Genomic DNA, 131,572 nt, shown 5'->3' with positions numbered 1-131,572 from the left:
ACGAAGTCTATTTTCTTCCGTTTTAAAGGTTTATATTAAGCCGTTTCTTATTAATAATATAGTTAAGCTAGGTTTTTAATAAACTTAACCTAGGCTTTTTTATTTTTAAAAGGTGTAAAGAGTATTCTAGTAATAGTAGCCCGCTCTTAAAGTTTAAATTCCTACCTTAGTAGTATTAATACCTTAGTTAGGCCCTTCCCACTAAGCTGCCTAGCTATCTTAATTATGTTAATTAAGTTGTGGAATTTACAAATAGCGGTTATTAATCGTTCCCTCTATAACCTTTAATACGTTATACTAATATTCTACTTAGTCTCTTTATATTACTAGTATAATTTAGTACCTTTAGCCTTGGTAATAGGGTAAAGGCCTTTACTATAGATACAGTTTTTATATTCTTCTTATTTATTATAAAGCGCTCTAAGCTTAGGGTTATTGCGGACTTCTTTTAGCTAGTTGTTATTAAGCTTTATAGGCGCTCGTCAATCTTATAATAGCCCCATTCTTGCAATAAATTTAATAAGGAGATCCTATAAAGGACTTCTAAAATAGATACTCTAGTAATTGTGTGTAATATGCGTTAGTATATAATACCTCTTATATATACTACCGAGATAGCCTATAGTCTAGTTCTATTCTTCTAGAGTAATAGTATCTATTTATATAATTAATATATAACTAGGTTTAGAGGTAATTGTTAAATAGACCTACTATTAATATTTTTACCTAAAGCCCGTTATAGCTGGTATAGCTCTAGTACCTCCTTAAACCTAGTAATAAGCCCTAGGCGTATAAATATGTTACAGTATTTAGCGTATAGAAAGGCCTTTTCTTTTATAATATTGCTACCCCTAGTTATATAGCTAATGTTATAGAAGAATAGCCGATCTAGTACTTCGTCCTCCTATTTAATATATAATATATCGCGGTATGCCGGTACCTTAAGGTTAAAGATGTCTTAAATACTTATAAAGTTATCTTAAAATGCGTCTTAACTAACGCTAATAGCTAAGATATATGAAACAATATAGAATATAGGGAGGTCTTTTAGATGGAATGTAAATTTCTTTCTATAGATTTATAGTTAGTAAGATATATTATTTAGATATAGCACAAAGCTTATAGTTTACTATCCTTTTCTTTATTCTTAATATATTTTAGGTTTATATTTACTATAACCGTACTCTTATTAGAGTGTTTCTTACTATAAATAACTATAACGTTAATATTCTTAAACTAGACGGCTTTATTACTGCCTTTAGTACTAGTGCTTTCTACTAAAGCGCCTAGTCTTATAGCTGTAGCTATACTAAGTAAAAGAAAAAGTAAAATTTAGACTTAAATAAAGCTATAGAGTGGCTTAGTATTGTTAATCTAAAGAGCGTAAAGAATAGTATAAAGGTCTTAGACAAATATAGCGTACTTTTTCTTTTTCGACTTATTAAGCTTAAGGCTTAAGATCTACTTTTATAGCTATTAGTCTACCTTAAAGGAGGGGTAGGAACTTATATTATAAATATTATTAAGGATATTACTGTCTATCTTATAGTGTGTAAGGTCTATATAGTATATACTAATTTGTTTTTAATAGCTCCGCATTAAGCTCTCCTTTTTAATTTAAAAATGTTTTTTCTACTAGCGGAGATATACTTTAAACACCTTTAGGGTATATTTACGCAGCTAGTTATCTAAGGTTTTTTAGGTTTTCTTTTTAATCTTTAGGCAATACCTAGTTTATAGTAATTAAAGGGTATAATAACGAGTTAGCGGAAATTTTTATAATTTACCTCTCCCAGATTTTGCCTTCCCTCTTCTATAGTTTCTTATTATAAAAAGTATAGTTCAGTTTCGCGGGTCCCTCCTCTTCTAATTTAGTAATGTCTTTTAGTATTTCCTTAGCTTTAAAGTCTAATTTTATATCTAATCCCGCATCTAACTCTGTATTAAACTCTGTATTTAATTCTCTATCTAATTCTATATCTAATTCTGTATTTAATTCCGCATCTAATTCTGTGTCTAATTCTCTAGAGTCTAAATTTATACTATCTTCTAAATAAATATATATATCTAGATCGGTATCTATGTCTAAGTCTAGACTTTAGAGTTATAAATTTAAGTTTTAGTAAACGGCGGCGGCGTAGAGCGCTCCTTTCTTCTCCATCCTATAGGCCGGAGCAGCTACTTTAATAGGTATACTACCATTTTGGTAACGACGAGTTTGCTAAATAGGTAAGGCGAGCATTATAGATAAGGATTAAATCGCCGGAGAGGGAGTAGAATAAGAGTAGTAAAGGGAGAAAAAGGAAGTTAAATAAGGGTAATAAAGGGAGAGAGTGCGGGGAGAGGGCGAGCAGGCTATTCCTTTAAGTAGACGCTAGCCTTTCTATATAGGCTGTACCATTGTTAAATTAACGCAAGCGCTGATAAGCTTTACTAAAGCTTATGTCCCGTTTCTAACCCCTTTAGGATAATAGGATGGGGTATAATAGGGATAGTAAGTGCTTAAGCGAATAGAGCTTTTTTAAAGCGGCGATATAATAGGGTCTAAGCGAGGTAAGAACGCCGCCAAAAGCAGCGGCTAATAACCCCTAAAAATAGATGCAATCCTACTACTACATGTATTTATATAGTAATAGTTAATTAAAAGCCTTTTATTAAGTAGTTTAATCGACTAGTTAATAAGTTTAAATATTAATCTTATTAGCTATAAGTTAACTATAGAAGTAAAAAAGCTAGCTTAGTAGGATATTGTATAATTACAGCACCTGGTGTACGAACGCGTAAATACGCGTTCGTGCACCAACCACCTACGTGCTGACTAATCAGGGGGGAGGCGCGTCAGTATATAGACCACGTAGTCTACCTTAATAGAATCGACAGTCACCATCCAAACAAGCATACGATACTACACGTATTTCGTACCCGTGGATACGACTCACTCGTGCTATTAAGTTAGTACGAACAGATATATTTAATAAAGCTTTATATTTAATTTAATTTAATATAAAAATAGAGCCTCTAGAGCCTTTACTACTAATTATTTTATTTATCTTTTTAAGCCTCTATAGATATATAGGATAAATTTAGCTATATTTAAATATTATATTAGGTAAATTAGGGTTAAATATTAATTAGTTAATGTTAATATTTATATATAGAGAGGTACTACTAAAAATCTGCGATAAAATATTATAAAGTCTATACTACTTTCCTAATTGGGACAGCTAGCTAGCAGCTTAACAGTTAGCGTATGTTATCTAACAGTTAGCGAACAGCGAGCGATCCAATTGACGCAGTTAGTCAGCTATTTTATTTAAGGTCGCAGCTAAGCTAACTATTAGACACACTAGCTAGGGTTTACTACGTCCTAGCTAGGCCTTGTCGATTGATTGCCGTATACTTATCGTTGTTTTCTCTTATATCTTAACCGTCCCCTATATACTATCTCTTGTTAACTATTACTATATACGCCTTGCCTCCCCCCCCCCTAAAGCCATTAAAGGCGTAAGGGGAATTTATCTGTTTTAGCTACCGCGGTACTAACAGCAGGATATGTTATATGCTTTGGGTATTTTTTGTGCCTAAGCCCCAGCTAGGCCCTTTCTAAGGGTTACTACTCCGTTAAAAGGAGATAAGGAAAACCGTGGGTCGCAATCCAGGCTGCTAAGTATTTAGTAGTTAACGGCAAGTGACCGTATGCTCCGCGGGCGATTGCCCTGGGGATTAAGAGGGGCCGTATATTTGCTTGTTCGTTCGTATTCATTTACTCGTTCGTTAATATAAGGTCGTCGATGCTTTCAATTGGGGGTCAAGGGACGTTAGATTCTGTATTGTATCCGCGAGGATTATATAGGGTTGAATAAGAGAATATAACAGGTTGTCTACTATAAAGGGGGTACCGTTAGTAGTAGTTTTCGAGATCTCATCATCCTATGTGAAAACTTTTCACTACTCCCCATAACATTTCGACCACCACTACGACCTCTTACCCGCAGCTGTGTTACGTCTCTGCGTTGGCTCTGCTAAGTCCAAAGACCAGTAGGTTCGTAGGCCTCACTACGTACAGGTGCAGAGTCCGATTTCGAGGACCAACTTCATTAAATACTGACTCCTTTAGATATTAAATCGACATGTTATGAAATTTGGCAATACCGTACGGGTGGAAACCTCACTATATTTGACAAAGATCACGACACTACGGAGATCGCTTGCAGCTACAATTATTATTATTATTATTAATTCTTGATTAACGTCTGATGCGGTCCCAATTAAGGTCTATGCAGACTACTGCCGTAATGTAGGTACAAAAAACCTCCAAGGCGAACGTGAGAGGTAATACTTCCAGATAGCATTCGTTCTACATTAACGGGAGGAAAAATACCGTTAGGTCGCTGCTCTGAGACCCCCGTACGGGGGTGTCCTGATTGCCTATCTTGCCCTGTCTGTCGTTCGTACTATGCTTCCTGATAAATTAAGTTGCCGTTTGATTTTGTGTGCCTGCCCTCTCCCATTCGAATACCCCATATACGTACGTGCATACGCCTATAGTCCTCCTGCTTGCAGCATGATTTCTACCCCAAAGGAACAGCGGGACGAATGTAGATCTAGATCTAGGTGTCTTGTCCTATCATCTAAGCTGAGTAATGGGTTATGTAAGTAGCTTGTGATTGGATGATTGTCTGGGAACGAGGTAAGCGCCAGCCACGGCCGTGATTAGGCTGAAAGTGCGAACAAAACCTGTAACCTGAAACCGTATGCTCCAAACCTCTCTTACGTTAAGTCAAGGACATTACAATTTGCCCAGGGAGCTCTATCTGGGATTTAAAGCATGGAAACTCACCTGTGTGCTGCGTGCTCCGCCATCAATCCCCGACAGCCTTATCACGGACCTGAGCGACTTAAGTCTGGCAATGGGTTCATCACACGCATATTCTACAGTCATTCAGACTCTTTGGATCATATTACAATATCTGCGGAAGTGGGACAATGCGATATGTGCTACTTATTTTTGCAAGCAATGCGCAACCCCGACGCCGTGGATCCCCAATGGGAATACAGTTCAGAGCTTTTCGACGAGTTCAGCGATCCGGAAAATGCGAACACTGCCGCTTTTGGAGTGAGTGTTAAAGACATGACATATTTTGAGGAGGACATGGTGAGCGGTGACATCGACAATCCAGAAGGACCTGTTCTCATATCGATCACTTTTCGAAACCGGCGAATTGACGAAGCAGAAAGCCGTTGTATTGATGTAGCCGTGCACTGGACGGACCCTGTGACTGTTACTAGAATAATCTCTCATGATCTGATCCTTGTCTCCAGCTTACCCGGTGAGTAGAGCTTATCTTCCATCGCAATCTCGACGCAACTAATGGTTGTCGTTCTTAGAGAAACTAATCCAGATCCTACAAATGCGCGACATAACGTCAGATAATAGTACTGGGAGTCCTTTCGTCACAGGGCTGATCAAAGAATGGATGAGAACATGTGATGAAGAGCACGAAATATGTCGAAAACGAAGGGCAGCAAGCAAACGTCGCCTTCCGACTCGCGTCATTTCTGTCGAAAACAACGAGACGAATCCCAAACTCATCTGTCCACCGGCAAATACCTTTGAGGATTACGTTTGCCTAAGCCACTGTTGGGGGAGGAGCCAGCATTTCAAGACTGAAACCACTTCACTGGAAGATCGTATGGCATCCATCGCATTCTCAGCTATGCCAAGGACGTTTCAGGACGTAGTGACTATCACTCGAAATATAGGGATGAAGCATCTCTGGATCGACAGCCTTTGTATTGTCCAGGATTCCGAGGAAGACTGGAACCGAGAGTCTGCAAAGATGGGACGGATCTATCATGATGCCAGCATAACGATTTTCGCAGAGGGGGCTGATAGCGATGATGGCGGATGCTTCGTGTCGCACAACAGCAGAGAAAAGAGGCTGTGCCGAAGTCCGATGTTCGACGAAATAATCTCTCTTTTTACTAGCCGTGCTCAGAGCCCAAGCTATATTCAAGCACAAGGTCGTCATAAGCTTGGGGGAAGCATGCCGACAGAGCATCTTCCGTTTGAGTCCAGCATGAGGCGGGGGCGGTTCCAAGAATGGCGTCTCCCTTTACATCAGAGAGGATGGGTATTACAGGAACAGATTTTATCCTTTAGGTCTCTCAACTACGACCTATGGGAGGCCTCCTGGCGGTGTCCGGGTTTTCAAGGCTGTGAATGTGTTCCGGAAGGCTTCCTAAGAGTGTCGTTCACGCACCAGGATTCCAAAATGGAAAAGGTTCTGTCTGACCAATGGGCACAGATTGTAGAAAAATTTGCACCTCGAAAATTGACATGCAGCAAAGATAAACTACCCGCACTTGGTGGAATTGCAAAAGAGTTCTCGCAGTACTGGCAAACAGATTATCTCGCTGGACTCTGGCGTCACCAGCTTCGTGAGCATCTTGCGTGGTCCGTTCCGGTCCGCACACACTCTTCTTGTGTTCGGCAAACCTCCAGGCCCCCCGAGTTCCGGGCTCCTTCGTGGTCTTGGGCAAGCATCGACACCAATCGTCTCCGGATGCAATCGATGCGAGGCTACTTGTCCTAATCGCGGCTTGATCATGGGTGTTTCCGAAGCGATGGTTTGATTTGCGACATTTTAGGCTGCTGGACTAGGCCACGCAGTGTACTGAATCCTTTCGGTGAAGTTCACTCTGGTGCACTTGTTCTCAAAGGACGCATGATGGTTGGCAAGTGTGGGCCAGGAAGGACGGACAGTCTGATATTTGATAGAACACCAGTTCATGATTTGAACAGCGGAAAACACATTGGGTGGTTTGATCCAGACGTCTATTCAGAAAGATCTTCGCTCGATCAGGTGTGGTGTATGCCTCTTTATGAAGTCGGGGATGGTACTCTTCAATGTTTAGCGCTAACTCCGTTTTCTGGGTCGGGTATTGCCATCAACCCAGCGGGATTGGAACAGGATCCGGCTCTCTCTTCAATGCGCGTTTATACTCGTGTTGGTATAGCATTGGGAGTTGTAGATGATGCTAGGGCCAGGGCAATCACAATACCAATAGACGGAGTTTGGAATTTCGACAGATCAGCCATCGAAGCTGCACATTATGCTTTGTTGGACTGGTTAGAAGCTGCAAATATTGAGACCGTTGTAGTTGTTTAGTATTATCACGTGGCTGGGCTGCTGTACGGTTGTAAAATAGTAATAGCACTGTATCGAATGAATAGAAGCAGAGAAATTAAGAATGGAGAGTAGACACAGAAAATAGAGAGGAAATAATGAAAGAAGGATGAGAGAGGTGATAGGGCGGTGTTATATTCTGGCGTTTAATATTCAGTCAATACCAGAAACTCGAGCTAGCTTCTATGGCCATCCTGCATGGGTGACCCAGTTCTGTGAAATTTCGTAGGATGGCCCGTTTCTGGGATATCTCATGAAATGGCCCATCTTTGGGCCACTGCTGACGCCTTTACCAAGTGGCTCATTTCTAGGCTTTATTGCCAGCTCACCCCTAAAACCGTCCTTTGCGTAGAGTCGACAGAAAATCATGAAAAGGATCGTCCAGTATTTTCTGTAATTGGGCCGGCTAGCGGAGTTGGGATAGAAAGGGTGATGGCTGGCATGTTAAGCGAGCTGAGGCTCATTAAAGCGGCGATGTGGCAGGGTGTAAGCGAGGTAAGAACGCCGCCAAAAGCGGCGGCCAAAAACCCCCGAAAACGGATGCTTTCCCACCACCACATATATTTAAGTAGGTACGGTAGTCGCTGCCCAAAGTTTTTGCACCTTCCCGATTAGGAAGTTAGGGCTCACCGCCCGCGGCAGAATAGTCAAAATCGTTAAAATTATACGCAAAGCTTTAAACAAAAGGGTATATATATATTTAATTGTCGGATTAAAAAGCTAGCTATTTGGAAGTTATTAAGCTCTGCGCGGGCGCAGCTGTCGGCTCTGCGGAGGCTTAAGAACGTCTTTAACTGGTTAAGTAGAGTCTTCTATATGCTTAATTCGCTAACGTCTTCCTGTAGCTTTTAAAGTCTTTTATATAGAGCTTTGGTGTTATAGAAGCTCTACCAAACTTAATGCACCGTTAATCGTCCTACTGTCCGAATCTACTGCCCCACTAAAGGTAGGTAAAGAGTCCTTCCTTATCTACTTCCTTTTTGGCTAATTAATCGTGTTCTATCTAATATCTACCTTATAGTGTTAAACTTCCTCCTCCTTCTTCTCCTGCTGCTGCTACTGCTACTGATATTACGGCTCTATAAAGCTAGCTTTAAACTCCGCCTTTTTTAAGTTTCTACCCTTTATATCCGGTCGGTTCTGCTATATAGATAGAGGAGAATTAATAAGTAGTAGAGGCTTAAGTGGAGGAGGCTTAGAGGCAGCTAAGGGTTAATTAAAAGGCTTTACAGTTTACTATATAGCCCGTTAGTAGCGGTAAAGCTTTAGGGTATAGGTATATAGTAGAGGCTCAATATCTATTAAGGCGTTTAGTAGATAAGGTCCTATTTATATATACTACGGAAGCTCTAGCGGCAGAGGCTTCCTAAGAGGTAGCTTATTTAGATTAACGCGATTAAGGTATAAGAGCACCTACTTTTGTATATAAGCAACTATATTGCGATAATAGCCATTTTAGCGCTTAAGAGCCTTCTAATCTTGTACATTATCGGTAGCGCCTTCTTAATACTTATTGCCGCCTTTATAGCGGATTACCTCTTATATATATTAAGGAATCCGCTTAATCTAAGCCTATATTTGCTACTATTTAAGTTTATTCTATACCTACTACTAAGCTCGCTCTACTTCTACTCTATTCTTTAGCGCTCCCTTTTTTATAGTAACCCGCTTAAGATAGTACTAGTAAGGCTTAATTATATTTAGATTAGGCAAGTTACTGGGCTAAAGTAGGCGCTAGAGACCTTCTGTATTAAAGTAAACTTATTAATACTTTAATAAGTAAGCAGGAGCCTTATTCTCTTAAATAATTATATCTAGGCGGTTAATCTAATACTTAATTATAAAAGAAATAAGGATTGGAAGGAGGCACTTAGTAAAATACTAATATTAATTAATACCACCTTTCTTAGCTGCACGCTTAATGGCGCCGTTTTCCTTAGTTATTTAGAATTAAGGCTTCCTCCCTAGCCTATTGCGAAGCCTAAGTTGTTATATACTAGTAGTAAGCTCCTATACCTTACGCAGCTCTGGCTTAATTGCGTTATTGATCTTTTAAAACTTAAGCTTAGAGGCCTTTTTCTCCGCTATAGTTTTAGGCTTCTATATAAGGTAGGGTAACTTTTAATTATATAAGAAGGCCCCCCAAAATATAAACGTAGTAGCTTTTGTTACGAACGCTTTAAGTACAATATTACGACTACTTGGAGAAGAGTCGGAAGAAGCTAGTTGGTTAATACAAGCACGGTCTAGGATGGAACCCGTGGAACTATGTGACGAGGAATAGTAAGCAGAGTCACGTGATATAATCTGTGTAATCTGTGTAATCTGCGAGATCTGTGATAGAGCGAATAGAGCAGACAGAGTAGATAGAGTAACGACTTTTATAGGAGTACGGTTGTGTATTTAAGGACCCTTAGTCCCTACCTAGATAGTTCCTTCCTTATAGTTGTCACGGAACCCCACCGCAGGGGCCTCCATAGGAGAGCCCCGTGCTCTCGCGTACACCTCGCGTACAGCTTATGTCAGCTACGCGTAGGTATATCACCTCCTTACGCCCTCGACCCTTACGATCGATCGCGCAACGTCTTGTAGACTCCTCGAATACATACGCTCTGTAGCCACTGCCCTCGTTCCGTGACAGTATATCACCTCCTTACGCCCTCGACCCTTACGATCGATCGCGCAACGTCTTGTAGACTCCTCGAATACATACGTCTTGTAGCCACTGCCCCGTCCCGTGACATAGTAATTCTTAAAATATAATTAGAGTTAATCTGTTAGGCAACTACTCTACTAGTTATTATTACGTTGTTAACTTACTTATAATACCTATATACCTAGCCTATTAATAAGTCTACCGTAGTTCCTGCTACAAGGCTCCGTTATATAATTACTACCTTAGTTACGGTTTTAATAAGTTAAATAGCATGCTACTAAAAGCAGCTACTATGACGCTATCGACGGCAGCAACTACGTTAGGATTAGGTAACAACACTAGTATAGCAGATACTAACTTATAACAGCCTATAATAGTGGGACAGTTATAAACAATAGTTAATTAGTTAATGGGAGATAATACGGCACTTAAAAATAGGATTAATAAGATAAGAGTAGCAAAGGTTAAGTTACCATTAATTAAAAGATTCTTAAGAGAAAGATTAAAGCTTAAGGGATTTCTTATATAAATATACTTTAAGGTTACGTAAGAAGAAGTAAAGCTGGTAATAACTATGGATTAAGTAGTATATGTAGAATTGTTCTTATTAGGAAGAGTACTTAAATAGTTTAAGCCTTACCTTATAGAGATATAAGTAAATAGAATAATAATAATAAACTAAGAAGTATAGTTTATGTTTTTAAGCTAGAATAGATTTATAGAGCAACTTATATAAATATTCAAGGACCTAGAAGTAATAACTATAGTAAAAAGAAAGCTTTAGGACCTAATACAATAAACTTTAGCAATTAAGTATATAATATAATTCTAAACGCTAGCTATATAACTTAAGTGGAATAATAAGGCGCTTATAGTATAGTATAAACAGGGACTTAAGGCTAAAGTTTAGGATGTAATTATTTTAATAGAAGATGCGGATACCCTAAGGGAATTAATAGATTAAGTAATTAAGATTAATAACAGGATCTTCTAAAGGGAACAGGCTAAGAGGGGCTAGGATAGAGTTTTATAATTATATAAAACGTAGAGCACGTAATAACTAAAGCTAAATTAGAAACTATGGTATAGCGCAAAGCTAATAGACCTAAGTAGTACTAAAGAAACCTATAAAAAATAGAGTAAGAAACTATAAAAACCTAGAGGTTAAGGATTAAGCAATTATAGGACTAAGGAGCATAGGCTAAACTAAGGATCTTAGTAGTAGAAGATGTTTAAGTGAACTTTATAGTAAAAATAATAGTTTAAAGATAGAGCTTATATAAATTGCGGAAAATAGGGTTATTTTACCAGAGACTATAGAAGTAGTTAAAGTTATTACGTAGTAAAGGGAACTAGACTAGTAGTATGTAATATATACGTATAGAGGGACAATAGTACGCTACGAGGAACAAAAGAGTGTTTAATTAGAAGTTTCGCGTTTTATTATAATAACGCATGCCAAATTTATAAAGACGTTAAGTATAGTGCAAGCTATTAGCTATAAGAGCTAGAGTTAAGAGGACTTAAAGGAACTAAAGAGTTAAATAAGGAATAAGATTAACTCTATAAGCTAGATTAAGATATTACAGTAATATACAGATAAAGATTAGTAATAATAATAATAGAGTTAAAGTACTTATTAATTAATAGCAATAAGGACGGTAAAGGAACTAACTAGGGGTATCTAAACCTTAATAACGTAATAGAAGTAGAGACTAAGACCGCTATAGAGTAAGGTTTAGTAACAGGTATTATAATACTATTAGATACGGCATCTATTACTTTATAAGATAGAAGGAGTAATATCTAGAGATAATTAAGTAAGTAAATAACTGCTAGTGCTAGCTTACTACTCAATAAAGGCAAAAGGCCAAAGGCTTAAGATTCTTAAGATAAAATAAAAGACGACTAAGATTCTTAAGATAAGATAAGGCATACTTATAGACCTATAACGGATGATAACTAATAAAGTAAAGCAGTAGCTTAGTTTAAGAATATATAAATAAGCTTAGGATAAGTGTTCCTAACGGCATAAGACTCTTAAGACGAGATAAGTAAGATCTAGGACTCTTAAGACGAGATAAGGACACTAGTAAAGCCTAGTTAGACTAAGGCTAAAGCTAAGCTTAAGTTAGAAGCAAGCTTAGGATTAAAGAATNTAAGGGATTAAGAATTTAGAGTATAAATTAGGATACCTATAAGCAAGAGGTAAGGAGCTTCTTTATAGATTAGAGAATCTATAATATAAACAGCAGTTAGATTAGGAGATAGATATATAAACCTAAAGGACTTACTAGTTAAATAAGATATTTAGACTAAAGATTAAAAGTTTAATACCGAGATTAAGAAGTAAGAAAATTTTAAGGATCTACTTATAAGACACAAAAAGAAAGAAACCATAGAGGAGTTTAAAGCAAAAATTACCTTATAGTAAGAATAGAAATTAAATAAGAGATTTAGTACGTTAGGATATATAAGGGACAGAGCACCTATATAAAGAATTACTAATAGGCTAAGAGTAGGTATACTAAGAGCTAAATGGCTTACTAAACTAGAAAGTAAAGAGGATTTAGGGATTCTTACTAGGTTTAAAGAATAATATATAAAGGGCTATTATAACGTAGTAATAAGAAGATACTTCCTTACAAATAAGCCGTATATACTCCAGTAGCTATACTAAAAGTAGTATAGATAGCGATATAATAATAAGTAGGAAGATTTCTATATATAGTTAGACGAAAAAGTTATCTAAGACTACTTAATTACGGAAAAAGCAATAAACTATATTAAGGGAGCATTAATTATAACATTAAAGGATCTAGAGGAATAATTAGAGGACTAAAGAAGTAAGAAACGCGTCTTAGTACCTATAAATAAAGTTATAACGTTTAGATTAGCATAATAAAGGTTTAAACTTAAAGATAAAAATAAGTTAAGAGTTAACCTAAAGCACCTAGCGCATTATATACTATTATAGATTGCATATATGGATAATATATACGAAATACACAAAAATCAAAAAAAAAATATTAGAAATACCCTATAAGGATATACTAGATAATAGATAAATAATAGTATAGGAATGCCAAGTATATATATAGCTAGCATCTAGTAGAAGTCTAAGAGGAAGGAGATTTAATACTTTAATTAGGAAGATTCCTTACGGAAGAATACTTAAATAGATAATAATAGTAGAAATATCTAAAGAATACCTATTTATAGCATATTAAAGACAAAAAATAAACTAGGCATTAGCTAAAGAATAAGCTAAGTATAATAGGATTAAGTAGCTAATAGTTAGGAAAAGTAGAGGCCTACAGAACTAAAGGGAGCTAGTAGTAGAGCCTTAGACCCTTAAAGGAATTTAAGGATAATACCTAAATCTAAAAATCTAATAGTAAGATTAACAGTTTAAAGTATTAGTGGATAGTGGAGCAATAAGGAACCATATCTTACTAGTAGTAGTTAAAAGGATAGGGCTACCATATAGGCAGAAAGAGTACCCTTACTTATTAGTAACAATTTTAGGAGATCTAATAGCCTATAGAGAAGGCATTATTAATCTTAAAACAGAACCAATTTAGATAACCATTAAAGGAAGATAAATTAAGATGTCTTTTAATATACTACCATTAGGGAATAATAAGGCAGTATTAGGAATACCTTAGTTATAGGAATACAATCTAAAGATTAATTAGGTTATAGGTTAGGTTAATATTAGAGATATATAACAACATAAAATGCAATAATAAACTAAGTTAGTATGGTACTAAGTTAGAGCAATATATAAAGAGACTAATTAAGGATTAAGCTATATACTAAAAAGATACTATAAGTATAGCAAAAAGCTATAGTTACTAGAGAGTGAAAAGCTGTTAGATTATATAGCATAGGACTATAAGATAGAGTTAGAACTAGAAATAAGTCTAAAGCTCTACCCAACTTATAAGTTAACAGAAAAAGAGTTATAAGTACTTAAGGAGTTTGTCTAAGAAAATCTTTAAAAGGGATATATTAGACTATTATAGTTATTAGTAGAATATCCGGTACTATTCGTACTAAAGAAGAATAGGAAACTTAGGCTATATATTAACTATAGACAATTAAATAGCATTACTAGAAAAGATAGGTATTCTTTACCCTTAATTAGCGAAATCTAAGACAGGATCGGTAATACGCAAATCTTTACAAAGATAGATCTAAGATAGGTGTACCATTAAATTAGAATTAAGAAAGGCAATAAATAAAAGGCAGCTTTTAGGTTAAAGGAAGGACTATATAAACTATTAGTTATGCAATTTAGGCTTATAAACGCACTAGTAATATTTCAGAAGCGTATTAATAATATATTAAGAGAACATTTAGATGAATTTATTATGGTATACCTTAACAATATTATTATTTACTTAATAAGTAAGGAAGAATATAGAGAACACGTTAAATAGGTCTTAAAGAGACTATAAGAAGAACAGATACTAGTAGTAATTAAGAAATGCGAGTTCTTTACCAGAAAAACCAATTTTATTAAATTTATTATTAAACTAGGCCAACTTAGCATAGATCTAAAGAAGATTAAGGCTATAGTAAATTGGTAAGAACTAGAGAATATAATATAGTTAAGGTTATTTCTAGGGTTCTATAATTACTATAGAAGGTTTATAGCTTAATAGTTAAAGAATATTAAGCTACTTACGAAATTAATAAAGAAGGAAGAACTATAGGTATAGGGAGAGGTGTCACAGTGCTGCAATGAAGTAGACTAAATAACTACGTTATGGTATAAAGAGGGGAAGAAGGTGGAAAGGGGGTATTGTATACAAATAGTAGGGCCGGCCGCTAAGTCGCTAGTGGTGGGCCAGCCAATAGTAGGGAACAGTACGAGACAGTATGAAACAGTATGCGTCAGGTTAGTGCCGTAACAGTACTCCTCTCCCCTAGATGGTTTAGTCCCCAAACCAAATAGATAACTTAAAAATAGGCAGTGTACGGGGTTGCCTATTTTCTACCGTAAAGATATTAGTTCCGCTTACCGCCCTTAACCGAGCTAATGGCGATTTTTTATGCCGGGCATAGAAAATCCTAATTGGTTAGTTTAGTGAGTAAGGTCGGTAGAACTCTACACCGCCACCCGAATCGGTCCGTATGGCGTTTTTTGGTAAGAATTTGGCCAATTAGATAACTTCGACCGCCGGTCAAAGTTCTATAACATCTTAACCACCACAAATTTTAATGCGGTGGTCGGCCGCAACCTCAGCGTGACTTTTCCTTATCTTATACCCAGTCTGGGGGTCCTGGCTTCTTAGGGTGTTGCTTATAGAAGCGCTATATAGCTTATTTGCAACCCTTTAGGTCTTCCTCTAGCTGCCAGGTTATATCCTTATAATATTTCCATTTAATCTTATAAGTTAGGCCCTGGGGGTCTTCGTTATATACATTAAGGATTTTCTTAAACTCCCATTTATCTTCTATATTACCATTATTATCTCTCTCTACCACTCGTCCTTGTATATTACGGCGCTCTATAGTATTAATATTTGCTTGGCTAGGGATCTCTTTAACAGCCTAGAGGCGGACTTTAGATATATAAAAGGATTTATTTACTCAGATGTGGTCTAAGAGGTCTACTATAACTGCCCCTTAGTATACTGCGAGTACGGGGTACGGGCCGTCCCATTTATTGTCCCATTTCTTCTTAGGTCTGTTTATCTTTATATTTTCTAAGCTAACTATAACTATATCACCTTTATAGAATAACGCGCTCTTATCCCTATAGGTATTAGCATTATCTTTATAGCGTTACTATAAAATCCAGGCTAGGGCCTTAAGCTATATTAATATCCGCTTAAAGCGGTTGGCCACAGAGTCTGCGTGGAAGAACTCCTTCTTTGCTTATACTAATAGTGTTAGTAGGTAGGGGCCAGCAGGCTCAATTCTAAGGCGAGGGTTAAAGCCATAATTTATAAAAAATAGGGAGATGCCTATGCTCTTGTTAACTTGGTTATTTATAGCAAACTTAATAAGCGGTAGGTAGTTAACCTAGTCGTCCTATATAAAGCTAATAAAAGTATAAAGGTATTTATTTACAGCGGCGTTAATAATTTTAGTTTGGCCGTCCGTTTCTAGGTGTTAGGCTAAGCTTAATCGCAAGGTTATCTTAAGGCGTTTACTTAGTCGTCGCTAGAAGTCGCTGACAAATTATATACCGTGATTAGAGATAATTATGCTTAGTACACCGTAGAGCTTATATACGTTGTTAACAAAGCCATTAACTAACTCCTCTATTAAGAGTCCTGTTACTAGAACAAGGTATTATATTTTAGTTAGGCGGTCTATAATAACAAGGATATATTTATATGCCTTACCGTAGCGTTAGTATACTGGTAGCGTTATAATATAGTTAATTAAGATATCGGTCCACGGGCGGGCGGGTAATTTTAGTAGCTTTAGGAAACCAGGCGGGGCAGAACGGGGGGTCTTAGTGCAAAAGTATAGGGCATAGTCTTTAACAAAGGTAGCCGTAAACTGGGAGATTCCTAGCTACTAATATGTTCGGTTTAAGAGGTTAAGAGTCTTAACCCAGCCGGGGTAACTAGCAGGGCCGCTACTATAAGAGTGATGGGTAACTTCTAGGTGGAGGTCTAGGGCGTTAGGGATGAAGAGATGTTAGCGGAAGTAGATCTGTCCGTTAACAATACTACATTCTAACTTATCGCAACGGAGTAATTTCCTAATTTTCTTTGGCTAACGGCAAGCTTTCCGATTACGTAGGGCTGCTACTATATCTCTTGTAAGTTCGTTCTCCTGGTATCCTAGCCAGATTAACTCATCTAGTGACTTTTTAGCTATTTCGGGGTTTAGAGCGGCTATAAACTCTGCGTTATTAGAGTTACGGGACTTATATAGTAATTCTTCTAAGATTATAGGGTTAACTTTCTAGGGCGGTATAACGACTTGGGCTCGGTGGCGGAGGCGTTTATTATTAGCGTCCTTAGGCCTTATTCCTAGTAGCCGGCTTAGGGCGTTAAGGAGCGTGGCTTTGCTACTGGGTCTATATATAATTATAAAGTTAAACTATAAAAGGAACTCTACCCACCAGACTTAGCGCTGGTTTAGCTGCTTAGTAGTTATAAACGTTTGTAGGTTCTTATAGTCGGTAATAATTTTAAACGGCTTCTTAGTCCCTTATAGCTTAGGACGCCATTCCTCTAAAGCCTTAATAATAGCTAGGAGTTCTTTATTGTAGATCTTATAGTTATATTCCAGCGCGGAGTGCTTTACGGAGAAGAATGCGACCAGTCTTAATTTTCCGTTATTATTATACTAGGAAAGGACTCCGCCGGAAGCCTAATTTAATACATCTGTCTCTACCACTGTTTTCTTTATATAGTTATAGTATGCTAGTACTAGTGCTGAAGTAAAGGCTCCCTTAAGGGCCTTAAACGATTTGGCTTGTTTTAGTCCCTATAGCCATCCGATATCCTTCTTTAGAAGTTTTGTTATAGGTATAGCAATGGCAGAGTAGCCTTAGATAAATCGTTGGTAGAAGTTCGCGAAGCCGAGAAATTATTATAGTTTTTTAATTAATGTTGGGTCCTTCTATTTCTATAAGGCCTGTATCTTCTTAGGGTCTATAGTTATGCTATTAGTCGAGATAATTAAGCCGAGGTATTTTGTTTTAGTAGAGTAGAACTTAGACTTATTAATATTAATCTAAAGTCCAGCATTGCTAAGTCTTTGGATGACTTCATTTATATACTTAGTATGCTCGGCGCGTGTTTTAGAAAAGATAAGGACGTTGTTAAGGTAGGTAGTGTAGTAGTCGTTAAGGGCGTTGTGTAGAATATAGTTAATATAGTTTTAAAACGTAGCGGGTGCGTTATAGAGGCTAAATAGTATAACTAGTATTTTATAGAGTCCGAACCGGGTAATAAATGCTATAAGCTATTTATGGCCCTCTATAATCCGGATCCGGTTAAACGCAGTAATTATATTAAGTTTAGTAAAGTACTTGGCGCCATAAAGTGCGTTAAGTGTCTCGCGGATTAGTGGCAGTGGGTATTAATTCTTAATAGTGACTATATTTAGGCCTTGGTAGTTATAGTAGATTTATATACCGCCGCCAGGCTTAACAGCGAGGAGAAGTGGTGCAGTAGCTAGTGAGGTTGATTCGCGGATAAAACCCTTATTTAGTATCTTATTAATCCACTTCTTTACACATCTAAGTTTAGCAGGTAAGAGTGGTCTATTTTTATAGTACGGGGCCTAGTTTCCGGGGGTGATCTTAATTTTATAGTCCTATGGTTAGTAAGGGGGCAGCTTATCTATATTCTTAGGGAGGAAGTGCTTAATATATTTACTAAACTCCTTTAGTAGGCGTTGTAGAATATCTTCGCGGGTTAATCCTGGTTTGCCTTTTAGGAATTTTTTAATATTAGTGTCGACTATCTTCTGACATAAAAGCTCGGGTTTGGTTTTTAGATTTATCTTAAGGAAGTTATAGAAATAGGGGGGGAGCGCTTTACGGGCTTCCTTTATCGTATAGTCGCCTTCTATTAGCCAGCGGAAAGACCTTTTTAATAGGTTCGGTACTTCTATTAGGCCTATAGGCAGCTCTTTAAGCAGCTGTCGGTGCTTATTTTATTTAACCAGTTCTACTAGCTCCGCTATATAGATCCTTATTACCTTTACGTCTTTTTATTTATAGAATTGGGTAAAATTAATAGTATGGGTGTATTTAATATTGTCTAGGTTAGGGCGTATCTGGCTCTCTAGTGCTATAGCTAGGCTAGCACGGCTTAGTCGGCCTAGGGGGGCGGAAACGAGGCAGTGGCCCTATACGGTACGCGCGGGAGACAGGTATAAGGTTAGGCGTTGTGGTGGCGCGGTTTCTATTATCCGGGTCTTAGTAGTTCCATAGCCAGTCCTTGCTATAACGCGAGCTATTATGTGCGTATATAGTATATAGCTTAGTTCTAGGTGTCGGGCTAGGTGGCTAGGGTTTAAATAGTGCCTAGGTTAGGGTTGGTTTCTTAGTAGTAGCGGCGCGAAGCGGACCTTCTTCCTTGGTCTCGGCAGGGCTGGCTAGCCCGTCGTTTTAGTCTTAAGTGCTAGGTTAGTCCAGTCTTCCACTATCTCGTTTCTTTACAGCTATATAGGCTCCCCTTTATTAGGAACGTCTTCTACTATTAGGGCTTTATATATAGTCCTAGGCACTAGGCTTAGTAGTGCTAAGTGTCCATATGGGGCGTCCCTACTAACGTCAGCTATCCCCCACGGGAGGTAGTGCCTAGAGTAGTAGTCTAAGTTAAAGCGGATTTTAAGTTTCCTAAAGCTGGGACGGGGCTCATGCTTCTAAAGCTAGGGCATACTTAGGATAATTGGGGTAGCGGGTAAGAGTTTAGTAACGAAAAAGAGTATGGCTTTAGTATAGAGGCCGATTAATATTTAGGCGGTGAAGTAGTCTATAATAAGCGAAGTTAGAATACCGTCTGCGAGGCGCAGTGGCCTAGGTGCCAGTAGCTTCTTAGTTATAACGTTATACTTTCTTATAATAGACTCTGCGTCGGCAAATGCTATTACAGTACTACCGGAGTCTACTAGGCTTACTATATTAATATAAACTTGGGGGTATGGGTTATATAATAAGGAGAGTTAGGTTTAAATAAGGATTAATTTCTTGTTACTGTTTACTAATCTAAGATTAAGTGGTAGTTTACTAATAGAAAGGACTAATTAATCTAGTAACAGGGACCTAATCTTCTTATCTTCCTCCTTATATAGTTTAGACCCTTAGGCGCGACTTAGTCTAAGGGTCTGCCTTTTAATAATTGGGGTATAGGGCTGTCTTGGTGGGGCGGTCTAGTATCCATCTAGCTGGCGGTGTCTGTTTTTATTTCGGTTAGGGTATAGGAAGATAATACCTTGCTAACAACGTGGCCGTGTTCGTATTCGCTAGCGCGAAGTTATTAATACTGGGCGTTGTTAACGGGTTGGGCTCCCATATAGGGCATGGTTTGGAGTAACTGAGCCGTAGGGTTAAAGGGGGGGGGTCGTCCGCCGCGGCCATAATAGGCTCCGCGGTCGCCGCGTTTATAATGGACTCTATAGTCGCCGCGTCCGCGGTTATTTATTTACGTTGTTTAATAGGGTGGCATTGGGACTAGGTTTACTGTCTTAGCGGGGTTATAGGTATCCTTCTAGTGGCTAGGTAGGCTATAGGCAAGGCACAGTCTATTATTAATACGGCGCTTACGCTCCGTGTCTAAGATTTTATTAAGGTCTATAGGTTCTCTAGTTACTGTTAGGGTTAGGGTTGACATAGGGGCAGGGGCTTGGGTAGGTAGGCGGTGGTTAGCGTTCTTCTTAAGGTTGGCTTGGTGTATATAGTTCGTGAGGTTCTTAGCAAATATATCTATCTGCTTGCTCTAACCTATATAGTTACTATTATTAATTTTATAGGCCAGTCTAAGTACCAGCTCTTCTATCTTCGGAGAGATAAACTTTTGGAGTAGGTCCACCTTCTATTTATCTATCTTTTTGGCGTGGACTATTAGCTTATTAAGCTCTCCCTTCCAGGACTAGTAATTACGCTCGCCTTAGGGGAAATAGTTAAGCTTGTTCTTTGTGACCTGGGTTATATTAAGGACCTCGTAGTAGGCAGTAAGGTCTTTAAGTATATCTTCCTTAGTAGGCCATTTCCACGCAGATGTGTTGTTTGGGTTCTCGTGTATAAGCTCTAGGCCCTACTTAATAAACTTATAGGCCTTATCCTCTAGCATGTCTGAGATGTAAAGGATCTGGGACTGAACTGTGTTAAAGTAGTCTCAGTCCCAGTTAAAGACTCCCTTAATCTTAATATGCTAGGTCTTAAAATTAGCTTATCGTTCTAGCGGGGTGCCTTTTCCGCTGAATATTGGCGGGTCTTTAGATCTCCGTTTTTTCTGCTAGGTTACTACCGTTGTTATAGGGGTTAATTGTTTTAGAACGGTAATAGTCTCTGCCTAGGAGTTGATAGTTCCTATCTAGAAAGCGATGAGGGCACTAAGGTTTTTGTTAGCTTTTTTATTGGCGGTGTTTGTGTTATATATACACTATAGTCCTACTTTAATATTGTTAAGGAACTTATTAGTATAGTTAATAAGGGTAAGGTAAGCTTTGCTAGGCTTAAAGGTCTTAGGGTATAGTGGGGAGCGGCAGATTATCCACGCGATATTAGGGTATGTCTCTATAAATAGGTCTGCGAAAACGTCGCGGGGGTTCTAGGTTTCGGCCATTTCGGCGTTATTAGTGTCGCCTATCTAGGCGCTAGGTAAAAACTGAGGATTGTTCTAGGACTGTGCTGGGGATATGTCGGTTTCAGTAGAGGCGCGCGTAGGTCGCGATTGCTCTAGGGCGGAGGTTAATTGGCTAGGGTATAGGGAATCAGTGATCGCGACAGGGCGCAAATTAAAGATACCATAAACTGTCACAGTGCTGCAATAAAGTAGACTGAATAACTACGTTATGGTATGAAGAGGGGAAGAAGGTGGAAAGGGGGTATTGTATATAAATAGTAGGGCCGGCCGCTAAGTCGCTAGTGGTGGGCTAGCTAACAGTAGGGAACAGTACGAGATAGTATGAAACAGTATGCGTTAGGTTAGTGCCGTGACAAGAGGAATAAAAGGAACTATTTAAGAAGATTAAATAGTTATTTACTTAGGAACTAGTCCTTAAAATCTACTAACTATAGTTAGAGATAGTGGTTAAAATAAATATATTAGACTATGTACTAGGAGCGTACTTTCTATAGAAATATTAAGATAGATAGCACCTAGTGGCATACTATAGTTAAAAAATAATACTACTGGAACTAAACTATAACATCTATAATAAGGAGTTGTTAGGTATAGTTATAGTATTAAAAAAATAGAGATTATTCTTATAAGGCATAGAGAAACTATTTATAGTTAAAACGGATTATAAGAACCTAACGGGGTTCCTAATAACAAAAGAACTTAATTATAGATAGGTTAGATAGGCGGAAATGCTTATAGAATACCATTTTAAAATTTAGTATACTAAGGGTATAGAGAATATATAAGTAGATACTCTAAGTAGAAAGACTAAACTATAAAATAATAAAAAGCCATTAGGGGCTTTGTTGCGAAAAGACATAGATAAACTAATTAGGTATAATTACTTAAAGATTATAGTAATATAAGAAGAGAAGATCTATAAATTACTAGAGAGTAACTAAATATAAAAGATCCTAAACGCATAAATAGAGGATTTAGACTTAGAATAGTATAAAAATTAAGAAGTAATATATATACTAAGAACTATTATAAAGAAGTTTATTAAGTTATTTTATAAAGGACTAACTTAAGGATATAACGGAGCTATAGGCTTAGTATTAAGACTTTAAAAAGAGTATATTATTAATAAAATCTAGGAACTAGCTAGGTAAGTTATAAAAGAATATCTAAATTACTAAAGGAATAAACTAATAAGGTATAAACTATATAGAGAACTATAACCTATTAAAATACTAGAGAGACTATAAGAGGTTATATTATGGGACTTTATTATTAAGTTACTAAAGTTAAGAGACCCTATTACCAGATAAGATTATAACGCGATCTTAGTAATAATAGACAAGCTTATAAAGTAGGGGTACTTTATAGCATATATAGAAGAAATATTAGCAGAAGATATTGCTAAAATCTATATTAAAGATGTGTTTGTAAGATACGGAGTACTAGGTAAAATTATATTAGATAGAGATCTAAGATTTATAGTAGTATTTTAGGAAGTATTCTTAGTAAAGCAAGGAGTTAGAGCAGTAACTTCTACCGCATATTATCTATAGATAGACGGTTAAATAAAAAGATTAAATTAGACACTAGAATAGTATCTAAGGCACTATATTAATTATATATAAAACAATTAGGTATCGCTATTACTAGTTATATAGTTTATATATAATACAACACTATAAGAGGGAATAGGTACGTTACTATTTAAGGCAAATTATGGATATAAGCTAAGGACCTTACTATCGCTATAATAAGTAAAGAAGATAAGTAGTATAGCTAAATAAAGAATAAAGAGTTTAATAGACCTTTATGCAGACCTTATAGAAACAGCTAAGGTAGTATAGTAAAGAATAAAAAAGTACTATAATGCTAAGAGATTTAAGGGACTAGATTTTAAGGAGGGAGGTAAAGTATGGCTACTATATAAAATTTTTAAAAGTTAACAACTAAGTAAGAAATTGGACTATATTAGACTAGGACCTTTTAAAATTACATAAAGGATTTTACTGGTTATATTTAAGTTAAACCTACTAGCTAGGATAAAGATCTACCCTATATAATATATTGCAATACTAGAGCTAGTATACGGGAATATTAAGCCACTAGTCTATAAGGTAGATATATATAGAGGACAAGAAGAAGATAAATAGTAAGTTTTAAAAGTCGTTAGTTATAAGGACGTAGACAATAAAATATAGTATAAAGTAAAGTAGATAGGCTATAATAAGACTACCTAGGAGCCACTAGAAAATTTAAAAAACGCTATAGGAAAGGTATAGGAGTATTAGAAGAGAAAAGGTCAGGCAATATTAATAAAGAGGAATCGCTAAAGAACAAGTTACCTAAGGGGGACTTAGGAAGAACAACTGCTAAACTACTTAGAGTTATTTCCTTCTCTATTAGAAAAGAATCCGTTCTTTTATTACTAAGTTCCTATAAACCTTATTCTATAAGCTTTTACTCCTTAAAATAAACTTTTTTATAAACTTTCTTAAGACAAATTAGCTGAGTAGACGCAGCGAGACGAGAATTAAGAGCACGTTGTTAAGCATTAGCAGCCTCTTTCTTAGCGTTACGCGAATAATAAAGTTCTGCTAAAGTAATGGACAACTTATTAAGCTTTATAGTAGCAAATTAAATATAAAACCCTATAGTAAATTACTTAGGGAACTTAGAGACTATTAAGAGTCATAAGACGCGCATACTTAGTATTAAAAATTAAGCAAATATTATAAGACAATTAAATATTTGCTTTAGTATACTCTAAGTAAGAAGAGGGTTACTAAGACAAAGGACTTACCAACGTAATATAAACTAACCCCTCTTTCGCATAATAAGAACATAGAGATGGTATTACTTTACTAAGCAACAGTATAGAAGAAACTATACGCGTATAATAAAGAGTTAAGGAAAAAAAAAGGGCTTTAGGTATTATAAGTAACGATATTAACTAAATTAATTAGACGGATATTATACCTCTAGTAAATAACTTAGAGATACTAGATATCTTTAAGGACAAAGATAAAGAGGAGGGAGATAGTGTTACGAACGCTTTAAGTATAATATTATAACTACTTAGAGAAGAGTTAGAAGAAGCTAGTTAGTTAATATAAGCACGGTCTAGGATAAAACCCGTAGAACCATATAACAAGGAATAGTAAGCAGAGTTATATAATGTAATCTATATAATCTATATAATCTATAAGATCTATAATAGAGCAAACAGAGTAGACAGAGTAGATAGAGTAACGACTTTTATAGGAGTATGGTTGTGTATTTAAGGACCCTTAGTCCCTACCTAGATAGTTCCTTCCTTATAGTGATTCTTAGAATATAATTGGAGTTAATCTATTAGGCAACCACTCTACTAGTTATTATTACGTTGTTAACTTACTTATAATACCTACACACCTAGCCTATTAACGAGTCCACCGTAGTTCCTACTACAAGGCTCCGTTACAGCTTTCTTAAATTAAGGACGTATACTTAACTTATTAACCTTTTCCTAAGCTAATTACTAGAGCTTATAACCGCCCCTCCTAATATATAAAATAACGCCAGTTTTATTAATCCAAATTACGCTTTTTTAATCCTTAATTATCTAATCCTTATATTATAAAGTAAACTAAAGTTAAGCTTCCTTTATAGCCTTTATAAGACAAGGCTTTTTTATAGGCTTTATTTTCCGGTATCTATAACGTCATAGAACTCGCTAGACAGTTTTAGCAGAGTAGCCGCATTCTACAGCAATGTATTTATAAGATTTCTCTCGCCCATAGCGGTTATAGGTAACTTTCTTTAGTATTTGTTGTTTAAACTCACAGGTAACTATGCGCTTTATACCAGAATAAGGAGCGTTAATAACGTAACCGTTAAAAACGAGAGGATTTATAACAGAATTCCAGCCGCAATTAGCGGCTTTTATAAATAGGTACTAAAGGGCGCGTCATTTAATAGAGGTAATATTTTAGATCTATTAGAGAGTAGCTCTAATAGCCTTTATAGCTAGGGCCTAAGCCCTAGTCATAATCTAGTAGAAGACTATAGTTAATAAAGTAAGATTTAAGGAAGGCAAGCTCTTACCCGCCATTTTACATAGCAACTAAGAAACTTTAGTGGCGTTAAGTTAGTATAATAAGAGTAAGAAGCTATAGAAAGTATTCTACCGCGGGTAGTAAGCCCTAACTTCCTAATCGGGAAGGTGCAAAAACTTTAGGCAGCGACCACCGTATATAGAGCATAATAATATTATTTGTAGTATAGTATTAGTCGAATTTAGGTATTGCGTAGCTATTATAGCTATTAAGGATAAGTAGATAGTGGGTTCCCTTTGTATAAGATTCTATATATATATTAAAGTACTTAATCTATTTAAAGCCTAGCTAATCTATTATTTAGCTATTATCGCTTACGGCAATTACCTAATTAGCTAGTAGATTTTAATACTAGTTTAATTAATGGACCTTTCCCGTAAGAATAATAAAGGGCGGAATCGCCTAGCCAGAGGCGTTAATTCCCTTAATCGCCGTTGTTTATTTATAATTCCCTAGTTATATAATAGTTGCTTAGCCAATTATATTAGAGCTTATAACCACTTTAAATATCGCAACTACGCCCATTATAAATCCTATCTCGATAAAATTATAGCTATTGTTATTAAGGATACCGTATAACTAACCTCGTCTCTTAAACGCGCTTAAACTACGCGTTAATCGTGTCTAGATCCTTGCATTTGGCGCGCTATAAATAGAACTTTTAGTTCTATTTTGTTTTTAGCTTAGGCTAGTTATTAATAAAGTAAGATACCTAGTTCTTTCCAACTAGTTAAGGTAGAGGGTTATAGCCGTACGCTGTAAGTAAAGTGTCTGCTATTTTTTGTACGTTAATAATCTAGGACGGAAATCCTTATCGATCTAAGTCTAGAATCTACTAAACTAAAGCCTGCTCTTTAGAGAGCTTTAGCTTTTATTTTTGTAAGTTTAACTTAGCGATTAATAGAGATCCTTTAATCCGATGTCGCAGAGTTATTCTAGGGATATTGTACGACTTTGTGGCTTTACAAACGCTTAAAAATTGATTGTTTTGAATAGCGTATTTAGTAAGAAGTAGTCTACCCTCTTTCTGAAGCAATTGAGGGTTCTGCATTAATGCCATAATTGATTTTGTTGAAGACGCGTCTTGGTGATGGTGGGGTGGGCCAGTGACTGGGGTGGGCCAGTGAGTGGTGAAACACGTTACCTTATTTTTACTACCTTAACTCTAAAAATATTTAATATTTAATACTGATGGCAGCCCTGGAACCAAAGATCATACCGGAATATATGTGGTCTGTATACCTAGAAACGCCAAAACCTATGGGTGGTAATACTTGGCTTGATGAGAACTCTCCAAGCACCTGGTGTGGGCCGAAGGTTCGCCCTCACTTAGCATCCGTGCTACATCTAGCCTACCGATATTTGCTTCACCGGGCTAGTCGGTTACCCCCAGTCGATGCCTGAAGAAAGCAAATTTCGCAAGCCCATAACATCACGGAACTCATGAAGATTCCTTACAACATAATCGGATAACTCCCGGCCTCAAACCTCATCTTGCAAAACGCCTTTGCTCATATCGCTATGGAATCAAAGGACCCCTTGATGATTGCTTTTGCGGAACCATCGGGACACGGGAAGACCAGAATGGCTAGGCATATGGGTGGCCTCCTTTCTGTAGATATGACAGCCATTGATTGCGCTCAGATGGAGAGTGACATGGGCCTATTCAGATCTACAGCTGGTTACCATCGTTCGGAAGCGGGGTCTCAATTAAATATTTTCTTGCCCAGCACAACGGAAAACGTGCCGTTGTTTTCTTGGACGAATTCGACAAAACTAACGAAGGATTGGCCACTCCCTCCTTCTAGTTTGCGATTGGGGCAAATGCAAAATCCACCCTCAAATTTTCGTTTATCTCGACCTCCACCTACTATAAACCGCCTATCTACCTAATTTAGCAATTGGCTTAGTATAGCGTAACGCTAACCTAGCTTAGTATAACGCTAATTTACGTACTAAGCTGTAAATAAGCCTAGGTAGTTCTAGAAATTCTATAAAACTTGGCGCGCTATATCTCCCTCCCTTTAACCGAGATTTTGGGGGCCGACTAAAGAACCTAGATTCAGTTTATAGTAGGTAGAGGTCGAAATAAACGTAACTTTGGGGGTGGATTTTGTATTTACCCTTTACAATTCTAGTAAGCATTCTATTTTGGCTTCTTGATTCGATATTTCTCGTGATGTTTCTCGTATCACACTCCGATCCCTGAAACAGTAATTCAAAATAGCCACTAATATATCTAGGTGCATACAATGATAGATGAAATAACACGTTAGTTGATTGTTCTAGAATGATCTGGATTCTAGCGACAAACTTTGGTGATATGAAGATAATGGAATTCCATGATTACACGTTAGTTGATTGTTCTAGAATGATCTGGATTCTAGCGACAAACTTTGGTGATATGAAGATAATGGAATTCCATGAGGAGATGGCAGCGAAGAACGGGACCGTGTTTCCTTAGTACCATTGCAAGCTGGTCTCAGAGTCGCATTTGGAGAAAGTTTGGCATGAGTGCTCATCCTAGCCGTCGTTCCCGATTTCACAACACCAGAAAGCTGACTCGTTCCAGGCTCCTTTCACAGGCGTTAACCTTATAGTCCCTTTCTTGCCATTCGGCCCCAGCGAACAAGCAATTGTCGCGCATAAGTTCGTTTTGTACTTGGCTGGCCAAATCAGGAAGCCGCTTGATCTTCGTCCAGAAACCAAACGGTACATTGCACACTGCTACCTGGACATAGTTGACGATAGCAAGGTTCGTTCCCATATTGCAAGAACAGGATATGACAAAGAATTGGGTGAGCACTCCCTATACCATGCAGTGAACAATGTCAAGAGAGATGTGGTTACTTGGCATTGCAATGATACTGAAGAGCTCATTGCTGAGGATACCAATAATATACTAGGAGCGGTGGCGGAGATTTAGCATCATCCAATGTAGCAAAAGGTCGATTTCGCTGACCATAAAATACTGGGAATGTAGAATGCTTTCCAGAGCTACGGCCTCTAGGATATTTTGTATCTCGAGTACGCTCGTAGAGATGCCAGGTCACCAGATTCTTCGAAAATGGCCAATTTGACCAATTATACCATGATAATACCGTACTTTACCATGAACATGCCGAGATATGGCCTACATGACTTTTTACTCTTGGAGGAGAAGGAGGAGAAGGAGGAGGAGGAGAAGGAGGAGAAGGAGGAGAAGGGGAAGGAGATAAAGGAGTAATTACCTTAGTTATAACCTATGTGCTGGAAATCCTTACACCAAAAATCAATCACATGGCGACAATTTGTTACCTAGTAATTGCGCGAAAGGCAGGACCCTAGGATGAGTAATGACCGGCGATCAAGCTGAATAGATGGAGGGTGGCTGCGGCGTGACTCTTCAGCTCGACCTACCGACCGCCGCCCGGTAGATCATATGCAAGAAAGTGCCGGGCTCATTCGAGACCTCACTCGGTGATCTGCAGATTCATCATTTGGCAATGGTGAGTAGCTGAAGTAGACAATAGTGCCATTCATCAGGCCCATTTAAATGCGCTTAAACCATATGGAGTCATGCCTACTTTGGTGGCTGTATTTTTAAACCGCTATATTTTTGGCGGCTAGACATCTCTATCTTATCGGTTTTCTGGATCATCAACTGCATCTTCTTGTGTTAGAGTTTGAGTCAATAAAAGGGAGCTCTTAAAAAGGCAGGGAAAGAGGTACTGATATGCAGCGGTATTGCAGTTGATGGGAGTCTGCTCCAACAAGCATCGTCGCCATCCAAGGCATAATTCTTCAGTAGAAGAAAGAGGTGAATATTGACTGGAGTTGATATAGTTCCGTTTAGTAGTACCATTATGACTTGTGCCTAAATGGAGCTAGCTATCTTATCTGTTTAGGTCCCCTTTGTCAGAAGTAATCTGCAGACCGTAATGCGACAGTTCAATTCCCGCAAAATATCCTTGAGACCTTGCACCTTGAGGTCTTGATTATAGGCTAGTAATTTAGCTAGATGGTATTCTATTTGACACTGGTAACCCCACGGTACATCCAATCTCTGACCATTGAATGCCCAGGTGGTAAGATTTATCTGTTTCCGATCCTTCGTGTGTGCAAAAAGCAAATATGTAGTGCTCCTGCGAAGTCAATTGTTAACTCGTGCAACAAGATTCGCGAGATTTAGAAGGTATTCGAAGGTGCTCAGATGATGGCACACCATAGTACTAACAGTGGGAGAAGATAAAGTTAGATTACTTCTCTTGCCGGGTGTCCCTGGCGCCCGGTGTGTGGGAGAGGGGGTTTGTGCGACCTGACTATCAGATGGTCAATCCTGATTGCCAAGACTTCAACGTCAACCTCTCCTGGACCTGATTCTCAACTTCAAGCCAGTCCTCAGCCAAAGTCCCGGCACATCCATACATCAAACGACTCTTTTGAGCGTCCGAGACAGAGTTATCAGATGAGCGACTTAAACAGTGGTAAGGCTGACTCGGCGATTTTCCTTGATCTGCCCAGGCGTGGGTGAATTGCTTGATGCGATCCTGATTTCGATAGTATTCCATTAGCCTTTCCCATTTGGCCGCGCTCTTGTCTCATCTCGCTCATATATCTCCTGCGCGAGACCTCCAGCTGACGAATTTAGCGTTAATTGTAATTAGCTCACTGTTGCGTCCAATTGTAGCCCTTTGGCCGCTTTGGCTGCTCTGATCGCCTCACTTCTCGCCCTGCATTTGACGACCTACCAGCCAGTCCTTCTCTGATCCATACCCCTATGGAACCCTTCCGACATGAAGTCTGTCATCTTTGGCAAAAGATTGACAAACAGTTGGGTCGGTCAAGATGTTTTCGGACTCTATTCCTCCTGTTAGGAGTTTGTCACAACGGAATGGTGTGGGCCTCTCGCGAACACCCGTTCGCCAAGCTTTTATGCTCATAAACAGCTTTATGTACCTTCCTTGTGGCACAACGGGTTCGGACCTCCCCGATCCTGAGGCATCAGTCTCGTTTTCCATGGTTCTGTATTCGGAAGGCGCAGCGAAGATCACGTCCGTGCAATGAGCATATGGCTGGGAAAACAATGACAGTTGTGTGACATATCCTACCCCACGGAGTAGAGTGAGAGGTCTCGACCACCGGGGCTAGGCCTTTTATCTTCCTGTATCAGGATAGCAGATGGCATTCTACTATGACATCTAGAAATGATTCCCATTATGCGCGATGACAGACCGATGACACAGATCCTTGTAGCCGACTTCCTTCGGTTTCGTTTCTGCTGTCATTTCCCCATCGGACGAGCTGTTATAGTTTTGCGCGATTTGTTCCCCACGCATCCCGGCAGATCGGTCCGCCTACTTGCTCCGCCTTTTATGTTGTCTTCTTGGCGTCTTGTTTACTTGCGATTCGGAGCTCAATCGACCAAGCCCAGACTTTCATGTGCTTGCGAATATGGCAGTAACCTCGGCCTTGGAAATAGCAGTCTGCCCTGCAGAAGTGAAGCTGCAAATGGGGGCTGTCGGCATCTTCGTATTGTGAATGATTGGGTTCTGTGCGTTGTCAGGATTCTCGAAGACCACATATGGTGTTTAGGAAAGGTTTTTACCATGCCATTTTTGTCTAACGGGCATGCACAGTGGCTTTGAATCCTTCGTTTCTCCGCCTCACGTCAAGTCATTGGCTTTCGTTTAATGTTTCTGAGGAATCCATGACTTTAGAAGCCACCCTTACCAACTATTTGTACCGATCGTCAATGCCCTTGCTTTGATACTCGGCCTGATCCATTCTTTCTTCAACAGCGTTCACCCTGTAACATTCTATACTTTCCCGAGCTATTTTTGCGCCTTCGATTCTACAATGGGATGTTCTTGTACTTGTCAGTGTGCGTTGCGGACCGCTCAAAAAGCGGGTAGCTCACCTGTGGTACTTCATTCCCTTACACAGCCTTTCGGAAACACAAATGGCGGCACATTCAGTTATGATGTATTAGACTACGGCCTTAGTAAGTCTCCGGTCATCTTTTCCCTGTGTTCTTGACGAAGGCCGGCTCTGGGATGTGGAAGCTTTCTCTCCCTTTTCCTAGGCTCTAAATACATACGTGCTGACAATCTTCAAGAATTCAATCAGTTCTCACAACACGAACTAGAATTTATTACCGTAATGTCCCCCTTAGATGGAAGAATCGCCATGGATGGTAGTGCCCCCCAGGAAGATGAGTCTCGCCTTACGTCTTCGCCACGTGACCCTTACCCTCCAACGATATCTGATGAGGATTGTTTTCTGCCGGAGATCGGCCGAGGTATTACCCGTGGACGTAGTGATAGTGTTTCTCAGCCCCTTTTCTCTCCGCAAGGCCCTCAGATGTCCTTAGAATATTCTAACACTGGTGTCCCAAGACGTTTCCCATCCCCCAAACCTGCCAGGGTCTGTAATGAATCTTGCCAACACTCTGCTTTTAGTGAGCTTACGTATTGCAGTTCCTAGAACCCATTCAGTATAGCCTGCAGATGCTCGGGGCTAATCATGAGGTGGCTGACCTTGTGCTTCGTCAACACTCAACCGTCGGCCAGGATCCACTCGACCGTTTTCTTCGGGGATCATATTCGACTTTCGAACGTCTGCAAGATTCTTGTAATTATCCCAAGTAAAACACATAACTCACCAACCATGGTTCACCTCGAAAAGCCTAAAGGCCATGGGTTGTTATTTTCGCTACTCAATACAATAGTCTGGATTGATTGCATGATCCCCCGCCTTTTCACCGTTTTCACCGTTCCTTTTTCTTAACTCCTACCAATAATGTCCCCGGTTTCACACATCTCGCTTAGGAGCCGCACCTACAAGGGGGGTACATGTGCAGATAACTAGCCTCTTGGCATAGAACGTATGAGATGCTTCACTTTGTCCATACAAATCTGCCTAGACGCTAGCAACCCGCACATGTACCCACCTTATAGCCGTGCTTGCCGTTCGCGTACGTCCCACCACCACCTCACTGGAACGATGCAGGCATGACTAGTGGCTTGCATTCATCTCGATCACAACATAGTCACTGGACACAGCATTATATTTGTCGTCGGAACTGGCCTCTTCATTAGGGTCACTTGATCTTCCTATACTTGGGTACCATCCAGAGAATGACATCTGCAGCAGGGAAGAGCAAAAAATAAAGAAATAGAATGAAAACTTTTGGTTCCAGTGCTCTTTGCACCTAGAATTAGGGGCGCAACATCCTTCAAATTCCGCCAACATCATGGTAGCCCGAGTATCCAACTAACTGACCATTTCATGAAGAACCGATGATCCACTCCGTTCTCTGGAGGAACTTAAAAGAGCTTGAAGCTGAGAATGACCTGATGGACGTCAAGAATCTACAGCCCTCAGTCGTCTGAGTCTGGGAGATTGGAATAAAGGTTGAAATCTTACTTGAAAATACTGGGCTAGTTAACTGGCGCACCACACTGTGGGCAGTTTTTCCCGGGGATCACCCAGACTTCTTCATTCCTCTCAACAAGACAAGCCGGGCAGCGCCTTCCAGGGACCTAAGACAGCTTTAGTCAATTTCGTTGTCTGCGTGAAACGCGAGTCCTAAATCTACTTGACCATCATCTACTTACTGTCATGGTCGCAATGGGGATCCCACTGGAGAAGTCCTGAACGACTTCTACCAAAAGATGTTCGGCACTGAGGCTCTCCAGAGAAATTTGACGGCAGATGCTGTACGGCATATTGAGGAGTAATGGCAATGAAAAAGTGGCTTGTGCTGGGCTAGAGGTGAAGATTTGAAAGATTCAAAGTGATCAAGTTTGGGAATTTGGAAATTTGGGAATGGGATAGAGGATTCAGTGGGAATTTATACTTGACTGTCTCTTCGCTTGGGCTCTGCTTGGTTGTAACCAATATGCTGAACTTCGTATGTCGTCTCCGGTTACCAAGTCCGGCTCGAGTCTGGACGAGGATAGCCCATCGATCCAAGGTTACAGTTGCAGCTTTGAGGATGCGCGCCGTGGTGAATACTGTAACACATTACGCCATGGTTCGAGGTCTTTTCAGGATTTGCTCCAAGTTCAGTCCTTTGCACATCATCTTGACCACTTATCCTTGTGATGACACGCGTACATCCAATGACCCCATTACCTTTTCGACTTACGGCTGAGGTATGCCTATAGGATTGCTGGCTGAGAGAGTGAAAGCATATTTGAAAAAACAAACTCGGTAGATCCAGAGAGAGCCTCGAATAGCTTCAGGGTACCGGCTGTAGTTCATGCAGTTCAGGCTATCCAATCGCATCCTATCGCTCGAGGCTCTCTGTTTCGGATAGGAAAGATCTATAACTAGTATTCGGAAAGCTCAAGCTAGATGGTCGCGGCATCGGGACCTGGAGCGAAAAGTCTTGGCCAATCTTGGTGGCGTTTTAAGTTTGGGACTCTAATATGGTACAAGCACAAGAAAATTATCGTGTCGATCGGGCGGTTGTAGCGTTCGGCCCTTTCTGGTTAGTGGTTTCTTTCGATGAAGAGTACCTGTCACATTGCACTAGCAACGTAGGAGGCCTGAAGACGCTGGGAACTTAACGAACAGTTTGAAAAATCAGTATTGGTGTGAAAGCAGCTACCCTCCGAAGAGATTCTAATTGGCGTTTTGCTAAAGCCACCGGCCCAGGGAGTTGAATGTGATCTGTCACTTGCCGTTTGGCTAACTTAAAGCGTGTGCTGTGCCGCAATTTTGCATATTTGACCCTTGTTCTTTCTGCTCCCTGCGCAGTGACTGAAACCGAGTTCGAGGTATTTAAAGACGAGTTGGAGCATATAAAGGTCATGATCGAAGTCTCCCCGGTTCTATATAAAATTTGGTCATTCTCACGGAGAGTCGTCCGACTCTGGGCAAGACGACGGCGCACAAACGAAAAACCGCAATGCAGCTCTCAACGCTAACTCTTCCGGGGAACCCTGTGCTTCAACAAGCCACGGGCTTTCGGACGCTGCAACTAATCGTGCACGTTTGAATGTATGTGCAACGGGCAGAAGAAAAATTCAATTCCATGTCATAGGCGCTGCTTCTTCCCGCTCCATCCGCGTCCCGGCCGTCTTGAGGTGTACCTTGTAGTATTTTCGTCCCTTAGAGCCAGGTAAATTCCGCTTTCTCCACTCTTTGTTCTCGTCAGAAGAGGAGGCAGAAGATCCGTGAGTAACGGGTTGTACGATATGTACGGAGAGTGATACTCATGAGTTCCGGTGTTTGCCATTTCGTATTACCATTAGGCCCGCTGCCGTCCTCCTAAGCACTTATCATCAGATTGGATGAAAGCTAATTGTAGTCAGCTTTCATCACCTATGAGCCCTCTCCCTTGTCTTCGGTGATTGACGCAACTAACCTCACCGCTTCTCCCAAGCATTGCACCTGACATCGAAGGCTTTGATAGTCGGCCTAGCCCTGAACTGATCGTCAACCCGGCACGCGGCCAATCGATCTACCAATTCACGGCTCGCATCCATCTCGATTGGCGATCGGTAGTGAAACCTTATCTCGAAGACAGCCGCTTCGAATATACTGTTTACGTCTTATGTTGACGATTTCTGACGGCAAACGCGCGGTCCATGAGAGGTGCTGGCATTATCACACTAAAAAGTGTGTCGGATGACTCGCGCCTCCTGACTTACGCAGCTTCAGTCTCGGTTATAAAATTATCTGCGGATTCGCTATAGTATTTCACACAGATTTGGCCCAATAGAATACCTGTTGAAAGCACGCAAAACGACAAGGCTAGCTCATTAGGGTTCTATGGCACTGCTTTTCTAGCAGGATGATTTCACCACTAGAGATATAGTATATCTCGGGCGTATTGAGGCTAGGCGGTCGTTGTTTGGACGTACGACTTTTAATTCCAGGTGCGGGACATGCAGCAAAAATTGTAGCGGGCTTTCGGAGCCCCTCGGACTTTAGCACCAACCCCAACAAATACCTGTTTTTCTCCCTGCAGAAGCAAGACATACTACTCAGCTGATCTATGAATTATGTGGTCCGAAAGCCAAAATTGGAGGCATTAGAGGCTGAGAAGATATGGGGTAGATTATTGCCAAGGGATCACGCCATACCCCTCTGCTATGTATGGGCAGTTCAATTTCTTTTGTTGACGTCTGTTTAATTGGCATTTCACGGTTCGTTCCTTCTCTTCTATGTAGGTCTAAGTTCTTGTATTACAACATCCCTTCCAAGCCAGTGAGCCACATTGATGATACCCTACGCCTTCGGCTTCGGCCAATTGGACAGCCGGTGTATGTTATCCGCTTACGGCTAGATAATGGGATGTCTGTGGAATGCGCATAGCAGCTAAGGCTGTGTGCAAGATAATAATGCAGGTGCAGAGGCTAAGGCATTCGGTGGCGGGAAAATACACGAAGTTTCGGAGAAACCTCCTACGACATTTACAGGATCAAATGAAGGCCGAATATTTTAGGAGAAGGCCTAGACTAATCACGCTTAACTTGAGCCACTTCGTTCCTCGGATGGCTAGTAACTAATTGCACATATCTTTTACACAACAACAGGACGGCCGGACTATCTACCGCACGATGCTTCACTGAGGGCTGGTCTAGCTCTTTAGGCTCCCCCTCTGCAGCTTCTGCTCCCTCGGCGTTCGTTCCGATTCTAATAGCAACACTACTATCTAAATAAGCGTCCTTCTCTGTGTACGACAGTGAAAGGAGCTAGCAAATTTCGCGCGCGCTACTCGAAACACTAACACATCGGGATCCCATCGGTCCACCGCATATTCTAGAGACTGAACCGTCAATTATCAGAGAATCAGCCAAACCCCCTTATGAATACCTACATCACGATAATTCCACAGTAACCAGACTCCCGGTCCCCCAATTTCTAAGATTATCCCCAACCGCTTGAAATGAGAATAGGTCCGTTATAACAGCCGATCATGGCTGCTCTCGCCCCTCCTTGGAGTTCACACCCGCCTCCTTCTAGCAATGAGGAATCATAACGAGGAAATCATTTTGGCCTGACAGTCCCAGGACCGCAAAGGCCGAAGAGTCACGCGACAACCTACTCATTTTATTACCGCCGCGGTAATGGCTACAAGAGTGGCTGCATGTCCGCGGGTTCCAACCTCGTGTACTGCCGTATGTCGCCATCCGCTTAAAACGTGAAAAAGGGGGCGAAAAGCCGAGAATCCAACCGCGTGTCGCACTGCAGGTCCCGACAGGATGACTGCTGCATGTTAATCTTTGCTGGGGGGCCTCGATGCGCGGCCGCGCGCGTAGCTGCGTCTCTCACACGCGCTACACAAGGCTCGCGGCAAGCAGCCGCTCCACTCGGAGATTTATCGTTCCCTAGACCCGTTTTGTTGGGACGGTAGGGCTATAGTTATGGAGAACTTTAGTTTTCATTAGTATATCTGCTTAAGGGTATCTAGGGAAAAGCTGTATTTCATTGGTATTCGTAATAGTGATTCTGCGCAGATAGGTTACGCATCCCGAGCAGCCATGTGTCAAAAGAGGAAAATAAAAAGTAATCATGGATCAATCGTTGCCTCCGAGCGCCAGCCCTATGATCACGTCATTCTGCATTCCGGAGATAATAATGCGTGCGCTGTGTTACGTGATAGACCTGTTCCGAAAAAAATAGTTCCTTTCTTCTCGATTGCAGCACGCTCGTTATGCCCATCCCAAATTTTAGAAGTGCATGTTGCTCCTTTGTAAAACCGATCACAACCCCACTCTTGGCAAGAACTATGAAGAGCGAGCCTCAACATGCATCTGGGTTATCGCATTCGGCTACCCGTCAGCCACCGAAGGTCTTTTGTATCTTCACAAACAATACGCCCTTGCTGAGCACGCCATTAGCGTCGAAAAGGTGGATCATGCGGTAGCCGGGCTGCAGACGGTCGAGACGGAAGCAAGCCCATGCGGCCAGGTCGTCGTGCAAGCGGTCATCGTCCATTATTTTGAACCTGCGGTGAGAGAAATGGTCCGTTAGTATGGTTCGCGAGGTAATGAAAACACGTTGCAAAGTAGCTAGGGAATACTGGAAACACTAGGAGACTAGAAGGAAAGGCGGGAATGCACAGCATAAGTTCCCCGGGAGGATCGCTCACGGAAAGCTTGTTAGCGGAGATTTAAGTCTCTGGGCGGCGGGCCCTTCCGATGTGGCTGCGGCACGGCACAAGTGTGTAGTTTAATGAAACGACAAGGAACATGGTCGGAATGTGCGTCATCATAATGTTTGGATACAGCACACGCTGGATTAAGCAGGTGCTGAACTTGCGGTATTGTTTTTCAAAAGGGAGAAAAATGCTGGCTGCGGTTACTTACCTCACAAAGCTCAGTTCTGCAGTTACGCCCTTGATGTTTGAGAACTGGACGACTTCCCGTTGAAAGTCCGGATTCGAAGTCTTTGCAGTTTTCGTTCGTCGTTTGTAATCACCGCCTTTGCTCTTCCCCCCTCCGGGGATTGGCTCGTCACTTCTCTCTTGGTGCTTTTCGACATGCAACTCGCATTTGATATACGGCTTAAAGCTTTTCTCTTTGTGCTCTCTGTTAGGTAGCGGAATGTTTTGACCAGCGAAAATCTCAATTGTGAGGTCGAGATTGTGGTGCGCGCTGGCAGACCTTTGTTGCACAGCTTCGCTTGCACTGCGATAGCCTTCGGGTTTCAAGACCCATCCATTGTGCCCAGCAAACATGGCTTCGTTCAGCATCATTCCAGAATCCCATTTTTGCCAATTAAGAGCAACGATTTGAACACCAGTACGCCAGAATATGGATGGGTCCAGGTTTGATGAAGTGACACGAATTCCCTTGGGATACGCGCGCATAAAGTATTTCTGTGATAAACTTAACGTTAACTGGAGCTCAACAGACCGCTAGTAAAAATATCAACGGACCTTGTTGTGTTGAAATAGCGCTGATGGCGACTGTTGATGTATTTCCATCAATGATTTCTCGGACAAGGAAAAGATATGTGTGGGAATCTTTGCCTCTAACAGACGATGCTGTTAGCCCAGGTCAATGATACAAAGACTAGATGTAAACTGGACTCACCGGGCTGATCAAAACTCTTGAAGTGATAGCTTCTGGTATAAATCCCAAGTCGACCTAACGCTTCGCAAATCTTGCCCTTCTTCTCCGCTGGCTTCGCTTCTGACTCGGGTACCTCAGAAGGAGAGGATGAGGATAGTGATGTAGTGCTGGAAGACTTTGTTACCTCATTTGATAATTCAAGGGAAGTCGGCTTAGGTTCTTCTGGTGGGCTGGGAGGCGTATATTTGACTTTGATAAGGATTTTTCTCCTGAGTTCGTCCAGACGCGGGAGGGTAAGATCGTCCGTAGACCCAGATGAACTGAGTGGGATATCAACAAGCATTCCCTTCCAACATTCCTCCATGATTTCTACCATGATTTCTTGCTGGTCTATGCAGGTATGTACTTCGAGACTAATAATCACTGGTAGTTCCCTACGGACTGTAAGCGTCAATAATTTAGAGGAAATCACGTTCATTGTATACTGACGAGGTCACAAAGGCATAATCACGAATTGTCTCGCAAACCGATCGGAAAGGAGTTTCTTTCGTAAGAGTGTATCCTAATTAAGTCCAATACACTTAGCCAAGCCATCAAAAAGAGGGAGGTTAGATAAGTACCATGCAGGACCCTCGGCTCAGCTCTTATTGAACGTGATCTCCATGGCGTAATAATATCCGAAGGAGCATTAGGCTGAGATGTAGAAACTGGCCCTACATCTACACTGTTGCTTTTAGAATGCCCAGACAACCTCTTTCCAAAACGTGATTCAAGTTTTTTTCTAATGCTCTTTTCCAGATTATCTCTCTTGCGGCCGGAGGCCCATTCTATAGATTCGTCTTCTGAGCTAGAGGGTAATTCACCGTCCCAAACGTCAATTTCTACGCAACGACAGCCTCGTAGGAGCACCTGAAAAACATTAGCAATAAGTATATAATGAAACCTCATTTAATAGGCTTATATTTGTGAATGGCACTATAGGTGGTAGCAAGATAGCTGAATATACTGACATTTTTATACGCATCTACACTGGCAACACTTGACAACTGATTGCCAGTCAAGTAAGTGTTGTGGCTTGACGATATGAAATAATTGGATATTGGATAGGTACAGTCCAATTCGGTGATATGACCCATAGCATTTGACTGGTCCGACGAGAGGTATTTCACCAGATGGGCGAGGGAGCTATCCGTTTTCAAGATCTCCGCATCTTTTGAGTGCACATCCTGTTCATCGGCAAGCCACTTGATAAGCCCATCTTTTGTTCCTAAGTTATACCGCTTATCCAACTCGTCATAGACTGCTTTCATGTACTGTGCTACGACCAGACTAAGATATTCCACAGATGTCGCATCGTTGCTAATGTTGCTTGGGGTGCCTCCTCCCGCTTGGAGCTCTGCATTGGCAGATTTAGGCGCAGATATAGCAGGAATTGTAAATTTGGTAGCTTTAAGAGCCTGTTCAGTGGAAGGGTGATTGCCTGCCATCGTGAAGGCTGGCTTGGGTAGTAGGCGGTGGGTTAGGTGTTGAGGACGAATTTGCTTTTCTTCTTTAGCTGCATCTACACCGGTGTCTATCAGCTCTGGTCTGAAAGTTATTTTCTTTAGACAATAGGCTTATAATCAGATTCATCTATGATATTCGCCAAGCAGCGAAGTTGAGAGAGAGGAGGAAGCCGCAGCCTGGTGGTTCATCATCCATCAGCCAGCTGAGTTGGACCTGACGAAATCTTGGCAGAACCCAAGCACAGGTTGCTGTGGTTGGCTTGACCATCCCTCATCCATGGTAGGTAGACAAAGAACTCTTTAAGCTTCGAGCAAGAGGGCGGGCGCAAGGAACAATGAAGGTGAGCAACCGAGAGACTTGAGGTAAACCTAGAATTCCATGCTCGGTCTCGAGTTCCTGTTGCCAAGCGTCAACGTCATAATCAAGGGTCCTCGGGGGTCCTTTGCTGGGTCCGCCCGCTCTTTCATGCAATGTTCAGCGACCATCACTAATGGCTTCCAAGCCACTAAAGGATGCGGAGGGCGAAGTAAAGTCCTGGGGGTTCGGTCACGTCTTTACCTGGACGGATGGGCCGTAAGTTTGCCTTTCTGCAACCGCTTCAAACTGACAGCTAACGGTGGGGTGTAAAGGAATGCATATTATCCTCCGCACTCACACAGTGGTATCACGACCCACCTGATTCTACGTGGCGACCTCACCATAACATATTCTAATGATCCAAAACCCAAGAAAGAGACATTCGGCCCTGGTTCTCGGCTTGACGTAGATGCGCAGCGAGTTCATGAGGTCTGGATGGGGGATGAAGGATGTACATATGTCATCGGAGAGTGATCACACGAATATTGCTTTCGGATTATCACCATTCTTTATTCTAGGAAAGAGAAATCTCATCTAAGGGCCTTCTCACTAGCTCTACCCCAGGCACGTATTTGGAGGCATAAAAATGCACAGTTGAATTTGGGGTGTTGTATTTGCTTTCGCAAGTCTAGGCCGACTACTTTATGTTCAAGCCTCTATATCTGGGGGCCCTACTGTCTAGCACTCAGTAGGCCTTTTTTCAAAGTACTACTCCTCTACCGCAGAGTCATCCCACCACAGCAGTGGTCCAAGTCCAGCTTGCGACATTGAGCCCTGGATTCATCAGCCAAAAACTGCATCAGAATGTGCTAGAAACATACCACAATCCTATATGGTGAATTGCGCTCCTCGTTCTCGTCCCTGCGCAGAGGATGCTGGGGAGATTGGTCCTCCCATTGCTCTGACTCTACCCGGAAGCGTACCACTTCTTCAACGTCAAAGAATAGCTCTGCAGAATCTGTATCCCAGACCCAAACATTCTCGGCATTGTTACTAGAAATAATATTAGTTCGCGCATATATTCGCCTGGGGAATTAAAGGCAGAGGCGTACAATCTTACGCCCTCGAATAAATTGACTGGTGCGGGTATAAATATATCACTGAAAAAATCCAGATGAACTAAACGAAATAAAGTTCAATATCTTTGATCAAACACGGTGCTTGAGGAAGTACATACTTGTAATTCCCGTGATATTACAGTGTTTGATTTTGCCTTGGATTATTTCACCTTTGAAAGGCCTGAAAACCACCATGCGAAATTCCACTGAGAGATAAAGGTATTAGCCAAGACTGGTCACTATAGAGCGAGACAAAGTATCGTGGTAAGCATGTCAGATTGTAAACTCATACCATTAACATTAACGATTCCTGTACCGTGACCGATGAGGCCTTCGGAAGATTTTAAAAGATCGAAGAAACAAATGCATAACCCGATTTTTTGAATAACCTAGACGGGCATACCGTGAGTCTACACTAATATCGGGCTCTGAAACTGGAAAAGCTCAGACCTTGTTTGAATATTTCTTATTGATATTGTCCTTTAGGGCTTGGACACTCGGCTTTTCGAAATCTTGAGGTGAGATCTGTATCAAATCGGATATCGTAGTCAAGGGGGAAATTAGAAAATACTTTGACGGATTGGAGCAAAAGGAAGCTTACGAGAATGAACATGGCTGCGGTGAGAGCTGACTCATGCTCTAAGGATAAAAGGAAAAGAAAAGCAACGGCTTCAGAATAGATGTATAGAATACTTTTAAGCCCGATCTTTTAAGCCTTCGTTAGGAGAGCAAACAAACATAAGAAGGTTGTGGATGCCCAGCTGAGGGTAAAGAACTGACATGACTATTGGATTGGCTGTTAAGAAATTCAAAATATTCTGCCGGCAGAAGGCTTCACACCGCCCCAAATTTACGCTCAACTTCCCCAGCTACGAAGCTTAGCTTTCCTTCAAAACTGTCATAAGACACTGAAATAAGCCTCTCGAGATCAAAGACCTTGGATTTATCTAACCTAAAGAGGCTCCATAAGTTATGTCTCCGCAACCCACCTAACACATATTTACGAAACAATCCTCACGCAAATGAAAAATGAGCTCGTCATTTTCATTTCCTCCGCCTCCTCCACCTCCTCCGAAAGCATCAGCTCCCGACCGTACACCAGAAAATGTGTCATACCAGAGAGGCGGATACGACAGCTCTTATGGAGGTAGAGGAGGAAGAGGAGACCGAGGAAGTAGAGGGAGAGGCCGTGGCAATAATCATAGAGGGTCACAGCGAGGTGGTTATAGATCGGAGCAACCCCATATTTCAAATGCGGAGAATTTTCGCTCTAATGGAAGTGGAAACATCAATGTGCAAGCGCAGATGAGAGGGCAATCTCGGTTTCAGCAATACTCGCAAGGATATTCTGCACCAAACTCCTATCCACCGTCCTCGACTCAGTGCAACCAACCAACTGTAACCCTAGCCTCGTATCCGAACCCAAACTTCTTGCCTTTGAACACAACTTCTCCATCACAATGGAATCTGCCCGCCCAAACATCAGTCAGCCCGGCAACTTACGCTCAAACACTCTCCTTTTTAATGGCATCACATGCTGGAGTGCAGTCCACGAACATACCAACGACAAACATTCTATACAATAATCCCTCACCAGACAATCAAACTTCAAGCACATATGTATCCTCAAAATCCCCCCCCAGCGCCAAGAGAAAAAGAGGGCCAAGTAATCCATATCAAGGTAGTCATGCTTCTCTAAATAGTGCTCGTACTTCGCAGCAACAGCGGCCTCCAAAAGCAAAAGTCAATGTAGCACCTGCTGTCCCAAGCTTTGGATTTGCGCTGCCTACAGTGTCACAACAGCCACCTTCATCAGTGGATGCAGTTGACAATTCAAGCAAGAAAAAAAAAAGGAAGTTCAACCAGCTTGGCCTTACTCCCAAAAGTGAAGAACATGAGGATAGTGAAGATGGGGATGTTGATGAGGAAGCCGCTTTTCAGAAAGCCAGTGAAGGGTCAGTATAAGCCGCCCTGTTTTGCTTTATTTTATTAACTAGGTAATACCTTAGGTTGGTATTCGATTACAAAGGTCAAACTTCAACCCTTAAGTCTCCTGCGGATATCGCGGCATGGATTAAGGAGCGGAAGAAACGCTTTCCAACCAAAGCGCGCATCGAGGAGAAAATAAAAGAAGAGGAAATTGAGAAGGCTCACAAACAGGAGATGCATCGGCGCGTGAAGGAGCAGAATGAAGCTAATAAAAGGGTACGTGATGACTTTGGAGCTAATCACAGCCCGATGAGCAAAAACTTGTCTTCAGATAATGGAGACGAACATCGGAAGATGGTTTTAGAGAAGCAACTTAAAAGAGCTGAGAAGCTACGCAAAAAGTTGCAGAGAAGTGAGGAGAAAGCAGCTAGGGCAGCTGATGCGCTCGCTCGGGCAAATTCTTCCCGTAATTCAACATCTACATCAACAAGCAAAGTTCAAAGAGGAGATGATGACCCCGCTGATGTGCAACCCGTCATTTGCAGCGACGAACAGGACCATTCAATGACCACAAAGGTTGTCGATTTGAATGAAGCGAGACAACATTTAGAAGGCGAGTCTAGAAAATTACCAACAGTGTCGGAGAATATTCTTCACCAAAAGGTCAATTTAGGCCTAGATTATGATAGCAATACAAGCGGCTCCGAAATGGGCGTGGAGAGCGACGATTTATCTTCCATATCAACTTCAGACTCAAAATCCGAATCCGAATCAGACATCTCATCATCTGATGTAAGTGACAGCGATTTTGCACCGGAAGCAGAGTCTTCAAAATTGAACAATCCTATCCGCGTACCGCCACCAAAGGCAAAGACACAGCATCAAAAGACAGAAGTATCCATCTGCTCGGCATATAAGAAAACTGGAAAATGCGGTTATGGAAGGCATTGCAAGTTTTCGCACCTTCCCAGAGAGGCCGGGCAAGAGCGAAAGACCCGTAAGCGTCTATACGACCGGGTGAGTCTACCTCCTCGCTAATCCAGTTTCTGAAAACTAATTCATGGCTTTTAGTTAGTCGAGCAGGACCAGAGAGAAGCAGATATACTTGCATTCCAAGCGATCAAATATCTGGGTAGGAACGGCTTTTTAGCGTAGGGGTGTTACGGGGCTAGGGGAGTTCCGTTAGGCTGCATCTTTAGCTCTGTTAGATATATGCACGCTTTACCGCGGTAGATAGAGCTTTGACCGGAAGGTCCAATCAATATGCAAGATCCGAGAACTAGGACCATTCATGAGAAGAGCGGTCAGTCAGGAGACTTCGCGTTAGAGAATCTCTTGGCGTTTGAAGTCTTGAAGGCTCTTCTTGAACACGTCATGACCTTTTTCCAACCCGAAACAAAGTCACTCTAAGCATGACTGACCAAAAACATGCATATATTGGGAAATCTCGAGTTGCTGGCAATGGCCTTTTTGCTGAAAAAGAAATTCTAGCTGGAGAGCTGATTCTATCTATCTCACGACCCTTGATCGGAGCCCTAGACGTCGCCCGCCTGACAGATACGTGTGCGAATTGCTTCACATGGACTGCAAGACCCTCGATTGTTACCGGTACCTATGCTGCAGAAGGCGTAAGTGTCAAGAAGTGCTCCGGCTGCCAGCAAGTACGGTATTGTAGCAAGGTAAGAAGACATTGTGGTGATCAGGGGTGTTTGATGTTCAGAGTTTGGTCTTAACGTCAATTGTGACATTTTCACAGAAGTGCCAGCGACAAGCATGGAAACGCTATCACAAAGACGAGTGTGATTTGATCGGTAACATGGATGGTAAACAACTTCCAAAAGCGGTCAGGGCGACAATGCAGATACTCTCAATGCAAGCAAAAGGTCTCATCAGCGATAATATCTGGACGCCATTCCTCCGACTAGAATCGCATATTAATGAAATGCGTGCCTCCGGAGACCAGTGGGCCGACATTCAGATCATGGCTCAAGGCGCATATAATTTCTCCGGCACTCAATATGCTTTCGACTTGCAATTCGCCACGGAGGTATTTGCAAAAGTGAGTAGGGAAGCACGTTAAGAACTTTGACTAGAAAGCTCATTGTTTGATAGGTTCTAACAAATTGCATGACTTTGGTGACTCCCACACTGGATCCTTTAGGCATCTGCTTAGATCCTATTGCTGCATACGCAAACCATTCTTGCGATCCTAACGCCTTTGCAGTCATGGATGGACCAGAGTTATCTTTTCGTTCTCTCAAACCAATAAAGAAGGATGAAGAGATACTTATCTCCTACGTCGATGTCACAAATCCACATGCGCGCCGTCAGTACGAGCTCAAGCATCGGTGGTTCTTCAGCTGCAGTTGCTCCAAATGCCGGAAAGGCCCTACCTTGCGAGAAGACCTTTTCAACTTTACTCCGGACGAGCTGGACCAAGGATGGCGCGAAACTGCAGATCATCTCCTGAAAGTTACGGATTTTGCTAACGATCCATCAAATTGGGTCGGCGCCGGACCTGAAGCTAGAAGAATTTCAGTACTTCAAGGTGCCGCATTTGATCATTATGAGGAGGCCCAAGCACTATCAGACCCTAAAGCAGCCGTTGAAAAACTTGAACACGGTATGCTGCTATGTCACCAGTCCAAATTATGGCCAATCCACCGTCAACCCTACGCTGCTATGCGACATGTCCTTCTCGTGAACATGGTATCCGCTGGAAATTATCCTCTCGCTTTTGCGCAAGGAGCGAGGACGTATTTCCTGGTTGACCCGATCCTTTATCCGCAGACACACCACCCAGTCCGCGTGGTGCATAACTGGACCTTAGCAATGCTGACCCTTTACATCGCGGGCGAACAAGAAAACGTGATAGTGAAGAGCATGCTAGAGATGGGCACAAATATTGGCGTTATTGCCTATGGACTGCTGTACGAAGTTGTGAGCAACGTTGACAAGAGCCATGGCCGTTCCAGTAGCTTCGCAAAGGCAGTGCACAGGAAGATGGAGGAGGTTACAGTAGACATGACGAGAGGTAATCCAGGTGCGTTGCGCGGTATGATGAATAAAATCAAAGAGGAATGGCCAGTCTTCGAGCAAATGGGTAAATGGCTTGAGTTCTAAGAGCAGTGGGTAGCCCCCCTCCTATCAAAGCAAATAAAAGAACAACCTCATGGGCCTCTGAGCGCCATCCGCGAAGACTAAAAGATCACATTGTCCTATTGCGCTGTGACTATGATGTTTACGGGTCATACCCGGCATTACCTCTTGCACATCTATTGCAATGAAGGAAAGCTAAGCATATTTTGTCTATTTTCTTAATATTGAAGAAAGTTGCTTGTTTCGCCTATTTTACTAGTACTTCTAGTCATTGCTGTTCGAGGTGGTCACAATTCTGATAGCAACTCAATCAGAAGCAGCATGTACTCATATTCATCTAACTGGACGGATCTTGCTTGACATAGTTTCATGAATTTGCGATGATAGACAGCCTGTTGACAGCCCTGGTGTGCTGTAGAAGTTTCCAGTCATGAACTCGGAGGCTAGGAGCGCTCGTAATAGTCAATCCTTCCCATGAAAGAAGATACATGCAGCACTGACGACCTCAGCCAAGTCTAGAAAGATTGACTCCTTGTGCAGAAGCTGGTCACCAATCTGCTGAATTGTCTGCCGTCCGTCAGCTCACTCTGCTACAACCTTAGCATACGGACGACACTTCATCACTTTCATTCACTTCACATGAGGGCCACGACCATGTGACTTACTCGATCCGGAGCTTGTTATACAGCAGGTCACAGCCCTCTTTCTTCACCTGCAACTTAACCTTTTTCCTTCACAGACCTATTCGAGAAGTTGCTTCACAACCAGGTTTTACATCTAGACCAGAGCATCCGCCATTCTATCTCATCGACCGCCTCTTGCTTATCAGCACTTTGTTTCTTTTTGGGTTTGGCTAGCTTGTTACGACTTACTCTTCGAAATGGCCAAAGGTGCAGAGGAGGCCACTGGTCCGAAAGGCGGGCAGAAGGCTTTCACGGCGGAAACAGTCGCAGTGCTCTTGCTGGCCGTCAAAGGCAGCGGCGCCACCCCGAGCATTTCCAAACAGCAGTATGAAATGATGTCCGCATTGGATGGCACACGCACTGCCGATTCTTTTCAGCATCAGCTAAGAGCCGTGACGGCGAAAGCGCGCGAACTCCAGGCCCGCTTGGATGGTGGTGAGAAATTCGAAGCGGTCAAAGCCGCAAAGAAGAGAGGTATATACTTGGCTACCTTATAATCCATCTTGGTTATTCCTCACTGAATACTTGATATTTTTTCTGCCCTGTCTCTGTTTCTTGACATGGGGATTCCTCCATCTCCACGAGTCCCCTCTAATCCACCACCAGTCATCCTTCGCGAGTCCCGTCTTAATCTCAGAGCTGACACAACGAATGACCATAGGCACATCTGCCCTCGACGCTCCATCTCCACCGAACGGCAACATATCCTCCGCAATTCCGACTCCAGCTAAGAAACGTCGTGCTCCAGCGAAGCCTCGAGCCAAAAAGGCGAAGAAGGTGACAGCTCCCAGCACTCCTGTGACCCCCAATGGCTACGCACCGGCCGATGCGAGCTCCTACGGAGAGTACAGCGTGGATTCGAAGACCGCACAACGCGCTATCAATTACGATTTCGACTTCCCTGATACGATCGAAGGAGAGTCGGATGGTGAGGCATTCTAGTCTCGTTGAACGAGATTATCGGTTGGAGATATCGGCGCGTGCGAATGTAGTAAACGTGGAACAACTTTTCTTTCGCTTATGCGGCTCGCGAACACTGGAAGGGCGCTTTGAATTGGACTGGAGCAAAGATGTTTCTTCTTCAGCATCGGGCATCGAGATACTCGCTTTCCTTTGCGACGTAGCCATTCGCTTGCTTTCTTCTCTCTGGCTTGTTAGGGTGTTTTTTTTTGACCTAGTCACTGCATAACTTCTGGCAATTGGGTGATGGCTGAATGTTTACTATGGAGCTCATTGAACGGATGAACTGGACGCGATAATGCATGGGAGCACATCTTCGGAGCATATGGGATCTGGTATATACTTCAACTAAGAAACACTACTGCTTGGAAACACTTTGAATACCGAAATTGAAATTTGGTTTATGCTGTGATGAAGGAAAACGAAAAAGATTATGCATAAATGACTGTGAACAAGGTCTTCAGTGTGCAGTGGTGATAAAAGCAAAGAGAAAATAGGTTTAGATTTACTCCACCGAGGCCCAGACTCCTTTCAGTGCGTACAACCCCACCTAGGCTAAACGATCGGTCCATTAAAGCTAAACTTCTGCCTGTTGCAGTAAAGTTAAATCTACCTAATTAAGTTTATCTCGCTTGGCAAAGTCGGGGTTTGGGGTAGGTAGGCCGACCTTTTAGTGTGGCCGACCTGCGTCCACAAAAACCAAATTTCATGCGGTGTTTACGTCAGAGTCTCGCGTGATCCCGTGGTCCGGAATTTCCCCCTTTATATAGACCATGAAAGTCTTGAAAAGTGGAAATTAAACTCGCGTAGTACCACGGGCAATGACCAAAATCTTTACTGCTAAACAGGAAGGTCCACAGACGGAGAAGCTGCCGGTGTCCGGGCCAGTGTTAGTGTTAGTCACGAGATACAATAATGGTGAAAGCAGAAATGGAGTGATTATCACCGTCGGACCGTCCACGACAATTTCTTTCTCTCGCCAACCATCACCAACCATTTCGTGGGGGGGCCGGCAAAGGCAGTCACGTTGCCGCCCCCAAGAGAATGAGTTTCAGCCCCTGAATTTCCCCCGCATTTATTGGATATCGTTCTCCATCCCGTATGCAGCTAAAGCGTGCCGATGATGGCTTAGCTGAGCCGTTGGCGTCGCGAATGGCGTTGTTTTGTTGATTGTTTTTGCATTTCATGGGGTGCATCGGCGCGCAAACAACCCCGGTATCGTCAACGAGCCTTTCATGCGAACCCCCAGGCTGGCTCAAGCTGGTCAAAGCTGGCTGGTCTAAGCTGCACACCCTGTCACTGTTGCATGTCTGATTGGAGCAGGCCAGGTGCTCATTATAGAGGCATCCGAGGCCAATTCCAAGCCACCTCGGCCTGGCTCATTCCTCCGTGACAGTCCGCTGCGCCCAAGCATTCCTTCTATCCCTTCTATTCCTTAAGTTTCTCCATCCTTTCTCCCCTTCTTTTCTCACGCTCACACTTGACAATTTCTTGACACTCTTTCAGCTACTAAACACGTAAATATTTACTCTCGTTACCCTAGACGCACACGTACTTTTTGTAATACACGCCCTCAATTCTCCGTCAAGATGCGCTTCTTCCAGTCTGCTCTTCTCGCCGTGTCGGCGCTTGCATCTGCGGCTCTGGCTCAGTCGGATACTCTCTCATTCACCAACGTTCCTACATCTGTGACAGTAGGAAATTCCTACCCGATCGAGTGGAAGACTTCTGATACCACTTCGGTAAGGCTGCCTTCAGATCTCAGTTCTAAGTCGGAGCTAATCAATCGCATAGCCCATCACCATTCTTCTGCGCAAGGGCCCCTCTGGAAACCTTCTGACCATTTCCACTTTGACCTGTACGAACCCTCCCCGAAAAGCGTACTAAATAATCTACTAACAGGCTCTGGCAGCAACCGCAACTGGCACTGCATACACATGGATTCCGGACAAGAGCTTGGTAGACGGCTCCGACTATGCTCTTCAGATCACCCAAGGCACCCAGATCAACTACTCTGGCCAGATTTCCCTTAGCGGTGGTAGTCTATCCGCCGTCTCTTCCTCCGCTTCCGCCTCCGCCTCATCCAGTGTATCCGCCTCATCCAGTGCATCTGCAGCGTCGGTCAGCAACTCTATCCTCTCGACGACAGCTATAACTGGAAACAGCACCGCCTCGGTCACACCCTCAGTCTCCGCTGCCTCGACTGGCAAGGGCAACAGCACCATCTCAACCGCGACTCTTTCTGCCACCAAGATTACCAGCGCGATTACCAGCGCCGCCTCAACCGGTGCCGGTGCCTCAGGCACGCAGACGGCCGCGCAAGGTGCCCCCACCCCCAGTGGCGCAGCAGGACAGCTAGGTTCCAGCCCAATGGCGCTGATCTTCGGTGCCGTGGCCGCTATGGCGTACTTGAACTAAAGCGCTTCTTAAAATATAAGAGACAGCGCTATGCATGTTTTGCGTATTTGTATGGCAAACCAGCCATAGTGTTTCTTCGTTTTGCGTGGATTGGTGTGTGCGGATGGATGGGAAAGCGTTACGTTATTAAATGCATTGTGCCTACTTCGTAAACTCTGTTCTAAACCGTTTAGTTTTGGCAGACCAAAATGTCTAATTATCACTTTTCCGTGTCTCTACCATGCATCTCCCTCGTTGCATTGAGGCTTCCTGCGTCGTAGCCCATTCAAGATATAAGTATTGTCTACACTCGATACGTCTGACCCACTTGCCTCGCTTCAGCCTAATCTCTGCCGCTCTCCATCCAGCCTCGGCTGTTGCATCTCCGTGCTTGAGGCGTGCATGTCCTTTGGTGTATACCACGGCGCTATTCAGACGTGGTTGCGATGCAGGTCTGCCTGATTGATGGCGCTGGCCAATTAAGCTTGAAGACAAGCTTGAAAGTCAAAAGTCCCGCGTCGGCCGCGCACGCGCGCTTCAGGCCGTCAGCCGTGGTTCTGGCGCACGCATGCAGACACGCACACACACGCACGACCTGCATTTGCTAGCGCCGCATATTCGTTGCCGGAGCATGCACCAGGAAACTGCGGGCTGCTGCGGTGAAACGTTAGAAAGCGTGCAGCGCGCACCGGCGGCCAAAGCAAGCTCGGGATCGCCACAACACCACTGCAGCTGCATCTCTTCCTTAGAGAAATACGATGCTGTTTGATAAACTGTTACCATGATGGGATTTTAGAGGAACGACGCCAGCTGGGAGGCCTCGTTTTCGGGATGAGAAGGGCGTACGTCACCTAAGACTTTCAGCTTCGGTCGTAGGATGGAGATCCGGTGCGGGTCTGCCTAGCCTTATGCCGGTGCGTTGGTGGTAGGCGGAGTGCGTGAAGAGCCGCGGTGAGGGCTTAAGAGGATGAGAACCATCATTTTCTCACTTACAATTTCTTGCCGTCTGTTGTTTTGCTTAGTGCTTGTGAGTTTATCGCTTTTCAGACCGAGCTGTTGTCTTTTGTGAATTATATACGGTACGAAGAGGAGGCTTTTGTGCGGGAGGAAAAGGCGTCGATCGTGCTTTCAAGCGGATACCCGGAATTGAGAGGAGATTAGAAGACTGCTTGGTCCTTCGAGTATTTCATCTTACCTCTCGAGCCATTGCTCTTCTCCCATTATACCTCTCGCCAATCCTCCCCTCTGAACACCACACAGGCATATACACCTATCCATATAACAAAATGCGTCTCCTCCGCCTCCTTCCGGTCCTTCTAGCTCCCATCGCCCTCGCCCAAACTGAAAACTTTAACAAGTACCAAAACCCCTTCACAATCCCGCGGTCTGGCTTTAGCTTCAAGGCGGGTGAAGCAAGTGATATAGAATGGTCGCCGACGACGAACGGAACCGTGAGCATAATCCTGCGATCTGGACCTAGCTCGAATTTCGGCCATGGCGAGATCATCGCTTGTACGTCTTCTCTTAATACTCCACTCTCCTCTCACCAACCCTATCCACTTCTTCCCTTCCCACTTCCCATCCCCATAGTTCTCAACCCTCCCTCCCCCAGAACTACACCGACTAACCCATCCTAGCCCACATCTCCAACACCGGCACCTACACTTGGACCCCCAGCACATCGATAACGCTCGGGCTCAACTACGTCCTCGAAATCGTCAACGACGACAACCTGGAACAGACAAACTACAGCCCCTACTTCGTGATCAACAGCCCCAACACCGTCGTTTCCTCGACCGCCATCCTCACCTACGCCGCCGAGACGAGCGTGCAGAGCCTGACGTCCGCCTACCCGACTGAGGTCGTCGTCGGCGAGGTCGGCGGCACCGCGACCAGCGTCGGCCCCGCCGCTAGCATCACGTCCACGGGCGGGGTTCCTGGGAGCAAGACGCCGAGCGCGACGAGTGGGCTGACGGCTGCGAGTAGCGTTACGGTGGAGAGCGCGAATAGCTCGGCGACGAGCGGCTTGAGCACCGTTGTTAGTAGTGCGCAGGGCTCTTTGGCTGGGTTCGTGGCGACGACGTCGAGTAGGGCTGGTGCGAGCGTGCCGACTGGGACGAGCGGGAAGAGGGTTGCGATTGTGGTGGCGGCGGCTGTGGGGATGGCTTGGGGGGTTTGAGGTGGTGGGGCTAAGCGGATGAGGGGGGTTCGCGTGGTATAATGCTATAATAGATGTATGAGTACAGATGGACGAGACGGCACTCAGCGATGGGCCCCGACAACGAACAGACTGATATATGTAATAAGCGCGGATCTTCTCCCTGCTGGCGCTCTGGCAAAGCTGCCGCTATGATACCACGAGCGTAATATAGTAATAGATTGTATGGAACGAGCAGTAGCTCTTGTGGACGTTTTTTAAACAAGAAGATGGAATCAAAAATACAATGGGGGTATGTCTCCTACGTGACTCCATCAAATGCCAAAAGCTCGCGCGAGCAAGAAACCCAAGCAGTAACAACAGCAACGAATCCTTCCCTACCAACCTCCCCCTCCCCCCTTTCTTGACTTCATCTTAACACAGCATACACCACACCCTTCTCTTTCTTCCATCTCCCTCCTCTCAAGTCATCCACAACTCTACACCGCACCTACCGCCCATTCACAACCCCCGAACTATCCAACCTCCCTACCAACTTCTTAACCCCAGCCCACTCCTCTTGCCTCACATTCTCCGCGCCTCCCAGCTCCGCCCCAACCTCAAGCACCGTAACGACGCCATCCATCCCACCCACCGCAACCCTCTTCCCCTCATTCCGCTCCCACGCCAACTTATTCAAACTACGCGCCATGAAGCTCCCCCCACGGCGATCGCTCGGGTTCGTCTTAGCCACCGGCACCTCAACATCAGCATTGACATCCCAAACCTCAAGGCTGCCCGCACCGTCCACGAGCGCGAACACACCCGGCTTGACAGGCGACCAGCGCGCATCGTAGACGAGGTCCTCGCGCGCGAAATCCAGCAGCGGCTCGACAACCGCGGCGGCGGCACCACCGACCACATTCGTCGACGCGCCGGCGGCCGGCGGGCGCACCTTCCACAGCTTGACGCTCCAGTCGACGCTAGCGGACAGGACGAGGTCGCCGAGATCGAGCATGCCGCGCGCGGGGTGGAAGTCGAGGCTCATGACGGGAGCGGCGTGGCCGCGATACGCGACGCGGGCGTCGACGCCCGCCTTGGCGCCCGCGCGGTCGTAGCGGTGGCACGGGTAGATGCTCCCTTCCTCGGTGCCGGCGAGGAAGTAGGTCGGGTCGGCCTGCGGGAAGGCGATGCAGGTCGGGGCCATGTCTTCCGTCTTGGCCGGCGGCGGGTTCGTCAGCTCGAGGTGCTCCTGCGGCTGCGACAGCATGTCGACGGTCCAGCCGCAGACGACGCCGTCGGTGGAGCACGAGATGATGTTGTTGGCGTTCTGCGTCCCCACGATGTCGAGAGAGTAGACCGGGTGCGTGTGCCCGGAGCCTGTGAGGGGCGTCTTTTGCACCGGTGCGGATTTGGCCCGCGTGTCCCAGAGGAGGACTTGCCCGCTGTAGGCGCCGCCGATGATTAGGTTTGGGTGGAAGGGCGAGAATTTGGCCGTCAGGATGTCGGATTGCGCGTGGAACATGTATTCGGGCCGGTCGTGCATGTGCAGGTTCCATACTTGGATCAGCCCGTCTGGGTCGTGGGGCGCGGATGGGTTTTTGGTGTAGGATGCCAGGACGAGTTCAGGGAACTGGGGTTTTATACAGTTAATATATGATCTTGATGTTTGATGGGTGTATTATGTACCTTTGGAGAGAAGCCAAGATCACTGATCATCCGCTTCTTGCTCCATCGCTCGTCCCAAAACTGCGCAACCTCCTTTATCCGCCTTCCTTTCTTCGTCCCTGTGGCGCCGTATCCGTCGTCCTCATCATCCAAGCCGTTCGTGCCACCTAAGGCATAATCCGCCAAGATATCATATTCCTGCTCTAAGGCCCTCTCAATAACCTTACTTGACCTCTCCACGAAGTCGAGGAAGTCTTCCGAAGATGTGACAGCACTCAGCTCCTCGTTTGTTAATGTCCGCGCTGGGAAGTTTTGCTGCGATAGTGAAGCTGCTGTTGTAGTATCTGGTCCCAGCTGCTGTAAGGCTTTGAGCTCTTCCTCGATTTCCCTCCTAAGATTCTCCCTGAGCTCTTCATCTCTCTCCCTTTCCCTCCGACTCAACCTTTTCGCCGCACGCGGTGTCTTGACTCTTGTTGGCGATTCGTCAGCCTCCGAATCAGACCCGTGTGACCGTTGCTTGGGCGGAGACCAAGGTTTTGATGTTTGCACACCTTTGCTGTACGTGAGGATTTCCGGTCTCGGAGAGGAAAGCGTTTCATAAACAGTCGTGAGGGGCCCAATCGACAGCGTCTGTACCGCACCCACTGGCGGCGCAGGTGTATGAGAATGTTGGCTCGAAATCTCCGCATTATCACCGCTCAACTGTCCCGCACTGATTACTGAAGTTGGCCGGCTCCCTCTCCCTCCGGCTGGTGATCCTGGCGCCGTCGACCCTGGCCTGCTTTCCCCAACAAGTGTTGATATTAAATTGTCTAGTTCCCGTCTGCTGTCAGCTCGGCTCGGTGTAGGCTGCGCTAGCTGAGAGAGAGTATCAGCAGTGCTTCATTGAGCAGAGGAATGGACAAACCTCTGAAGCATCCCCAATGCTCTGTCGAGTTTGCGAGAACTCCCTCTGTCGTAGCTCTCTTTGCCGTTTGAGCTCTGCTAGCTTTGCTTTCTTGGCTAGGATTTCATCCCTCCGCTGCTGCATTGTCGAAGAGTGTTCCATAATGCGGAGTTATGATTGAGAGGCCGAGCCCTGGGGTTTCTAGATTTATTGACGAAGAACCGGTTCGTTGAGGCAGTTTAACGCGCTGCAGTATATCCCGTGTAATCACCCAGCTCCCCAGGAACTATAGAAGACTCGATATTAAAAGACGTCGCGAATATGAAAGATCGTGATCCGGTTGATTGTTTGCGCTCCAATTTCTGAAGATGCCAAGGGTATGGCACGCCAAGCAAAATCCGGCCCAGCGAGATTTCGGGATGAACCGTGAGCAAGTCAACTTCTTCAATCCATACTCCCACCACCTGTACACCACCGCATCTTCCTTGCAGACGTGCTGCGCACCATCCTAGGGTCGTGTTTAAGCAGTGGCAAACCCCTCCACCGCCATTGACCCTTCTCCGCTCGAATCGCGCCCTATCTGGTGATCGCGCGACTGTCACAATGTCCACCTCTGTCGGGGTCAACGTACGTTCTACTCGCTTAAAACTAGCTTTAGACTGCAATGGAAGCTCTCCACCACACTCTAGCTCCTTGGAATATAGACTCTGGAGCTAACCGGGATGAATTACAGGTCCTCCGATGGTCCGCGTTAGGTCTCGGCGTATTCTACGGCATCTACCACCAAGCCTCGATATCGTCACGGGAAAAGTCGAACAAGATAAATCGCGAGTATAAACACAAGGAGGAGCTGATAAACAAGGCGAAAGCCGAGTGGGCGAAGAAGACGATGCCGGCGGAGAGCAAGATGGCTAGTGGCGGTCGTATGTCTCCATCCCAATTCCGAAGGACCGCTGCTCTTGCTCGAGCTTCGAGGCTTTGCAGCCTTCCGCATCGAATCTAGAATAATACTAATACTTGAGCCCTGCAGTCATCACAGACCCGAACGATCCCAAGTTCGATCTCGAGGCATTTCTTACAGTGAAGGCAGCAGAGAAATAAAAGGAATGGCATTATTTCAATGGTGGACGTATTGGTCTGATGATTAAAGAGCTGTGCGTGCGTGGCATGGAAGAGTAGTAAAGGAACTTCTCCTGGGCAAGAGTTGTGCTTCCGACTCCGGGAATGGGCTCCGTTGTATTACCTGTACCTATTGTACAATATAGACTTGCCTTGTTGGTCATCTTTCAATCAACGGTTTTCTAATTCAACTCGCTATTATGGGAGCTGTCGCACCAATCATCAATTCATTCGACTGGAGAGAAGAGGAGGAGAATGGGAATTCTGTAATGGTTTGACTTGAAAGTTTGTAACTGACTATTGTGCTTGATTCCTGATATGAAGAGTAAGAATCAACATAATATATACTATACCCATCCAGCTCCTCTTGGCTTCGTCACCACCCCTGCCTTGCCCACCGAACAGCGACACTCGCAGTTCATCTGTCATAAAGTCTTAACGTCGGGATAGAGCTCCACATCTGACTCTTCCAAACTCCTACTGCCCCCATTTCCCCAGCCACGACCCGGAATCCTGTAGATCTAAGCATCTTACGTGCTTATGACGCCCAATTCTGCATAGCGACGGCGAGAGTCGTTCGCGGCGTCAAGCCGAAAAGAGGCACTGCGTCACTGCCTCGAGCCTAAAGCGTGAGAGCAAGGGGCCGAGATGCCGGGTGACTGCAGCGGGCCGTAGCAACAGCATAGTGTTTATAGGCTTATGGAATTGTGGAGCTTGTACATGGCATTCTGGTGCTGTGCGAAAATCTATGACGGCTAGCATGGTGGTATGCGAGATATGTAGCGATCAATTGGTGGAGAAGATCTCGCTAGCTGGATGGGGTAAGTCATTTAGATTCGGGGAATATATTGGTATATTACGTGCCACAGTGCGTAGAGCCAGTACAATGCCTTTCATCTATGTTTTAAGTACCAATGATTAGGATAGAGTATTGCGAAGACTAGTGAGCGAAATAGAATCAGATTGGTTTGGTTTTAATTCACCTCTAGAGACCTATTTCTAGCAATAACTCGGAGACCTCGTAGAAGATGCTAGAATCCGAGTGGCGAATACGACGACTATATAGATATATGTTCCCCTTAACCCCCTATAAAATAGATATAAAGAAAATAATATATTACATATATAAGGCTATTATAGGCTAGCCGAAAATCTGCCGATATCGTTCTTATAAGGTAAGACCTTTCCTTAAATTTAAGAAAGAAAATATATCCTACGAGAATGTTCTAACAATAAAGAGCAGTATTTAGAACATGCTTCCGTGGTCGGATGATCTCGTCCAAGTGCCTTTTCGTAGCCCACATATGCTCTCTAATAGAGTGGTAAAGCATCTTGGTACTGCTCTTGCTGGTATAGCAAGTACGCAAGGCGGTAGACGCTAGCCAGCGTGTCGGGATGCTCCTTCCCCAGCGCCTTCTCTTTCCCCTCCAGCGCTCGTCGGTTCATCTCCTCTGCCTGCTCGTACTTTCCCTGGCACCGCAACACTAAAGCTAGGTTATCGACACTCGTCAGCGTGTCGGGATGCTCCTTCCCCAGCGCCTTCTCTTGGCCTCCAGTGCTCGTCGGTTCATCTCCCTCTGCCTGCTCGTACTTTCCCTGGCACTGCAACACTAAAGCTAGGTTACCGACACTCGTCAGCGTGTCGGGATGCTCCTTCCCCAGCGCCTTCTCTTTCCCCTCCAGTGCTCGTCGGCTCATCTCCTCTGCCTGCTCGTACTTTCCCTGGTACTGCAACACTGAAGCTAGGTTGTTGACGCTCGTCAGCGTGGAGGGATGCTCCTTCCCCAGCGCCTTCTCTCTCCCCTCCAGCACTCGTCGGTTCATCTCCTCTGCCTGCTCGTACTTTCCCTGGCACCGCAACACTAAAGCTAGGTTGCCGACGCTCGTCAGCGTGTCGGGATGCTCCTTCCCTAGCGCCTTCTCTCTCCCCTCCAGCGCTCGTCGGTTCATCTCCTCTGCCTGCTCGTACTTTCCCTGGCCCTGCAATACCGACGCTAGAATACCTAAAGACATCAGCGTGTCTAAGTGCTCCGCCCCGAGTACATCTTGCCTCGTAGCTACAGCCTTGCGAGCCATTCTTCCTGCTGCTGTATACTTCCCCTGCGTCCATGCGTACCATCCGGCGTTGTTAAGAATATACGCCCACTCTTTTAACGATCTCTTATCTGTCGGCCGGCGCCCTACCGCTGCTTCAGCGTGAGGGAAAAGTCTCTGACATGTTGACCAGTTCTGGTAGTCTCCGGTCGGAAGAGCTCTACACATCTTTGAAATATACTCTTGCTTCCATCTCTCCAGCTGGCCCTGTATTTCTAGCCATTGCCGCGTTGATAGCTGCACTAGACGATGCATTTCGAATGATCCTCTCTGCACTTCTGTCGAGATTAGTGAGTAAGCTCGTAAGATGGTTACATCTTCCTCAAAACCGTCTGCAGTGCCATCTTCAGACTCTGTATCGATATCGCCATTTCTCTGCTCTTCGGTATTGTGGCCGCTTGAATCCTCCCTCTTGCCGTCGTTAAGTAGATCCTCTGGGATCCCTTGTCGATCAAAGAAACTCATTAGTGATAGCAAGTCAGCAGCCGAAGGCCTCGTGGCACGGATGTGTTCGAATGATATTTGCCACGTCGTGATAATCGAGTTGGAGGCGCTCTCATCCCTGCGAGTATCTCCTATGTCATAATTTAGGAGACTAGCCCGGCTCCGTTTGCTCTTCTGTAATTCCTCTAGGTACTTTGAAATAAACATGCGTGGTGCTCTTTGGTAGATGTATGCGGCGGCTTGTGTTATCGCGAGGGGTATGTATTCAAGTGCTCCAATCAGTTCTGCTCCGCTCTCGCTTTCGAAGTGAATCCCAAGCTTCTTCTCAAGTAGGGTGAGCGCCCCCTTCTGGTCCATCGGCCCTACCTTAATAATGTCCTGGTTCTGTCCCGTGAACCGAAAAGCTGTGTCTCTATTGCGAGTCGTGATGAGGATAGCTCCATTGGCGCTCTGGGGAAGGAATGCCGACAGCGGTCGGACCTGTCTTCTCGTAGTGCTTTCTCTCGTGACAATACTCGTGCTCTGCGGACTAAAGAAGACGCTGCTTTCATCAGCGTTGTCAACTATTATCACCCATTTCCCGCTTTCCGCACTGCACAGCCAGCTGTGAACTAGCTGTAGGATGTCTACGTTTGGCCCATCTCGACCAGGGAGCTTGGCCGCTCTTGCAATCGTTCTATACCCTTCCTCAAACCGGGCTACCTTGCTGCCGTGCACCCAGAATACCCATGTCTGGGGAGACCTTTCTCTTGTTTGGTACGAGAACTCGATAGCGAGCTGCGATTTCCTTCCAGCGCGTCAGATAATAATGTAGCGCGTTGTTGAGACAGGCTCACCCAACACCACCTAATCCTACAAGAGCTGTTCGGGCGGCCGGTACAGAACTCCTCTCATGGATTTGACTCAGTATTGCTCCGCGGTTAATGAAGTCGGGGTCGCGTCGGAACGGGATGGTAGAGGTAGGAGCGGCTGGGCCTTCGGGCCGAGCTATGGTCGAAGAGCAGTGTAAGCGTCCATTGCGGTGTTGTAGGGCTGGGAAGCAGGCTTACGAGGTTGATGGCTGTTGAAGCTAACAGAGACGGACCCCGAGCTGTGGCCCAGTTAGAAGCCCTGGTTGGCATTGCCTGGGAAATTTGCTGTCGCATGGGCGTGCGCCATTCTAGACGCGTTTTATCGTCGCATTAGCATTCATAGGACGTTGCGAAAGCTGGTGGGGAGAAAGACATGCGCAAGGCTAGTGCTCGCTTACTCCAGGACAAAAATAGGTTTGTCGTATTCTACAATTCTGCACCCGATGCTTTAAACACCGACTCAATCTTCAATCCTTCTTCGCCAGGTATTGCACGGTTGTCAACTTGCGGCCGTACTTCCCTTCGCAAAGCTTCGAATAATCGAGCCCCAGCACAGGTGGTCTGTCTACGTCTAAAGCATGGAGCCAGCCGGCCTCACAGCAGGTATTCTTGGACTTGCCGGCCTATTCAACAATGCAGTCGACTGCTTCGAATACGTCCAACTCGGACGGGAGTTTGGCAGAGACTATCAGACGAACCTGCTTAAATTAGATGACGCAAGGCTGAGGCTGTCACGATGGGGTCAATCTATGGGGTTGAGTGGCGAGTTGGAGGATTTGCAGGCACCCAAAAGGACGCTAGGGTCAGCGCAGGAAGTAGAACAGGCTAAATCCATGACAGTAGCGATCGATCGGTGGAGAAGATCGCGCTAGCTATATGGGGTAAGTCACTTAGATTCGGAGAATATGGTTCATGGGGAACTAGCCGACGACAAGGTAGTGGCATGTGCCTGATGGATGAGATCCAGGCAAGCTTATCGTCGGCGAAGTTCGGTTTCGGGAGCGCCTGACGCTGGTCATCGGTATCCCTTAACCCGTTGAAATTGGTCGTACGGTTATCGATAAGGGATAGCCAATTAGATCAATTATATCAAGGCCCGCGCGTTGTTTTGATTCGATGTTCGTGCACGGACCTTCCTCACTTCGGTCCTGACGGGTTAAGGATAGAGGAATGAGCATTGGCAGCTTTGGTGGTGCTGGCATTCCTAGAGGAGCCCCTAGCGTTCTTGGTAAACCTATTCATGCAGTAGTGAGAGAAGGCAATGGCCCGGATCGTAGTGCTTGATCTGTACGGGCACATACGCTATTCCTTCCCCTGGTAGGTTCTACGATAGTTGGACCGTGCGCGAACACTACGTAGAATCAAAAATACCCGTATGATCAAGGCTCCGTGATCATACAGTATCCCTGATTCTGGTGTTCGTGCACGGTCCAACTATCGTAGAACTCGGAATACTTCTCATTTGGAGAGTCTATGGGGATGCGGCATTCTGGATTGCTTAAGAAGCAGCCAACGGTGCCGTTGCAGGTAAACGTGGCTACAAGTATCAGATGTGCGCCTTCGTATATCTAGGCTATCTCTCTCCCAAAACCCCGGCCACCTTGCATGGTGCATAGGGTGTCGAACTACTGTCGATCCAGATGTGCTGTATTCTGAGCAGGCAGGTTTCAAGTCACCGTACGAACAGCATCTCCCCCCAACTTTAAGTTAAGGTTGTGAAGATATACGGAGGACGTGGATAGTGCATCTGCAATGTAATTTCCATTTCCATTTTCCATGATTGTTTCCATCCCGAGGAAATTGGTGGACAGCTTTTGAAATTGATATCTCATACTCTAACCATTCAGGAGGGATCTGATATGTGAGGAAGAGACATCCATTATTAATCCATAAACGAAAGAACAAGGGAAGAATGAGACGTATAGCTGGAATATGTGCAATTTCTGCAAGGTGTCACGCCGACTTGTAGATTTCAAGATGCCGAAGAGGAGCAGACAAGGTCGTGAGCCGGTTGGCTGCGTTGATTATCTGTCATCAGCTTCGTAGAGTGTTTTCCCACGTTCGTTATGCTTTAGCTTGAATTGAATATGAAGTATCGGCAGGGTAAGGCGGGGGCGCTCGCGATATGGAATGTGTGTAATAAGTAAGAGGTAGGTTCTCTAAGGGTAGTTATTGCGATAGTTATAGGATTTGGTTGCGTCTTTCGAAGCTAGTCAGCGGGCATCATCTTCTCACATGTACTTCCATCGTGCCCTTAAACCTTGTGGTGACCGCACCATGTAATGTCTTAGGTAGCAAAGCTATTAGTGAATAGTTCAGTTGAATTCTATGTAGGCATCTTCTAGGAAAAGAACGTTGGGCGGGAATAGGAAAGAAAGCGTCAACTGCGATCACGTGTCAAGCTAACCTGCAGGTGAAAACTTAGACACGATCTTCACACTGAGTAGGAAGCTAAGCTTCTGCCGCGCCGCTAAAGCACTAAAGGCGATATGGTTATCTGCACATTTCATAAACAGGGTCGCTGTACTCGTGGCGACTCTTGTTCCTTTGAGCATATCCAGTGGCCATCACCGGCTCCAGGGCTGGCTTTCAGGCCTGATGCACCAGCCTTTCAGCCGTCTCCCCAAAGTTTTGGTGTAAGCAATAACAAATCAAGGGCTACAGAGGTCCAAGCTTGCCGTTTCTTCCAAAAGGGGTTGTGCAAGAACGGTGCATCATGCAAGTTCAAGCATGAGGGTCTAAGTGCCATCAATAATGCCAGTGGCCTGTCGGGAGTGGAGAGTAAATTACCGATCTGTTCATTCTTTCTCAGAGGAGTTTGCAAACATGGCGATGAGTGCCGATTCTCCCATGAGACTGACGGTTCAACAACCTCTCCAGAGAAAAAGTCCACCGAATCTTCTACGGTAGTTCTTCCTCCGCCAGGCTCAAGCTCTTTGCCTAGCCTTTCCACTTCGATCTGGTCGTCTGTAACCCCTAACACTACTTTTCGGGACAATATCAAACTGTCGGCAAGAACAATTAGCGGAGCTTCAGTTACCTTCAAAGATGGAGCTGAAGTCTTAGCTCTCTCATTACCTTCAGATTTCTCAGCCGTTCAGATGTCCGGGCTTTCTTCTGATCAAACAACTCATAGCGTATCAGAATTTCTCGCCAGCAAAGGAATAGCCGGCATTACGCCTGCCGCAATCCGTATTAAGAAGATTCCTCAAACTGTACAGCAAGTTGCGGAGATCAAAGTCGAAAATCCCGATTTTGCTCGGACGTTTCTTGAACGTACTGGACCGAAGTTAGAGATGAATGGGAATTCTGTCCGTGTTATGCCACTACAAGTAGATACGCAGACAGATTCTTCGGCAAATCGGCTGCAACTCAATTCTGTGAGCTGCACTTGGTACCAGCCTTCCAAAGTCGCGTACCTCCATTACGAAAAGAAGGATCTTGCCCTTAGAGCTGCTGAAAAGCTTAACAAAAAAGAGCGGGGGAAAATTAGACACCGCAAATTGCAGATTAAATACGAACCACCAGAGTGGCAACCCATTCATAGCCACCGTCGGACGATCTATACCGTTCGGGTTGGAAACCTTGATGTAGACACTACTGAAGCAGAGATAACCGCACTTCTAGCGCGCCCAGACCCCTATGAAATCGACTTTGGGCCACCGACTTACAATTTGTCAAGCGAAGAAGCTGAAGAACGAGTGAAGAGTCTGCTTGAAGCGAAGGGTACCTTATCTGAATGGATCGTTAGCACTGATAGTAATGGTAGTCGAGTAAAGGCAATTGCTAAGTTCATCCACGCCGACGACGCTAGGAGAGCTGTGCAAGAGCTCAATGAGTGCGACATTGAGGCATCCGGCAACTCTAAACTACTTGTCGCTCCCATTGTATCTGTGAAGTTGTCAGTCCCTAGAAAGGTGCTGACAGCTGTCAAGATCGATCTGGACATTCTGAGAGACGAAGCTTGGAAGACAAAATATGTGCACATCAAGTCCTACGACGCTGTAGCTTCTCATGGGTTCCAGAATATTAGCACTACGCTGAGGATATATGGAGAGGATCGTGATGCGGTGGCGCAGACTAAAAGCTCCGTGGAGAAGATTTTAGCTGGAACGGTGGCTGCCGTCCAGGATAAGCAGGTCCAAGATTTATTTTTCTTCCGACCTGATGGGCTAAGGTTCTTGGAGCTACTAATGGATAGATATAAGGTCTTCATCTACCGAGATATGCGGAGATGCACCTTGCGTCTGTACGGAGTGCCTACGGCTATACTCGGGGCCCAAAATGCCCTTACAGACAAGGTTAAAGAGCTAGCGACTCAAATTCACACCATTACGCTTGATGACGAAAACCTCGAAGCTGCTTTGAAAGGCGGCTTCCGTCGTTTGGTTGCCGAACTTGGGAAAGACGCTGTTAAGATGGACATCATAGGTAACCCAAAGGTCATCACGGTTCGAGGCTCAGCAAAAGCTCTTGAGCAAGCCAAGGAAGTCCTCCATAATTCCAGTCAAACATCACTGGAAACCGGAATGGCGGCACTGCGAACGGAAGATGAGCTCGAGGAGACCTGCCCAGTCTGCTGGACTGAACCAGACGAACCTTTCAAGACTAGTTGCGGCCATACCTACTGCCTCTCCTGCCTCGCCTCGCAGTGCTCCTCTGCGAGTGATGCCACTCTCCCCCTTCGCTGTCTCGGGGCCTCCGCCACGTGCAACCATCTCCTTTCGCTTGCGGAGTTACATGGTGGCCTTCCTGCCGCAGTGTTCGAGACTCTTTTAGAAACTTCCTTCACCTCCTATGTCCGCAGTCGCCCAAATAATTTCCAGTACTGCCCCACGCCCGACTGTGACCGTGTCTACAAGACCACGTCAATTACAAACCCTCGCATATTCCAATGCGACAGCTGCATTACTCCAGTTTGCACAGGTTGCCACGTCGCCGCCCACGACGGCCTTACATGCGAAGCGTACAAGCTCCTAGCTCGAGGAGATGACGCATTCTCGAAGTGGAAGAAGGACAATGATGTGCGCGACTGCCCGAAGTGCGGGACGGCAATTGAGAAGACGGAAGGATGCAATCATATGCATTGCAAAGGCTGCGGCACTCATATTTGTTGGTTCTGCATGGAGACATTCGAGAGTGGGCTTGAGACGTACCATCATATGCAAAAGATGCACGAAGGTATTGGGTCTCATGGCGGATAACCAGATGAGCACCATTCTAGGAGCATCGTGCCGTATATCATGATTTACATGGCTTTTGATTATTGGGCTTGGAGGTAGGAGCCAAAGATTGCCTTTCCGTCCTCAGGATCTCCTTGGATTCTTTTTCAGCTCTCCAAACTATTTTTTTCTTTCTCCTAGTTTCGATATGACGAGAATGTTAACGGCCCTAAGATGTACGGAAATTGGAATATTGACGTCAAAATACGAGGTTGGAGTGGAGATAGCAATATTATCACAGTAAGGAAATAACTGAGAGTGGCGTTTTCAAGTTTGTGGAGACGGAAGGTAATCCTGATCACCTTGACACTCTCCGCCCTGCCTGTGAGCCTTTGAACTACCCAGCTTCCACTCTCGCCTTTTACTCTCGTCTTGAGGAACCGTAACCCTGCTTCCCAGCATCCGCAACCAAAACTAGAAGTCTCAAGGCCTTCTTCCCAAGTCCACCTACGCCTCAAATCCCCTCATCCAACCACATACCCCACCCACGCCAGCACGGCTAGCACGGCAAAAGCCACCCTCTGCGGCGCGCCCTCGCCAAACTCGGGGTCAATCCACATCGTGCCGGGGTACAGGATGGCGCTCATTCCCGTGATCCAATATAGGCTCCCCAGCAGCGCGGCGGTGAAGAGCGAGTCCTTGGGGGCACCGGTCGGCCGCCAGGTGTAGTAGAGAGTAAGGAGGCCGAGACACAGGCCCATGGACATGGTTTGGCCATTGTGGAATTTGGCGTGAGGGGGCCAGGCGGGGTTGAAGATGTGGGTTGGGCTGGGAGAGGAGGGGTTAGAGAGGATGGAGTTGAGGGTGGAGAGGTGGGAGGGGGATGGGTACTTCCAATCTGCTACGTAGCAGCCGGTTGAGGTAGTGATAGCGACGAGGGAGAGGATGAGTTTGCCTGGGGTGATTTTAGTCGGCATTGTCTTTCTGGCTGTTAGCTTCCGCTATGGGTTACTTTGGAGCGTGATGTTTGTCTTGATTCCGGATTAATCGACTCATTCCGGAATAAGGTAGCGCTCCAGAAGTGATATAAGTAGGTTACCGCGGTTATATCAAGCTTAAAATTGCCTCTAGTGTTACCCCACTACAGCTCTACGATTATAAGGCTTTTAGAGAGGGCAGAGGTAGATCTTATAGTAGAGTTCTTGACTTGTAAGGCGGCTTGGCTCGGCTTAGGAGCTTTGCGCGATTAATTAAGATCTAGGTCAACAATAATCATACACCCCCTAAATGATACGCGTAACCCCCCAATTGATATGCATACACCCCTACCCAAACAGCTTAGATCCTTCCACTTCAAGTTAGAATATCACGTGTGTTTAATGTTTACACCCAAATCACAAAAATTAAAGTGTTAAAATACAACACCTATAATACATTTAAGATCTAAGTTGACTGGTGGGGGTAGACTATGGAGTGCTTTGCGAGGCGCTATAAGGACCAGATGGGTGCTGCTGCCCCTACTTGACGTCTGTAGATTGCCTCTACGGCACGCCCGCGACTGCGTCCGGCCCGCGCTCGGGTAGTGCAGGCCAGTGTTTCGCTCGAATGCCGAGAGCTCCCGCTGAGTAGGGTTATTAATGCGATTTGTAGAGCCACTTGGGCGACCGTGACGACGCTTTACAATTGCAGGCTCTTGAAGGGCAAATGCGAAGTGTTGATTTAAATGTGGGCGTGGTGTTGTTTTTGTGGTTTGGGTGTAAACAAGTCAAACACACGTGATATTCTAACTTGAAGTGGAAGGATTTAAACTTGTTTGGGTAGGGGGTGTATGCATATCAATTGGGGGGTGTACGCGTATCATTTAGGGGGTGTATGTGTATGATTATTGTTGACCAAGATCTATAGGCGTCTCATAAATCAGACGCTCCGTAGTAGAATTTCAACCGAACTTAGTTAGATCAGCACGTACACGGTTACGGGGCAGGCACGCCGGAAAATTGGTTATATCTGCTTCTGTAAGCTTTGCAGTGTGGGGAATTGAACGGGGGACCTGATTGTAAATGTAGCTCTAAAGCCTCTATATATACACGGAGTAGGTAGCAAGAAGATGACGATGATCTACAATTGCCTCGGTAGACAGCGCTTACAGTCGGCAATAGGTAATGGAAATAGGTAGTGAGACATAGGTAGTGAGACATGATGTCAAGAAACGGGTGGTGAGTCACAAGGTGATACGAGCCTCCGTAGTCGGTTACAGCTTCCTATATTTCAAATTCTAGCACGGAGCGTCTCAGAGCTTATAGGCGTCCGTTTAGTAGTAACTAAGGTTTGAATTTTTTAAAATTTTATCCCTTCTTACAAATTATAGCCCAACTACAGTAGATATAATATATTTTATTTAATATATTAGTGTGAGGTATATTGCCAGGGTGCACGTAGGGAGCTGTAAGGCATATTGCCCAGGTGTACGGTAGGGAGCAGGCAAGCCGAGCATGAGTTACAGGAGAGTTGATGGAAGAGGACGATATGGTAAAGAGTAGGTATGGCAATACCCTAGTACAGAGACGAATCGAGCTGTAAGCCCGAGGAGCTTATAAGAAGGTGCCAAGGCTTAGTCGAAGGTACCCTGAGAGCTCCCGGGATGCAGCCAAGTAAGGGATAAAATATCCCTTACAATTAGATTCTAAGTAATTATTATCCTCTATATACACATTATAGCCCTATAAAAGTAGTATTATTTGTACCCAAAAGTAGGTAAAAATACGTTAAAATGGCCGTGCTTATTACTTCAAAAGGTATAAATTCTGCCGATTGATCACCAAGATCGACACGCGCCTTCAATCGGAGTTCACAAGGTAGATTCGTTCTTTGGAAGCTGTTAATCTGAGCGATTTAATTGGTCCAAATCCCGAGGATCTATACCACCAGGAGAAGGGATAGCAAGCTGATTGTTTGCTCTGCTGGGAAGCTGCATCCGCGGAATCCGAGATTGATCAGCCATGACATCCAGCCGTGCCATTAGTCACGCCGTAAGCAAGAAGGGCAAGTACCGCGAGCCACCTAGAGCCATAAAACCCGGAGTAAAAGAACCGAAGTATTATATACTTACAGGGCGCGCACCCACATATCCGGCAACTAAATCTATTCTGAAGGGCGTCTTGCAGAAACGCTGGGCGAAGGCTCACACACGAGCACGCCGTACAACGCCAGCGCTAAAGCCCGTCCTTAGCTAGTAGACGGCCCCACGCAGCAGGGAGCTTCCCTGGCTGTCACCCAGCAAAAGCCCCCAAATCCAAAACACCACATCACCAGCCGCACTCTCATTGCTGTTCGGGACGCCCGCAGACAACGCAGCCCAGGGCACACCCGCTCGGGTTTCGGGAAGTAAAAAACTGCAGGAAGTTTTGGACCCGGCGGTGTAGAAGCACGTCGTGCTTTTTCCTCTCAACCCAGGCGGGTGGGCTGCGGGCTGGGCACAGGGCGCTTTTTTGCAGCGGCACTTCAGCCCTAAGGCTCAATATTTCGGAGTCCGACTGGGAAAAGCAGACTACCTCATAAGCCGCCCCCAAATACGGTTTCTTACGTACTTTTTTTTTCTCCTCTTCTAGTCGTCGCTCGTTTAGAGCCGTTTATACACACTTAAGTTTTAAAGACCTCTTTCTCTTACTGTCATAATTACCTGTCAGCCCGCCTTTATCCGCTCTTGATAAGACGCTCATATATCTCACCACCAACATTACCTCTCCTCTCCTCACCTCACTTAACCCTACTCTCCCACTCCCAACCCACCACCGCTACTACGACTATGCCGGCCTCAATCTCCACCTCGAACCCCCCAGCCGACCCCTCCCTCTCCCTCCCCCGCCTCCTCTGCCTCCACGGCGGCGGCGTTAACGCCGCCATCTTCGCCGCGCAGTCCCGCTCACTGATAAAACACCTCTCGCGCTCCTTCCGGCTCGTCTGGGCCGACGCGCCCTTCCTCTGCCCGCCGCACGCCGACGTCATCGCCGTCTACGGGACCTACGCGCCCTTCCGGCGCTGGCTGCGCTGGCTGCCCGAGCACGCGGACATCGACGCGGACAGCGCGATCGAGGAGATCACGTACGCGCTGCGGCTGGCGATCGAGGACGATGACCGGGCCGGCGGCCGCGGCGAGTGGGTCGGCCTGATGGGGTTCTCGCAGGGCGCGAAGCTCGCCGCCAGTATGTTGCTGGAGCAGCAGGCGCGGGAGGCGCGCGCCGCGGCGACGGGGGAGGGTGTCGGGGTCGGCACATGTGGGGTTGAGGGCGTGCGGTGGCGGTTTGGCGTGCTGTTGGCTGGGCGGGCGCCGTTGGCTAGGCTGAACGAGGAGATTCAGCATAGTAGGGCGCTGGTTGGTGCCGAGGCGATTTCGGAGGGGTTTGGGTTTGTGGATGAAGTGGAGGAGGAGGCTGTGTTGAGGGCCCCGACGGTCCATGTGCATGGCATGGCGGATCCCGGGCTGCATCTGCATCAGAGGTTGCTGGAGCAGTATTGTGAGGAGGGGAGCGCGACGCTGGTGGAGTGGGATGGCGCGCATAGGATCCCGATTAAAGGGAAGGATGTAGAGAGAGTTGTCAACGCGATTTATGACGTCGCGGAGAAAACAGGCGTGCCGGTTACGAGGTCGGTGTGAGGCTGTGCGTGGATTTTTAGGGGAGGAAGAGGTAAAATGCTTTGGGAGGGCGTTGTTCTGGGCGGAGTTCTTATACCTAGACTGTGGAAGGACATTGGCATGTCTGCTGCGTGGATTTTTATGGTTATAGGCAGAATGGATGTAGAAATGGCATAGGGAATTATGAGCACAATCATCTCCGCAACACCATAGCAGTGCGGATGCGAGAGCCTAAAAGTTGGCTGAGGATGGCGATGCAGGCTGCTTTGGAAGCTAGTCGCGGAGTTCATGTGATCAAAGTGTAGTATTTCTTCACGGTGGGCTACGCTCTAGGCAATACTGCCGCATGCTTTGGGGGATTATTGAGAATGTGAAGGGTCATTCGCTATCCAACGAATTCTAATCATCTAGTCTATGCGTTGGGCTCCACAAATCGCCAGCGAACACTCCACTAAGGTCTATAGATTCGGGACTAAAAGGTTAAAAGTGACAAGATCTTTGCATTTTTGCATTTCTGAACGCTTCATATAAAGCAAACCAAGAGCTTCCATGCTCATTTTATTGTCTTCTGCACCGTACGAACCCTAATCTGAACAAAGCTAGGCTCCAGCATCAAAATCTCCGAAGGAAATCTACTCATCCAACTGTACATAGTTTGCAGGGAACAGGCCTGAGTTGCCGCCGTAGTGTCCAAGCCACCAGTCTTCGTCTGGGAATTCCTGCAAAGTAGTCAGTTTTGCTTTTTCATATTCTATGGGCTGCGGAAGCCGGAGTAACACTCACCACATCAGTAATGGTCGCCCCATCTGGGAAACTCAGCTCGTTGTCTTCAGCAGCCTCGTAGTCGTAAAGCGCCGTAGCTGTTGGTCCTTTCCCACCGCCAGCATGCGGCGGGCCGATAGGTGGTGCTGGTGCTTCAGGTTCTACGCGCATTGGCATCGGCGGCGGTTGCTCCTCCTCGGCATCACCCTCCACCAGCTCGACATAATTGCTCGGGAAAAGCCCTATTTCGCCCTGCGAATTCTGGCCCGTCCACCAATCATCGTCCACCATCTCGATATTGGTGACATATTCGCCCTCTCGCAGCTCGAGTTCGTTTTCTTCGGCCTTCTCGTAATCGTATTGGACGAGGGCACGCTTGCCTCCGCCATATGACTGGGCTGCGACCACAGCAGCGCCAGCACCGGCTCCGAACGTCGCTGCAGCTGCAGCCACGCCTGCCGCGCGCGCAGGATCTGACGCTTCAACATTAGGTTCCGGCGGTATGGCACGGGAGGCGGAAGCAGCGTGCTCAAGGGATTGCGTGGGCATTGGAGGATGCTCGAAGCGCTCCTCGGGAGGTGACATTTCCTGGGGTTCGGCGCCCCGACCAACAGGTATTGCGATGCGGACGGGAGAGCCCGAGGGCTCAGGACTAGGGCTGCGGGGTTGGCGTGGAGGCGATGGCATGCGTACGTGTTGCTCTGCTGGCAACTCATCTTCTTCTGCAGGTTGGGTGGGGCGGGTCGGCAGACCCGGAATAGGAATACCGCGACCAGACCCAGCGTTTGGCTTGCTAGACAAATCCATTGGTGGTGGAGCGGGTGCCTGAGGCTCTGGGACTGTTCGCGTGGTAGGTGCACCCATTGGTGCTGCGCCCTTGAAGCGATCTCGAATGGCGCTGACACCTCCTACGGGCGACGTAGGTTCTTCTTGTGGCTGCTCTTGGCCAGTGTTTTGTTGGCTGAGGTTGCTAGACGCAGATTGACCTGTTCGGGTTGTTTGTACAGGTGCCCATGACTTTCCTGTGTAACCGCTCTGCCATCCACCTCCACCACTTTTTTGGCTAGGTAGAGGGGATGTAGGGCCACCAAAGCCTGCAGATGGTGACTTATCACCTGTGCCACTCATTCCACGTTCACGGGCCTTTTTTTCCGCCCAAATTTGAGCGGGTGTCTTGCCGCCTTCATCTGCAAACGTTCTGCTTGCTGTACCAACTGGCGCTGGGGCAGCAGGTGTTGCGCCAAAAGGCGTGGGTGTAGGAGCCTTGGTTCCAGTGAAAGCAGCAGCACCGCCAAATTTCTTTGCGACCTTGGGCTTTGGTAGTGAGGTAAGTCGTTCAGATTGCGAAAATGTAGCTGATCGTTCCGCAAGAGATTTTGGCGCTTTCGGCTCATCGTTGGAAGGCGGTGGTACTCCAGCGGACGGGCCCTGTGCCTTTGCACGTATGGCTGCAATGTCAACTTTCCCAACCGGTTCATAAGCGCCTTTGACAACAGTAGGCCGATCATCCTGACCACCCTCTCTAGCCTGACGTCTGAGTGCAGCAATGTCGACCTTTCCAATAGGTTGATAACCCCCCTTCACCACATCGCTAAGCCCCTCATTAGACTGAGGAGCAGAAAATCGCGAGGGTCCCTGTTTCTGCGAAGTGAGCTCGCTTATGTTTACTTTTGTAGGTTTATAAGCCGGCTGCACTTTCTCGAGTTGTGTTCGCGTCACTGGCGGTGCGTCTGCACCCCACCCATCCTCGTCCACGTTGTGACGTTGCGGCCCGCTCGCGCGTGCTCGGGAGACTAAAGGATTGAAGCCAGCCCCACCGCCTCCAACACGAGTTGGTGTAAATACCGGCTTGGATGAAATAGGGGGTGGGGGCCCTCCTGAAGATGAGGCGGGCAATGCTGATCCGCCAGCGTATTTCGAGCCTGAGGCGTCTGCTACTTTTTGTACGATGCCTCCGGGTGTAAGATCACGATCTGATCTTGCGGTGACTTGAACATGGTAACCCTGCGGGCATAGAAATTTAGTTTAGAGCGAGAGCATACCGCGGAAGACATACATGGAGGAGCTTTGATACAACACCCAGGTGACTGCCAAAATACCCCTTAGTTCGTTCCGGGACACCTTCGCCGCACTGCAGTCACGGGGTTGTCAGCAAAGCACGTTGACAACCAATGCAGAATGATGCATACCCATGCTATTAGCACACATTTGGGAAGGGTTGTGTTTGGGTCCTTGACTTTCACGAAAGCAAACTGGATTCTGCCGTCGGAGAATTCGTCTATAAGATCGACAAGTTCGCCCTCTGCAAGTTGGCATTAGCAGTCTCATCTGCTGGCTGGGGTACATTGATTCAGCCCACCTCCAGTGCTCTGAACTTTTAGAACACTTTCCTTCCCGCTGTCCTGCTGGAATGCACTGACTAGCGGGGCAGCCACAGTAAAAACGGCCCATTGACCATATGTCGGAGAGCTGGCGGCGGCACCGGATGGAGGCGGGGCATTGACAATGGACTGGTAGCTCTTGGTGATATTCGGCCCATTGCTAGAGGTATTGAGAGTCGCCATGGCGGAGGGCGAGTAAGACGGACTGAAGAAACGGCAACGGGGATCGTGAATGGAACCAGGTAAGAAAAGAAGCTATGGAGGCTCTTGTGCAGAGAGGGAGTGCACACAGAGAGTGATACGCGAATGGCAGTAGCAGCAGGAGGCTCGAAGCGTCGTGGTGCAGGAGCTTGCTGGCCGTGGAGTTTAGTATATTGGAGCTCTGCCCAGCCAGCTTGTGGTGGAGGGGCCAAGGCTTTGGAGGCACGGGGGTCTGTCATCGGAGGCGGCGGGTTTTGCCGATCGCCTACCCCCCTGTTCCTCTCGTTGCCGCCTCACTTTCTCTGCTGCCATCATTCGCTCCCACTGCACTTGAGGAAAGTGAAGCTCACCCACTCCTTATATCCAAGACCCTCCCGACTCTCTTCTGCCTTGCCATCTGCACCTATCTCATCTTCTGTGCCCAACCCGCCTCTCACGCCGCTCATTGCTCTTCAACAGACCGCTCATTCGCCACACCACCGCTTGATCTCTTGCTGCATTCTCATGCCGCAAACCCTCCCATCTACATCTCAGCTACCCGTATCTTGCACAAAACCCTCCATGTTGCCAGCCTACCACGAACCGTGTGTGGAGATCCTCGCGTGAGGTGGGCCGGGAGATGAGCTGGAGGCGCTATGGAGGAGCGAGAACCCAGCACAGCAAGCGTTGCATCATCTTCGGATCTGTATTCTGAGTCGGACAGGAAACCCGACGCGCCTGCTAAGGATCCTCAGGATGGATCGACTTCTACAAAGCGCAAGGCTCAGCCTCTCGAATTCACCTTTGAAAAGAAGCGCAAGCTTCTACATGTCCCCAATTCCCCCTCCGCAATCCTTTCCTGTTGCGCTGGACTTCCGCCAGAAATCTGGCAGAACATCTTTCTTTCTTGCTCTCCCGTAACACTCGGTCGATTGTTGCAGGTGAATCGATCTTTCCATTCCTATCTTACAGACGCCCAATTGGTGTCTGATACAAGGCCTACTTCTGATCGCCTCACTATTCTCAAACCAGAGTCTATCTGGTCCTTCGTCCGCAATGCACATCCCACAAAGCCTCCCAGACCTCTTCCTGGAATGTCTGAGCTGGAAATGTGGAGGCTTATAATGGGCAAAAAATGCCAGTTCTGCGGAAAGCTAGACCATTCTATCTCTGGAGATAAGCTCTGGGATAAGGTTCCTGGCCCAAATGGAGTCCGCATAGCATGGTCCTTCGGGATTCGATCATGTGGAAAATGTTTGGTTGACAACTGCGACAAGGTATGTTTATCATGCTAAGTTTTAAAGATCTAAGTATAAATGATTATTATAGGAGCAGACGCTTTTCTTTTCTTCAGCTTCGGTACTCCTTCCAGCGCTTCCATTTGCATTCATCACATCCGACCTTAATCTCATTCCCGTGGCCGCCCTCCATGAATCATCTACATCTCCTCCAAACCTTGAGATATCGAAATACTATTACAAACCGCACGTTCAAGAAATGCAGCGTGAGCTCGAGGAAGCCCAAAGTCGAGGTTTTGCTGCAGCAGAAGAATGGTTCAAAGGACTTGAATCAAGGGGCAAAGAGACGATGAGCAATTCGGAGCGCTGGGAACGCTGGGAGACAAAATATCAGTGGTGGCTGAAGCATCAAGATTCTAGAAGAACAACTATTTCAACGTCAACATCTCCATCACCACAATACCGCCAACAAACGGGATCGCCAGTTCACCATCCTGTTACCCCTAGCGTAAGTGGGTCGACGGGAACCAGTAAGTGTCCGATGTTTTTGCAAGAATTGGTTTCAAGGCCGCTGCGCCAGGATTCTCTCCACAAAGAAGACTTTTCGCAGGAATCTTTGAGTAGGCCGAATCCTAACCGAACTTTAGCTATAGCACCCCAGCCATTGCCTCCGAAACCGGCAGTGACATCTCAACCTCCTTTTCCAGCGCCGACTCCTTCAGCTCCATTCCATCCGCATAAAACAGAGCGGAGCATTCATGATGTCAACGAAGCAAAAGCAGCCCGCAAAGCAGACATCGAACGCCGTTGTCAATCTCTCACCCCTCCCATTCCACCCAACGTTTTACGACATATGGACTCATTCAAAGCCGCAATTCAAATCTCTCAGCAAATGACACATCAGGGATGGGAATTGCTCAAACCCCGTCTACTTGCTCAACGAGCAGTAGCAGAGCAGACTGAAGTTGAACGTGCTGCACATGCAGCTTCCTTACAAAACAGGGTTGCTGACCGCCGTCAACAGGATGCTAGTCTTAAGGAAGTCAAAGAAGTGCTTGATCGCGAGTGGGAAGATTCACAGAAGCCTATTCGTGACCGCCTCGGCTCTTACGCTGATGACTTCACCACAAAAGAATGGGCAAGCAAAGCAATTGATGATGAAAATAGTCCTAGGTTTGCTGCTGAGTTGTTGCTCTATGTCCGCCAGAGGTTCTATGCCGACCTTGCCAAGGAGCATGAAGATTCTTCCAATACTGCCCCTGAGGATGGATTGGACCCATTGAACCGGACCCCTCCTAAGAAGTTGATCCTGGAAAATATGAAGTGGGTATATGATAACAAAATTAAGCCTCTAACAGAAAACCGGAAAGAGCTTTTCCTCTGCAATGGCAACGGATGCGAAGGTACCCAGAGATTCTATGGATTCGAAGGAGTCATCCAACATTATGGCGCCAAGCACACTAATGCTTTCAGTGTGGGCAATATCGTCGTCCATTGGAGAGAAGCAGAATGGCCGGAGGAACCGCCTTTTCAGACAGACCCAAATGGATCCCGGAATACCTCTCACACTATACCCCCTAGCACAGGCCATGGACATTCAGGACACGGCTCATTTCCTTATTATGGTGGGTATTCTCGGGGAACTACATCCACGCCTCATCTGCCGCTTCATCTACCACAGGCAAGCCCTGGTCCCTATCGTCATCCGTATAGAAGTCAACATAATGGGCCGTTTCAACCACCACCTCCTCCAAACGTAATGCCGGGACCGAATTACGACTATCAATCTATGCCTCTACAGCCATATGGACCGCCACAGCCCATAGATACTTATAGTTCCTATCAGACAATGGCACCTTCTGTTTATGCTCCAGCTCCTGTCAACCCTGGGTACTTAATGTCTCCCGCGATGCCAGGTATTCTAAACCCTTCCATGCAAGGAAATGCCCCAGGTTTTCCTAACCCATATGGTGCTGGAATTCATACGTCTCCCCACCAGGCTCCTTCTGGCACTGCTACGACCGAAGCCGAGGCCGAGGTGTCTCACCCTGAATATCGTACAACTCTCTACGAGGAGCAAGTTAGAGAACTAGAGCAAATAGCTCGAGACGTCTGGGCAAGCACCTCCGGAATCAAGGATCTTCCAAATAGCGTGAGGGTGTATGTGGTGATGCAGCATGTAATTTCCAAGTTTGAGCTCCAATTCAGTCACGCACCTCTTTTGGATCATTTCATAGACGCTCTTCAAAGCAATTCTTCCCTCAAGCCCCTCAAGTCTGCCACTGGCCTTTCCTGCAAAGCATGTCATCTTCAATATCCCCACCAATCTTCAATTCATTCCCATCTGTCTCGAGTTGAAGAGAGAAGGACGTTCAGCGTTCTATCTTTATTCTCTCATTTCAAATCAGATCATCTTGACAGACCTGGAGTTGGGGCAGAGTATCAAAATGGCCAACAGTACCCCCATTCGGACTGGAAGGAAGACATGATTGAGCTCCCTAGTGACAGGACTATATTAGGCTTTATTCACGCTCCGGGAATGGATGATGACAAATTGAATATTATAGCTAGAGTTTTTCCTACACTATTTCCTACACCGTTGCCAAGGATTGGGGTAGTGGACAGCACTGGTATTTCGTCGGCCTCTCGTACTGGATCAAAGGACCCAAAGGAAGCCGGCGATGCAAGGCGGACTCCTGCAGTCTCAGTAGAAAATTCGGGATCTCCGTCAAATGGATCTCCACATGGACGTTCGCCCCAGGTCATCCCAAGGCCAGGCGAAGAAGAATATGATCCCTTTCGGCCGGCCCTACCCCGAGAGCCAAAGCATCCTATGAGGCCCACCCACAGGAGATCATCGCATCACTGGAGTCCTCCATCGGATGAGCGTAGGCCCGTATTTTACTCTGCGGAGAGATATTACGTAGGTGGTTCGAAAAATCGCTTCGGAGACAATTTCGGCGCTGACAGTCAACATATTCAGCTTGCCAGGGATCCCGTAGATGATGAGCGCAATGGCCCTTCCTATCATGGTTTTACAGAATTGAGTCCTTCAAGCTCACGATCAATCCGAGATTCCGGACCCGTCTATGAAGGCATCCGAGAGAGGCGTCCAGTAATCCTTGAGCGTGAAAGTTACCATGTTCCAGGCCCAAATGGAGTAGTTTATTCTGACCGTCCAGGTTTCGATCCTCAAGAGCATCCTTATGTTCGAGAGGTTCGGTATCGAGACGATGATGGGCCGCGTAGTGAATACCGCCTGGCTAGAGGTGCTAATGTCCGTCAGCGAAGCCCATCGCCCTCCAAGGCAGAAATAGAAGCAGAACGTTTCTTAAATGAGTTGGTTCCTGGGGAAAACTACCCCTCTAAAATAGCTGAGCAAAACAGTCCAGAAGAAGAGGAGAAGAGAAAAGCGAAATGGGCTGCTGAAGCAGACGTGGAGGATGGATCGCGATATACGCCCCCTCCACCGAATATGCCAGCACCCGCAGATGATCATCTAGATTCCATGCCTCAACCAGGAAGCCTACAAGTGACGCCAGTCCCCCCTATCTCCAATGGATCAAGATACGAAGACTCTCGCCAAAATGGCCACCGACCACCAACGCCCGAATCCGGAGGCACATCCAGAAGGCCTGGCTCATACCGTCGAAGAGAAAGACACATGGAACATGTGCCTTCGCGATATGCCAGATACATGAGTGCTGCCCGCGAAGAGCCATACGCTCGCGGCAACAGCATCACCCGTTCTCATAGTAGATACGAACGGAGGTATGACCGATACGATGAGCAGCGCCGCCGCCTTGACCAGGAAACTCCACAACCCAGCGCAGATCCAGAGCCCGAGCGCCATTATTCACGAGACCACAGCGTCGACCAAGGCTATCCTGAGGACCCTTACTACCACCAAATTAGGCATTCACGCCGCGAGTATATTCCTATCGATGACCCTGCTCCTCCCATACGCTATCGCTATACTGGCGACCCAGCCGATGCTCCTCCTCCCACCTTCGTAGAAGATTACGACGAACCTCACACCTACCAATACGTCCGCGTGCACCGCGAGCCCCGCGAAGTGCGCGCGCCCTACCCACATCCGACCAACCGATACGTCTCGGATCGCCCCTCGGGCGAGTCCGACCACTTAATTCATTACGTACCCGTGTCTTACAATCGCGACACCTTGCACCGCGGCGACCCACACCATGATGATCGTCCATACGTTTACTACGAAGAGAGGCCAGCACGACCGCCTTACGGCCCGGAGGGAGGACTAGAGCGGGTTAATTATGAGGCGGATATTGGACCAGCAGATGGCAGGAGAGTGTTTGAGAGCGAGGCTGGGCCGCCGAGTGTGCCACCACCACTACCAGCTACAGAGCGAGGGTTTCTGGGCTCATCGCGCTGAAAATGGGGAGATGATAGTTGCAACAACGAATATTTCGTTTTTATGTGCTCTTTTTTCATGACCATCTTCTCAACGAGCCAGGGCGGAAACTTTTGATCGATGCATGTACTATATTCTCACGACGGCATCAGTTCCGGCGTTTTTCTCAGGGTGGATGCTTTTTTTCTCAGATTACCCCGGGGTGGCTATTTTTCAGATGCTGCATTGGTGGATCTTTGTGTAGCGATTCAGCTGAGTGGCTTTCAGGGCGAGAGTAAAAGGTGTGGCTGATGTCCCTATTTTCATTTTAGCATAGCGGAGGTGTGAGATGATTTTATCTAATATATTGTTTCCAATATTGAAACTACAAGTCCAATTACTGAATCGTAAATGCTGTTGCCACGAGATCGATTATCGGTCCTACTTGGTCTACATGATTCTGATAGATCACCTGGCCTAAATAGTTGATTTGGTGATTGAATCCTAAAAATATCTCAAGTGAGTATGCCGGATCTTCCCTAATTATTTACTGACACGGCTTGATGTTGGGAGCATTCTGAAGCTCCAAAGGAAAGCCCACCGAAGTCACGATTGGATTGCATCAGGATTTACGCAGTGCAGTTGCAAAATAGACACATTGATTCATAGAACCACTACAGATACAAGCTCTCCTATGCAAACCAAGAGCAATCTCAGAGACCAGCCAGCCAGCCATGCATTCATTCATTCCACCATATCACCAAATGATCCAAATGCCCTCATCCATCCATGCAGCCGATCCCCTTCTATCCCATCCAAAATTAACCTCATCAGACAAGCCAATAGAACTAGATATGCAATCCCATGCAACTCCTCTCAATCCTTCACCCCTCTCTATATCCTGCGCCTCGTCACCTTTCCATCAATCCTCATCCTCCCACACCTCATCAACCTCCAGCCACCTTGCTCTACACCGCACCGCTTCAGCTCTTACCCCTCTTTTCTTATCATCCAACGCGTCCGTCAACTTCTTCACCACCTGCCGCCGATACGGCAACACGATCTCCTGCCTCAGCTGCGCCGGCACCATCGCAAGGCACTTCAGCGCAACGGCCCTGACCCTTGCCGGCGTAGCAGCAGCACCTGATCGAGCAGCCGCACCACCACCACTAACAGTGACTGTGTTCAGGAGCCGTGCGATGAGACTGCCCGCATGCTCCTCGACCGCCTTCGGGTTCTGCGCCAGCACGGACGTGAGGGTCCCCACGGCCGCTTCCTTGACGCCGTCTTCGCCCTGCAGGTCCAGGCTCTGCAGGAGCAGCGGGACGAGCTGGCCGAGCTCTTCGGACACGATGTCGAAGGGCAGCCAGCGCAGCACGCCGGAGAGTGCGATCAGGTAGTTTGGTTTCATGTCCTTGTCGGCATCGCGGAAGGAGGCGGCGATGCTGGGGACCAGGAGGTTGAAAGTTTTCTGTCTGTGTAGGCCTGAGATCGTGCAGTGGTTTGCTTTGGTGAGGAGGTCGTCGGGTTGGAGGAGGGTGGTGAAGCCGTGGGCGACGGTTGCGGAGTGGGGTGAGATGGAGAGGAAGGAGAGGAGGGCTGGGTAGAGTGTTGAGAGGAGGGTGCTGTTGCGGAGAACAAGGCCTTTGAGGACAGCGAAGATTGTGCGAATGGTGGTTGAGTTAAGATGAGATGGATTAAGGAGGTCCATGGGGGCATTTAGAATTGGTTCGAGGGTCGGTTTGAGTGATGCAGTCGGGATGAATTTATTTACCACGAGAGAAATCTGGCAGAGAGTAGCAGCACGTACTCGTGGTGATAGAGATGGTTGCTGGGAAAACTGGACTAAGGAATGGAGGAGATATTGGGTATCGCAGGGAAGAGTTGCGTCTTTACGAAGAGCAGCGAGTAAGTGAGCGGAAACCACCATCCATCTAGTTTGTTGTGGAGTGGATTCGAGATTGAATGGAGGGATGTCGGTCTGGGAAGGTCCGCGGAATGATGAGTATAATTCTCCAGAGATCTTGCTTTGAAGATCAACGGATTGAGGTCGAATAATGATGTTGCATATCCGTCCTACCAAATCAAGACTAATTTCATCGTCGAAAGCTTTTTGATGCGATGCAGCTGAGCTAGAAACTTGAGACAAGAGTGGCAGAACGATGTCTTGGTAGTAGGGAGAGATTTCCGTGTCTTGCTCGAGCTTAGCCGCGCCCTGATTTAACGCATAGAGCATAGCGGAGAGTAAAGCCACTAAATACGTTGACGAGGCTTGCTGTTTGACTGCCGCGTTGAGCTTGTTCTTCAGCCGCAGGATAACCGTGTCAAATATCTTTTCTTCACTACCAAGTTTTGCAAATGCTTCGAGTACTGGGACATAGGATAATGAGCCATCCACATCTATGTCCGGCAGCTGAGCCATGAAGGCTGGAAAAGCTTTGTCGACTACCGGCTGAGGTTTCTGATGAGCAATCTCAACGAGACCATTTATTGCAGCTTCTTTCATCTCATCCTTGCCGTATGATTCTTCAGCGATTACGACGTTGTGGAAAAGCTGAATTACTTTGACGATGTCTTCATCACCAAGCACTTGCCGTACTTTTGTCATCTGCGAAAGCCCGTTGACACACACCAAGCGGAACGAAACTTCTTTGATTGGAGCCATGGAGAGACCACCGATCATTACCTCCAGCGCCTGGGTGCTAAATTTATTCAATGCATTATTAGCAGCTTGGTCTCTAGCAAGCTTGCTTACTGAACGCCATTCTCCGTAAACCTCTATATTCGCGCGAATCAATTGAACCAAAACCTCGAGTAGGCCTCTTCGTTTAGCCAACGTGTCAGCCGTCTGATACAATGTGAAGAGGTTAGGCAGGACCATGGAAAGAACCACATTTGTGACTTCCGGGGACGCGCTGGCAACTGTGTGCAAAATTTGTCCTGACGCTTGAGATTGCTTCGTCGGGGCGTCTTCAAGATGTTCGTTACACTCGTTTGTAATTGGTCTTAGATACGCATTCAATGGGCTGGTTGATCCTGTAGAGAGGGCGGTAGCAATTTCCGCCAATGCTAAAAGAGCTTCCTGCGCTAGATCTTCTTCTTGTGCGTTTAACACCTCAAATTTGAGGGCATCCCATAGCGTAATTGAATACAAGGACACGGTTCGGGGACCATACTCTTTAACACAAGAGGCAACGGTTTGGAGTACATCTCTCTAAAAACCATTAGTACAGTATGGATGTTATAACCATCACCGACATACTTTAGTATTCATAGAAGTTGAGTCTAGTTTGTCTAAAAGAGCAGGAAACGCATACGGTGCAAAATCGGCGGTGGAAGCGATGCAATCCCGTAAACGATCCTTTAGATTCTGGGCAGTGATGCCATATGGGTCGTCTGGAGGAGGCCTAAATGTTATGGGAAAGTAATTAAATACAGAATCAAATAACTCCTAGGAAACCATAAGCGTCACAGGCGATACAACAGGAACAGTTAGTGCTCACTTGGGCATCTGCTTCAATCGTCCATTCGGTCATGGGGACTTTCAATATTGAGAAGACAACCATTAAATTTCTAGGGTCTTTCTCGCCGTCAAAATAGGATATGAATCGTGACATAAAGTCAGGGTTTGTATCGTGTAGATTTCGTAAAGCTTCGCGGAGGTTAGCATATATATCAATGCTTTTGGGGGCTTTAGTCTACCGTACCCCCTCTATATTTTGCCATCAAAGTATCTATAAGAGTCAAAATAGGATATCTCTCGCTCTGTTGTTTGTACTGTCGCAGCGGATGGGTGTTGTCGATGAGCCTATTAGTGTCAGCACATAACGAACCCAATATATAAATCGATGGAGGGGCACCAACATTTCCATAATATTCGCAGCTCTTTCGTTTTCCCATTTGCCACGCTCTTCTAGTGCCAGTAACCCCTTAGCACACGATCCTAACCCTTCTCTGTCGTCGGCGATTCGGGAGAGTATGAAGTCACCGAGGAGATTTCCTATACCCTTTTCTCAGCATACAGCTTCCCCATGCTATCCCCGTATACTTTATGCGGAAGTATATATTTTTGTTTAGAAAGTGGGGAACGTACGTTGGTGCCTCGATAAGACTTTTGGAGGAATGAATGCGAGTACCTCTGCGAGGTAGGCCATGGCTATACGAATGTCAGTATACACTTAAGAGGTAGAGACGGTGCTAATATGGTATACCCTTAGCTCTAATAGTAGGTTCTTCATTGTTGATATACTCCCCCAGGGATTCTATTAATTCCACAAGCTTCAGCTGGTTGTTCTGGAGCCCTATTTCACATTTTAGCGACGTCTTCTGGGATGTCGAATGGTTTCAAGTACGTGTAGATGATTGCTCGGCTATACGAGAAGCCTCTTTCTTGTTCTTGTCAAATTCCAAGAGGTAGATTTGTATATCTGACATCCTCACGGTCTATATCGAGTCGCAAAGCAGAAAAGAGCAAGGCCAAGCAGCGATTTCCCGATGACGAAAGATTAGCCGATATCTGATTCGTAGGATTATCTCTATCCGATGTCGGATGTGGGGCAGAAAAAAATAAAATAATGAAACGGTTTTTGTGCAATGTCGCGTTGACATTAAATTATTTTTGTAGTCATGAGGCTATTTACTCTGCACATTTAGTGGTTTTCACTATTTCACTCCTCAATTGTCACCAAAATGTCCGCCGCACCGGTCGATACCACACATTGCAAAGTAGTCCTCGCGGGGACAATTGCGAAAAACCTCCTGGCGGAAGTTTCAGAGGGTCTGAAACAAATTGACTGGAAGCCCTTATTAGTCGGATTCCTGTCAAGCGCAGATCCAGCCGCAAGAGTTTATGCAGAGTGGACCGGGAAAACTTGTCACGAAAAGTGAGCATGTTCGTCTTTCGGACTTATCACAAGTGGCTTTTATATCAAGACAATATCTACGCACCTTGAAACTGACAAGCTCCCATGGTAAAAGTGGCTTCGAATTCCAACTCCGCGAAGTTGACCGCGAAGAGCTCGAAGATGCTATTATAGCCGCAAACCATGACAATGCCGTCGATGGCATAATAGTCTACTACCCAATTTTCAACAATCGTCAAGACCAATATCTCCAGCAAATTGTCGATATCTCTAAAGACGTTGAGGGACTATCTCATCGATATATCTTTAATATGTACCAGAACATCCGATTTCTTGACTCACACAGCCAGAAGAAGAGCGTCTTGCCCTGCACTCCGCTTGCAGTGATCAAAATCCTCGAGCACCTTCATATCTATAATACAATCTTGCTTTATGGGAACAGACTGCACGGGCATACAATCACGGTAATTAACCGGAGTGAAGTGGTGGGACGGCCACTTGCGGCACTATTAGCAAACGATGGAGCATGCGTCTATTCGGTGGATATCAATGACGTACAACAATTCACCAGAGGACAAGGTCTGAGAAAGAAGAGGCATGAGGTGGTGGAGAAGCCAGGATGGACGCTAGAGAATTGTCTTCCACTGAGCGACGTGGTCATTAGCGGAGTGCCTGGGGACAAATACAAGGTTCCCCTGCATTTACTCCGAGAAGGTGCTGTATGCATTAATTTCTCGAGCGAGAGGGTGAGGGTGACCCAAATCCTACTTGTGTTCATGTTACTAACGAGCTTATGTAGAACTTTAGCCCTGAAGTTAAGGAGAAGGCATCAATATACGTCCCTGCAATTGGCAAAGTCACCATTGTCGTTCTGCTCCGCAATCTCCTAGTAAATCCATGCTCAAACCATTCTGTTGGCTAGAACCTATACTAACAGCTCATTAGCGCATTGTGCAAAATAAACTAGATTCTCAGGCAGAACCTGTGAAAGCAGTTGAGCCGAAAAGGACCATAGAGGAAGCATCATGATTTTGATTTTCCTTAGCTTCACGTGTGCATATAGAGAGCTTAGCCTCAAAAGTCATCATTTAGAGCGTTTCTCCACGCCATACTCGATACCCTATGTAGAACAGGCACCACAACCACAGATAAACACATTTCATAACTAGAACTGTTCCACGCAATCCAACATGTGACAATGAAACACCGAACTTCCATGGCTGTGAAGCCTGCCTGCCCAACGCCTGCAAATGCAAATACTGGAACACTTGCTTGGGAGTTACCGGCGTTCCCTCTTTGGGCTGGTGCCCTCTTCCGTATCCTCTTCGTCGAGCAACGTCTCATCGTCTCCATCAATTTCACCTCGAGTTCTCTTAAGACCCTTTATCTTCCTAGTCTGTAGATTACCGAAATCTTGCTTGCCCACATGTATCCTGCCGACCTTATCGCCGATGATATCGGTCTCGATATTCTTCTTTGTCTTTGGCTGTTAATTGAATTGTTAGCATTGCGCTCTCCCAAGATCACAACAAAATAATTAAAAATACCTCAAGGCCTTTAGGCTTCTTGAGCGCTTCCTTCCACGCGGCCTCCTCGGGCATTTTTTCCCTGCCAACCCTGAAATCAATCCTTGGGCCCATCTCTTCAACCTCTACCCTGGGCAACTTCTGCCCACTCCTCTTTGTCTTAATTAAATAAACCCTCAAATGGATCTGCGGCGCAGGTTCACCCTCGACCTCTTCGCCTGCACTGATATGCACCATATACTGCAGTCCTTCAACATCTACAGTACCCGCCTCTTGACCCCTGAAGAAATCGAGTAGCAAAGACTTAGCCAGTGTATACTTTGTCTGCGTAGGGCTCTCGAATGGTGTTCCAGAGAATGCAATTAGAGGCTTCAGTCCAACCGCGCACTTCGTATTCTTGAACTGGCTAAGCGTCCGAAAGCTTTCCGGATCAATATACAGCTCCAACATATCTAGCACTTTATGATCAAAGCATCTGACAAAGGTTAAGCTGTGTGGTCTCTTCTTGCTATGATGCCCGAAAACTAGTAAGCTTGCGTCGTTCTTTTCCGAAAAGAATTCCAGGGATGTAGCAGACTCGAATGGGTGGATTTCATTCTTCTTGGTAAATTTGGTAGCGAAGGGACGTTTAAGAGCGATTAGGTCTATCATGGCAAGTTGGAGGATTTGAGAGGAGCTGGTACCACGGAGGAAGAGGGTAGTTCTGGGGTTTTCGTGTACTTGAGGAGCCTTCTTTTCGAGGGCTCTCTTTGAGCGAGCATTTTTGGGCTTTCTGTAGTTAACAATTAGCAGTAAATTCCACGTACGATGAGGATACTAAAAGAAGCAGATTGGTGAGCTTACATTTCGCGCAACATGGTTGCGAGCTGTATCGAGCACAAAACCCACAATGGACGAAATTGAAGCATTGGAGATATTTTTCGGAGCGGTAAATAGCGGCAGAAATTTTGGGCAGTTTTAACCTCAGACCGTAGAATCAATTAGCGGATATCGCTATTAAGCGACGCAACTTATTTGTATGTAGAGCAGTTACCCACGTAAGGTCTAGGGCTGCATATAAGCTTAAAATAATCGCAAGAACCAGCTCTATAATCGGTCACCTTTTGGGCCTTATATATACGCCCGTTGCGATGTCCGTTGTAACGTCCGTTGCCCAAATTTATATAGAGATATATATAATCTTTAACAAAGTTAATAAAGCTACCCATGTAAGGTCAAGGGCTGTATATAGGCCCAAAATAATTGCAAGAACTAGCTTTATAATTAATTAATTTTAAAGCCTTATATATATACCCGTTGCAACGTTATAGCTACTTCTATCCCATACGCGGCTGAGGCGCAATAAGAAGGCCCGTGCATAGACTTGAAATTCAACCTTGTACTAATAAATTAAAGCCCAATATTAACTCTATCGTGGCTTAATTTGACTAAGGCGATTCCACTAGCAAGGCTCATGTTTTCAGAGCCATACTAAGTCCTTAGAGGTCGTCGTCGTCTTACCCACTTGCAATCGCGAGACTTTTGGTGTTCGCGCACGGGCCACTTTTTTATTGCGCCTTTCTCAGCCCCGTATGGGATAATCCTTAATAACGTTTTTTTTTTAGTAAAAATAATCTTAACTTTGGATAGTCGTGGGCTAATTTAAACATAATATTTATAAAATATTGGGTTATCTCTCTAATCGATGAACTTTTAGTAGTATTTTAAGCCGTCGTGGTTGAGCGATTCGTTGATTTGTATAGGGAAAATCGTAGATATTGTCGGAGCGCGTAATAAACTTTGTGAAAGTGCCTCAGACGTAATTCCGGTGGTGCAGCACAAATGTGGTTAGTCAGCTTGCGGACCGATTGAAAATCCGCACCAACGTCTGGGCCTGCTGAGGTAAGGGCATTTCCGCGGGGCTCGGGATTTGACCCTGGGTGTCTTCGGCGGGGTGTTCCGAAAGCACGTCAGTTTCTTCGCGACTAATCAATCATATCAGATCACCAACCATTATCAACCAGCCAACCGCTTGCTTTTATACGAGACCATTCTTCTCCTCTTACTTTGACATCACAAAATTTTCTGCTTAGTTTACTGCCCTCTTCTTGAGAAGCTATAGAAGAGAAACCCTACTTTCTGCACTGTTCAGCGCACAAAAGCGTCCTTGAGCAATCTCAGCTCTTCCAATCTCACCCATAAAAGTCTCACAAGACCGGCAATTATGGCCACAGTTAAAGAAATTCTCACCGAAACCGACTTCGCGCCTGTCATATCCTCTCTGCCTCCTTCCACCCTCCTCATCATTTACTTCCACGCCCCATGGGCCGCGCCATGCAAGCAAATGTCCACTGTTCTCTCCACACTTGCGAGCACCTATCCTTCGGACGCGCCTCTAGCCTTTCTCTCCATAAACGCGGAAGAGCTACCCGATGTGTCTGAGCAGTACGAGGTCACCGCTGTGCCCTACATTGTGCTGCAGAAAGACGGCCAAACCCTCGAGACAGTGTCCGGATCGGATGCCGCCAAGGTACGCGCGGCAGTTGAGAAGCACGCTGGAGTAAGTACGGGTGATTCGTCAAAGCTAGGCTTGCCGCCGGCACAGGCTGTCACGAAACCCGCACAGCAATCGGCGGGACTAGAGAGCAGCAATGGCTCTACAGGTGGTGCAAAGAACTTTGCGTCCTATGCACCTTCCGCCTCAAATCCCAAGACCGCGCCGGAGTACCCGTCGGGAACGCAGACAAGTAAGGAAGAGTTGTTTGAGCGGCTAGGAAATTTAGTTAAGGCGGCGCCAGTGATGCTGTTCATGAAGGGGACGCCGAGCGCGCCACAGTGTGGATTTAGTCGGCAGACGGTGAGTATCCTGCGTGAGAAGGGTATCAGATATGGATTCTTCAATATTCTGGCCGATGACGAGGTCAGGCAAGGGTTGAAGGAGTTCGCGGATTGGCCCACGTTCCCACAGCTCTGGGTTGACGGAGAGTTGGTTGGAGGCCTAGACATCGTAAGTCCATTCTACCGTTAGAAAACTACGAGGTGTTCTTAGTGAGTACTAATATTCTGTCCAGGTGAAGGAAGAGTTTGAGAATAGTCCAGATTTCTTGAACGACTACTCCGTCAGCTCTCAACGGAATACAGGAAGCCCAGCGGCATCCGAGGCTCAAGCACAGCCAGTATGAAGAATTGCTTAAATCTAGAGATGCGTATACCATGTTTTGCAACAGCCATTGGGACAGGTTTTGAGAGATGATGATGAAGTTACAGGGAGATGCGTATGAGCATGAGCTTGATTGCTTCAAAGTAGAAAAACATTGAAAGAACTTGTATGTCTGTATGATTCAATAGCATTCTAAGTATCATGACAGTCAAGTCTGGACGGATTAATCTGCTGTTCACCGCTACTTTGTTTCATACGCGTCCTTAGCCGATTCAGGGAAGCGCACAGGCAGACACCACACCAAAACTCCTATTCCCGTATATTCAATTTCATTCTCCATTGAGAGTCAAGAAATCGCGAATCTTCTCTCCACCCAGAAGTTCATATATTCCCGTAGCCAAAACAAATGAAATACGTACTGCTCTAAGCAAATTTCTAGGAACCTCCGAGCGGTCGCTAGCTGATGACAACCCTCACCAAACGCAGGTTTGGCAACCGGTATTACATATCCCATCACGTATCTCCTGCGAAAAGGACTGCTAAAACGGTACTGGGAAGATGCGCACAAGGAAGACACTAAGTAGAGGACATTAAAGTCGCCGACAATACTTAGAAAATACTACCCTGCCAGCTCTCACCTCAACACTCAAGCTGACTGGTGTTATTGTCTAGTCCTAAATTCCCTCGCTTATCTGCCTCTTAAGACTGTCGACCCAGGAAAGAGGAAGAACAAAACCATTCTAATCCGTTCTGAAAGGGAAGAATTATAGGTCTAAGAATTGCAACGGACAAGCTAAAATTTAACCGCCAAGCTCTTGCCATATTCAATTGTTACGGAATTCACCCGAAGGCTAGCTTTAGCCTGCCCGTAAGTTCTATATAATTTCCCTCGGTGGCTCCTAGATCCTCCCATTACCGAAGAACACATGCATAGACACTAGATTTCTTCGGAATCTTGGGTCTCCCAAAGCCAGGGTGGGGTCATGGTGGAAATGTATGGGTAAGCCGGTTGGAAATTCTGGTAACAGAGGAACTAAGGATGCCCTGCAGCCTCTAGGGCTTTGCTGTAATCATTATCACCTGTAAGTGGGGAATACGATACGCTGCAAAAAATTAATGTCCTGAACTTCATCATCAATCAGATATATCAACATCACTCACACGATGATAGTATTCACCAGCGATTTACGAAGATGGAGATGAGGATTATCAGCATTCTTCTAGTACTTTGATATTCAGTCTTATGCCGTGTGCTCCGCCGCTTGGCCTTAGCTGAAAGCATTTGGTTAGTCCGTGTCCCATGTGTATGTCATTCTTGATCTGTGGGAGCAAGTCCTTCATTGGAATAGTCGAAAGGATCGTATAATCCGCTTCCAAACTTGCATAGACCATTAGGCATTGTCGGCCTGACCACCACCCTCTAGGGAAAGGTCTTTCCAGCGTCTCGCTGTGTGGAATAATTTGAATGCCACGGCCACTTATAGATTAGAGATAGACTCTGACATACTCACAAATTACTTGAACTACGTTCTCTGATACAGTACTCCTGTACAGTGGTCTCGTCGAAAGGAGTTCGATATTAGAGATAACTTGCATGTGGTCGGGGACCCTTTCCCATCCAATGAAGATTTTTTTGGAGAGCTCCTTGTATTCTGTGTGGTCCTTCTTGGCCTTGACTAAAAGATAGCTCTTACTCTTGTCCAGACTACAAACGCGAAAATATGGTGTAACTTCAAGAAACTTTCCCTCATCACAAGGTTTCCCCACTTCCGAAAGCAGCGGCTGTCGAAGGTCTTTGGTCCGCTAAAGTAACAATATTTTCTGGCTATACCTCTGGATACTTACTATATGTACTATTCAATCTCTCACCTCAGTTAAATACCCAACGCAAAATTCTGATGGTACTCAAAGGTTCTGTCGATCGGTAGTCCGTGCACCGATTGTAAGAAAAGGAAGACTCGTGTAAAGATTGATCTATGTAGAAAAAGAGGCTATATATACATAAAGTAGATGCAGGTACAGGGGGGGTATGTAACTGAAACAGGGGGTATAGGCTAAATCCAACCTGAATCGACAGGTTCGCCTCAGAACCATCAGAGACCACCTCGTTATTCCCGTTGTGATATGGCAGCTTAAAGGATAAAATATGATGTTCGAATCATTGCTGGCATTAGTGCTCTTATTAATATCGAATATTGATTACTGATATTGAATATTGAATATTGAACGTTTAATATCAATATCAATACGATATGTTCAATACTGAAAGTGTGAGGTGATAAGCTCCGCACCACTCAGCCACACAAACCCGCAAAAGGTAAGCGAGTGACTGGCTTAACGCCAGGCACGGCTGTGCGGAACAATACATATAGGCGAGGTGACCTCGTCACCTGACAGAAAGATATTAAATATTGAAGATTTTTAGAGTTAAGGTGGTAGGGTTGAGGCAGATATATTAGTAAATGACTCTTAGACCTCCTTATAATACGTGCGCATTTTAAATTTGTTAGGTAAACCTACAGAAAGTAAAAATTACGGAGTACTAAGTATTAAATTAAATCTTGTAAGTCATCGCGTACAATATTGTTAATTTTAACGATTTTTGCACCCCCGGTATACTCTATATTTAATTAACGCTATGCCTCCCTTATCTACCGACGTAATTAAGGACGATGATACATCCTCCTCTACTATTTCTGAGCTCGATTCTAATCGGTTTACCTACCCTAGCGGCAATGACAACGCGTCGAGCGACTACGACGCGTTAAACGACTCTATACCAAATGTAACCACTATAAAGTCGCCTCATAGAAGGCGCTAGTTAGCTACTTCTACGTGGCAGAATCTAGAGCAGCCAATATCTACTACACCACGCCAAGGATCACGAAGGTAACGATAGTGGTAAGAAAGAAATCGCGAGAGAGCAGCCTAGGGGCGTACGGGGCGTACATTTAATTAAAACACTATACCAAGACTATACTTATTCAATATTCAATATCTTTCAATATCTTTTCAATATCTTTTCAATATCTTTTCAATATCTGTTGAACGGACGATCAGGAATGAGAACTCTGTTTATTAAAGAGGGCTCTAGAAGCTCTCTTATATACATCAGGTAGGTCCAAATACAATGACGACGACGTCGTCATTCAGTAGGTCATAGTTAATAGAAACAGGTAATGAGACGTTCGATGAGACATACGAGCTCAAGATACGAGACAACTGAGACATAGTTCGTATAGACGATCTAGGTCGTCAGACAGTATTACGATGGTAGTAAGGAACTTCGATTCAGGTCGACAATATCGAACTAATATTCAATATCAATATCAATACGGCCTTATTCTAATATTGAATATTAATAAGAGCACTGGTTGGCATGTAATTGGCATGAAGAGGTGGAGTTTGTCAGGGGTGTGGGGTCCTCCCAGTGCTGCCATTAATATTTAATATCAGTATAAGGCCGTATTGATATTGATATTGAATAGTAATTCAGTATTGAAAAGATATTGAATATTGAATGTAGTACAGTCTTGGCATGGTGTTTTAATTAAAAGTAGGCTCCGTACACCCCCACCGCTATCGTTAAGTTCGTGATCCTTGGCGTGGTGTAGTAGGTGTTGGCTGCTCTCTAGATTCTGCCAAGAGCTCAGAAGCCTCTCGTGCTATATCCGTCGCCATAAGCCTCCCGTCGGCCGCCAGAGTGGGTAAACTAATCGGAATTAAGCTCAGAAATGGCAGAAGAGGATATATCGTTGTCATTAATTATGTTAGTAGATGTGGGAGGCATGGCGTTGATTAAGGGTAAGGTGTAGGGGGGTGGTAGAAATCGTTAAAATTAACGATGTTGTGCGCGATGTCTTGCGTAGGTAACGGGGTTTTGGCCGCTCCCCGAGTTATAACCGCGCTAGCAGACCGCTTTCTTTTTATAGCTAGCTTATTGCCTAAAGAAGTATACTGCCACTTCAGGAGTAAACAATCGACTTTCTCAGGTACTTTTCCACACCTTAACTCCACGAAATACGTTACCAATCTACGTCTATGCCTCACTGGCCTCAAGCACCGGATGCGGAAGATCGTATATAAGCTGCTTTTACTGCCTGGCGAGCAGGCGGCTTATATCGCAGCCTGCGCGAATGCCCATGGAGTTCCTCCCACTCCAAAGCAATTATGCAACTTTGAAATAATCGACTGCGGATGAGCTCCAGAAGCGGGCGGAAAAGTCCTCTACTGCCGCCGCTACGGCTGCGGTTCTTGTCAAACAACTCCAGGAGGCCGCCAAGAAGGTGACAGAGGACCCGCATTACCTCAGCGAGCTCAGACGTGATTTTTTTTGGCTAGCGTCGGAATAACAGCTACGCTGTCTCCTTGCAAAATCACGTCTGAGAGCGTTTGGCGAGTTTTGTTAAAATCATGACCAAAATCCGCCAAGCGGAGATTGCGGATATCTAATTTATTCATTTATATAACGTATTATTATTACCAAAAGTTAATACAATATTTTTAAGACTTAGGGCTTCTAAATGGTATGAATTTTATAATACGGCTATTGCCTAGTCCTAACATTAATTTCGTTAAAGTTAAAAAATGCATTATTAAAATTATGACCATATATTATATCTTATTAAATAGTCTACTGATATTGATAAAACTATATAGATATGTAGATATCTACTACTTAAAGCTATTGCAATACCTAGTAGGTGCTATAGTTGGGTCCTTCCTTGAAAATATCCTCCCTTGGCCTAGAGTGCCTCTGCTACTACTAGGGGGTAAGCTTTGGGCAGAGCCTCGTGCAGAGCCCTAGTAGAGCTTCGTGCAGAGCTTCGAGCGGAGCTTCGAGCAGAGCTTCGAGCGGAGCTTCGTGCAGAGCTTCGTGCGGAGCTTCGTGCAGAGCTTCGTGCGGAGCTTCGTGCAGAGCTTTGGTAGAGCTCCGTGCAGGTTTCCCCCTGAGTTTCGTTCCGCAGAGCTCTCGCAAAGCTCCACAGCTCTACGTAGAGGGCTGGCGGCGTGGGCGTAAGCGTTCAGCGTTGGTGTTTACTGAGCGGCTCAGCGGTGCAGAGGTAGAATTAGGGCTTCTACAGCGACGAATTCCTCTCAACGTCGCGTGCGTATAAGGAGCTAAAGATCTCATAACTTATAGAGTAGGCTTTTCTCTATAATTTGGTATAATTTTTATGTCGACAGGTATTGTGGGAGGGTAGATTAATTTCGTCAAAGTTGATGAGGTCTTCTCATATAAACTGTGTTTAGGTTTTCCTACAAATCTCGCCAAAGTCTCTCAGACCAAGAAAACGATTACCGTCCTAAATCAGCTTAGCGGACGGTGCGGATATTCCTATATCCGCAATCGATTTCTTGGTCTGAGCTTCTGAGGTAAGGACCCGCAGGAAGGGAGGAAGATGACATAAGCAATTCAAGCGACAAAGAGTCCCCAGATGAGGGGCCAACCGAGTGGTCAAAACCCCGTTACCTACGTTAATTTGATGTTCGGTAATTTTTACTTTCTATGAGTTTATACCAAATTTGAAATGCGCACGTACTGTAAGGAGGGCCAAGAGTCACTTACCGATATATCTACTTTATATTTACCACCTAAACTCCAAAAATCTTCAATATTCAATACTGATGGCAGCCCTGGGTCCTCCTGTCCTCGGTCCGTGTTTCTGCCAAGCATCGCAGACTGAACATCACCCTCAAACAATCCGCGAAGACTTACTCCATACATCAACTTGGAAGTATGGGGCTGTGTGAGCTCATGCAGTCCACAAGGCTCATCTCTTCTTCAGACTGACTTATGACATCAATCTAGACCAATCTCTTGCTATGCTTCTGTTTGGCTGCATGAATATACTACGCCGCAGCGCCTACCCGCTCCTACGGGAAGTCACCCAGCCCCATGTCCAATGCCGATGGCAACCTGATACTCTCAGCTCATGTTCCTTATGCAAATATGACTAGGCTGCCCATGGTCATGATCTCTGACTATCTTCCGATCCCGAAGTTCATAGGTCAAATGATCCTCCATTCACGTTAAAGGAGATGATCTGATCCAGCCTGTCTCCTGTGCCTCCTTCATAGCGACAGGGGTAGCTGCATTGCTGCTGCGACAGTGTGGCAGTGCGCCACATGGCTCGGCAAATTCTGAACTGCAAATACTCTTCTCTTCCGGAGCACTTCTTTCTAACTCTCTATCCTACCGTCGAGATGCTTTTCGTCCATTGCGCATTCTTCGTGCTTCTTCCATTTACGTCAAGTTCTCGTACTACGTCCGCGTCTTCTCCTGAGACCACATATTACCTCAGCGAGCAAACCCCTCTTAATTATGAGACAGATATATCCATGCCAAATCTTGTTTCATGTGATTCATCAGGGAGTTCCTGTGAGGATGCATGCTATAACGCTTCTATATGCACCATGGACAACGCTATGCCTACAATAGTTTCGTGCTATTTTCCTGATTTCGGCGAAGTCTGCTGTCCCGATGGTTCTGGATGTATGTACCCTTTAGGATACACGGCCTCCGAACCTAACCAAGAGCTAACTTACGTTTGATCTACCGATAGACTCCTGTGGCTCGGACCACTATTGCGCGCTAGATCAGTATGGTTATACTTACTGCTGCGAGCTCGTAGGTGAGTCTATGTGCCTACAGAGCTCAATTACTTACAGCTTTTGACAGAGTCAGAGCCTCGAAAGCTGTGCGTTCTATGTCAATGCCAGTTTAATAGCCGAAACGAACCAACCCATCACCGAAACGGTTTATATTACAGGAGCCCCGACCAGCTTCTCTATACCGGAGCCAAGTGGTAGTACACTCTCTACGCGATTTACCATGGTCCATTCAGGGACGGATCTTCCCACAGACTCAATTACTTCGACCTCAAAAAGACCGACCCAAACGTTTATCGTACTTGCACAGCCTTCCTCTTCTCCATCCTCCTCCATGTCTACAGGTACAAAAGTGGGTATTGGTATCGGCGTACCTGCAGCCGTACTTGGTCTCGGCCTCATAGCAGCATTCGCTTGGTTTCGAAGACGCCAGCAAAAGGTCACAAATGCCAAGCAACCGCCGTGGGAGGTAGATGCACAGGAGTCACAGTTGACGGCAGAAGAACTAGAGAGGAGGAGGAACGAAAATCCCCCCGGAGACCATGACCCTGACACATATATTGAAGTGCCCCAGGACACTGGAAGCCCCAGGGCTGCACAAATTCGGGAGAACTCGGAGAGACTAGATGATGCAGAGGTGGTGCCTCTGATGTCCGGAGGGCTAGCTGTTTCGCCAGTGTCACCAAATGGGAATTCTGTAGGCGCTTCTCCCAGCCCGTCTCTGCCTTTACATAGGTCCATTTCGCCAATCCCAACAAATTTTCTAGGAGAATTTTCAGAGCATTCAGAAGATAGAAGAGAGGGAAATTGAGTTTTTTTCTCTTGGTTCGCGGAGATGTCGTGGCATTCCTCTCATATTTATTTCATCCACCAACTCCTTAGGTCCCCAAAATCGCACGTCTCGCGACGTAGATTGCATTCACATACCCTTAGATATGGTGATCTCCTTTGAATTTGTAGGACATGTTCTTACATTCATCAAACACTATCCCTTAGCCGATTAGCGCCATTTGTTTATCTCTTCATACTTTGAAGTATAACTAACGCAGATTATATATGTTGACCGGACGATCAGGAATGAGAACTCTGTCTTATTGCAAGAGGCTCTAGAGCCTCATTATATACATGAGGTAGGTGGCGAAGACTGATGAGGCTGACGACGACAATTCGTAATCGCCACTCGGTCGACAATATATCATTCATCTAACACCAAAAAGTATCTTTCTGAATCCCATTCTACGTCCATATTCTCATATCGATGCCCTCACTCGAAATGTCCTATATTTAATAAATCCTACATCACTCAATCTAGACTCCAACGCTATTACGTGGGTTTCCGCATGAGCTTACGGAGTACAGCGCGCAGCTTTGCATTGAGATCCGACTGGAAAGCCGAGCCGTCTTGAGGTGGTGTTTCTCCCAGTATGATCATCATATACCGCATTTGGTTATCACGCCCCAGCCTTATTTGACTCTCGGAGCCAACCTCAGCATGTCACGAGTCGTTCACGCCGATGTTGAAGCTGGCAAGGAGACTATGCCGACCCCCGAGCAATAACTTTTCCGCGATTGACTTGAAAGCAGCAATTAAAGTCTTCTCGATATATCACATAGCTTGCATACCTCCTTCACAATACGCGTAAAGTATTCTGGAAGGGACGTCTTTGGGTAAAGCAAAATCCCCTCTGAATTGACGTAAGTACCTAAAAAAGTAAATGGTACAGAAGTCGGTTCCCTTACCATTCCCTAGGAAGGAACTTTTTACTAGAAACAAAGGAGAGGGGTTTGGGAGGGATAATCGGAAATGCAGTCCGATTGAGCTAAGTCATTTATATATGCTAAGGCATGATGTCCTTATGCTAGGATTTTAATTGCGTATCTTGTACCTTATCTTTTAGCGGTGCTGGGACAAAATTGTGGACTTATTAATATTGACAGAGCAGAGTAGTAAATAGTGTAAGATTATTGTATGGCAATCCACAAGAGAGCTTGGAATGGTCGCTAATATCACTAAAATATGTTACCACAATTTCAAAGGTCTACTATTTGTTGGGGTTTTAGGGTAGCGGCCCGGTTGAGAACTGGTCTGCGTTCCGGTTCTGCTCCAGGTGTACTTTCCGGACCCTGCCCCTGCTGCTGTTGCTGATCGTTGACACTCCCACGTGTCACCTCGAAGGATTTTTCTTCAGGTGGCATTTCCATTTGAGGCTGAGGATAGAACACTTTTTTCCAATACTTCCTTTGATCATCCAAGGCATCCTCTCTGTACTTCCACAATGCAGGTTCATCGTTCCGTAGAACGCCAGTGAAGAACAGATCGCGAAGAGAAGACCCAACGCCAGGGTATGCATCCTCTACCTCAAGCAGGGTGGCCATGGCTTTTGGTTTTAGAGGGCCGGCTGGTTCATTGAACTCCTTATTTGGTGGTATTTTTCGTCCAAATTCTCCTCTGCTCGGCTGAATTGGGCGCAGAGAAATCTCAGAGGCTGAAGCCCTTTAGAGTCCAGCAACGGCAACATTATGTGCCATGCCCAATGCCTCAACCCCCATGAGATACCAAGTCGTTGGTTTTCCCTTGGTGCTTCAAGAAATGTGCCACATTGACAAAGGGGACGAGGATTATGGAAGTGTTTTAAGGTAGTATGAAATAATTTCGCGCAGTCACGTGACACAGATATCGTAATCTTGGGTATTAATAGTTCCTAAGGCGCTAGATTTGAAGACAGAACATTTATAATCCCTCAGACAGACGCGTTCAAGGCAAACTAGCCAGAACACTACGCTACGATCATGCAGACGCAAACATCTGACAGCTCATCAAATCGTTCAAAAGCCCGTCTATGCCAAGCCTAGGTATAAGTTCTTGAGAAAAGGAAAGAGAAGAGAGAATCATCCGATAGTCACAAACCAACGTATCAAGACAGTCCGACCTCCCACTAGCCTAAGGAAATCTAGGCCCTAAAATTCCATGTATAAACGAAGATGACACCACTCGCCAGATAACCGCCCGTAGCTATCCTGGGTATCTTTCCAAAGCAACAAGAAGCAAACGCCGATGGAGCACACTGTCTTGAGACATGCTCGTAACCCAAGGCCATCCAAGAGACCCCAATAGCCTAACATATCAGATCATGTTGCTAGGGCAGTGGGAGATAATATCGCTCAGTAAGGAACAAATCGAATCCAAAAGAAGCTCAGTGCTACCGCCCGAAAAGAACACTTCCACTTCCTACACTGACGGCACTAAGGCCGCCACGCTGTGGCAATGACGTCCTGCTCGGCTCATTTCTGCTCGAAACTGTAGAAGTGTTGGACTGTTCTTGTGCTCTGACAGGCGGTGTTGCAGCTGTAAGGTGCCGCATACCGTTTCCACTCCAACGTCGGCCGATTGAAGCGGCTTGGGAAGACTCACGATCTTCAGCTACGTGATCTCCATGAGCTATGGCTGGACTGGAAAATAGGTGGTGGCTATTTGAGTAGGACTCTCTTGCGATGCTCGCGAAATTGCGCGGTTGTGACCCAGGCGTATCAGACGGCGTTCGACGACCATCAGCGTTTGGACCATTTGTTCGGCTTGAGTTTCTCTTTATTTGTAAGACCGGAGAGTCAGCTTCATTGTGTTGCTGCATGTGGTCTTGCACCGTTTGGCCAAGTGCTGCCGCTGAGGATGGCGGATTGGATACCATGTCAATGGTTGAAGCAGACCCATTCGGCACATGGACATCCACCATGCGTCTTTGTCCGGCTGGCGTGTGGAAGTTTTGGCTTACTGCTCGTGATGGCGCTGCTGAGATGCCTTGATAGTGGGATTGATGATGAGCGGGATGTTGAGGATTGGCCCAAGGAGTTTGCTCAATAAACTGTTCTTCGGCAGCAGCCTCATCTGCCCTAGAAGGCCGATTGTATGATCGAACATATTGTAAGGGAGCAGGTCGAGTGGGGATCTAGGCCAATTGAATCAGCTCTATGCCTTGGAGTCGACGATTGTAGGAGCTCACCTTCATTGCGCGAAGGTCGTCATCAACATCAGTCGGTCGTGCAGGAGTGATATCCGGCGCAGCTGGGAACCCGACATATTTGGCGACTCCAGAAAGGACTGAAACTTCGAGATTAAACGCAGTTTGGTGGTGTATCTGCTGGGACCGTTTCTCAGGGAGGTAGTAGGCGTAGTCGATTTCCTCCACGCCCAATTGTCTTCGGCCCCTTTGTAGTTGGTATATGCGTTGGTTGCATTCTGATATGTACTTCTCTCTAATCTCTCGCACAGTCTGGAAGTATTGGCTATGCAACTGATGGCGCTCTGCTACTGTTCTTGTGTTCAGGCATTTCTGCTTGTAATCGAAAAGTCGTCTTTCGTACACGAGTTTCTCAGCACGTCGCTCATTAACGCACTGCACCATTGCAAGATATTCAGGGTGGATGCAGTCGGGCTGCCTGAGCATTTCTAGCTCTTTGCTGAGCTGCGCGAGGCTTTCATCACACCACCTGTTTATCAAAAATTAGCAGTTGCAAGCTTATAAGGCTCTCAAACGGATAAATATGACGCTGGCTTACTTTTCTCTAAAGATCTTGAACTTCTTCTCAATCTTCGACAGCGACTCGACTGCAGTCTTTTTCTTGGCCACTGCAACAGAAAGGGATTAGTAGCGAACCCAATAATCCCCAGGCGCAGTTGTCCGATGTTACACAGCTTCATGCACTTACGTTCTTCATCCAGTGCGTTACCATCCTCGTCATCATTTTCTCCTTCGGCCATCTCGCCGCTTTCGGGACCTTCAGCATTTGCGACTAGGTCGCTGTTTGTATCGTTGGATTCCTCTACTCTCTTTCCTTTCCGTTTGCCCCTCTTCGATTTGGTGAGTGTTGCTGCTATTGTTATATCATTCACGACTTCCTCTGGGGCTTCCATGGCTGTTTCTTCAAAGTCTAGTTCCTGTTCTATAGGCCGCGACGCAGGTTCACCATTGATGTCACCATCTTCATCCATGTCTGCTTGCTCTGCGGCATCGACCATCGACATTTGGTTACTATTGAGCGTTTCGCTCCTGGTTGTGCCGCTTCGTTTTCTGGCCGGCTCTTCCGATCGCAATTCGTCTACAGAACTGGCGTCGGGACTTGACCGTTTTCGTTTCCGCCCGCTACTATCTGCGGGGCTACCTGCCTCAGAGCCTGCTGCTGCGGAAAGGTGCTGAGATACTGAGTTCATGTCCGTGTCTCTATCGGCGATTTCTCCTGCAGCAGTATCGACGACCATGGCCAAGGGCGACGGTGGGCCAGACTCGTCCCGATCTAGTAATAGTGCGTTTGCCAGCTTGCTAGGAGTTCTCTCAACAATATTATCGGACGCCATTGTTGTCTCAGTTGCCGTGCGGAGCAGCTTCCGAGGGGTGTTTTCGAGTCGCTCGGTCTCAGCTTCAGAGTCGTTGTCATCGAATACTGCAGATGAATGCGCTTGAGGAGTTGGCTCATCTTGTTCATCTGGGCCATCCCCAAGCTCACTGAGGCTGCTAGACCGATTGTCGCTTTGGTCCTCAAAAGGATCCTTGTCAGCGCCCATGGCGCTGTTGAATTGATCGAGGCCGACCGACATATTTGGTGCCGAAATAGCCTCTAACATCGTGACTTTTGTTTCTATGGGCTTTTTTGGGGTGATTTCAGGGATGAAGGTAGGGAGTAGTCTTCGGGGTGGAGGTGTGGGAGTGTGGGTGGAAGGGTGGTTTGTCGCCGAGGAATCAGAACCTACAAACCGAACAAAATATGTTAGCTGAATTCGTTTATATGCCACTTGGTGGTGAAGATGTGGGAGACCGGCGGAAGTTCTGTGATTTAGGTTTGCTCCGTGTGGGGACTGGGACTAGACAACATCCCGAGAGCAGCGGAAGCACCACACCACGCGATACAAGGTAATCTAGAGCGTAGATATCTATTACGGTAGTGGTGAGGGTGTAGCGTGCCGTTAGACAGAGCCGGATTACCTCTAGTCTCTGGAGCGGTCTTGGATCTGCTTCTGCTGTTCCGCTGGAACGCGCTCATGGTGCGCCCAGGCAAAAAGAGGCCTCCGCTGTTGTCCAATCCTGCGAGGAGGCGATCTGATGCTGATGACGAAAATTTCTGGCGCAGAAGTCCAGCTGTCTCGAGCGTGGACCGTCGTACGTGGTGCGCGCCGAAAGTGCGGGCAAAAACGCTTCGCTCGGTGGAGTTGACAGGGTACTGGGGGTCGATTTCGAGGAAAAGCTGTGGGTCTGATGAGAGCAGTGGGTGTGGGAAGAAGAGAAGTCGTCGGGAGCAGAGAAGGGAAGCTGTTCTGCATCGATGAGGGTGCGTGGGAGGGAGTGTCTTCTGCTAGCGGAGTCGTGGAAAGCTGCTTAATGCAACTGAACAAGAGCGATTGACCGCGGGAGCAGCCACAGCGTGACGACTAATTGCGGATTAGTGTCGGCTTTGTGGAAAAAATATCAACCGACTTCCGAGGTGGGAATTCGTTGCCGAATCTTAGAATCTTAATTCTGCTCTGTCCAAGCCAACAGCAAAATTATTAGCCTGCAATGGCGAAGAAAACCAGCAGTCGAGTTGAAAAACCGAAATCCGCGGGCTCTTCAAAAGCTCTCCCATTTATCGCAGACAGTAAAATAGTCGACCCAGCGCTTGCATCATTATTTGCTAGCAGTGTAAGAACTAGTTTCTGCAACAACATAAAGTTTTACGAAATTCATCTACTAATTAGTAGATCAGCTAGGACCTGTAGAACCGCCACCTAAATCCCGATACCAATCAAGTGCTCCGAAATTTTCAAAATTAACGAACAAAGAAGCCGACAATGAGGAAGATGACGAGGATATGGAGGTTATAGAAGATGCTAGCTTTATGGTCGATCGTCCAAGCGGCGACAAAGAAACTGGAGCTACAAATTTGCAGTTTGACGAAGAGCTGCAATCAGAAACGGTGCAATTATTAGTCAATGGAACGCGGAGTCGGGCGCAAAAAAAGCGGAAGCGCGGAGGTAATGAGGAAGAGCTTGAAGATATCTATATGCGCAAACTCGCTCGGGAGGAGGCAAAAGAGGAAGCTAAAGCACAGTTGGACAACTCAAGGAAGCGGCTGAAGTCTATAAATGGAGAGGATGGCATTGCTCACAGGCATGAATCTGACTTGGCTAATGGCGAGGACGATCCAGAAACACAATCGGAGGCTTCCGATGTAGAATCTTCAGATGAAGAGACATATTCCATCCCCAAACACGAAACCTTGACCCCATCGAAAGACGTTGAAGAGCTTGAGAAGGCGTCCCGAACCGTCTTCCTCGGTAATGTGTCCAGTGAAGCTATTACTTCCAAGTCCGCCAAAAGGACCCTATTGCATCACCTAGCTTCGTTCATAACGTCTTTGCCTGCTCATACCCCATCTCACAAGGTCGAATCTCTTCGATTCCGATCAACCGCGTTTGCAAGTGCAATGCCAAAGAAGGCGGCTTTCGCAAAGAAGGAGATTATGGATGCTACCACAAAGAGCACGAATGCATACGCTGTATATTCAACGCAGGTTGCTGCAAGAGAAGCTGCGAAACGACTAAATGGCACAGTTGTACTGAATCGACATTTACGCGTTGATGAGATTGCTCACCCTGCAAAGGTAGATCATCGTAGATGTGTTTTTGTTGGTAATCTTGGATTTGTGGATGACGAGAGCGCTATACAAGCAGCTGAAGAGCGAGAAGGTCAAAAGAAGTCAAAGAAAAAAGAACCCGGAGATGTTGAAGAAGGACTATGGGTTCACTTTAGCAAGGCTGGAACTGTGGAGAGCGTGCGGGTAGTACGAGATTCGAAGACCAGAGTGGGGAAGGGCATTGCCTACGTTCAATTTACGGTATTCGCTCCTAGTTTCATTACATGGATTCCTGTTGGAGGATTAGACTAACGGACTACTAGGACGAGAACGGCGTTGAAGCAGCCCTTCAATTCAATGACAAAAATTTCCCGCCTCTTCTACCCCGCAAACTTCGGGTTGTCCGTGCTAAGGGTATCAAACGAAACGTGAAGCAAAATCCATCTTCTTCTGCTAGATCCAACTCAAAAAGCGTCTACAGCCCAAAGGTTTCGGCGCATGAGAAATCTATGCAAGGTCGTGCCAACAAGTTGCTTGGTCGGGCTGGTGCTGCACAAGCTCGACATGGTCAAAAGTCACTCTCTGGGTTGGGACGTCCAGGCAGTACTCCTCTTAAAGCACCTGAGGCATTTGTGTTTGAAGGCCATCGAGCAAGCAGTAAACGAGGTACAAGTGGTCTAAAGCTAAGTGGTTCTGGGAGGAAGAAAGGCGGAAAGCCAAAGACACGGAGCAGTAAGAGAGGTGCAGCATGGAAAGCCTCGAGCAAAGGCAAGCCGGGAAAATAGTGGCCGTTGGGTCGATTAGACTTTCGTGTAAGATGATCATTAACGACATTTCCGTGGCGTGTAAAGTATTTGAAGAGTAAGTAGTTTTCTAGCAGCTTGTATTCACCCACGGGCTGAACTTCGTCCATTTGTCCATAGGGTAGCCTAGTAAGCTCCTTTGACCTATCTTTCAATTGACAGGTATCTTGGTTCTCTTTCACCTCTGCAACATTAAAAATGACACCTGATAATACTGAACTACCTGGGCGAGTTATTCTGTGCAACAAGGCGTGCTTGGCTTTCAACCTCTGAGATCGTTACAGCTGAGGTAAGGGGGGGTGAATTTGCTCAGCCACCAAGCAACTCAATAATAAATGCAATAAAATACCTGCAGTTTTGGCTTCTTTTAGGCGTAGTCCAGTTATTCTTCATTAAGTTACCAGTCTTCTTATCTCGGATATTTGATATCGCTTGAGTGACGCTGAAGCTCTTAGAATACGAGATAAGAATGCTTCTGTGTTTGTTAGAATGCCTACTCAAGGCTCTGCGACTGCTACCCTAGTTTCGCCTGCAGCGGGGGTGGCGAAGCTCTCATCTTTCCGTTCTACATCTAGTGCATTGCAAGTAGCTGTATTTGCTACGGCCCAACCTTCGCTCCAATCATAATATAGCTGGCGGTCAATTAAATCCAAAATCTCAGTTTCTGAAAAGGCAACATCGCACCTGGGTTGGGCGGTCGCATTCCTTAGTCTTATATTCACTGTACTGGCGCTATCACCCTGCATTCAAGAGCCAGACCGCTGCGCAAAAGGCTCTTGCCTTGGCGGAAGAGACTGCTTTAAAGGACTATGTAGAGCAGTGCAAAACTGCGTTGGTAGGTTCCCCCCCTTCTCAACTGCCTGGGACCGCCTCTTATACAGCCTCTTTAGGCTGCAGGTATTGGGTCCCGATCTTGCCAACGGGCTGTAATAGTTTCCCTTCCTCCGCCTCCATATATACAGGTTGGGATTGTTAAAAGGTTGAGATACTAGCTCTCAAACTACGATTCAGTAGCCCCACACGACCCAACGAAGGATTTCGATGTAGAATTTCCGCGAACACTGCAATGGTTAATCTTTCTACTCGTACTTCTCTCCATCTCTGTTTTCGCTTTCTTAAGTTTCGAGGGCAATCGGTCGAGGTTACGGCAACGAGAACGATCAAACCCGGATATTGACGTAGAGTCGGAATCTCTTTCAGAGTCCCCACTTATATCAAATCACTGGTCAGGCGGTGCTTACCAGTTAGGAAACCGCGGCACGTTCGACCTAAAACAGCGGCGAGTAATAGTAAGGACGGATCCAGTGTACAAGCATGCGGATTTGGCGGAAGCCGTGGGGCTGGAGGACGTTGAAGAGATCAAACTTAGGTTTGTGAATGATGAAGATGTCAACAAATCCAGGTCTTACTTGATCCACACTCTTGCTATGTCCGAGAAAGCAAAGCTATCCATCGCGCGACTTGAAATTGCACAGCTCTACATCCACTGCGGAGCTGATATAAATATTGTAAAAGGATGGAATGGCGAAAGCACGCTGATGATCGCCATCCACTTCAACAACTTCGCAGTCGCTGAGCTCTTGGTCGACAACGGTGCTGATGTATGCTACGCTCTGCTAGGCAGTAGCCTAATCGCACTTCACAAATGTGTTAGTTTAGCAGCGACGAGACAGAATTCGGATGCACCAAAGATGATGGCCTTACTTCTCAAGCAAGGCGCAAACCCGAACCAAGCATGTAGGTTCGGGGATCTCCACTCCACAACCTACTAGTGGAAGCATGGTATAAGCGGGAATAACTCGCCCAGATTAACGAGTTCGCCGATCTGGCTCAACTGCTGATCGATCGAGGCGCGTTGATGCCAAAAAATCATCGGAAAAGATTTATCGACGATAACCCACTGCACGAGCCACTGCAAACAAGAAACCTGCATTATCCTTCGGTGTGATCATAATTTGGATAGAGATGTTGGAGGACTTTCTTAATGAGTCTTCGAAGGCTGAATTAGAGTTTATACCCGGAAGTGACATATTTAAATGATGTCTTTATGAAGTGTAGAGATGGCACGTAGGGTGAGGGTACCCATGAGGCTGGTATTTGGCGAGCTGTGCTTAGCCACGAGCTTGGGCAGTGTCGGGGTTGGCTGAATACTTGTGGAGTGTTCCTGAGTTTAATGCGGGCCACGATCTCGAGGAGTAGTCTATAGCGAGCCCTGATACGCTTTGAAGAAAAGAGGTGATGGGACATGGCCTAACTTTTACAGAATATCAAGATGAAGAAGAGCTAGTGAACTCGGAAAAAGAGTATTTACAGGTTGATAGAGAGGAGAGACACAGTTTAAGACTAGGATTTTGACTAGACGGAATGTACTGCACGTATCTGAAAGGCTATTTTCAGTGACTCCACGTCAAGAGACTAAAGGCATAACGATGACAGAGTACAGGCTCCAGTGTCCCCCCCTATGTGCGCGCGCAACACACACAGCAATTTCGCTTCGTATGCACTAGAGAATTTCAAGTTTAACTCTTGCAATTAAGCTTAAAAAATTAAAGGCTTTGCCTTTCTTGCGGGTGCACAGCTCTTTTGGCAAGTGCACAGTATCTACGCTGGATGGTGCACTTGACTGGTGATTACCGAAATTGCTGTGTGTGTTGCGCGCGCACATAGGGGGGGACACTGGAGCCTGGCTGTACAGTAGCTGTGAAACCGTTTCATGTGCACGAGTGTTCGTAAGCTCCATTGGGCATCAGAAATACGAGGATATTTGCCCACTATGAAATAGGAAATTTAATGTAGTAGGGCGGATGCAGAAATGTTACAAGATAATGGATATATTTAGCTCGAGGTACAGGAATCCTGCGTTGGTATTCAAAGCGTACTAAAAGTGCCGCCTGCGGACTGGTGCCTCGGTCGCGCTTACGACTGCCAAGACGTATTGCGGCTTCAGCTACTGTTCTCAATGAGGCTGAGGCGACGTTGAAATCGCCAGCTGTCAACACCATAATTTTTCCCTTTCCCTCCTTATGCATCATGAGGTTTCTCAGGGGCATACTGCTGCCCGCACTGCTGCTGGTAATAGGATCTACATCTGCGAAGAAGGACGAGCCCGGAGTCAACGTCACCAAGTTCGATGATCAAGTTGCGAACGTCTTCTACTTTGACGATTCGGAAGTTGTTCTACTCACAGAACCAGCACATGGGAAGATATGGCGGTCCGAGAATGCGGGCCAAGGTTGGGAATATGTGAAAGATATACCTCTTAACCAAGTGCTAGTGGTCCTGAAGAATCCGTTTGATAACAATGTGGCTGTCGCATTGGGCGCCGAGTTCACCCACTGGATTACACACGACAAGGGCAAGACTTGGAGAGAATTTAAGACCGATGGGATCATTGCCCGGGGCAGCTCTCCCATCGGTTTCCACACCACCGACAGCAAAAAGCTCATCTACAGCGGAGGGGACAACTGTCGCGAATACCCCTGCCTTGGCAAGGTTAGTATTTGAAGAATGATAGATGGATTTTACTGGAATACCAGTTGAACTGCCTGATCTTTGATGATAGCTGACATGTTGGTGTATAGTCATGGTACACAGAAGACGGCTTCGCCACCGAACCAAAACTACTCCGAGACGACAGGAAGATGTGCATCTGGGCTAAGAGCACAGAACGTTTCCAGGCTGACAATGATAAACTCGATAATCGGGTATTGTGTATTGTCAAGGGCAAATATTCTAGACTGGGTCAGGATTTCAGGATGGTGATATCCGACAAGTGAGTGGAACGATTCAAGCATATTATGTCTTGTCTTCGCTAGAAATTTTAGCGTATGGAAGATTCTGACTGGAATAGTTTCTTCAAGGACGAGGAGGAGCCCGTCATGGCGGCTGGACGAACCGTTTCTGGGTTAGCTAACATGGCCGCCGTCAAAAACTACATTGTAGCCGCCGCGAAGGCTCAAGGCACCGATGAATTAGCCCTTTACGTCACAGATGATTCGAATACTTGGCATCGAGCGGAATTTGGAGATCACAAAATTGAAGAAGATGCGTACACGATCCTAGAGTCGACCAACTACAGTATACAAGTTGATGTGATGACGTCAAGGTTTTCGAATATGGGAGTCTTGTTTACGAGCAATTCAAATGGCACCTACTTCACAAAGAACATTGAACACACAAACCGCGACGATAGGGGTTATGTTGATTTTGAGAAGATATCCAACATTCAGGGTATAGTCTTGGTGAACGTAGTTGATAACTGGAAAGAGGTAGAAACCGCTTGGACAGCGAAAAAGATCAAGTCCCGGATCAGCTTCGACGATGGAAGGACATTTGAGAGCCTTAAAGTCGGCGACAAGCATCTTCACCTGCACTCTGTCACTGATCTGAGTAATAGTGGGAGAGTCTTTTCCAGCCCAGCACCGGGTCTTGTAATGGGCGTTGGTAACACCGGCGAATATCTCAAGGACTATCAGGAGGGTGATCTTTATGTTTCTGATGACGCAGGTTTGACTTGGAAATTGGTACTTCAAGAAGCGCACAAATACGAATTTGGCGATCAAGGCTCCGTTCTGGTCGCTGTCTACGATGAAGGGGAAACCGACGAAATCCAGTACTCCCTTAAGCATGGACAGCCAGACACATGGGAAACAATCAAGTTGGACTTCAAGTTCAGGGCCTATGAACTTACAACGATCCCTGACTCCACAAGCCTACAGTTCATCCTCGTGGCGCTAAGGCGCTCAGAAGGCTCGATAGAACATGTTGTCATCTCTCTGGATTTCTCAGAGCTTCATGAGGGAAAATGCAAGAAAGGCGATTTCATAAATTGGAATGCACGCGTTGACGATGATGAAAAGCCTATCTGCATCATGGGTCAAGAACAACTTTTCCGGAGACGAAAAAAGGACGCAGACTGCTTTGTTGATGAAGAATTCAAGGATCCCGTACCGCAGTTCAAGACGTGCGAGTGTACAGAGAAGGACTACGAATGCGACTTCAACTTTGTCCCTGAGTGGAATGGGGAGGAAAAGAAATGCGTCCCTGCAGGGGCCTTGTCTGCTCCAGAAGGAGAGTGCAAGAATCCTGAGGACAAATATCAAGGTAGCTCTGGTTGGCGATTGATTCCCGGAAATAATTGCGAGGGCGGTGTTAAGAAAGATAAACCTGTTGAACGTCATTGCCGCGACACGATAACTCCACCGGCAAGCGGAAAGATTACTCAAAAAATCACTACATTCCGAGGAAAGCAGTTCCGCGAGTATTATTATCTTGAACATAGCATGGGTACGGATGAAACTGTTGTCATGCTCACGAGCGAACGGGAGGCGCACATTACCCATGACCATGGAAAGAATTGGGAAAAAGCTATTGACGATGTCGTAGCCATTTACCCTCATCAGTACTTCAACGACGTTGTGTATTTCATCACGCCATCAGAGAAAGTGTACTATTCGACGGACCGAGGGCGAGAAGGGAGCATTCACCAATTTGATGCGCCCACAGCACCAAACACGCAGATGTTGCAGATCATGGGCTTCCACCCCCATGAGAAATCCTGGCTCATCTGGATTGGCGCTGAAGATTGTCGTCCCGGCAGCGATGGATGCCATTCTACTGCATCTGTTTCTACAAAAAATGGAAAGGAATGGAAGTTTTTGCTTGGCTTTGTCAAAAAATGCCAGTTCATTTGGAGGGAAGCAGGTCGTCAGGTCAACGAGAAATTGGTGTTCTGTGAGCAGTATGCCAACGAAGAACCTGGTCAACCTTTGCAGCTCATATCTAGCGAGGATTGGTTTGAGCACAAAGAAACCAAGTTCAGTGATGTGGTCGAATTTGCGACAATGTCTGAGTTTATCATTGTGGCCTCTAAGACGGAAGACCAAAAATCTCTCAAAGTCGACGCTAGCCTTGACGGGAAGATCTTTGCAGACGCCAAATTCCCTCCAAAGTTCAATGTGGATCATCAACAAGCCTACACAGTTTTGGATAGCTCCACACACTCAATCTTCTTACACGTTACTGTCAATCCTCTGAGAGACCAGGAATACGGGACTATAATAAAGAGCAATAGCAACGGTACATCTTATGTCCTCAGTATCAACGAAGTCAATAGGAACACTGCCGGTTATGTCGACTTCGAGAAAATGCAGGGTATGGAGGGAGTTATCACGGTGAACATCGTTGCGAACAGAGAAGCAGTGGATGGCGGAGCGAAAAAGCAAAAGAAGACGATGATCTCGCACAATGATGGTGCAGACTGGGCTTTGCTTACCCCACCAGAGAAAGATGTCGATAATAAGAAGTATTCATGTACGGGTGGGAAGTGCTCGCTTCATCTCCACGGCTACACAGAACGTAGCGATCCTCGCGAAACCTACTCATCGCCTACTGCGGTCGGCCTCATGATGGGAGTTGGGAATGTTGGTGAATTCCTGGGTCTCTATGAGGAGGGAGACACCTTCCTTACAAGCGATGGTGGTATCACATGGAATGAGATAAAGAAGGGCACCTACACATGGGAGTATGGTGACCAAGGTTCTGTTATTGTTATTGTTCGTAAGGGAGAAGACACCGATCACGTTTTCTACTCTTTGGACAACGGCAAAAATTGGGAAATGCACAAATTCAGCGATTCCGCGATGAGAATTGACGCCATCACGACTGTACCGAGCGACACATCTCTCAACTTCTTACTCTGGGGCAGCGATGGGAAAAAGATCGTCACCGTCAATCTAGATTTCACCGGCTTGTTCGACAAGCAGTGTAATCTCGATGAGAACGACCCTGAATCAGGTGATTACGAGCTCTGGTCACCCCAGCACCCTCTGCAGGAGTCGGATTGCCTGTTTGGCCATGTTGCTCAGTACCACCGAAAGAGAGAGGGTGCAACATGCTATAATGGCAGGAAGATTGACCATCTGCACAATATCAAGAAAAACTGCACTTGCATTAGGCGGGATTTTGAATGGTGAGTGTTTCTCCTGGCGGAACGCATGTAGATGCTTTGGTACTCACAGATATCTAGCGATTACAATTTCGAGCGACAGATCGACGGCTCCTGCAAACGTATCGAGGGCCTCGAACTACCTGATCCTATGCAGGTGTGTAAAGATGATCCCAATCTGAAAGAATATTGGGATATTACGGGCTATCGCAAGATTCCCATTTCTACCTGCGTAGGCGGCCAAGAGATGGAGCACACCAGCCAAAGCCACCCGTGTCCAGGTCACGAGAAGGAGTATGAGGAGAAGCACGGTATCTCAGGCTTTGGTCTCTTCATGGCCATCGTCATCCCAATCGCCGCAGCTGTGGGTATCGGGTACTACGTCTGGCGCAACTGGGACGGCAAATTTGGCCGGATCAGATTGGGTGATGCACCACGACTCAACAGCGACAGTCCATGGATTAGTTGGCCAGTTGCAGTCATTTCTGGACTCGTGGCTGTGGTGGCGGCTATTCCTTTGCTGGTTGGCTCGCTCTGGCGGAGCATCTCCAGCCGAATCGGCGGGGGCTATGGCGGGAGGACGTACACATCGAGAAGTTCTTTCGCACGAGGCAGAGGGGATTACGCGGTTGTGGACCCGGATGAAGGCGAGCTATTGGGTGAAGATAGCGATGAAGAAGTCTAGGTTTAATAATAGAAGTACATCATGGAAGCGGGCATGGGTTTGAGTTGGGGACTTTTCCATCGACAATATATTTTAGCTTGGAAATTGTATATTCATTCTTCGGGGCGGGCCGCGGAGGCTGGATGGATAGGAGTTGGATCGTTCGTTACCTTTTGTACTCTTACCATAGTGCGAATGAGATTGAGATTGTACATTACGTCTTCTACGAGGTGCCCTTTTGGTGAGGAAGCGCATGGTCCCTTAAGTTGACTGCACGATCACTTCCGCCCGGTTGGCGTAGGTTCTCTTTGCTGTCGAAGCGAGAAGCGGTGTCCAACGCGCCACTCATCAGACTAAGTGAACCGAGTGTGGTCATATAGTAAGACCTAATGTAAGCCTTGCCGAAGTGGCAAGATGCGTTTGTTGAGCAGTCTGGAAAAAATTGGACGAGGGCAAAGCTATTCCATCCTAGCACCTAGATTCGTCCCTCACACGCCCGTTAGAGGTGAAAACATCTAGACAAAGGTTTTTAAAACTTCCATAAAAACAATCTAGCCTGGTATTTGGTGATGCGACGTCTACGCCGTCCGTCCTAATTTCCTCCTGAGGAGTATTTTTAGTCGCACGTGATTGGGGATGTTTGGGCGAGAGCCGTGGAAAAATGGGAACGCCGCCCGCCGCGTACGCTGACAGTGGAGAACAACAAGAGTCTTCTGCATGAAAAATCTGCGCGCAGCCTCCCCCTTAGCCATGCACGAATCTCACTGCACGAGAGGCACAGATGATGCAGGTGCCAAAAAAGATGTCGCGTTCCTGGTCCACTGGGCGGGGAAGTTTTGATTCGAGTGGGCGTTTCAGATGCGCAGACCAATTGTTTTTGAAGCTGACCAGTTGGAGCAGTGGGTGACGAAACGCTGTACCTGTCAGATCGAGCCTTTTGGTTAGCACCACGGACCCGAAACAGAAGCCTCGAGTACCAATCGTCCTAGCAGCAGGCTCAAATTAAGAAGTAAGCCTATGATGACTCGACGTTCCCCCTGAGCCAAATGCGCTTCGCTGCGGCGGCTGCGACCTGATACAGGCCACGACGCTTGGCGCTCGGACAGGAAAAGATTTTGGGAAAGGCCTGCCGTCGAATGCATTGTGGCGCCAGCCTGTTTCAGTCGCGGATAGATGCGATGAGAGCTTGGTGTTTACAGCATCGTTGGGTACATCAGCAGCTTCCTCCCGTGCTGGAAGTTGTCATTCAGTGCTGCTGGTGCTGCTACTTCTGTTGACTCCCACAAGTCCTTTCTTTTTCTTGAGACCTTCATTTAGAGACATTGCCCTAGTGCTGTCTTCCGTTCTTTTGAACACTCCAATTCTTTCATTCTCTCTTCTCTTCACCTTCCGCTTCATATTTTTTCCCCTTTGCCCTGCGTGCTGGCACGTCCGACGATCCTGAGAACCTCGACGTCACTCTGAAGCAATCTCCCTTCACCTTCACTGATTGCGCGTTGACGTAAGTGCATAACCTTCTTTCTCTTCGCTATGCCACTCCAACACAAGCGTTGTCTGTCAAGACTCTCTGTCCTTTACAGCCTTCTCGTTCGCAATGAGCCAACTCACTTTCATTCAATAGTTCTAAAGGTCCGGGTTTGTTTCTGCCTTCTGCTTGTCTATCGAACTTTGTCAACAGACCAACACTCGCATAGATCAATTCGGCTGACATTCACTGAATAGCGCACTCATTTCTCGTTCACTGTCCTAGCAAGACAGCTACGCATTCATTGTTCTTCATTTGATCAACCTACTCCTGTGGAGTTTATTAGATACCCGACTTTCATTCAAGATGAGGGTTTCTTTTGCCTCAGCCACTCTTTTGGCAGTTTGGACAAGCTCCATTCTCGCCGCGCCTACACCTCAACATGGTCATGGTTTTATTTCTAACTCTACCGGCATGACTTCTGAGGTAGCCTCAGCTACGTCTAGCGCTCCCTCTTCGCACCAAACCGGCGGTGAGGAATATGTTGTCATCTTCAACAATTCCTCTCCTACGCCGCCACACGTCGCCGAGGTACTTTCTCGCATTGAGCTCACGTCCGATCACTCTGATGTCAAGTACACTTTCAACAACTCAGTCTTCCGTGGCTTCGTCGCGAACATGAAGTCTCACTGCATTGACGCCCTTAACAACATGACTGATGTAACCCACGTGGAGAAGTCTGTTTCCATCGCTTCGTTTGCAACTACTCGCTCTGGTTCTCCTTGGGGTCTCCAGCGCGTTTCAAGCTCGAGCACGGTCTCTGGCGACGACAGATCTCTAGACTTTGCTTACTCGTTCAACGACGCGAAGCTGGGTCAAGGCGTCGACATCTACGTTGTGGATACTGGTGTCCGCACCACACACGCTGTATTCGGAGGTCGTGCTAAGCAAGGCTTCTCTTTCCAAATCGACACTTCTGACGGCGATGGTCACGGCACGCATGTTGCTGGCACAGCAGCCGGTGCTGTCTTTGGCGTCGCATCCGGAGCAAACATCTGGGCCGTGAAAGTGCTCGGATCTGATGGTTCTGGCGCTTCTTCCGACACAATTGCAGGCATGAACTGGGTCGTCCAAAACCACGAAACGCGCAAATCGCAACCTGGTTTCGTCGGCAGCATCATGAGCATGTCTTGGGGTCTCGCGGGCACCTCCTCAGCTATCGATGCCGCCATCAAAGCCGCTCTTAGTGCAGGTATCCACGTGAGCGTCGCTGCTGGAAATTCCGGCAAGGATGCTTGCAGCTTCAGTCCATCGGACAACGGTGGCGGGAATAGCGATGCCGTTTCAGTCGGCAGCATTGGAATTAGCAACGCAGTCTCCTCCTTCTCTAACACTGGCAAGTGCGTCGATATCTATGCACCGGGTGAGAACATTCTCTCTTCCTGGAAGGATTCGGACACCACGATCCAGTGCCTCTCTGGCACCAGCATGGCCACCCCCCACGTCACTGGCGTTATGGCCTACCTCATGGCTCAAGATGCCAGCCTCGCAGCGGACCCAGCGAAACTGAAGTCTGCGCTTCTATCCTCCGCACTCAAGAGTATTGTCACTGGAAGCGTCAATTCCGGTGACCAGAAATTTCTTCTCAATAATGGCGTCACAGCTGGTGTGCCTAGTATTACACGCCGCTGGGTGAATGCCGGTGGCAACATCACAGAGGAGGTGGTGCAGAAGGAGAAGCGTGGCGTGAACTTGAACAGCCTCGCCTCCTGGATCTCTGATCTGGTTGACAAGAAAGGCAATACCGAGAGGCTGAAGTTCGCCGTTAAGAGGGGGGAAACTGTATTGAGATACTGAGCATTGCGCTCCGCCTAGCTATCCTGGCATAGCTCGGCTTCCACTTCATATCTACTAGGCCCTAGGTTTGCCCTACTTTGTACTTGCATTACATACTCTTCGTATATACGGTTGCTCATGCCTACGAGCTCGTATCTTAATTACCCTGCATAGCGGCGGCGTAGCAATTTTTTCTTTCTTGGGGTGGGAGAATAGGATAGACTTGAAAAGTGAGGATAGGCATATTAAGGAATCGGGATAATGGTAGCTTGACTGCCTGATCAGATTTCCTGCAGCTTGTTCCTATGTAAATGTACTGTATTTACAGCGAACTACAAAAAAAAAATCATAGAATGTAACCTCATTTACAGGAATATCAGTGAAAGTATTAGTGAGTGTATAGCTAGCCTAACAGTGGCATGTTACTGGAGCCGTGATGCAGCTCTTTGCCTTCTAATATTTAAGTAACGTCGGTCCCTGTGTAGCGAGACACCCTCCGTGCCGAGACATTTGAGGGGTACCTTGACCTTAAGCAACTCGATAACTCCGCACATGATAAGGTTCGCCATAGTTCTATATAATTTATATACTATTGCTATTTATAAATATCTAAGACCCTTTCTACCTTAAAATTACCTTAGCATCGTCGCCTTTACGCGTAAGTTATAAAGAACCTTCCCTTCGTGCATAACAAAATAGCTCTGCTCCAGCACTACTTATAAGCTCTTACCACTTACAACACTTATAGAAGGGCAGTATCTAACCTTAAGAGCCCTATAAGAGCGCAGTAAGTTATGGTTAGCCTTATATCTGCTTGCTGCGTCTAAATTTATGTAAGATCGCTACGCTGATCGGTACCTCGGCTAGCGCCAAACAGCCCTGTACGGCCCACGTAATTACAGCCGCGTAATATACTTACAGCTGTATAAAGCCTTCGCCTGTATCTGCCTGACTCCCAAACAGTTATTAAAGTAATTGCTAACGGCCAAACTTGTGTGTCGGAATTTGCATATGCTTTATTTATCCGTATATAACCTATGTAACTCCTATTAGCAGAACACGATGCCTTAAGCATGATACTTGTGCTTTAGCACCATCCTAATATATTCGCGCTATTGGCACCTTCTATGGCTTTAGCACTTCGCTTATCCGTGTTACTTTAGTCTCTGGCTCTAGTATACCCGCCTCTTGCTTAGTAATCTTGCCCTTACGACCACGTTTTGCCTTGCCTGCAGTTGCTTTCTCTTTCGCAGCACGCTTTGCTCGTGCTTCCTCAAGGTCCTTATAGCTCATTACCTTCGCCTTCCCTCTTGTATCACTGCAGAATCTGATCATTAAACGGGATGCTTATGCGCTTGATGAGGCGAGCAAACAGAGCCTACAGAGGCACGTACAGAAGTTCGTTAATGCAGCCCAAACATGCTTTGCCAAGGGTGCCCTCCAGCAGGACCACATTCGATTCTTAATCAGAATTAATAACGAAGCCAAAGTTCGACGATCGGCCAAGCCAGAGATACTGGCGAAGGGGGAGGGGAAGGTGATGAGCTACGAGGACCTTGAGGCGGTTCGAGCGGCGCGTGCTGCGAAAGAATAAGCCAAAGTGAAGGGAAAAGGAAGACGTAGTTGGAAGCGTAAGACTCCCGTAGAGGCAGACGCGATAGAGCCAAAGGCCAAAGTTGCGCGGATTAGCGAAGCGCAGCCTGAGGAGGATGAGATTGTGCAGAATCATGGAGAGCCCCAGTAGCGCGGATGTATTAGAGACTTGGTCTTCGTCGCACTTCCAACACAAGGGTTGTACGGATGCGTAAATGGAGATAGAGACCAGCCTTTGGCGTCCCTCTGCCGCGCTTGTAATGCCTCGCGGTGGCCGTTCCCGCAGTTGTTGTGCCCGCCATCGTTGTCTTCCTTTCCCTCCAATATGCTGTAGCAGCTCCTTACCAGAAAGGGGTGTGTAGCAGCAACGTTAAGTATAGAAATAATTTCTCGTCTTTAGTTGGTGGATGTTCTGGCCGTCCTTCCGAAAAGTCCTTTTCGTCTACTATACGTTAGCCATACAAACTTCCAACAGTAGTTGATATTTTTAGACGTATGGCAGAAGGGAGTTACAAAGACAATAACATATTGCTTGATTAGCAGGGTGGTAAAGTCCGCCGGCGGCGCCATAGCAGACAGGCGTAAACCATGCCATGGGGGTTGCAACAAAAAGCGGAGTAAGTAATTGCACCACAAACATTGCATCACAACAGGACCGCCCGCACAGGCAGCTCTGCACGCAGCAAAGGAAATCACCAACGCATGCGCGCTAGGTGAAATCAAGGAAAACAGGTAGCGGCAACAGTGTCCACTTGCAAAAGAGGGACACTAATTAACGTTACTGACTTGAAGTACAAAGGGCAAGCTTAATAAAGTCTCGCTACACGTGACTGCAGGGATTTGACAGGGGTCTAAAAACCAAATAGTAGGTCATTAAGTTGAAGCCAAAAAACAGCCCAAATACAGCTATAGTACGGAGGTCGCTGTTATAAGTTCTTGCACCTTCCTAATTAGGAAGTTAAGTTACTAACTCTCTTAGTATATTATTAAATAAGTATCTTTATATTTTTATATAAAATCCTATAAACTCTATATAAATTCTAAGTTAAAGCTATTATATGATTAATCGTATTAAAGTAGTTATTATAACTTAAAATTTATTAAAATTTATTAGTGCTGTAATTTACGCAGCCGGTATTATAGCTTATGTAGCAGTGCTAAAAATTACGCATTTGTAGCGGGATCGTGCCTAAATTTACGTGGGGTGGGCTGGTAGCTGCGCACCCGTGATTGCGCGTGCGCAGTCGCTTAATTTCCTAATTAGGAAGGTGCAAGAACTTATAACAACGACCTCCGTACCTGCAAAGGTACATCGAGTGGCATGCGACTCGGATCGTCTTTTCGCCACCGACATTTGCTAAAATTGTAAGCATCTGTCTAATATAAGCTAGTCCTATTGGGGCCTATCCCATGCGCCGTCAAGAAAGGTCCAATAGTAAGCGAACCAACCAGATCGCCTAGATTTAACGTAGTCTTGACAAAACAAAGCTGAAGACTTAATTAATTAATCGCGANACCAACTCGNGATAATAAAGTTCAAAATTNANCTATACTTGACNCTACGNTCCTTTNNTTCGATCAAGGTATTCCTGCATATTTGCGACCCATTATAGTGATATAATCTAGGTGAGAAGCCATAGATTCTGTGGTAGAGACGTTTGTTTGAAATCAGGGTTGCGGCCAATACACCCCAATACCCGTATCGGATAATCAGCCTATCAGCTAATAGTATTACGAGAGTATCCGATAATTCTCCGATACTTTAAGCCACATTGTCCATAAGACGCCATACCGGGTCTTCTATATTACAGAAACGAACGCTTTAAAAACTACTGTGTATTAAGAAAAGGAATACTAGTGTAACAGTGCTAGGGCGTGCTACCTGCGATATTCTGCCGTATTCTGCCACACCTATAATATTCTACCATATTCTGCCACGCCTGCAATATTCTACCATATTCTACTATAGCCGCAATATGCCGTAGTGTGCCTAGGTAGAATATAGCAGCACCCCTTAGCGTACGACTTATAAAGGAATACCTAGAATTCCATAATCTGCCCAGTCCTTCGCGCATTCTGATGCCTTAAGTATCCGTAGAGTAGTCTTCGTACGGTCCCATGGAATGCGACGTCGAGATCCTAAAAATACTCTCTCTGGTTTATCACTCATTCCAGGTATTAAGAGAACTTTAACTGCAAGTAGTAAGAGTCTTAGAAATTTTGTACGCTGTAGAGACTAAGTCCACTATAAAATAGCTGTTGTACGGCTATTAAGTGGAATTGGGCTCTCGTTAATATAGGTATTAAACTTATCCTGGCTCTATGGACGAGTATGCTTTAAATAATACTAAAGACGAGCCTTATAAAAGGCAGAGAGGTTTACTTTAGACTCTAAAGGCAACTTTTAAGTCTTAGTTTCGTACGATATAGTTAAATCTAAAAGTATTGCTTTCTTGCGGAATCTCTCCCAGAGCTTTCGTACGCTAAAGAGTTTCTTTTCTCTATTAATCGTAATATAATCATTCTGATCTTTTAAGAAAGCTATACAACACTCTAGGTCAAGAACCCGTGCCGCTAGATAGTAGGGAGAATTGTTTAGCTTCTTAACGTACTTTATAAGCTTTTTCTTAGCACGTTGGAGTTAAGGAGCCATAAACTTATCCTTAGCCTTAGTAGCTATTACCTAGAAAAGGATTAGCTAAAGAAACGTTAAGAGTATCGTATAATATACTAACGCGGTATATATCATATCCTTAAGAATATCAATTAATTCTAGAACCCTGTCTAGTGTTATATAATCTCCTTAAAAAAATAGAGTTGCTTTATAGAAAGACTAAAGGAAATCACGAATCGTACGAAGATGTATCTATTTGCTTGTTGTGAGGATATTATCTTTTAAGAAATTATCCTTATAGTGCTTAACGTAGAGTTAAAACGTAGCCTTTATATTGTCCTCTAGAGCTATATTTAACATATTAAACCAGCTATTCCACCTTATACAATTATTAAAAGGAATTATTCTACTAGCACGCTCTACAAACCATATCGTACGGTTAGCTAAGCTGTGGATATAAACGACGTAGTTATAAAGCTTCCCCATCGGCCCTATAATATTTCAAATATTTTTACCCCTTTTATACTTTTCGTATAATGCGGGCTCTGATTCTTTATATTTCTTTTTCCTCTTATCTTTTCTCTTAACTGGCGGTGGTGCTTATTATATAACTTCCTCCTCCTTCTCCTCCTCCTCTTCTTCCTCTTTTTCTTCTTCGTTCTGCTTCTTATCCTCTTTATTATACGAGTTTATAAGCTTCTTATCCTTCTTTAAACTAAATAGAAAGGCCTAAACAATAAGATTGATAACATGCCCCTAACAGCGAATTCTTTAATATATTGCGATCCAGTTAATTTTATGCTTAAGGCTAAGCCATTAGCTAATCATATAATAGAGAACATCGTTTAATCTAGCATTATCACCAACAAGAGCTCTAATCTTTATTTTAATACTATACTCAATAAGAATAGGACAAAGTGCCTTCTATTAATCTATATTACTCTAGCTAGATACCGTATAAAGAGCAATTAAGGGGTTCTAGTATTTATCCTAGATATCAACAAAGCTAGCATAAATTCTAAGAAGAAGAGTATAACTTAGAAAGCTCTAGATATTTACGGCAAGGTAAATATTTATCTTCGTAGATTAAAGTACTTTTCATATAATATCTTAACTCTTAGTAAAGTAGTTAAGAATCCAGGTTATAATCGTTAAGTAGTATATAGGGATAATTAAGGGTGCTTCTTAATTTAATGCTTTTATAAAAGTATAAAACTCTAGCCATTCTACACATAAGAAGGGAAGCCGTTGTACGATAATTAGATCTAGAAGTGCTTGCTTTATAATATTTCGATATACCGTATACTTTAGAACCTCGCCCTTAAGACCTTTAATTTATCCCCTTTCCAAAAGCTTAGTATAGAGTGCTTAAGTAGAACTCTCTCCTTAATCTCTTACTGTCGTATAAGTATTATTCTCCTCTAAACTCCATTTAATCTTATATTTCTTAAGATAAATTCAAAGTCCATATATTAAGCTGTAATATCCTTTTAGGTCTTTAGAAGGACAATATTAACAGAAATAGCTCTTCTTTATACAAGCTTTCTCTTTAGCTATTACTATATGGGTGTGTTTATGAATTAAGGAAGACTGTTTTATTATTATACGTCTAGTTAAGACCAAGCCTTTATTACCCTCAGTTTCAGCGCTTAAAAGAGCAGTAGAAGAAACATCATTTTTAAATAAGATATTGCTATCAAAATCATTAAATTAAAGATTATTACTAGCCATATTAAAGCCATCTAAAGAATTTAATAATTTTTTGTGCGGAAGTTCTAAATGCCAAGCTTTGTCGGATAAATATCGGATAATACGGTGTCAGCTGATACTATTATTATCCGATAGGCTATCAGGATAAAAGTTATCGGCCGCAACCCTGTTTGAAATTTTGGTGTTCGCGCACGGACCATATTCGCTATTGGACCTTGACGGCGCATGGGATAAGCATTTGGTAGCGAGCTGCACAGCTGACTGAATGCAGGTGAGCAGTGTGCCGCACAATCGCACGTCACATAACGTAAGTGATGGGGTTATGAAGGTGTCCCTAGTTATGAAGGATTGCAGGTTTTGCAAACAAATTTTGTCTGTGCGCTTGTTTTGATGTGCGAAACCTTCATAACTAGGGACACCTTCATAACCCCATCACTTACGTTAGCACCGGACTTATGGATAAACTCTAATCCCCACAATGAGTGAGAGCTTCGACTGGAATTACCCAGGCCTAAGCTGGTCTCATTTTCACTCTCTTGCGAACCTCCTCTCGCTTCGAAATGGCGGCCAGGCCGAGCCTTCTTCGTTATCTGATACGGTGCTCGAAGAAGACTGGGATCCCGATGACAATGGAGATGGGGGTGCGCCTAGCATAGATACTAGATTCGCTCATCAAATATCAGATTCGGGGTATGGGAGGCTTAAACGAAGGCTTCTTGATTGTTTGGCTGAATTCGCGGCTAACAAGAAGGGCGGGACAGCAGTTGCTTGCTCCGCCATGAAGGAGGCTGAAGACAATGTCGTCATCTGGATTGCTCGTAATGAAGGCTTCTCGGATGTGGATAAGCCTGCGTTTGATAAATTGGGAAAGCTGTTGGGTTCGTTATCTTGCAACAACGGTACGTCCCGTGTGACTGCTTTATTTCTGCATACTAAACTCATGCTTCTCGTCTAGCCGATCAATCTGAGACTCTCCTATGGGAAGAGATGGTCTTGTATCATCAGAGCCGGATTGAACACAGCTATATTCCTAACTTGAGGGCAAGCTTCAAAGCTTACGACGCTGTCCGCACGAGGAATGATACTAACACACCAGAAAACAGTTCAGTCTCTGATGCTACCCTATCCTTCCTGCGGACTCTTCTCTTTGATCGTAACATTAACGGTACAAGCACCCTTGAAAAGCACACGGGGCTTATTATCGCATCATACAACTTGCGTCGGACAAGAAACATTGAGGAGGTACTCTACAGCTCTCCAAGCGCGACTTCCAGATCGAAGAGCTTGTGGTTGGATATCTGCCTGCTCGCCCGGCTCCGAGTCGCATTCCAGAATTTCAAAGACATTGCTCTCACGCTTCCAAGCTTCGAACAAGTCACAATCATCCTGGTCCCTCGTCCTCTTGCGCCTGCAAACCCGTCTCAGCGCCCGCTCAACTTGAATCAGACCTTCGGTATCCTCCAACTTGATCTGGGTCCTACTACAACGAAAGCCGTCTTAGGCTAGAATTGGACTGTCGCTAAGATTGAACGCGAGTTCGCAAAACGGCAGAAGCAAAAGCCCAACATACATGCCGAGGTTCAAATGCTGATGTTTCTGAATACCAATGAATCATCCACATCAGGTTTGTTCCCGTATTTTGGATGTAGCAAGCTCAGCTGCTTCATGTGCAATCGCTTTATTCAGTCGTATGGGCGATTCACGACAAGAGGGTGCCATGGACGCCTCTTCAAACCATGGACCGTGCCAAGTGTGGAGCGACTTCTGCCTGGTCAGGCCGATCGGACGGCAAAGGCTCTTATATTAGTGCAAAAGGAGGTTAAGAAGAAATTAAAGGCCTCAGTCGAGGGCCATATTCGGCACGAACGAACTTCGGTTATTGGAGGAAGCAGCGTTTTAGGTGGTCGGCAGGAGGAGCGCTCACAAAGACAGTTGCAGATTGGCCGGCTAAGGATGAAAGCAGAACGCGACAGAGTTGCAGAAATGTTCAGAAGGTGAGCGAGTTTCGGGTATCATTAGCTTATTTTCACTTACTCTCACCGAAATATTTGTGCTAAGGGTCAAAAGGCAAACAGAGGACACGATCAGTTCAACCAGGCGCACTTATTTAACTCCAGAAGGAGATGAGCCGGACTGGGACTGCGATATATGTATGAGACCGACGACGAGAAGGTGCAACATTTGCAACAAAGGCTTCTTCTGCAGCGATTCGTGCCAGGAGCAAAGATCCGGAAGCCATTTGTTCACGTGCTCTAAACGCCCACTTACTTCCGCTGATTATCTCTGGAAGTCATTGGCGGAGGATCTCATGCCTCAAGATGAGGATGTTCTTGAAGACTTCGGATTTAACAACGTCCTCTTTGGCGGGGACTGGGCTTACCTTCTGGGGGTCTACAGAGGCCTCTATCTTTCTGGCAAGTTCTCAGCGGAGGACATACATAAGTGGCGTGTTGGGGGCATCCTGACCGATAAGATCAAGGAGTTTTATTACAGCATTCCGGAGAATTCCCGTGGGCAATACTTTCCCTGGTTTCTGAAGAATTTCTATGTCCCTGAGCGTCCTATGACCAAAGATGAAGCGCAACGAAAGTTGATGGCGACCTTCTACGACAAGGCCAGGCCATACTTAGATATCGAGGATCGCAACAAGATGGCTAGGGATCTGAAGCCAGAAGCCAAGGAAACTAGTTACAACTTGCTGGCGGAAATGTTACTCCGGATTAGTCCTAATCCGATTGAAAGAAACTGGTACTCTTTCGGGTTTGTAGCCTGCCGCGGACAGGGCGAAGAAAGTATGCTTGTAGATCTCTACCAGCTCCTTCTTACCAAAAGTGACGGAAGTTTCTTCTACGAGTTCCATACCCGTCGAAGAGGTGTCATTCAGCCTGCCACGTTCACACAATTCTGGAAAGCATACGAAGCGGGAACACTTATCCAGCTCATGGATTCAAAGGGGCTGAAGGAACTACGATCCAGGCTCCCGTTCCTAGAGGGCTTTTTGTCCGTGCCACCGGCCGGCCCCCGCCCATCCGTATGGGACCTGAAGCAGTTTCTTGAGATCAGCGATCCGATGGACCATCCGCCCATTCCATCGGTTAACGTTGACTATGGGTTTATCAACTGCCGCACTTTCGAGGAAACTTGCATACTAATGGAAATTTACGGAAAGGTTCTGAAGACCGCGAATCCACTGGAACTCCACCAGGCGTGTATAGCTGGTAATTTGTTTCAGTTTGCAAGTGGTTATGTCCGGATGGAAGAGCGGTGGAGGTCGTTAATGAGGAATTTCTATCCTCTGGAGGAAGTGGTGGAGTCGGAGCTAGGGCCAGAGCTGAGGTCAGAGGTAGGGTCAGAGGCGGATGAAGATTCTGCGGGTTTGCCGTCGCTATTGTCGAGACTTTGGGGGTTCATTGGTGGATTTGCTAATTAATAGCGTGCTAGGTAGATGCGACTGCAGGCCAGAAGGGTCGTGCAGGTAGTTTGATAGGTGCTTGAGCTTCTCACCTGACGGGCACTGATGGCTGGGTCACCGTCCTAAAATCCAAGGTCAGGTGTGAGCTGCTGTACTGTAATACAGGTTGAGGTCTTCGCATTCTTAGGGATTCGCACTCAACCCTAAAACCCCTGACCACGCTTTAACCATGCCGCATCTAGCTGTCCAACACCACAGCTACGTCAGCATTCAGCGACATCTAACTACCCACAACTAGGCATTCACGATGCTTATCTCTAGCAAAGGTCAGAGCAAATAGCCCTATGCGTAAGCCACAAGACGTCTACCGCTTCGTTATCCTACCGCTTAAGTATACTACTGTAAATAATCAGATTTTTTGCTTGCGCGCTATGCTGTAAAGTTGTTGCCACCTTCTGCCTTGTGAACTTTGCGTACAACCTCCTTAAAGTACGTAGGATGGAGGCGGTCAGCCATATACTGGCGCATGGACTCGTCCTCCTGCCAGATCTGTCGTATATACTCCTCAGCCTGCTTTTTGTCCTTCTTAGAGGCGCCTTGCACTTCGTAGTCTGCCAAGAACCCTTCAAGTCGTCCAAAACAGTGCTCAATTGGGTGTAAATCAGGCCAGTTCGGTGGGTGAGGCGCAAACTTGATGCCCAGCTCCTTAATCTCAGACTGGCAGTAACGGAGTCCAATTTTGTGGAGTTTAACGTTGTCTTGAACCAAGAAGACTCGCGACCCAGGATGTCTCTCTCGTATAGCGCAGTAGTATGGGAAGACCTCTTTCTTAAGGACGTTCTCGGCGTACCAGATCCCGCCCATGCCCTTTCCTGATTTGTATACAAACTCCTCATATTTAAAGAATTGCTGAGGCGACATTGTATGCTTGATTCCGCGGCGTAGGGAAGCTCCCTTTAAGCCCTGCAACTTGTTGGAGGGACGCGCCCTTTTGTTGCTATCGAGTATATTCTGATTGAGCTCCTGGAGAGCCTTATACTCAGCTGTACCAGGTTGACCAGCGCGTGCGCGTTTGGCGTCAACTTTCTCGCGAGCCTTGCGATTAGATTTGGCGACCTGGCGTAGGGTTTTCTCGTGATCGTCGTCGGTGTCTTGAGCCCATACAAGGCACGGCTGAGGGTAGTTAATAGTAGTATCGGTACTAGTAGCAGCGCAAATCATGAGTGAGAAGGCTGGGGGCTCTTTATATACTGGAATCTCGTTGGGATTTTGCCCGCGAGGGCGCGATATTTTGCGCTTGCCGCCGCGAATATTTTTGCCTCCAATTGCCTTTGAGGTCTCATCGTAGCACACAAATATAAGCCGCGGAAAGTATAAATTAAACTCTGCAATCAAGAAGTCGGCATAGTCAAGCCGGTTGTACTTATCCTCCTCGTCAAGCTTTGGCTTCTTGGTCTGTACTCCTCGTACGATTGCGTATGGGTGTTCGGCGCCGCGGTGCTCGCGGGCGACACGGAGGATTGTTTTTTCGCATAGGGTAATGCCGGCTTCGTGTAGGATATCGGAAACTGCGACGTTAACTCGCTCGTGGCCACATATCATAATGTCGCGACGTAACTTGGCTGACAAAGTACTCCCTGGAGGCACTTTTGGAGCCCTCCTAAGATGACTCTCTGTCTCAGTCTCGTGTTGAGAGGCAGCTGCGAGCAGCTCCTGCAGCGAGTCGCCATGTCCCGCGCGTTGAACTCGCTGGAAGGCTGAACGGAGTGTAGAATCGCTGACATCAAATTCCGAGGTGAGTTCTGTGTACGGAGTGTTGTTTATTCGCTTTAAGGCAACAATGGCACCAATCTCGAACTCGGTGAGCATGCGGGGCGCTTCGGGAGGTGCGTAGAGGTCATATTGATCGATTTCTGGCCACTTCAACTTGACGATAGAGCCCTGGTGTTGAGCTTCAGAAAATGTTGTTCGTGCACTTAGTAGCTCGGCAAATTCTTGGCAGATCACGTATAGCGAGACTTTATTGGGCGGCAAAAGACCGCCACACCTCAGATGCATCTGGCATAGTGCAGAATATAATACAGCATCACTAAGCGCACTAAGTCTTTCTGCCAAGACTAATTGAAATACAGTGGGTCACGTGAAAATATCTTGGCGATTCTCGGAGCTTTCGGCGCCCGGCCTCAGCTCCAGCGAGCGAAGGACACCTTTTGGAAGCTCTCGTTACGCGGCCTTGTCAACGAGATCATTCATTGCAACTTTTCTATTTCAATTATGGCCATCGCAGAAGGGGACCAGCTCCTTAAGCAGATAACTGGTCGGAACACTCGAGGGTTACTCCGGTTGATTATTCTGTGCACAATTGCTGCTGCCGCAGTGTCCAGTCGTCTGTTCAGTGTTATTCGGTTTGAGAGTATTATCCACGAATGTCAGTTCTCCTACACGAATTTGCAGTCGCTGCAACTCACATTCAATTGACTGACCTTTGCCTTTAGTCGATCCTTGGTTCAACTTTCGAGCGACCAAGTATCTTGTTCAGAATGGCTTCTATAGTTTCTGGGACTGGTTTGACGACCGTAAGCCTCCTGTCAAGCCTCCGCGCGCTGCTAAATTACAATCGTTTGCAAATACCAAGTACTGATCTCGACTGCTTCATAGGAACATGGCACCCTCTTGGCCGTGTTACAGGAGGCACGTTGTACCCTGGTTTGATGGTAACCAGCGGCGTCATATACCATATCCTCCGCTTCCTTACGTTCCCTGTCGATATTCGAAATATTTGTGTCCTTCTTGCGCCTGGATTCTCGGGCCTCACCGCTTTCGCGACCTATCTTTTAACTTCTGAAATGGTTACTTCCCCCTCTGCAGGTCTCCTTGCCGCAGCTTTCATGGGAATTACTCCAGGATATATCTCGCGTTCCGTAGCTGGAAGTTACGATAACGAGGCCATAGCAATCTTCCTTCTGGTCTTCACCTTTTTCCTTTGGATTAAGTCTGTCAAGAACGGATCGGTATTCTGGGGTGCGTTGACCGCGCTGTTTTACGGGTACATGGTGTCTGCATGGGGTGGATACGTCTTCATTACAAACTTGCTGCCATTGCATGCATTTGTTCTGATCTGTATGGGACGGTATAGCCCTAGACTTTATGTCAGCTACACCTCCTGGTATGCCCTGGGAACGCTTGCTAGCATGCAGGTTCCATTCGTCGGATTCTTGCCAATCAGGAGTAGTGAGCACATGTCCGCGCTCGGTAGGTTATTTTGATTCAAATCATATTCTAGCCCAGTGTGCTAATTTGTATTAGGTGTTTTTGGCCTCCTTCAAATTGTGGCTTTTGTTGAGTTCGTTCGCACACAGCTTCCAAGCAAGCAGTTCCAAACGCTGCTGCGAGCCCTCGTCCTAGTTATCTTCCTTGTTTCGTTCGGAGGACTCGTTCTCCTTACTGTCACTGGGGTTATCGCTCCATGGACTGGCCGATTCTACTCTCTATGGGATACAGGCTATGCCAAGATTCATATCCCTATCATTGCGTCCGTCTCCGAACATCAACCGACGGCGTGGCCTGCTTTCTTCTTCGATCTCAGCATGATGATCTGGCTTTTTCCGGCGGGTGTCTACATGTGCTTCCGTACCTTGAACGACGAGCAGGTTTTCATTGTCATCTATGCTGTCCTTGCCAGCTACTTCGCTGGAGTCATGGTTCGCTTGATGTTGACACTGACGCCTATCGTTTGCGTTGCCTCTGCAATTGCGTTCTCCCAGATTTTAGACACCTACCTAAGTGTCGATAGTCCGAAAGTCCAACCCCAGGTGAATGGAAATGCGGACACTGCCCATTTAGCGGCCGCTGCCATTCTGCCAGATGCGCTTCGCTCTACCCGGAATCCTCTAGTTGGAATTTACTCTTACGCTTCCAAACTCACCGTTGTGGGATCTACCACAGTCTATCTGTTACTCTTCGTCCTTCATTGTACTTGGGTCACTTCAAATGCCTATTCCTCCCCATCAGTCGTCCTCGCAAGCAGACTCCCGGATGGAAGTCAACACATTATTGACGACTATCGTGAGGCATACTACTGGCTTCGTCAGAACACGCATGATAACGCCAAGATCATGTCTTGGTGGGATTATGGCTACCAGATTGGTGGCATGGCCGACCGCCCTACACTTGTCGACAACAACACGTGGAACAACACTCATATTGCAACCGTCGGAAAGGCGATGAGCTCACGGGAAGAAGTCAGCTATCCGATCATGCGCCAGCATGAAGTCGACTACGTCCTTGTTGTGTTTGGTGGTCTCTTGGGCTACTCTGGAGATGACATTAACAAATTCTTGTGGATGGTAAGAATTGCCGAGGGCATCTGGCCTGATGAGGTCAAGGAGCGCAATTTCTTCACTGCCAGGGGCGAGTACCGCGTAGATGACGAGGCCACGCCGACAATGAAGAACAGCTTGATGTAAGTCTAGTGAGCTCCATGGCTAAGATGCAGTGGCTGACTCCAAACCAGGTACAAGATGTCCTACTACAACTACAACGCGCTGTTCCCAGCCGGGCAGGCACAAGACCGTGTCCGAGGAGTACGTCTGCCTGCAGAAGGACCTCAACTCAACACCATTGAGGAGGCGTTCACGAGCGAGAACTGGATTATCAGAATCTACAAGGTGAAAGACCTCGACAACTTTGGCCGTGACCATGCCAGTGCTGTTGCTTTTGACAAGGGCAACAAGAAGAAGAGGGCGACGAAGAGGAAGGGAGCACGGGTTCTGAGAGTAGAGTGATTTATTGGCTATATGAGCAGATGACAGATGCGTCTGCTGTAGAAATTTTGGGATTGTAACAACATGCTGGTGGGCATGGGAGGCGTTTTGGGAATAAAAGATGATAGCTTCCTGTACGGTGTGCGATGCGTGACTGGTGCCGCTTTTGGGACCCCGCGGTTAGTTGGCTTCACTCTGATCTTCTGATTGTTGCACGACAAGTGGTCCTTTCGTCGATTGCCTGTCTCGGAACCCGCCGAGAAGTTCAGATAGACATGCGCAAGGAATTCCTTTGGTCCCTGTTTGGCTGTCTTAGATGACCCTTAGTCCCAAATCTCGTTCTTTGAGAGTCACGGTGGAAGAACACTTGAATGCGTGATCTCTGTTATTTCATTCACCCTCTAATTGCTGAAGGCTCTCCCCCTGTAGAATTCCAACCTTCAACCTTTCCCATCTTTTCCTTCCTCTCAATCCTATCAGCCTCTTCTACATGTTCGATCGGCTATTCGCTCAACATCGTTGTCGCGCAACTTCCCTTTTAGGTTGACCCTATCCTTTAACCTAACATCTTAGCCATCCTGTCTACTCATCTAGCTTCATCCGGCTTCATCCAGCTCCATCCCTCTTAGATCTGTTCGGCACTTTTCTTTCTCAAGCTCCAATTTCATATTCTTCTAGAGGTTTGACGACTGCGCCGTAATTGAATCATGTCAAACAACGCTTACAATCATGCTTACTATGCAGCGTACTCAGCGGCAAACGGCCAACAACATTACTATCCTGTGTAAGAACTACTTAGCTACCTCAATTGAGCTCATTCATATGCTGATCTTAATCCTATAGCACACCGCCACCTCCCTGTGGTGCGCCGCCTTCGGGACCTCCCACAGGCCCTCTAATTGATATTCCAGGACAAGCAGAACGGTCTCCACCTCCGGCGCCAATGCCACCTTCACGGTCTCGGTCAGTACCATCTATACATAGACGTCAGAAGAAAAAGAAGCGGAGAATATATCTCTTTAAAGTCTTATTGGAGCGCTATTTGACACCTCAAACATGAATAGGTCCAGTATTTGCCCAGTCTCAGCGACACAAGGTTACGTCTCCTTGCCTCGAACTTACCCTCAAACCACAAACACAACCTATAGAGTCGGTTACCGTTATGAAAATCCATATCACCCGAATCAGTTGCAAGTGGTGGACTCGTCAGCCAGACATTCTGGTCCCGGATACCGCTATTCACCTAGGCGATCCCGGTCATCCCCAGCAACATCGCACTCAGAGTTAAGGGCGATTTTACAGACCAGAACGACAGAAGGAGTTGGCAGATACTCAACGTACCAGCCTCACGATCCATACCTTCAGTATCCACTGCCACAAACGTACCCAATCCCAGCCCTACTCTGTCATACGTGTGTGGTATGTGGTAAGCCTCGTTCTAGGGCATTCCACCACCACCATCCCGTCATCCTTGGAAAGGGTACGATCAAAGGTGTGTGCGCGGAATGCCGCAAGAAAGGTCATGATAAGGATGACAAGGGCGCTGAAGTAGTTCATCAGACAACAATCATTCATCGTCGTCGTAAACTAGAACCCGTTGATCGATCCCTCCACATCCGAACAACGAGTGCCGGGGGCGACGAAGGAAGAGGTAGGAGTAGGTCTAGCAGCTCAGAGGATATTACTACGAGACGTGTCCGCTCTTTAAGCCGGGGTCACCGTCCAAAATCGCTGAGTCGTACAAGAATAGCCTTACGATCTTCTTCAGAAAGCCCTCCTCCCACTCCAAGAGAAGTCACCCACAAGAGGACCACCCGTCATATCAAGAGAAATGAACCTCCTTCGCCTCGAGTAGAATTTGTGTCCCCAGTACCGCGAGCTCGGAGCCTGTCTCCTGTGGAGTATCCTCCTGGATTCTATGACAAGCTCAACGCCGAGCGAGGGCGTGTTGGTGCAAAGCGACGCATAGCCTCTCACCCTATGCCTTTCCGTCACGGCCGAACCGTTCTCCCGGACCAGAGAGCGTTCGTCAACCACCATTCCCCTTTCAACTCCCCACCGTCCGCTTTACGCCGCTTGAGCGCTCCCGGCAAGTCCCAGTCCCGACCTCGTAGCATCTTGAGGTCGCCGAGCCGTACTCGTTACCCCAGTCCAGACACCTCTCGCCTCCCTCGAGCACGTCGCAGTGCCGAGAGCACGGCTGTGGAAGTTGGGGGCCCACGAGTTCAGTTCGTAGTCGATCCTGTTACGTCGAAGCGTCACTCAGCCACCAAAACCAGCACCGAGTTCTGGAAGTCCCGCTCGCGCGACGGCCATCACCACGGCGGCGACGGCCACTGCAGTGGAGGAGACAGCAGGGCCGACCCGCCTCCAAGTAAGCTCTCAACCCCTCACCTCTTTCCCCCAAAACCCAAGCATCCCACCACCACCAAAAACCCACAAACGCCACTTCCAAACCGCATCCCACTGACGCCTAACAACCCTCCTCCCACCAGGCCGCCTCCAAGACTACAACTACTACCAACCGCCGCCAGAACCCTCGTACTACGCAAGCCGTGCCGGCAACGCGTACGCCCTCGCCCCGGACCCGCACGACCTCGCCCCGCACCTCGACAGCTTGCGCATCCGCGACCCCTCGCCCGCTTCCCGCGGCCGGCCGAAGAGTCGCGGGTGTGGCACGCCGGATCCTGCTGCACCAACTCCACCACCACCACCACCGCCGCCGCCGCCGCCACCGGTGATGCTGGCTCGTGATGCTGGCAGGGAGCGGAGCAGGGATCGGGATCGGGATCTGGATCAAGAGCGGAGTAGGGATCAGGAGCTGGAGCGGGGTCGCGACTGGGGTTGGGGCCGGGACTGGGATCGCACCGCTTACCCACCGCGCGACGCGGAACGCGAAGTCGTGGGCGTGCAGGGGTATCGCGGCATGGACGAGTGCGGACGCCCGGCTGCGTTTGTGAAGGAGCGTCGGACGGTTACGCTGCTTGTGAGAGGGAGGGATGAGAGGAGCCAGAGGAGTGAGGGAAGGCCGGTAGTGGGGAGTTGGAGGCATGTTTAGGGGGTTGGGGTCTAGAGTGGGGATTCAGGGGTTGGAGACGGAGGGGATGGGGCTAGTTTGCTTGATGGTGCGTGGATGGGGTTTTTGAGGGCTGGGAGGACGGGGAGGGAAAGCGGTCTTAGGGTGAGTGTCTCTGTAGAACTTTTCTTATGCTGGATTGGGTAGGGCGACTAGACTGGGCCGTTTTGCTGTCCTCGATTTTTTTGGGTTTCGGGTGCTGGGACTTGCGGGGATGGTAACTACTCAGCTGGAGAGGAGGGTTACTGGAATATATTGTTGTATGCGTGTTGTTCTAGTGACTAGAGAGGTGTGGTGGGCGTAGCTCTGCTGTCTGGCTATATGCTTAGGCTTGTGCTTTAGGGATCAAGATAGCTTCCGGATGCTGGGTAGCTCGGTGTGCGCATGGCTGCAGGGCAAGTCTGGGTCGCTAGAGCTCTTTGAAGGGCCACTGGGGCTTAATCCGAATTGGAGTATTGCGTTAATTGTGCTTCGTGCGGGGACTGTGTTTGATACGTAAGAGATTGCCAACTGTGCCACTCATCCCTCAGGACACTAGTGGTCCACATCACGGAGCGGACCGATGTCTCAGGGGTTATCTGCAGGTTTGCACCGAGGAAAAAACGTTTGCCATTTGCAGTAAAAGAAAGGTGATCTTGCAGGGAACCCGATTCATAGAAAATCAAACTGCTTTCTTTGAATCTAACTTTGACGAGCTGGACTGGACCAGCGGAATGAAGATATAATCACAGAGCAGGCAGCCCGTAAACATCCTCCTGAAAACCCCTTCGGCGTAACCCTCGCTCTTGGCTT

The 131,572-nt window shown here is 46.2% G+C and overlaps 38 protein-coding genes across 38 annotated transcripts; 25 read left to right on the top strand and 13 right to left on the bottom strand.

Annotated features, from left to right (window-relative positions):
• Positions 1–4,737: 4,737 nt before the first annotated feature.
• On the top strand, positions 4,738–6,596 carry K441DRAFT_606578 (HET-domain-containing protein; the record flags this gene model as incomplete). Its single annotated transcript, XM_067645408.1, has 3 exons — positions 4,738–5,330; positions 5,389–6,027; positions 6,103–6,596. The coding sequence occupies exons 1-3, from the start codon at positions 4,829–4,831 to the stop codon at positions 6,594–6,596; spliced, it is 1,635 nt and encodes a 544-aa protein (XP_067506479.1). The 5' UTR covers positions 4,738–4,828.
• Positions 6,597–28,205: 21,609 nt separating this feature from the next.
• On the top strand, positions 28,206–28,500 carry K441DRAFT_656301 (uncharacterized protein). Its single transcript, XM_067647993.1, has one exon. It carries the CDS (start codon positions 28,302–28,304, stop codon positions 28,458–28,460), a length of 159 nt encoding a protein of 52 aa, XP_067506478.1. The 5' UTR covers positions 28,206–28,301; the 3' UTR covers positions 28,461–28,500.
• Positions 28,501–30,967: 2,467 nt separating this feature from the next.
• K441DRAFT_26720 (uncharacterized protein) lies at positions 30,968–32,047 on the top strand. Its single transcript, XM_067640855.1, has 3 exons — positions 30,968–31,217; positions 31,332–31,639; positions 31,693–32,047. The coding sequence occupies exons 1-3, from the start codon at positions 31,073–31,075 to the stop codon at positions 31,861–31,863; spliced, it is 624 nt and encodes a 207-aa protein (XP_067506477.1). The 5' UTR covers positions 30,968–31,072; the 3' UTR covers positions 31,864–32,047.
• K441DRAFT_26621 (uncharacterized protein) lies at positions 31,965–32,858 on the bottom strand. The gene is made up of 3 exons (XM_067640847.1): positions 32,833–32,858; positions 32,642–32,757; positions 31,965–32,586 (listed from the first exon to the last, which is right to left on the bottom strand). Exon 3 carries the CDS (start codon positions 32,468–32,470, stop codon positions 32,231–32,233), a length of 240 nt encoding a protein of 79 aa, XP_067506476.1. The 5' UTR covers positions 32,471–32,586; positions 32,642–32,757; positions 32,833–32,858; the 3' UTR covers positions 31,965–32,230.
• Positions 32,859–36,536: 3,678 nt separating this feature from the next.
• K441DRAFT_656298 (PLC-like phosphodiesterase) lies at positions 36,537–40,177 on the bottom strand. The gene is made up of 7 exons (XM_067647992.1): positions 39,258–40,177; positions 38,868–39,156; positions 38,737–38,809; positions 38,269–38,681; positions 38,112–38,206; positions 37,540–38,051; positions 36,537–37,178 (listed from the first exon to the last, which is right to left on the bottom strand). The coding sequence occupies exons 1-7, from the start codon at positions 39,732–39,734 to the stop codon at positions 37,010–37,012; spliced, it is 2,028 nt and encodes a 675-aa protein (XP_067506475.1). The 5' UTR covers positions 39,735–40,177; the 3' UTR covers positions 36,537–37,009.
• A 66-nt stretch (positions 40,178–40,243) lies between these two features.
• Positions 40,244–40,584, top strand: K441DRAFT_549757 (uncharacterized protein; the record flags this gene model as incomplete). Its single annotated transcript, XM_067643026.1, has 2 exons — positions 40,244–40,326; positions 40,383–40,584. The coding sequence occupies 2 exons, from the start codon at positions 40,244–40,246 to the stop codon at positions 40,582–40,584; spliced, it is 285 nt and encodes a 94-aa protein (XP_067506474.1).
• Positions 40,554–41,931, bottom strand: K441DRAFT_656296 (DNA-directed RNA polymerase III polypeptide). The gene is made up of 7 exons (XM_067647991.1): positions 41,770–41,931; positions 41,619–41,717; positions 41,461–41,557; positions 41,288–41,374; positions 41,163–41,229; positions 40,932–41,103; positions 40,554–40,884 (listed from the first exon to the last, which is right to left on the bottom strand). The coding sequence occupies exons 1-7, from the start codon at positions 41,779–41,781 to the stop codon at positions 40,819–40,821; spliced, it is 600 nt and encodes a 199-aa protein (XP_067506473.1). The 5' UTR covers positions 41,782–41,931; the 3' UTR covers positions 40,554–40,818.
• A 109-nt stretch (positions 41,932–42,040) lies between these two features.
• Positions 42,041–44,389, top strand: K441DRAFT_26608 (uncharacterized protein). The gene is made up of 3 exons (XM_067640845.1): positions 42,041–43,123; positions 43,178–44,114; positions 44,169–44,389. Exons 1-3 carry the CDS (start codon positions 42,198–42,200, stop codon positions 44,250–44,252), a joined length of 1,947 nt encoding a protein of 648 aa, XP_067506472.1. The 5' UTR covers positions 42,041–42,197; the 3' UTR covers positions 44,253–44,389.
• An 87-nt stretch (positions 44,390–44,476) lies between these two features.
• K441DRAFT_656294 (SET domain-containing protein) lies at positions 44,477–46,689 on the top strand. The gene is made up of 3 exons (XM_067647990.1): positions 44,477–44,776; positions 44,854–45,156; positions 45,210–46,689. The coding sequence occupies exons 1-3, from the start codon at positions 44,510–44,512 to the stop codon at positions 46,218–46,220; spliced, it is 1,581 nt and encodes a 526-aa protein (XP_067506471.1). The 5' UTR covers positions 44,477–44,509; the 3' UTR covers positions 46,221–46,689.
• A 387-nt stretch (positions 46,690–47,076) lies between these two features.
• K441DRAFT_550062 (uncharacterized protein) lies at positions 47,077–47,376 on the top strand (the record flags this gene model as incomplete). The annotated part of the gene is made up of 1 exon (XM_067643038.1): positions 47,077–47,376. The coding sequence occupies one exon, from the start codon at positions 47,077–47,079 to the stop codon at positions 47,374–47,376; it is 300 nt and encodes a 99-aa protein (XP_067506470.1).
• A 1,820-nt stretch (positions 47,377–49,196) lies between these two features.
• Positions 49,197–50,367, top strand: K441DRAFT_26440 (uncharacterized protein). The gene is made up of 3 exons (XM_067640839.1): positions 49,197–49,581; positions 49,634–49,697; positions 49,752–50,367. Exons 1-3 carry the CDS (start codon positions 49,429–49,431, stop codon positions 50,255–50,257), a joined length of 723 nt encoding a protein of 240 aa, XP_067506469.1. The 5' UTR covers positions 49,197–49,428; the 3' UTR covers positions 50,258–50,367.
• Positions 50,368–51,271: 904 nt separating this feature from the next.
• Positions 51,272–52,675, top strand: K441DRAFT_26301 (uncharacterized protein). The gene is made up of 3 exons (XM_067640827.1): positions 51,272–51,748; positions 51,874–52,367; positions 52,439–52,675. Exons 1-3 carry the CDS (start codon positions 51,523–51,525, stop codon positions 52,463–52,465), a joined length of 747 nt encoding a protein of 248 aa, XP_067506468.1. The 5' UTR covers positions 51,272–51,522; the 3' UTR covers positions 52,466–52,675.
• A 209-nt stretch (positions 52,676–52,884) lies between these two features.
• On the bottom strand, positions 52,885–55,089 carry K441DRAFT_685656 (WD40 repeat-like protein; the record flags this gene model as incomplete). The annotated part of the gene is made up of 3 exons (XM_067651911.1): positions 52,885–54,006; positions 54,063–54,899; positions 54,949–55,089. 3 exons carry the CDS (start codon positions 55,087–55,089, stop codon positions 52,885–52,887), a joined length of 2,100 nt encoding a protein of 699 aa, XP_067506467.1.
• Positions 55,090–55,364: 275 nt separating this feature from the next.
• On the top strand, positions 55,365–56,325 carry K441DRAFT_656288 (uncharacterized protein). Its single transcript, XM_067647989.1, has 3 exons — positions 55,365–55,554; positions 55,661–55,850; positions 55,958–56,325. The coding sequence occupies exons 1-3, from the start codon at positions 55,531–55,533 to the stop codon at positions 56,026–56,028; spliced, it is 285 nt and encodes a 94-aa protein (XP_067506466.1). The 5' UTR covers positions 55,365–55,530; the 3' UTR covers positions 56,029–56,325.
• A 1,032-nt stretch (positions 56,326–57,357) lies between these two features.
• Positions 57,358–58,122, bottom strand: K441DRAFT_549806 (Kif17 kinesin; the record flags this gene model as incomplete). Its single annotated transcript, XM_067643029.1, has 1 exon — positions 57,358–58,122. One exon carries the CDS (start codon positions 58,120–58,122, stop codon positions 57,358–57,360), a length of 765 nt encoding a protein of 254 aa, XP_067506465.1.
• Positions 58,108–59,575, bottom strand: K441DRAFT_712338 (uncharacterized protein; the record flags this gene model as incomplete). The annotated part of the gene is made up of 2 exons (XM_067653918.1): positions 58,108–59,371; positions 59,421–59,575. Coding segments are annotated over 2 exons (1,419 nt in total), but the record flags the coding sequence as incomplete, so codon positions are not given.
• Positions 59,576–60,013: 438 nt separating this feature from the next.
• K441DRAFT_549827 (uncharacterized protein) lies at positions 60,014–60,307 on the top strand (the record flags this gene model as incomplete). The annotated part of the gene is made up of 1 exon (XM_067643032.1): positions 60,014–60,307. One exon carries the CDS (start codon positions 60,014–60,016, stop codon positions 60,305–60,307), a length of 294 nt encoding a protein of 97 aa, XP_067506463.1.
• Positions 60,308–62,110: 1,803 nt separating this feature from the next.
• On the top strand, positions 62,111–64,612 carry K441DRAFT_465684 (uncharacterized protein; the record flags this gene model as incomplete). The annotated part of the gene is made up of 1 exon (XM_067641812.1): positions 62,111–64,612. A coding segment is annotated over one exon (2,502 nt), but the record flags the coding sequence as incomplete, so codon positions are not given.
• Positions 64,613–65,121: 509 nt separating this feature from the next.
• K441DRAFT_685663 (uncharacterized protein) lies at positions 65,122–65,574 on the bottom strand (the record flags this gene model as incomplete). Its single annotated transcript, XM_067651912.1, has 2 exons — positions 65,122–65,425; positions 65,489–65,574. The coding sequence occupies 2 exons, from the start codon at positions 65,572–65,574 to the stop codon at positions 65,122–65,124; spliced, it is 390 nt and encodes a 129-aa protein (XP_067506461.1).
• Positions 65,575–68,402: 2,828 nt separating this feature from the next.
• K441DRAFT_685653 (uncharacterized protein) lies at positions 68,403–69,251 on the top strand (the record flags this gene model as incomplete). The annotated part of the gene is made up of 1 exon (XM_067651910.1): positions 68,403–69,251. One exon carries the CDS (start codon positions 68,403–68,405, stop codon positions 69,249–69,251), a length of 849 nt encoding a protein of 282 aa, XP_067506460.1.
• Positions 69,252–69,584: 333 nt separating this feature from the next.
• Positions 69,585–72,761, bottom strand: K441DRAFT_656281 (uncharacterized protein). Its single transcript, XM_067647988.1, has 5 exons — positions 72,352–72,761; positions 72,182–72,294; positions 72,049–72,123; positions 70,014–71,996; positions 69,585–69,949 (listed from the first exon to the last, which is right to left on the bottom strand). Exons 1-5 carry the CDS (start codon positions 72,554–72,556, stop codon positions 69,863–69,865), a joined length of 2,463 nt encoding a protein of 820 aa, XP_067506459.1. The 5' UTR covers positions 72,557–72,761; the 3' UTR covers positions 69,585–69,862.
• Positions 72,762–72,903: 142 nt separating this feature from the next.
• On the top strand, positions 72,904–78,553 carry K441DRAFT_656280 (uncharacterized protein). Its single transcript, XM_067647987.1, has 3 exons — positions 72,904–73,830; positions 73,883–74,321; positions 74,439–78,553. The coding sequence occupies exons 1-3, from the start codon at positions 73,210–73,212 to the stop codon at positions 78,197–78,199; spliced, it is 4,821 nt and encodes a 1,606-aa protein (XP_067506458.1). The 5' UTR covers positions 72,904–73,209; the 3' UTR covers positions 78,200–78,553.
• A 255-nt stretch (positions 78,554–78,808) lies between these two features.
• On the bottom strand, positions 78,809–82,629 carry K441DRAFT_694589 (MMS19 nucleotide excision repair protein-like protein). Its single transcript, XM_067652733.1, has 8 exons — positions 82,510–82,629; positions 82,369–82,458; positions 82,251–82,313; positions 82,022–82,157; positions 81,865–81,965; positions 81,661–81,809; positions 81,420–81,608; positions 78,809–81,371 (listed from the first exon to the last, which is right to left on the bottom strand). Exons 1-8 carry the CDS (start codon positions 82,589–82,591, stop codon positions 79,080–79,082), a joined length of 3,102 nt encoding a protein of 1,033 aa, XP_067506457.1. The 5' UTR covers positions 82,592–82,629; the 3' UTR covers positions 78,809–79,079.
• Positions 82,630–82,763: 134 nt separating this feature from the next.
• Positions 82,764–84,242, top strand: K441DRAFT_656278 (NAD(P)-binding protein). The gene is made up of 4 exons (XM_067647986.1): positions 82,764–83,040; positions 83,135–83,765; positions 83,819–83,908; positions 83,965–84,242. Exons 1-4 carry the CDS (start codon positions 82,847–82,849, stop codon positions 84,046–84,048), a joined length of 999 nt encoding a protein of 332 aa, XP_067506456.1. The 5' UTR covers positions 82,764–82,846; the 3' UTR covers positions 84,049–84,242.
• K441DRAFT_694587 (Brix-domain-containing protein) lies at positions 84,083–85,429 on the bottom strand. The gene is made up of 3 exons (XM_067652732.1): positions 85,389–85,429; positions 84,567–85,317; positions 84,083–84,505 (listed from the first exon to the last, which is right to left on the bottom strand). Exons 1-3 carry the CDS (start codon positions 85,400–85,402, stop codon positions 84,299–84,301), a joined length of 972 nt encoding a protein of 323 aa, XP_067506455.1. The 5' UTR covers positions 85,403–85,429; the 3' UTR covers positions 84,083–84,298.
• A 1,319-nt stretch (positions 85,430–86,748) lies between these two features.
• Positions 86,749–87,706, top strand: K441DRAFT_685647 (monothiol glutaredoxin-like protein-4; the record flags this gene model as incomplete). Its single annotated transcript, XM_067651909.1, has 2 exons — positions 86,749–87,531; positions 87,596–87,706. 2 exons carry the CDS (start codon positions 86,749–86,751, stop codon positions 87,704–87,706), a joined length of 894 nt encoding a protein of 297 aa, XP_067506454.1.
• Positions 87,707–94,101: 6,395 nt separating this feature from the next.
• K441DRAFT_675461 (uncharacterized protein) lies at positions 94,102–95,107 on the top strand (the record flags this gene model as incomplete). The annotated part of the gene is made up of 3 exons (XM_067650858.1): positions 94,102–94,180; positions 94,251–94,315; positions 94,367–95,107. The coding sequence occupies 3 exons, from the start codon at positions 94,102–94,104 to the stop codon at positions 95,105–95,107; spliced, it is 885 nt and encodes a 294-aa protein (XP_067506453.1).
• Positions 95,108–96,327: 1,220 nt separating this feature from the next.
• Positions 96,328–96,672, bottom strand: K441DRAFT_675460 (uncharacterized protein; the record flags this gene model as incomplete). Its single annotated transcript, XM_067650857.1, has 1 exon — positions 96,328–96,672. The coding sequence occupies one exon, from the start codon at positions 96,670–96,672 to the stop codon at positions 96,328–96,330; it is 345 nt and encodes a 114-aa protein (XP_067506452.1).
• Positions 96,673–97,496: 824 nt separating this feature from the next.
• On the bottom strand, positions 97,497–99,913 carry K441DRAFT_675459 (uncharacterized protein; the record flags this gene model as incomplete). The annotated part of the gene is made up of 4 exons (XM_067650856.1): positions 97,497–98,240; positions 98,295–98,781; positions 98,851–98,920; positions 99,001–99,913. The coding sequence occupies 4 exons, from the start codon at positions 99,911–99,913 to the stop codon at positions 97,497–97,499; spliced, it is 2,214 nt and encodes a 737-aa protein (XP_067506451.1).
• A 902-nt stretch (positions 99,914–100,815) lies between these two features.
• K441DRAFT_606518 (uncharacterized protein) lies at positions 100,816–103,054 on the top strand. The gene is made up of 3 exons (XM_067645407.1): positions 100,816–100,964; positions 101,029–102,159; positions 102,222–103,054. The coding sequence occupies exons 1-3, from the start codon at positions 100,842–100,844 to the stop codon at positions 102,681–102,683; spliced, it is 1,716 nt and encodes a 571-aa protein (XP_067506450.1). The 5' UTR covers positions 100,816–100,841; the 3' UTR covers positions 102,684–103,054.
• A 136-nt stretch (positions 103,055–103,190) lies between these two features.
• On the top strand, positions 103,191–104,442 carry K441DRAFT_675457 (uncharacterized protein; the record flags this gene model as incomplete). Its single annotated transcript, XM_067650855.1, has 5 exons — positions 103,191–103,286; positions 103,453–103,536; positions 103,592–103,598; positions 103,716–104,302; positions 104,356–104,442. The coding sequence occupies 5 exons, from the start codon at positions 103,191–103,193 to the stop codon at positions 104,440–104,442; spliced, it is 861 nt and encodes a 286-aa protein (XP_067506449.1).
• A 1,230-nt stretch (positions 104,443–105,672) lies between these two features.
• Positions 105,673–110,546, top strand: K441DRAFT_606513 (vacuolar protein sorting/targeting protein 10). The gene is made up of 4 exons (XM_067645406.1): positions 105,673–106,193; positions 106,283–106,473; positions 106,552–109,671; positions 109,729–110,546. Exons 1-4 carry the CDS (start codon positions 105,732–105,734, stop codon positions 110,330–110,332), a joined length of 4,377 nt encoding a protein of 1,458 aa, XP_067506448.1. The 5' UTR covers positions 105,673–105,731; the 3' UTR covers positions 110,333–110,546.
• Positions 110,547–111,687: 1,141 nt separating this feature from the next.
• On the top strand, positions 111,688–113,774 carry K441DRAFT_26018 (subtilisin-like protein). Its single transcript, XM_067640817.1, has 2 exons — positions 111,688–111,812; positions 112,034–113,774. Exon 2 carries the CDS (start codon positions 112,143–112,145, stop codon positions 113,631–113,633), a length of 1,491 nt encoding a protein of 496 aa, XP_067506447.1. The 5' UTR covers positions 111,688–111,812; positions 112,034–112,142; the 3' UTR covers positions 113,634–113,774.
• A 1,168-nt stretch (positions 113,775–114,942) lies between these two features.
• On the top strand, positions 114,943–115,206 carry K441DRAFT_550110 (uncharacterized protein; the record flags this gene model as incomplete). Its single annotated transcript, XM_067643040.1, has 1 exon — positions 114,943–115,206. A coding segment is annotated over one exon (264 nt), but the record flags the coding sequence as incomplete, so codon positions are not given.
• Positions 115,207–120,007: 4,801 nt separating this feature from the next.
• Positions 120,008–123,148, top strand: K441DRAFT_685642 (uncharacterized protein; the record flags this gene model as incomplete). Its single annotated transcript, XM_067651908.1, has 5 exons — positions 120,008–120,428; positions 120,485–120,918; positions 121,036–121,460; positions 121,597–122,836; positions 123,107–123,148. 5 exons carry the CDS (start codon positions 120,008–120,010, stop codon positions 123,146–123,148), a joined length of 2,562 nt encoding a protein of 853 aa, XP_067506445.1.
• A 222-nt stretch (positions 123,149–123,370) lies between these two features.
• K441DRAFT_675452 (uncharacterized protein) lies at positions 123,371–124,810 on the bottom strand (the record flags this gene model as incomplete). The annotated part of the gene is made up of 1 exon (XM_067650854.1): positions 123,371–124,810. One exon carries the CDS (start codon positions 124,808–124,810, stop codon positions 123,371–123,373), a length of 1,440 nt encoding a protein of 479 aa, XP_067506444.1.
• Positions 124,811–125,175: 365 nt separating this feature from the next.
• K441DRAFT_694577 (glycosyltransferase family 66 protein) lies at positions 125,176–128,141 on the top strand. The gene is made up of 5 exons (XM_067652731.1): positions 125,176–125,369; positions 125,437–125,517; positions 125,600–126,193; positions 126,248–127,403; positions 127,455–128,141. The coding sequence occupies exons 1-5, from the start codon at positions 125,216–125,218 to the stop codon at positions 127,723–127,725; spliced, it is 2,256 nt and encodes a 751-aa protein (XP_067506443.1). The 5' UTR covers positions 125,176–125,215; the 3' UTR covers positions 127,726–128,141.
• A 270-nt stretch (positions 128,142–128,411) lies between these two features.
• K441DRAFT_694576 (uncharacterized protein) lies at positions 128,412–131,217 on the top strand (the record flags this gene model as incomplete). Its single annotated transcript, XM_067652730.1, has 4 exons — positions 128,412–128,488; positions 128,548–128,667; positions 128,769–130,078; positions 130,200–131,217. 4 exons carry the CDS (start codon positions 128,412–128,414, stop codon positions 130,760–130,762), a joined length of 2,070 nt encoding a protein of 689 aa, XP_067506442.1. The 3' UTR covers positions 130,763–131,217.
• Between the last annotated feature and the right edge of the window lie 355 nt (positions 131,218–131,572).

This window comes from Cenococcum geophilum (assembly GCF_001692895.1).
Source record: "Cenococcum geophilum 1.58 unplaced genomic scaffold K441scaffold_11, whole genome shotgun sequence".
In the NCBI taxonomy this organism is placed as follows: domain Eukaryota; kingdom Fungi; phylum Ascomycota; class Dothideomycetes; order Gloniales; family Gloniaceae; genus Cenococcum; species Cenococcum geophilum.
Note: the sequence above shows the minus strand (reverse complement) of the source record. Positions and strands in the feature narration are given on the sequence as shown.

Bases quoted from the DNA above. Each gene is read 5' to 3' on its own strand.
- K441DRAFT_656301 (XM_067647993.1), top strand. From the start codon at position 28,302: ATGGCCAATTTGACCAATTATACCATGATAATACCGTACTTTACCATG.
- K441DRAFT_26720 (XM_067640855.1), top strand. From the start codon at position 31,073: ATGGGATGTTCTTGTACTTGTCAGTGTGCGTTGCGGACCGCTCAAAAA. The intron at 31,218-31,331 runs GTAAGTCTCCGG...ACAATCTTCAAG, and splicing joins TGTATTAGACTACGGCCTTA to AATTCAATCAGTTCTCACAA. The intron at 31,640-31,692 runs GTCTGTAATGAA...TACGTATTGCAG, and splicing joins CATCCCCCAAACCTGCCAGG to TTCCTAGAACCCATTCAGTA.
- K441DRAFT_26621 (XM_067640847.1), bottom strand. From the start codon at position 32,470: ATGATGTTGGCGGAATTTGAAGGATGTTGCGCCCCTAATTCTAGGTGC.
- K441DRAFT_656298 (XM_067647992.1), bottom strand. From the start codon at position 39,734: ATGGCAGGCAATCACCCTTCCACTGAACAGGCTCTTAAAGCTACCAAA. The intron at 38,810-38,867 runs GTACTTATCTAA...GGACTTAATTAG, and splicing joins TGAGCCGAGGGTCCTGCATG to GATACACTCTTACGAAAGAA. The intron at 38,207-38,268 runs GTGAGTCCAGTT...ATCGTCTGTTAG, and splicing joins CAAGAGTTTTGATCAGCCCG to AGGCAAAGATTCCCACACAT.
- K441DRAFT_656296 (XM_067647991.1), bottom strand. The intron at 41,104-41,162 runs GTACGCCTCTGC...TATTATTTCTAG, and splicing joins TTATTCGAGGGCGTAAGATT to TAACAATGCCGAGAATGTTT. The intron at 40,885-40,931 runs GTATGTTTCTAG...TGATGAATCCAG, and splicing joins ATTCACCATATAGGATTGTG to GGCTCAATGTCGCAAGCTGG.
- K441DRAFT_26608 (XM_067640845.1), top strand. From the start codon at position 42,198: ATGAGCTCGTCATTTTCATTTCCTCCGCCTCCTCCACCTCCTCCGAAA. The intron at 43,124-43,177 runs GTCAGTATAAGC...GTAATACCTTAG, and splicing joins TTTCAGAAAGCCAGTGAAGG to GTTGGTATTCGATTACAAAG. The intron at 44,115-44,168 runs GTGAGTCTACCT...CATGGCTTTTAG, and splicing joins GTAAGCGTCTATACGACCGG to TTAGTCGAGCAGGACCAGAG.
- K441DRAFT_656294 (XM_067647990.1), top strand. From the start codon at position 44,510: ATGACTGACCAAAAACATGCATATATTGGGAAATCTCGAGTTGCTGGC. The intron at 44,777-44,853 runs GTAAGAAGACAT...ACATTTTCACAG, and splicing joins AAGTACGGTATTGTAGCAAG to AAGTGCCAGCGACAAGCATG. The intron at 45,157-45,209 runs GTGAGTAGGGAA...ATTGTTTGATAG, and splicing joins CCACGGAGGTATTTGCAAAA to GTTCTAACAAATTGCATGAC.
- K441DRAFT_26440 (XM_067640839.1), top strand. From the start codon at position 49,429: ATGCGCTTCTTCCAGTCTGCTCTTCTCGCCGTGTCGGCGCTTGCATCT. The intron at 49,582-49,633 runs GTAAGGCTGCCT...TCAATCGCATAG, and splicing joins AGACTTCTGATACCACTTCG to CCCATCACCATTCTTCTGCG. The intron at 49,698-49,751 runs GTACGAACCCTC...AGGCTCTGGCAG, and splicing joins GACCATTTCCACTTTGACCT to CAACCGCAACTGGCACTGCA.
- K441DRAFT_26301 (XM_067640827.1), top strand. From the start codon at position 51,523: ATGCGTCTCCTCCGCCTCCTTCCGGTCCTTCTAGCTCCCATCGCCCTC. The intron at 51,749-51,873 runs GTACGTCTTCTC...AACCCATCCTAG, and splicing joins CCATGGCGAGATCATCGCTT to CCCACATCTCCAACACCGGC. The intron at 52,368-52,438 runs GTTGCGATTGTG...TAAGCGGATGAG, and splicing joins CTGGGACGAGCGGGAAGAGG to GGGGGTTCGCGTGGTATAAT.
- K441DRAFT_656288 (XM_067647989.1), top strand. From the start codon at position 55,531: ATGTCCACCTCTGTCGGGGTCAAC. The intron at 55,555-55,660 runs GTACGTTCTACT...GATGAATTACAG, and splicing joins CCACCTCTGTCGGGGTCAAC to GTCCTCCGATGGTCCGCGTT. The intron at 55,851-55,957 runs GTATGTCTCCAT...TGAGCCCTGCAG, and splicing joins CAAGATGGCTAGTGGCGGTC to TCATCACAGACCCGAACGAT.
- K441DRAFT_656281 (XM_067647988.1), bottom strand. From the start codon at position 72,556: ATGGCGACTCTCAATACCTCTAGCAATGGGCCGAATATCACCAAGAGC. The intron at 72,124-72,181 runs GTATGCATCATT...CCGTGACTGCAG, and splicing joins AATGTGTGCTAATAGCATGG to TGCGGCGAAGGTGTCCCGGA. The intron at 71,997-72,048 runs GTATGTCTTCCG...CTATGCCCGCAG, and splicing joins TTGTATCAAAGCTCCTCCAT to GGTTACCATGTTCAAGTCAC.
- K441DRAFT_656280 (XM_067647987.1), top strand. From the start codon at position 73,210: ATGGAGGAGCGAGAACCCAGCACAGCAAGCGTTGCATCATCTTCGGAT. The intron at 73,831-73,882 runs GTATGTTTATCA...TGATTATTATAG, and splicing joins TGGTTGACAACTGCGACAAG to GAGCAGACGCTTTTCTTTTC. The intron at 74,322-74,438 runs GTAAGTGTCCGA...ACCGAACTTTAG, and splicing joins AAGTGGGTCGACGGGAACCA to CTATAGCACCCCAGCCATTG.
- K441DRAFT_694589 (XM_067652733.1), bottom strand. From the start codon at position 82,591: ATGTCAGATATACAAATCTACCTCTTGGAATTTGACAAGAACAAGAAA. The intron at 82,459-82,509 runs GTACTTGAAACC...AATGTGAAATAG, and splicing joins AGCCGAGCAATCATCTACAC to GGCTCCAGAACAACCAGCTG. The intron at 82,314-82,368 runs GTATACCATATT...ACATTCGTATAG, and splicing joins ACCTACTATTAGAGCTAAGG to CCATGGCCTACCTCGCAGAG.
- K441DRAFT_656278 (XM_067647986.1), top strand. From the start codon at position 82,847: ATGTCCGCCGCACCGGTCGATACCACACATTGCAAAGTAGTCCTCGCG. The intron at 83,041-83,134 runs GTGAGCATGTTC...CCATGGTAAAAG, and splicing joins GGGAAAACTTGTCACGAAAA to TGGCTTCGAATTCCAACTCC. The intron at 83,766-83,818 runs GTGAGGGTGACC...GAGCTTATGTAG, and splicing joins TTAATTTCTCGAGCGAGAGG to AACTTTAGCCCTGAAGTTAA.
- K441DRAFT_694587 (XM_067652732.1), bottom strand. The intron at 84,506-84,566 runs GTATTTTTAATT...TTCAATTAACAG, and splicing joins AGAAGCCTAAAGGCCTTGAG to CCAAAGACAAAGAAGAATAT.
- K441DRAFT_606518 (XM_067645407.1), top strand. From the start codon at position 100,842: ATGGCGAAGAAAACCAGCAGTCGAGTTGAAAAACCGAAATCCGCGGGC. The intron at 100,965-101,028 runs GTAAGAACTAGT...TTAGTAGATCAG, and splicing joins CATCATTATTTGCTAGCAGT to CTAGGACCTGTAGAACCGCC. The intron at 102,160-102,221 runs GTATTCGCTCCT...ACGGACTACTAG, and splicing joins TTGCCTACGTTCAATTTACG to GACGAGAACGGCGTTGAAGC.
- K441DRAFT_606513 (XM_067645406.1), top strand. From the start codon at position 105,732: ATGAGGTTTCTCAGGGGCATACTGCTGCCCGCACTGCTGCTGGTAATA. The intron at 106,194-106,282 runs GTTAGTATTTGA...GTTGGTGTATAG, and splicing joins AATACCCCTGCCTTGGCAAG to TCATGGTACACAGAAGACGG. The intron at 106,474-106,551 runs GTGAGTGGAACG...TGACTGGAATAG, and splicing joins AGGATGGTGATATCCGACAA to TTTCTTCAAGGACGAGGAGG.
- K441DRAFT_26018 (XM_067640817.1), top strand. From the start codon at position 112,143: ATGAGGGTTTCTTTTGCCTCAGCCACTCTTTTGGCAGTTTGGACAAGC.
- K441DRAFT_694577 (XM_067652731.1), top strand. From the start codon at position 125,216: ATGGCCATCGCAGAAGGGGACCAGCTCCTTAAGCAGATAACTGGTCGG. The intron at 126,194-126,247 runs GTAGGTTATTTT...AATTTGTATTAG, and splicing joins TGAGCACATGTCCGCGCTCG to GTGTTTTTGGCCTCCTTCAA. The intron at 127,404-127,454 runs GTAAGTCTAGTG...ACTCCAAACCAG, and splicing joins ACAATGAAGAACAGCTTGAT to GTACAAGATGTCCTACTACA.